The 144,179-nt window shown below is 33.1% G+C and overlaps 2 pseudogenes; both read right to left on the bottom strand.

The window, feature by feature from the left end:
• Nucleotides 1-24,202: 24,202 nt before the first annotated feature.
• LOC127723315 (glutathione peroxidase-like) lies at nucleotides 24,203-99,494 on the bottom strand (annotated as a pseudogene).
• Nucleotides 99,495-104,781: 5,287 nt separating this feature from the next.
• LOC127723313 (glutathione peroxidase-like) lies at nucleotides 104,782-136,816 on the bottom strand (annotated as a pseudogene).
• Between the last annotated feature and the right edge of the window lie 7,363 nt (nucleotides 136,817-144,179).

Here is a 144,179-nt window from a genome sequence, read left to right as displayed (position 1 = left end):
ACATCAAACGAATGGATAACAACTGTCATATTCCTGACTTGGCACAGGCATTTTCTTATGTAGAAAATGTTGGATTAAACCTGGTTTTATAGCTAGCTAAACCTCTCACTTGTATGACAGTCACACAAAATTCCATTATATTGACAACGATATGTGAACAAAACAAACAGACACAATAGGTAAAAAGTCAAAAATTGGGGTACAGCAGTCAACATTGTGTTATAATCTTAATCACTATAAAAACAAACAAATATGTAACAAAGAAACACAAAAAGGCATATAGACAAAACACATTAGCAAAAATGAAAGACAAGAATGCAAAAAATTTACCATAACACAATGACGGGATGTATAAGTACAGAGCCACGTCATATGTAACAAAGAAACACAAAAAGGCATATAGACAAAACACATTAGCAAAAATGAAAGACAAGAATGCAAAAAATTTACAATAACACAATGACGGGATGTAATCCGAAACTTTTTGAAAAAATGACAGACATGCAAATAACGAAAATCAATGACGAACATAGATAACTTCACATAGTATTGGTACAGGTACAGCATGCATTGTGATTAAACTATTTTAACGTGCGCACAAACCGTAGTCATAAACCAATCTAGTCCCTATGTCATTTAACAAAACACACAAATAGCCTGCAAAGAGGAGCAACTGATTTGATGACCACTTAATTGAACAATGAAATATACAACGGCATATAATTTGGAAAGCAGGACAAAAACGTGATCACTGCTACAGACAGCAACCTAAAGGAGCTACTATTGTTATTTAGATACTGCAACTCGAGACAACAAAAACAGCAGAACCAACACTCCCGACGGGGTTAATGAAGTCCCATCATAAAATTTAATCGACATCGGTAGTATTTGTGAGAAGCCTTTTTGTATTCAAAACAGTCAGATCATCGGACAGTACACCCATGTTAACTGAATATGTTGAGTATGTCAACCCTGTAGCCTATGCTGTTGAAAGAAATTTCTCTAAAGGTATAAGGGCTTCAAATTATTATAATTATAAACCAGCTTTTGTTTTGTTTATTTTGTTAGCTAGATTTTATGGGGGAAAACAGTTGAATGTAGGATAGAAAGTCACAGGACAAAAAGTCACAGACAAAAAGTCACAGGACAAAAAGTCACAATTCAGTTTAGAAATTATTTTTCTTTGAAAAAGAAAACACTTATTTAAAAAAAAATATTTTTGTATTTTTCTTGGATTATTATATCTAAAGCAACTTTGTAATTAAAATTTATTTAATAAATTTCAAAATGATCAAATAATTGTTAAGAAAACAAAATGTCATGTTATAGTTTTTTCCCTTTTTTAAGTATTTTGTCGTATTTGTGAATTCAATAGTACCGGTTGTTTCAAGTGGAATGATTGTGTCTGACGTCGTCAGTTTATCGGTTGATGTACGTCTACTAGCAGTGGTCGATCCTTGACTTGTTACTTCAACTGAAAAGATAATTGCTAATGTAAGATATATTGCCATATTTAAATCACTAATGTTGTTGTAGTGAAATGAGACCAAATTATTTTATAGTTTTATTACGAAATACGTGATATTAATGTGTGAAATTTGAAATAAGAAAATCAATATATGCATCGATCAAGTATGATTGAAAAGTTGAAATCGTCTTTTGTCGCATATTTACGAGGTGGTTTTTTTGTTATTTTTGTCGTTGGGTTACTGTCTCATGAACGTACACCCCCCACTTCTTAATTAGCATCAACAATCCTGTTTTAATAAAAACGACCTTAAAAACAAAACTCTGACATTTTTGATCGAATAAAGTTCAAATAATGGCATTGCATTATATGAATGGCAGATCCGTTATTTATATAAAATATACAATGCTTACTTGTATAATCAGCACAAAGGCCACAGAACCTTTGACAGTTTCCCTAAATAATCGGTACAAAGGGTTGGTACATAAATCTGCATCATATTCATCACAGTTTGATATTTTGTCCAAACAAGGTACTAGGATGTATGTACCTAAAACTTTTAAATAATAAATCATTACAATACCATAGCATTATAGTGCTGGTCTTTTTACTGCACATGCTTACAATGTGAAAAAAATCAAAACATGAACTCAACACTTTTTCAGGATTTACCTTCATCAGGAACGCTCGAAACCGAATATTTGAAAGCCAGGGATGTATAAGATATATTTAAATATATCAATATCATAGAATTATAGTGCAGGTATATTTTTCTGTACATGCTTACAGAATGAATATAACAATATCATAGAATTATTGTGCAGGTATATTTTTCTGTACATTCTTACAGTATGAATATAACAATATCATAGAATTATTGTGCAGGTATATTTTTCTGTACATGCTTACAGTATGAATATAACAATATCACAGAATTATTGTGCAGATATATTTTTCTGTACATGCTTACAGTATAAATCTTACAATGCCATAGAATTATACTGCATGTTATTTTACTGTGATTAACACTCTAATATTTGAACAGTAATGATGGCGTATCCAGTTATGCATAAGAATATATATTCCTGATTGGTAACATTTCAGAGTAGGAAAATATATCCATCTAGTAAACATAATTATTAATATCATATTTGATATAAAAAAAAATATCGGAAGAAAACAAATCTTGCTTTTGTGATCAGAATTGAACAATTTAATTTTTTTTATGAGATACACGTCACAGTTGTAAAACCAAAAAAGTGGGGGTTTTGGGGGTAACGTTCTGAGAATGTCTTACTGTTCGTTGAAAAGTCCACGAAAGTCGAAGCGGTTTGTAATTTGAAACCTAACGAGTCGCGCTCAATTTTTCTCTCATTTCTCCCTCCTTACCTTAGCCTTTTTTGAACATGTAATTCTTTTCAAGTTTTGCTTGCATGGAATCAGCATGCAATTTTGGTCAGCCGACGTTATTCAACCAACAATCAATAAAGAGTTTCATTATGTTTTGGAATGTTTGGCAATAGACGAAAAAAGATAAACGTTTTTAAAGCATCAATTTGTAAACAGACCAAATATTTTAAAATTTCAAGATCTTATGAATAGCAACAAGCAACAACCCGCCTGATCAAAAGTTGTGTAAATTTATATGAATAATCACTGAATGCCTACAATCTCCTGGGTAACCATTTTATGTCTCTACTTTACATTTGTACTTAAATTTTATACTGTGTATGTTTATTTATTTGATCTGTCTCTATACCATTGTACTTTGGTTTTAAATTGCGAGAATAAAGATATATATTATTTAATAGACATGTTCATGCAAAAGTACCAGGTCACAAGGGAAAAAGCCGTAGAAGCTATGCCAAAACTCCGTACGTATAGAGACTTGAACACCACATATAGTGTTCAGCCGTACTTAAAATCAAACATATCACGCCAAGAAAGGTCAGCAATTGCAAGACTGAGATGTGGTGTTTTCCCCCCTTGAAATCGAGAAAGGGCTGTACCGGGGCATCCCGGCTGATAGACGACTTTGTAAAGTTTGCGGAACTGGGACCGTAGAAGACGAAAGACACTTTTTATTACATTGCCCTGCTTATTCATTACAGAGAAAGTCAAATTGAGAATGGAAATGGGGAATGTGTCAAAGAGACAACAACCCGACCATAGAGCAGACAACAGCCGAAGGCCACCAATGGGTCTTCCACACTGTAAATAAAAGTGTTAAGAATCTGAACACTTTTTAAACGCCCTTTTGTAACACTTCTGGAACGCGTAACAGTGTTCTAAATATTAACATTGGTGTTCCAGTTTTTAACATCATGTGTGCATATTTCGAACGCTATGTGTGTTATTCTTGAACGGATAGTGTGTACTCCTTGAACGCCTAGTGTTTGAATCTGGAACGCGTAACAGTGTTCTAAATATTAACATTGGTGTTCCAGTTTTTAACATCATGTGTGCATCTTTCGAACGCTATGTGTGTTATTCTTGAACGGAGTGTGTACTCCTTGAACGCCTAGTGTTTGAATCTGGAACATGTCCTTGTGAACAAAATTGTACGCCGTTACGCGTTCCAAGCCTTGTAACACTTCTGGAACACTCGGACTGTGTTCCAGAAATATGACTTTGATTGTGTTAATATCCAGAACACATAGTGTGTACTACTGGAACACAATTTTACATGTTCCAGAAAAAAGTGTTCCATTCTCTAAAACATTATTGTGGTCTTGTAAAAAAAATAATTTAATTGATTAAAACATCTTTAATTGATTAAAAGAGGCAAAATTAAAAAAAGTACAAAATGTGAAATATTGAAGCAACTTTAAAATGACAAGTTAGACAAGTTAGAAATATAACATTTGACAACGAAAAATTACACTATAATTTAATTGGCAAAATGTGTCCAAATATTTAATCAGACAAAATTTTCGTCACATTCAAAACTATTATGTTACAACATAGATATAATAGCCATAGATAAAGTACTCAGAATATATCACACTGAGCCCCATGTAGTTTCCTTTGAAATATCAAACGCACGGCACGGCGCGAAGTGGCCTGTGATGTAGATGATATCTGCCGACATCCTCCCAATGGACTAATTTCTTATCATAATTATATTTAAATTATCGGGCACGCGTCTTATCAGCTGATAATTAATATGCGTTACCTGTCTCAAGTAAAAATATGACGTGAGGCGGTAGCAATGAAAAGCGTCTGGTTGTACAAATTGTTCGGATTGTAATTTATTTGGAGAAAATCGGTCAACAAATAAAAAGGTTATGCTGTTGTTGAAATAATAAAATAGAGAAATTATGGAAAATGGACTTAACAGGCACGTAAAATTAAATTGCCATAGCACTTGCATCGGTTGCACTCGGGAAATAAGACCTGTATGATTGACAAGAGGAGACATATCAACTACTGATGGTATACGTGGTTAAGAGGTCGAACCTGGTCGAATTTTTCTATGGCTATTATATCTATGGTTACAACAAAGTCTAGTGGCTTATGAACACAGTTTAACTCATCGTTTGCAACTTCTTAAGTCAAGCACTGTCCTGAATTTCTTTACAAAAAAACTGATGTCAATGGCTCGTTTATCACCAATATTTCCATAATCCACAGCCTGCATAGCACTCAGATAGTCAATATCACACATAAAATACCCTGTATTTATGCTGCTAGTAGTCGAGTCGATGTTCATGTAACACTACTACCTTGGGTATTTTTAAACATGATTTGAGTCGTCTACAACTGTTTTTGAGCCTCCATTTTTAAGAGGATTCGTCTCCTTGGGTTATAACTATTCTTTAACCTTGTTATCTATCAACCGTAAGTTCTGAAATGTCAAATATAAAGTGTATGAGTAAACAAATTATTGATCCTGTCGATATTCCTTAAGAATTAGAAACTCTTATTTCGTTTTTGCAATTCCATTATATTTGTCAGCATTATTAGAATTTTTTTGCAATATTTGATAAGATGCATTTGTTAAAGAGTGGTATACATGTATTTTCAAGTATAGGGGCTCTCGTGTTCTATGATAGCTTTTTGAAAAAAGATGATAAGAAGTGTACAGCAAATGGTCATAGGTGTTTTAGGCAAAAAAATCTTAAACTTACATAAAGTACTTTTATGGTGCAGGATAAGTCGTCATCTCTGGAACTGCGAAATTTTCTCTTCATTCTCGAGGTATGCACGAACAATTACCCCTAAGTACTGTAGTTGTGTTTGTACCCTATAAAAGTAACGTAGGAATACATTACAATACATGTATGAAGTGCACAACGGTGGACATTTGCTAAAATCAATTACTAAGAATTAAGTATTTAAGAATGAGAAAGCTATTAAAAACAGATACATTAGAAATTTAAAATTAGTGTGTTGCAGTATACCTTTTTACAAACCTCTGTCTAGACATTGCAATGTCATGACAGTTTTTGAATATGTGAACAAATCCTTATGCATTGTTTTTATTTTATTAACAAATGTACATCCTCAAAAGTGTGAATAATCGCGTGATCTTCTTGTTGCTTTCTATACACAATGTTTGGAACACATGGCGTTCAGGGAAAACGATTAACTGGAACGCATCATCTTCGAGACCAGAACACATTTACAATAGCAACGGTATCATTAGCATTTACGTATAAATTTACATTGGTTAAAAATTAAAAAAACATAATCATTTAAATGTTTTCTCTCAAAGAACCTCCTACTTTTTTAATCGAATTATGGCATAGCAGCACAGTTATGTGTTCAAACAAAATGTTCTATTTCCATTTATACTTCAGTGTGTCCTGTCAAAGTAGAAATTTGTTGATAAAATACTAAAAAAATAAATTTGAAGTTCGTAATTTGTTATAAATATAGATATACATACCTATTAAATCATGTTTTGTTGTTAATTTTCTTCAGTTCAATCGCGATCAAAAACCAAACTTCCGGTACATTAATACGTCACGCGCTGTAATGTACGCGGACATGTTTGGAACACATGGCGTTCGGAGAAAATGGTAAATTTGAACACATCGTGTTCGACACCAGAACGCTTTTACAATAGCAACGCTTTCATGAGCATTTACGTATTTACATTGGTTAAAAAATATACCCAAAGAACTTTTGTCGTTTAGAAAAAAGATGTATATTAAAAATCAATCATTTGCACGCTTATAAATACGCTCTTGTAACATGTTTTAATTATTTTTTTTACCAAACTGATAATTTGCTTATGTTGATACAGCTAAAATACATTTATCGTCAAATTATAATACGAATCACCCTTATTCATCGTCTGTTTGACTCTGAAGCGATGAAATATTTTTTTCACTCCCCATTACAATATTAGAACACTAAAGTGTTCAATTTGGAACACTGGTCTTGAACATATGCGTTAAAAAACTGAACACAATGTGTTATATTCTTTAACGCTGGCGTTCAATGTGGAACACTAATGTTAACAACTGAACATATTGTGTTTAAAAATGGAACGCGTCCGGACGCGTCAGGCGTCCGCAATATTTACAGTGAATGCAGCGAGAAACTCCCGCACCCGGAGGCGTCCTTCAGCTGGCCCCTAAACAAATATGTATACTAGTTCATTGATAATGGACGTCATACTAAACTCCAAATTATACACAAGAAACTAAAATTAAAAATGATACAAGACTAACAAAGGTCAGAGGCTCCTGACTTGGGACAGGCGCAAGTGTATGTTCATGGACTGTCAACAGAGATATAACTGTAATTTTGATAACATGTCTGATCTGGATAAATTCAAATTTTTACTCAGTGCCGGTGTTAAAATAGTGTCAAAATTTATCACTAACATTTCTAATATTAGAACACAAACATTAATGAGAAAAAATTAACTTCTTGTTTATTATACAATTAAATAGATATTTGATACTTATAACAGATAATTATGAGAACTTTAGAAGTACAGTGCATCATAAGCCTATGAAGGCTGGCTGACATTATAAAATGTTTTATATTTGTATTATTATGTTATATCAGGTTGCACTTTAATAAAACTATATATATATATATATATATAACTTTGCCACGGGCTCATGTTATCTAATTAGATAAATAAAACCCTTTAAACATTCGATTTTTTTTTATTGATTTTTTTTTTTACTTTTCATCACAAAGTTTTGAATTAAAATTATAAAGCTTACCTCTATAAACAGCTAAATATAAAATTACTAATGTCTTCATTGTTGGTTAAGTCTGATTCAGTTTAAATTTTATACGCAAATGGCAAAAACATAGATTTATAGATGTTGTTTCGTTGTGTTCTTTCAAGTTTACATTTTTTTATTTATTACATTGCAGGTTAAGTAACAGGTATTTGAAAAGAAAATATATTCACTTGAAGCACGAATTTGAAGTCATTATAAGATTTAACATTCATACACAATTTATACTAATCAAACTAACTCTTTCTCTACTATTAACCGAAATCTGTTCACACTGTTTAAACACTTCCTTGATTAAAAAGTAATTTAAATACTGTCCGTTATACAGTAACTTAGGGAAAAGGTTTAAAATAAAGACCCCAGTTCATAGTCGTGACAGATTGATGAGCAACCTTGTATATAGTCATTATTTAGTAGCCGTATCTTTCAAGTTTATTTTTTAAAAGGAGGAAAAATCGTCATTTAATTAAGCAAGAGGATCATATAGCATTAAGATCATAAATTATACCTTCGTACACAAACTAATGGAGCCCTGTTGATCTCATACAGATAAAGAATTGTTTTTAAAAGTCGAGCTCTGAAGATTTAAAGTCTTGCGCTGTAGATCTAAATCACCAGTGCTGGACTTAATATCTACAGCGTTGGACTTTACATCTTCAGCCCTGGGTTTTGTATCTCCAGCGCTAGACTTTGCTTCTCCAGCAAACGACTTTGGATTTCCAGCGCTGTGCTTTATTTCTACATACTCGATTTTACATTTCCAGCGCTAGACTTTTTATATATCAAAAGCGCTAGACTTTACATTTGCAGCGATGGAGTTTAAATCGTCTAATTAAGTTTAAATGGACTATATATCTACGGAGCTGGACTTTAGATCCCAGCGCTGGACTTTACATCTCAAGCGTTGAACTTCAAATCTACAGCGCTCGACTTTACATCTCCAGCGCCAGACTTTACATTTGCAGCGCTAGACTTTACATCAACAGCGCTTGAATTTGAAAGTCACATCTCTTTATCTGTATAAACCCAACAGGGCTTCGTACAAACTAACGTATGCTGTTGTTGTATTTTAGTGAATAATGGGCATTAGTTGTCAAATTCATGATCACCGATTTGACTTGAATTCCAATACTAAAACGTATATCCAAATTACCAAGAGTCCAAAGAGAAATAATGAACAATGCACGAACTCGTTAAAAAGTATCAGCATATTTTGGACGAGTCGCCACCTAATTAACCATCGAGATAACTTCCGAAGACTGCCGACGGTCTAACGACCTGATGTAAACATAAATATAAAATAATATAAATAGACAAGTACGTGCTGTCATGTAATGGCGATTTTTATAGATCTATTTAATTTCATGGTATAGATTTTTTAAAATGCTTTTTTGTAGGACGAATCAGTCAATGGAATGGTTTTTCCTGGTCGATCGCTTGTTTCAATTTTTATGTTGACATTCTTTTCTTTTTAATAACTAAACAATGTTAGCACATGCGTAAACCGGGGTCAAATTAAAGGTCGTATGAATATGAATTCAAAGGAGCTAAATCATTGACGAATTATAAAGTTGCGATGTTTTTTATCTAATTTTGACAAAATTGAACCAATTTAACAGCTAATAGAAAAATATTATTTCAATATTCCGCTTTTATGAATATTTGAAACAAAAAAACATATTTATTTTTTATTCTAAATTGTAGCTAATGCCCCTTTTCAACCAAAAGTAAAAAAAAATGGAATATATTTTGTTTTTATCGTGTTTAAGGTTGCTGTCTATTTTATGTACACAATTACCCAATACCTCCTTTTGTTTGTATGGAATGGAATGTGCCTGTCTCTTAAATATCTTTGTTCTTTTTAGCCATTATGATGTTGTTGTGTTGTTATGCCGTTTGGTTTTGTATTATGGTTTTGTTTTTATATTTTCTTGTGTTTATTTTGCTTTTTTCGGGGGAAGAGAGTTCCAGTAGACTTTAATTTGTGATCAGGCTAGTTATATTGACAAAATTAATGTTTTTTACGAGATTCCAAAAGAATTATAGAAAACAATGTTATTTCATTAATTGTGGTGATCATTGTGTAATCAAACCTAAAATATGTGTTTCTCAATAAGACAGTAACCACCGACTTACAACAATTCATAAAAGTCAAGTCCACATGAAATATCAAAAACTAATCTCTTAATCTTTACAGAACGAATTCGTTCACCAGTGGATTTTCCTGTAGTTATATTACTTCAATATTGTTTTATTCTTTTACTTAAAATAACTGTTTTAGAGCAATTGATTTTTTATTTCTATTCTTCATTTTCACGCTATCTACCTTATGGCATTCAACCATGATCTTTTCACTTTTATCAGCGATTTATACTTTACTGTTTCATTTATGGAAGTTAAGATCAGACGAATGTAGGTCAATGTCATCTTTGTTTCACTTCGTCTGATCTTAACTTCCATAAATGGAACAGTAATGCGTCTATTATTCAAAAGTAATAATAATAAAATAGTAATAACTTAAGATATAATTTGTTTCAGTATAGATTCTTACTGTTAGTTTTTATTTCTCCAACTAATCCGTGACATGGTACACTCAAACTCCATTTTGTCCAAGGTTATAGTTGTCTTTTTGACATTGTTTTACACCCCCCCCTTTTTTTATTTAATGTTGTATTTATATTGTGTCATAGATCAAATTTATTCGTTCAGTGTATGTCTACTTGTATTTGTTAAATTATATGTCTTTCTAATCGAGTTAAGACATTTCAATTGTTATTTTATAGTGTGTCTTTCCATGTTGTAATGTTACACTGCTAATTCGGGTAGGGGTGAAGGTTGGTGCCTGTTAAAACGTTTAAACCCGCTGCATTTGTTTGCACCTGTCCTAAGTCAGGAACCTGTTTCAGTGGTTGTCGTTTGTTGATGTGGTTCTTAGGTGTTTCTCGTTTCTCCATTTTATATAGATTAGACCGTTGGTTTTCCTGTTTAAATTGTTTTACACTAGTCATTTTGGGGCCCTTTATAGCTTGTTTTTCGGTGTGAGCCAAGGCTCCGTGTTGAAGGTCGTACTTTGACCTATAATTGTTTACTTTTTACACATTGTGACTTGGACGGAGAGTTGTCTCATTGGCACTCATACCACATCTTCTTATTTCTCTTAATTATATAGAGATAGCTTTAAAGTTGACTGCGACTTTCTACTTAAATGTAAGTACCTATAAATAATTCTTTTTATATGTTTACACAACGGACTGGCAGATTCTTAAATGTTTTCCTCTGATTGTTATTGGTTTTTTAATTTCCGTCTTTAAACTCACAAGTCGAAGAAAAATTGACAATGCAATGACAAAATCGAAAGACAAGTCGAAGAGAAATTGACAATACAATGACAAAATCGAAAGACAAGTCGAAGAGAAATTGACAATACAATGACAAAATCGAAAGACAAGTCGAAGAGAAACTGACAATGCAATGACAAAATCGAAAGACAAGTCGAATAGAAATTGACAATACAATGACAAAATCGAAAGACAAGTCGAAGAGAAACTGACAATACAATGACAAAATCGAAAGACAAGTCGAAGAGAAAATGACAATACAATGACAAAATCGAAAGACAAGTCGAAGAGAAACTGACAATACAAAGACAAAATCGAAAGACAAGTCGAAGAGAAATTGACAATGCAATGACAAAATCGAAAGACAAGTCGAAGAGAAATTGACAATACAATGACAAAATCGAAAGACAAGTCGAAGAGAAACTGACAATACAATGACAAAATCGAAAGACAAGTCGAAGAGAAACTGACAATACAATGACAAAATCGAAAGACAAGTCGAAGAGAAACTGACAATACAATGACAAAATCGAAAGACAAGTCGAAGAGACACTTACAATACAAAGACAAAATCGAAAGACAAGTCGAAGAGAAACTGACAATACAATGACAAAATCGAAAGACAAGTCGAAGAGAAACTGACAATACAATGACAAAATCGAAAGACAAGTCGAAGAGAAACTGACAATACAATGACAAAATCGAAAGACAAGTCGAAGAGAAACTGACAATACAATGACAAAATCGAAAGACAACGAAGACAAACAAGTCCACAAAACACAACATAGAAAACTAGAGACTGAGCGATACTAGCTCCATTAAAAATTGGGAGTGATCTCAGGTGCTCCGGAAAGGTAAGCAGATCATGCTCTACTAGTGGCACCCGAAATGTGTCCATTAAACGTACCCATTACGACTGGACGTGGTTGCGTATTTATACATACCATGTATCCAAACAGACAAAGTCTACTCTAATGTTACAGTTACTCAGAGAAAAAAGAAAATCAAAACATAATGCATTGGTACTTCAGAAGGATTAACATATCCTGTCAAATCCAAAATTATTCATTTATTTTGGTGATAGTTAAGTTATTCTTAGGACACGGACCGTTACTGGCCAAGTCCTTGTCGAGGTAGCCAGATGTGATCGCTTTATATGATTACTATTTGGTTTTAAATTTTTGTAAGTACTGTTGTATACAAGAACTTAATAAATAATTGGTAGCTATCCATTATATCGGTTTAGTAGAAAAGTGGGGTCATGCCATTCTCCCTTCACTGTCCCATAAAATGTAAGCCAATGCGAAAACGTTTATGGTATTTTCATACGTATTTTTTTTCTTCATATATTCGTTTGATTTAGGGAGAGATTTATTCTAAAAAGATCTATTTATATACAAATACAACACTGTGCTCTGTTTTCATTTAGTTAATTTTCACAACAGACAAATAAAGGTCCTCGAACTTCAGACATTCTATTGATCATTTAACTGAGACTAAAATGTGACAATCTCTCGTTTTAATTTGAATTTTAAAACGTTGGTGTACTTGTTTTTAATATGCTTTGATAAGTACAAATTAAGTGACCAGTTGGGATAACTCTTTTACATTGGCGGATCAACGGGTTCTGGGTTTTGGAGTTTTGTTAATCACGTAAAAGGCGCTAAAAATTATCCTGGAGCCCCTTTCCTGATAGAAACCACAATAAAGCCTAATAAAATGTCAGACAAGCCTACTTTTATATTGCATAGCATGAATGGGTTAAAATATTTGATTAGATAGATAGTATGAATGATGTATGCTGTTTTTTTTTTTCTTTTAACATAGAGAGGATAATACGAGGACTGGACAACTCAATATAGCCAGATATTTGTGAAATCAACAACGAAGAACTGAAATGAAAAGTTACAAACTCTTCAAGACGTCAATTCAATTAGTTGGTGAAACGAATATAGGTTAAGAAATATTATATGGTATATGTACTTTGAATGATACAGTCAAACAATAAAAACTGGACATTGTAGTTCGATTTAAAGTCAACACAGCTCCGAAAGAGTTAGTAAATCCTACCTACCGTATAGAAAGTAACAGTAATTTGTTTTTATGTTGCGTGTGGTCTTATATACCAATATCAATATTATAAAAAATGACCATACTGCAGAAGACCGTTGTTCAAAAAATCATTGTACGAACAACGTGAATTATAGAAACAATATAGTAGGTGTTGTACGATATTGCATTCCTGGTACTGCAGGAAATTATTGTGAAAGACTGTTTATTTTTTAATTTTTGATGCTTTTAAGTTATCTCTTTTTCCTAAGACGCGTAGTATCTTCGTTGTTACATAAATTATGTTATATCCAGTTATATTATATAGAAAAAGAAAGAATGGAAGGCTGAATGAGCTGTTTAATAAGTTGCCGTCCGTTGTTTATCACCCTCTATGTAAAGAAAACAAGCTGGTGCCTGGAAGTACGTAATTATTTTTATGGCATCCAAAATTAATCAAGTCAAACTGTCTTAACTGAAATCATTTAAAAAATAAGAAGATGTGATATGCTTGTTAATGAGACAACTCTCCGTCAGAGAACAAATGACATAGAAGTTAGCAACTATAGGTCACCGTACGGTCTCCAACATTGAACAAAACCCCTGTCGCATAGCAAGAGTTTAAAGGCCAAAGAATGTTTAACTAACTGCTTGGTTTATGTACAAAACAATAAACAAAAATAAAACTGTTTGTCACAGACTTTCAATTAGATCCTAACAATCAACACAATGACATGGATACAAATGTTATCAATGAGTTCGCAATAATTAGCGATATTAGTTGCATGCAAGGAAACAATAAAATTTTTGAATAAAACAATCATCAAAAGTTTTGCTGTTATTGTATTCTTTATCCTAGAATTCAATTGCTAAATATAATAATCTCTTTAATACTAAATGTACTAAAGGTCTGTCTAGTGTTTTGGAACTTTATTGGGGTTGTATATAATTTGAGATTTGAAGTAGGCTTGCAACTGTTTTTCTTTCTTTTCAAACCAAATACATAGATGGCATATGCAGTTTTTTGGCATAACTTTTTTTAACTATCAGTAAATAGATCCGCATACTTTTGAAATTTGATTCCGAGTATTGCAAAGACAGTAATGTATAGAGATTGAGGTCACACAAAATTATGTTTCCGCATATTGAAGAGCGGAATCGATGTTTTGCCAAAACATTATATGACTAATTTACAGTGAATTTTTTAACTCGCGTTGTCAGAATCTTTAAGAATTGCTCTTTAATGGTACATAAAATGGATAACAAGAATTACCAAAACATTATATACTAGTACAACAGTTCACACAAATCTCCATCACTCGACACCTCAATCGGCAAACCTCGGGTGACTACGCTTCTTACGGAATCGGCCGAGTTTTGACGAATGTCGACATCTCCGAAAAAATACACATTTCGGTTTAAACAGTATTTTGTTCAATAAATTGAATTGGATTGGGCAACAGGCAAAGCCTATGTAAGCCCTCTCCATAAAACAAGGTACAATATATTACATTAAAATAAAACAACAGTGGCGACACATAATGACAACACAGAATTATTTTTCAAAACTACCTCATAGCTGACTGGAAGGATGCTTCAAATAAATAACTCAGAAAAAAATTTATTAATATTCTAAGTAATTAACTCCAATATTGATTTAGAGGCCTAACATTAAATTAAACTGTCTTTAGTCAGTTGTTCATATTATTATTATAATAACTCATTTTTCAAAACAACATGTTTGATATCATGTACTTAGTTTTACTAATTTAATTTTATTTAATTTAAACCAAGACAAACAACGAACTGCACATGGTCCACATAGCCTGACTTAATAAATAATAATATTTATTCAGGAAAAGGCAATTTAAACAAATACATAATAAGTTTTAGAAACTTATGATATACCTATGGTTGTGACTTTTACATCTAATGCCTTAACCCAAGGATGACCCATGAAAACAAACAAGCTTATTTCCAATGGGGTGCTTATAGTCTTGATAATTAAATAAATAATTTATCATTCAATTTTACAGCAATATATATAGTATCCATAATACACTTGATACAGGCATAAAATGTAAACATTAATACTTCAGTGAATTGGTTTCAGTAAATCAGACATACTTGTTGTTACAACCTCATACACATCATTTAATTTAAAAGCTGATATACTCTAATTTGTTAGGAAATTTTGAAGAAGTTTTTGATTATGACCTAAGTGTGGAATAAATTCAGGAGAATGGTTCTAGCCTCTTTTTTTCAAAGGAAAACATTCCACAAGTTAAAAACTTTCTAAAAAAATTGTCACCACTAATCACCGATTACAAACCATGTTCACAATAAAGAACAATAAGAAAGGTGTCAGTTTCTTAGTGAATATTGAATAATATATAATCTTATGAATTTATGTAACTCTTAAGTCGTTCTAACTGTCATTTTAAATCATGATTTGTGCTGCTTTCAGAAGTTAAAAGGTCATTTTGCAACATCTACTAATTCCATTTACAGTTCTTGTTATTAACCGTTATATTGTACTTATTGTAGTAAGCGTCAATTGAACGTTTTAATTAGATAAAAAGCGTTTAAAATGACAAACAAAAACTAAGAAAAAAATGGCATTAATGGGTATTTTTCCCAACGGGCCTGATGTACATGGCAGTGATCGAACTGTAAATAAAACGCGCATGAAAAATTAATAAGTTAAAGTTTTCATATTGACGTCAGAAGTATTTTATGAATTATACAGTAAAAGAGTATGAACCAAATACAAATGTCGGTTTACAGTTCGTTTTTGTGTCCTGTTAAAACATTTTTAAATTTTGGAGTCTACATCCGATTCTTTGCCGTGCTTTTTGGAAGCAGATTGACTGCAGGACAATTTCAAGGAAACACGTACATGAAAGGGGAAGTAATAAGCATATTAAGTAACATAGGGCCAACAATGTGTGTTAATAAATGTAAAAGTTCATATGGATGTAATGGAATTAATTTTGATCGCCAACAATTAACTTGTGAGTTATTACGTATTAACCCGACAACGCACAACATATCTGTAAAAACTGGTTCCATGTTTACTGCTTTGTCTTCTTGGCAGACGGTAGGTATAATAGTTCCAATTTCTATAAAACAGTATTGAGAACATTCTTATTTTAGTTCATTTATCATTTGGGTGACATGTGTGCAAACGGAATATATATTATTTTTAATATATCAATAAGTGCAGTGAATTATTTGACATTATTATACTTCGTGTCAGAATGCCAGATTTTGAGTGGGTAATACGAGGGAGACAATTTACTTTATTATACTTCACGTTAAAATACCAGATTTTAATTGGCTAATACGAGGGAGATAATTAACTCTATCCCATGGCAAATAATGGAGACGCTTGCTCAAGTGTGCGCTTTAATAAATACGGATGATTGTTATGTACAAGACGACATAGTTTATTACTTTGAATTTGAAATTTTATAGACACTAATAACAGAACATTTAGTATAATAAGTTAAATAACACATATCTGAGAGGGTGATAGAGCAAATTGTTATCCCTCGAAAAGACATTGTCAACCTTGGCTTCGCCTCAGTTGACAATGTTTTCTCGGGGTAACAATCTGTCATATATATTTTTAATTGTAACAGTTGCTCAAAAATATTCAAGCAGAGGTATCCAGACGTTAAGTCCAAACGGTATCATCAAATAGTAGTCAGTGCTTTGTTACTGACGAGTTTTTTTAACAATTTTTTCTTAAATTCTCCGTTGACAAATTAGGAAAACATTGAGAAACTAAGGTTCCATCTCTCTCAGGCAAAGTTGATCTTAGATGAATTTAGCTACTAGTATGTTTTTATGTCCCTTTTTGTCAAAATCCCTAGCTCTCAAAATGATTTGGTTTGAGCGAACCTGATGAAGGTAAATCAAGAAAATCGCTTCGGATGCGCAGAATTAAAGGATTATTTTCTATAACACCATCAAATAAACTAAAAGCATTCAGGTCTACAAATAAAATGTAGATTGTTAAAACCTATCTTAACACAGCTACATAAATTACTCTTTTCATAGTCAAAGTTTGATTTAGAAACATCTTGTCCCTGAAAAATTTCCGTGTGAAGTGGTTTCTACGGGGGCTCAAAATCCAGTCTTGGAGTCTTTATTTTTTTTATTATTTTTTTCTTATTTGGCAATCGGAATTACCGTGTTCATAGAGTCCGCACCTGTAACATATTTCTCCTTCTCTGTACCTTTTTATCAGGTTTCCATGACCAATCCTGTCCGCAAAGACAGAACAGCACGCTCACGAAAATAGGGATTGAGTTGTAAGTAGTTAGTGAATTTGAACAAGAGGCTTCGACATGGTGTTTGCACACACTTTGTTTATTTTTCGCAAACTTTACATACTTCAGCCTTTTGATGGCACAGTTATCTGAGGACCTTATATTTTCATCAAGACTCGGAAGTGCTAGCGAAGTCAACAGATAAGTATTCCTGCACGGTTTTCCAAGTAGCTCGTTGAAAATGGCTACGTCTCATCTGTCTAGTTCCTTTTTAAATGAGCCAATAGGTTCTGTGTTAAATTCTGCAAATCAATTCACAGTTAAGCTCGTACTGTATTTGATGACCCTTGAATTTGAACGAATTTTCGGCCTTTTTTTACTTTCTTAGGTTTCTTAGGTTATCAGCTTTTCGTCATTTCTTTACATTTGCGATAGACTATCTTGCTTTTCATCCGTTAACCTCCAATTAAATCAAATCCAAAGTAAAGCTGCTACAGATTTTGGAAAAACGGCTACCAGATAATACGTGTTTACTGATATAGCGCTCTTGACGATAGTTTCAAATTGCGCCCACCTGATTTATATACTCTGGTTAATTATATAGATTTACAAATATATTGATATTAGGATAGAACTAGCATACGATAAAATTATTCAAACCACGTACATACATTGATAGTTATAATCAGTGTCATAACAGAAATTAGAAGACTTGTCAGATCCTTGTAAGAATAGCGTGGACACACGGTCTGTATTTAAATCAGATTGGATCTTCTGAGACTTTTGATGGATTGATTATTGCTTTCCTAACGTACACTAACTTCATATATGAGGGTCTGGATGGGGTTTACAGAATAAAAATAATGTGCAGGAAACAGAGAGTGATGGGGAAAAACAATAAAGAATAGAACATATGACTTGAAAAAAATCAAAAATACAGAAATGAACCTCCCCCCACCCCCCACCCACACACACACACATAATTCTAAACCCTCCTTCATATACTGTAAACATTTTTCAAGACGCGTAAAATTTTATGGAAATAATGTTGTTCTAGAAAAAGGACAACCTTTACCGATATTTTCTGTAAAAGTTCGGTTCATCATCCGCCAGTCCTACAACGTAATAGTTTAATATCGTATAAATAATTCAAGGCAATTAATTAGTTTCTTACAAAGCGCAAACAAAACACAAACTAAATTTAATCATGATATAAACGTTAGAGGTGTAATAGTTTAGGTGAGGTTTTACCATATCAGAACGAGTTAAATCTCTAAAATTACCTAACAAATTCGCGTCCTGAATATGCATTTAATTTGGCACTGGGCGTTGAACAGCCATCACCATCATCGTCCTCATCTTAAAATAACTTAACCGTTCCGTCTATTGTTTACACAATGAAATAAAGTTTAAAGGATATTCTGCTGTATATGAATGATTGACAGAATGTTGCTTTATGTGATTCGATAAATCATCTGTATTTATTCATTTCAATGAACATTTATATCCTGAAGGGTTGGTAAAGAATAATAATCAACAAGCAAGGATACATTGCATACAAACTACATAGTGTTACCAATTCAACGCTGTAATTAGATCTTTGAATATTGTTTTTTTTTTTGTTATCAGTGAATTAAAATCAAACTTAATATTATTTGTATATGCATATGCGCATTCGTGAAATTTTTCCGATAAAGTGTGTGGTACAAGTTTTTTGAAATCTTTATATTTTTGTCAAAAGATCAAAGTAAACATTTTGTCATAATTTATGAAAATTAAACGAGCCAAACTAGTTTTAGTCAAGGTGTTTGGTACCACCTTAAAATGATTGGTTGTTTGATTTGTTTTGTTGACAAGAACGGATAATAATAATTTTTATATTATATATCAGAACAGTTCTACATGCTGGCCAAATCACTGCTCACAAAACAGGAGATGTACTGTATCCAATCAAAATAAAGCATTTTGTATACCATTTGGTAAGTTAATAATATCATTCCCATGCAATGTTGTATTTTACTTATTTTCAGGAAATTTAGATTGTCACAAAACACGAGGGTACTTATGAATGCTAGTGGTAAAAAGATGGTGTCTTTATTTTTTTGTTTATTTCTTTTATTTTTGTTGGCAATCAGAATCCCAGTGTTCATAGAGTCTGCACCTGTAACATATATCTCCTACTCTGTACCTGTTTATCAGGTTTCCATGACCAGTCATGTCCCCACAGAAAGAACAGCATGCTTACGAAAATAGTTGTTTCATTGGCAATCATACCTCATCTCCTTATTTTTATATGTATCATGTAATGAGCGTGAAACAGTTTCTTTACAGAATGCATCCGACTTAACATCCCCATTTCAACGGGACATGGCTACATATTTAGGCATCTTTGCAGGTCAACCGGGACGCCCAGTCAGTGCGGGAAAGGTCAAAATGACCACATTTCTTTACCCTATGAAAATAAGAAGATGTGTATGATTGCCAATGAGACAACTTTCCACAAGAGACCAAATGACACAGAAATTAACAACTATATAGGTCATCGTACGGCCTTTAACAATGAGCAAAGTCCATACCGCATAGTTAGCTATAAAAGGCCCTGAAATGACAAATGTAAAACTATTCAAACGAGAAAACTAACGGCCTGATTTATGTACAAAATAATGAACGAAAAACAAATTTGGACACCATTTGGGTATAAAAATATGTTTTTTTTTCAGTACTTTTTATGGACACTATAACTTCAACAGATTACCCAGGACAGTATCCAAACAATCATGTGAAAACTTGGAGTTTTGCTGTCGAAAGTAATTTCAAACTGGTCCTGAAATTTACAGCCTTTAATCTGGAGACAAATTTCGATTTTTTAAAGGTATTCTAAAAATATATATAATTCATACTCAAAATCACTTACTTTATGTAAAGTGCAATCAAATCTAATGGATATAGGGATATGTGTGGACTGCAATCCAACGATACAAGTATCAAAAAGACATCTTGAGGTCTAGTTCGTTTCATGATGACAATAAGTGTATTAAATGTCTGATTAAACTCTTATCTGACATGAGTTTATGAAATTCTAATGTAAGTATTGTCCGTTTTGTTCTAGAGATCTATGTATTTGTTTATTTTTAAATCGATAAAAAAAAATGAACACCCCAAGGGAAACTGATGTTTAGAAATATGACTATATTTTGTCTATTCGATACAAAATGATGATCTTGAGGGGTAGGAATATCTATAAGCCTCCGAGAATAACATCATTCTTATAGCCAGTGAGTCCTTCAGGTTCGAACATGATTATAATGTAACATTCTGTATATTTGTATTAAAACTAAGGTTGCAACTCCCTCATGCAACCTTGATTTAACCCCGAAATATTGTCGACGTTTCTTTGCTAACCTTAAGGATGTACTTACTTTAGGTGAAATTAAAAAAATCTAGAAGTTAAAATTGATACTATAAGTCGGAAGAGCATTAGTTAAGGAACAAAATAAGCTAAAAATATTGATAGGTTATGGAGCCCCTTTTCGAGATATTTGAGTTTTAAAAAATGGCGGGAAAGTCTGACTCGGACTTTTACCTTGTATTTGCATTGCTATTATTTGGGTCTCAAATCGAAAGAAAAGAAATCTAGAATCTGCTTAAATATTGGTAAATGAGCTTTAATGAGCTATTGAAGTCTTATATGGTGTTATGGGGCAAAATATTTTACCCTGTATGGTAGGAAAAAAACCAAGGACATCTGACACAAATTCCTAAACCTCACCTAAGTACATCCTTAAGCAGAGACGATGTTACCACTGTTTCGGAGCTTGATGCTTGACACTTAACTATCATTTTCTGTTGGGTTATTTATGTTCCTAGGATTTGATGGTCTAAATTTTTTTAATGTATTTTGGCTTCCAAATGGTTGGTTTTTAGTGAATATATCTGTTATAAATATTTTTGTTTCCAGAACCACATGTCATGCACACTGAGATTAGTATCATACATGACGGGTGTCATATGTGGAGCAGGAAGTGCTTACTCTTCCGGGGTGAATGAAATCAACTTCGGTTTTAATGGGGTTCGTGCCCTAAAAAATTACTGAATACAAAAATGAAGGACCCCCATCCAAACCCTCATACATGATGCTTCCCAAACTTTTTATGCCGGCAACAAATATCGCACAGGCTGAAATCGGCATCACATCTAATATTACCATGTCAAATTAATCTGTCTATGCCATTATTCAGACGTCCCCATGCATTGATATTTTGTTTAAATTGTGCTTGCTTTGACTAAGTGTGTGGCCGCTGGAAGTTAATCAACTAACAACAAAGATCATACATGTGTTATCTTTTTCTTTTAGATTTATGATAGACAAGGTGGAACGGAATTATACAGTTTGACTGGTGAACATCTTCCAGATGAAGTTTGGTCGAAGGACAATGGTTTCTTCATTAACTTTACAACTGATTCCTCAGTTACCTGGCTGGGTTTCTCAATTGATGTATACAAAACCTCATAATTCATAATTTCTTGTAAAATACAGAAATTCAGTGCTCGATATATCCTTGTGTATTACACAAATGTACTTATAGAAATTCAGAGCTCGATATATCCTTATGTATTACACAAAAAGTACTTATAGAAATTCAGTGCTCGATATATCCTTGTGTATTACACAAAAAGTACTTATAGAAATTCAGTACTCGATATATCCTTGTGTAATACACAAAAAGTACAGGTCTATAGAAATTCAGTGCTCGATATATCCTTGTGTATTACACAAAAAGTACTTATAGAAATTCAGTGCTCGATATATCCTTGTGTATTACACAAAAATTACTTATAGAATTACGTTATATTATAGTACCTTAAAGATTGCCACGGATGTTACGTATGTAGAAAGAACTGCTCAACATTTAAGTTTTCAATGGAATATTATTATTTAAATGTTTTGTATTGGGGATGATTGTTGTCCATGTCAAATCTAATTTAAAGATGGTCTTCTGTCATTCTTTCTTTTTTTTCTTTCCTAATTTGTATTCTATTTTTAAACTTTGAATCAACAGTTCTTAAAAGAATTAAAAACACACAGAAATAGTCGAATTAAGGATAAAAAAGGGAAAATTAAAACAGCTTGCGCCCGCTTATAATAGATAACATACTAAAACATGATTGATTTTTTTGTAGCGTTATGCTAGTTATAAAAAATCAATAAATACACATTGCTTTTAAAACAGCCACGTGTTTGATTCATTTTACTCCCGTTTTTTTTTTTACAGAATTTGACAATCGATTAGAGAATGGGATGAACGTCAATGAGACAACAAATCAACATTACAAACAGAAACGGCATCTAGAGTTTAAAAGAGGTCAACAAACTATCGTAAAAAGATGATGATGAGGATGATGGATGGCTGCTTAACGTCCAACGGCAAATTAATATGCATATTTAGAAAATTGATAAATGTTGCATTATTTATCATGTAGCATATCGTTTTCCTTTTTGTTGTGAGCTCGAACGCCGCACGTGGCAGGTTCGTTTAACACCGATCTTAATTTAGTCTGATTGCTATTTTTCTCGCCGAAGGTTGGTGGTTATCACTGGGCACTTCAGCTTCATCCACCAACAAGAGGCTGTCAGAGTGACAGCAAACCGGATTTTCCTGCATAAAAATGAAATTGCAAATCTGGACCCCCAAACAGAATCAAGTAAAAAAAATATATATTGCATTCAGAAAATTAGTTTATACAGAATAACAAACAAACCTACTACAAAATTCTTCAAACAATTTACCAAAGAAAAGAAGAAAAAAAAATTCCAAAATATCATTTATCATTAATACAATGTCTTTTAAAAATCTATAAAACTTATCTGTAATTATCTTCAAAATGTCTAATAATGAACAGTAAATTTCAAACTATATGTATACTGTCCTACAGAGCTTATCATCAACAACACTTAGGAAACACAAAATTTTCAAATAAATCTGTCACTCCAATTATAATTTTGTGATTGATAATTACCACTTGCTTTGTTATCTTAAAAACACTTAGTGTAATCAAACTTTATATATATAATTAATAGTTCCCAATATTTTTTTCTTGCATTTTTCACAAACTAATATCTGCAACTTATCTATCAATGTCAACAACTTTATCTACACAATGTAATGTAATGAAATATATCCTTTAATAAAAATAGATTATTATCTAATGAAAATGATATTTGCAAATCTGGACCCCCAAACAGGATCAAGTAAAAATTAAAACATTAACACACCCAACAAAAATAAAATACCACATAACAACTGTGACATCTACCTTCAAAACACACATGACTTTAAAAAAATAGTTATAAAGAAATTTTTGACAACTCCTGACCAAAATCAATTGAACAGATACAATCATTGATAGACTATCTATCCATATACTTATTAATTATACTATTTCTGTTCAAAGGGAAATAACTCAAAATAAAAATAAATCATATAATAAATATCACTTTTCGCTACTGAAAGGTCTACAACTCAACAACGAGAAAAGCTAAAATCGTGAAAATTGAACTTGACCTTCATTTAGTCACAGGAAACAACATATCTAAATTTGATATTCTAAAAGATTTCGTCAAAGCGTTTTCATGTTAATGAACGGACACTGTTTGTCAACCGCCCGCCCGCCCGCCCGCCCGCCCGCCGTACATCCCGAAATCAATAACCGATTTTTCCTTCGAAAATCCGGATAATAAAAACTGGCCGAAAGTGTTTGGTGATCATTGTGCTTGTTGAACTTGTTAGTTTATTTTAGGGGAAGGAACTGCTGATGTGTACTCTATAGTAACCTCTTGTATGACAAAAAAACTAAATAAAGTGTTGTTTCATTTATTTTATTCATTGCTTTTTACAAGAACCCAACTACAAAAATGGTAGAATGCAAATACCATTTTATCATTGATTCATTCAAAATTCACCATAGAGTTTCATCTATTTCTGGCAAATTTTTCATAAACTGTAAAAATTACATCATAAAATAAATAAGACTTAAGATTAATTCATGTTTATATAACATATGTCCATTATTTTAATCATTTATTGGTCATATTGCTATTCATTTCAAGAAAGGAAATAAAATAATAATTAAAATGAATCATTAAAAAACCTTCATTGTGATAAGTAGTGCGCGTGCTAGTTTTGGCACAAACCATTCTCTTACCAGGGAAGGACTGAGATGTTATGCCTTCAAACCCCAAAACCAAGCCCACCCCACCCCATTGCTCTTGATGCGTTAAGATTTTTTCATCCGTTTTTAGCATATAGGAAAATATAATTGCAGAGTATACATTATAAAATAAAAATAAATAAATAATAAATTAATTAATTTTGCTTATCTTTTTCCTAAATAAGAAAATGGTTGGAGCCTTTAAAGTATGTTGCAGGTAAAAAGCCATAAAGCCGAAATACAAGTCCAATTTACGAGTCACCGCCCCGATCCTCCACCATAGGAATTTGTTTGTGATTCCTCTTCTAATAAATCCTCAATATCTTTTTCTAACGTTGATGGTATCATACGTGTTGGGTACCGCATTACGGCTTTTCCTTCTTTATTGATTAGGAATTTTTCAAAGTTCCATCTGACGTCACTGTTATGGTAGGGTTTGTAATAAATACCTGCTTTTTCAGTGTAAAAATAGTCATCTACCGGTGGACAGAAAGACTAAAATGTACAGACATGGGTATATTAAACAAATTTATAAACTGATAAAGTGTTGTAAAAAATGAGTATAGAAAATAAAAATCGTCAAAAAGCAAAGAAATAAACTTGGTTTTCTCGTTTGAATTGTTTCACATTTTGTAATGACGGATTTTTTATAGCTCACTATTCGGTATATGTTTTGCTGATTGTTGAAGGCCGTATGGTGACATACAATTGCTTACGGTCCACTTCCTTTGGTCTTTGGTGGATAGTTAACTTGTCTTTTGGCAATCATACCACATCTTTCAACAAGGAAGTATAACTCGTGCAGAGATGTGTGGGACATTTACGCGGGAAATTCACCTTACTTTGCTGCGTTAAGAATTACTGAACTATAATTTTGCCACGAAAACAAAAATCCTCAGACATATATATAGTTGGTAAATAGAAAAGAAAGGATATAGGGTATCCATCCATGACACAAACTCAGTAAAAAAACATAAAAAGCAAAGGAACAGCGCTTTCATTGCTTTTCTTCATCTCAAAGTCAATGTGAGGCCTTCAACGCGGAGAAAAAAAACTCTCACCTCACTGCAAGTTTAAGACGGCCTCTAGCATCAGTTTGAGCGCCACACTAAACTCCGAAATATACAAATGAACCAAAATTTATAAAAAAAAACCACAAGACTAACAAAGGCTAGATGTTCCTGACTTGAGACAGGCGCACAGTATACATGTATCAAGGTTAAACAAGTTCGGTCATTTCTCAGTCATCTCCTTTATAGCTATATTAATAGAAAGCAGACGAAGACAATCTTTTTTTAAGCTGGTTCCCGGCTAACCACTACACTTTGTTCATAGTTTGAGCGAAGCGTTAAAAACAAGCGGATTCAGGTATATAATTTTTTCAGATTAGCAACTTTCTTTCCATTTTTGAATATTTAGCAGAATGAATATTAAGTAGTTTAGCCTATGTTTCCTGTCTATGCAAAATTCATAGAATGAGCTTGTTTTCATGTACGTAAGCGATTATGGATTTTCTTCGATAACCCAATGTTGCAAACCCAACTAATTTGTGTTGCACTTATAAAGTCATATGTTTTGTCAGATACAACGAACTATACCATACTTGTAAAACTAGCTTTGTATAGGCAGGGACCACAGTTTGTTCTGCCACTGCGGTTTTTTTTTATAAGGGGGGGGGCTTAAATTATAAACAAGATCGGTTGTTTGAATATGGGCTTTTAAAATGCACATACAAATACTATATAAATAACACATAGCTGAGAGGGTGATAGAGCAGATTTTTACCCCGAGTAAACATTGTCAACTGAGGCACACTTGTGCAAGCGTCTCCGTGAAGGGTAATAGAGTATTTGCCATGGGATAGAGTAAATTGTCTCCCTCGTATTACCCAATCAAAATCTGGCATTTTGACATGAAGTATAATACAATTATATATTACCTTTAGGTAGGTGTATAATTCATGTTCATTTTCTCCGTTGACATCAGTCTTTAGGGTCAGTGGGAAGTTTGGTACGAATCCGGAACCTGGACGAACATATTTCACATTGTTTAAAATCTCCGTTCCATTAGCTCCTGGTTCTTGCTGAAATAGAAATTGTTATTCGTTCAAATGAAACCTAACTCCTTCGAGTTTTATCTGTATTTGGACTTGAACAGTGATTGTCCAAAAGTGACCGTAAAATGTGTTGGGGAAGGAATGAAAAATTAGGGTACGTAGGGAGGCAGGAACCACAACTATATTTTATTTTGGCTTTATTTCAAAAGGAAAGAAGAAACCAACCAAACAATAAGAAAAAGTCAATAAAATCAAATAAAAGGCTGCGGAGCAGGGCACAGCTTAACACGACCGCAGAGGTCGTACCCTGAACAGTTGGGGCAAGTATGGACACAACATCTAAGCTTGATACAGCTCTGAATTTGGATTGTGATTAAATATTTGACACAGCAAAGGTTTTTGAAACAGAATAAATGTGGTCGAAGAACTTAAAATGTTGAAATTGGATATTTATATATTATGGTCAAATATTCAAAATCTAAATACATGGTTAGATTCAGCATATCAAAGAACCACAAGAATTCATTTTTTGATGAAATCAAACAAAGTTTATTTGTTGACTCTTTGGACCTCAATGTGGACCAATTTGATAACGGTGCCTAAAAATTTAGAATCTAAATACACGGTTAGATTCGGCATATCAGAGAACCTCATATATTCATTTTTTGTTGAAATCAAACAAAGATTAATTTTGGACCCCGTTTTGGACCAACTTGAAAAATGGGCCCAAAACTAGAAATATAAATACATAAAAATTTAGAATGGAAACGGGGACAGTGTCAAAGAGAAAACAACCCGACCAAAGAGCAGAAAACAGCCCAAGGCCACCAATGGGTCTTCAATACAGCGAGAAAATCCCGCACCCGGAGGAGGTTTTCAGCTGACCCATAAATAATAATGTTTACTAGTTCAGCGAAAATGGACGTCACACTAAACTCCGAAACATATAAATGAGCCAAAATTTAAAAAAAACATAGAAGACTAACAAACGCTAGATGTTCCTGACTTGGGACATTCGCAAAAATGCGGCGGGGTTAAAAATGTTTTGTGAGATATCAACCCTCTCCCTATTCCTCTAGTCAATGTAGAATAAACCAACACACAGCAATACGCAGAAGTCCGAGTCCGATGTTAGAATAGGTAACAGTAGAAACTAAGCAAAATGACATTGATCAACATAAATAAACAAAGGACTACTAGCAGTTACTGACATGCCAGGTCCAGACCTCAATCAAACTGATTGAAAGATTATGTCTTCATCATATGAAAATCAAGCACAATCTCTCCCGTTAGGGGTTTAGTATCCTACCATCATAAAATATACGAGAAGAACATAACCCGTATCATGCCAACAACCGGTTTTAGAATAAATGTGTTTATTTCCGATGCAAAGACCCTATGAGTGAATCAATATTAATTCCAAAAATGCCATCTTTAATGACCTGACAACAGTATCGTAACTATATCCCTCTTAAAAAGTCTGTTTAAAGGTCATGTTTATATTCAACATATCAAAGAACCCAAGAATTGATTTTTTGTCAAAATAAAACTAAGTTTAATTCTGGACTCTTTGGACCTTACAATAACCGGGCCCAAAACAAAAAATCTAAATACATGTACACGGTTAAATTCAGCATATCAAAGAACCTCAAGAATTAATTTGTGTTGGACCCTTTAGAACTTTAATGTGGACCAATTTGAAAATGGGCCCAAAAAATAAAAATAAAAATAAAGGATTAGATTTGGCATATAAAAGAACCCCAATGATTCATTTTTTGACGAAATCAAACAAAGTTTAATTTTGAACTCTTTGGATCTCAATGTAGACCAATCTAAAAATGGGGCCCAAAATCTAAATACACGGTTAGATTCAGCATACTAAAGAACTCCCAAAATTCAAGACTTCGAATTTAAACAAAGTATTAGAAAAGTATTATTTTTGAACCCTTTTTGGTCCCTTTATTCCTCAACGGTACGGGCCATTACCCCAAAAATCAAACTCAATCTTTCTTTTTTGGTATGGAACCTTGTGTTTCAATTTAATAGAGATCCATTGTCCGGAAACCAGAAAAATGCTTGTTTTTGGCCCCTAATTCCTAAACAGTTAAGACAATAACTCCCAAAATCAATCCCAACCTTCCTTTAGTGGTATAGAACCTTGAGGGCAGGCAGTTTCATAGAGATCAAAACACTTATACTTAAGTTATTGTCTGGAAACCAAATGTCTTCGGACGACGTAACATTAAGTAAGTATTAGTTTTATTTAAGGTTACTCGTAACATTAAGTCATCATCAGTTACATTGAAGGTTACTCGTAACATTGAGTCGTCATCAGTTACTTTTAAGGTTACTCATAACATTGAGTCGTCAATAGTTACATTTAAGGTTACTCGAAACATTGAATCTTCATCAGTTACCTTTAAGTTTACTCGTAATATTGTGTCATCAGTTACATTTAAGGTAACTCGTAACATTGTCTCGTCATCAGTTACATTTAAGGTTACTCGTAACATTGTCTCGTCATCAGTTACATTTAAGGTTACTCGTAACATTGTGTCGTCATCAGTTACATTTAAGGTTACTCGTAATATTGAGTCGTCATCAGTTACATTTAAGGTTACTCGTAACATTTTGTCGTCATCAGTTACATTTAAGGTTACTCGTAACATTGAGCCGTTATCAGTTACAGTTAAGGTAGCTCGTATCATTGTGTCGTCATCAGTTAAATTTAAGGTTACTCGTAACATTGAGCCGTCATCAGTTATATTTAAGGTTACTCTTAACATTGAGCCGTCATCAGTTATATTTAAGGTTACTCGTAACAATGGGTCGTCGTCAGTTATATTTAAGGTTACTCGTAACATTAAGTCGTTATCAGTCACATTTTTTGTTTTGCGTTTCTTCTTTTAAAAAAAATAATCAAATATTTACCAAGTAAAATTTTCTCGAGTCACCATACAACAAAAACGTACCTTGCCAAACTGGTTACATGGAATTCCAACGACGTGGAAATTTTTATAAGTTTCTTGAAGTGCATTCAATCCGTAGTACTGGGGAGTGGCGCCTCAAAAGCTGGCCACATTCACCAACAGTAGAACCTACAAGTAAAGTGTATAAAGAATAGAAATATGATTAATTGGTTAATATTTCCGCTACTTCCAGTGACAAATATCTCATGAATATTCAAGACGAAAATCGATTGTACAATAAATTAATTGGTTATGAATATTATGCGATGAAGAGTCTTCGTCGATAAGTATATATAAAAATAATACTAGAGGGTGTGGATGGGGGTTTACAGAATAGAGAAAAATGGGCAAAACATATAAAGAATAGAGAAAATGGACCCAAAAAAAAAAGAATAGAGAAAATGAGGAGCTAAGATATAAAGAATAGAGAATAATGCGCAAAAAGAATAAAGAATAGAGAAACATGGCCTAAAGATTCAAAGAATACAGAAACGAAGGACCCCCATCCAGGCCTCATACTAGTGTACTATGACACAAAAGTATTGATAAATTGATTTTGTTTATTCATCTCAGATAATTCATGCATATTCATGACAATAACACATAGACGATAAATCCAATTGGTAAGTTCTACAAAATCGGTCGACCGGGATGAAGGACGTGAAATTGGGACTGTCAATGCAAAAAGACAGGACGTAGGATAGGGTCAGAAAGTTTTGCCACCAGGTCACAAAGTACCCATCAAAGAGAAAGACTTGTTTACGAGCAAAATGCGTGGCACTCTGACCACACGATGCATCGAATATAACGTCCCCATTCCGATCGGACCTTTCTGCGTATTTATACATCCTGCATAGCACAGCAAAACAGACCCCTTCCCCACAATATAATTGTTGTTTCAAGCAGACTGGAGCAGTGACTTTATGTCTAAAAACCGTTCTAACTTTTGGGGATGTGAAAATAGACTGTTCAGTTCAAAACACGCTGTTCAACAAAGGGGCAAGTGGCTATGTTATATGTCATGCCTTAACTACTAAAAGAGGAATTGTAAGGGAGGGTAGTTAGGTGGATTGACATGGAGGATAATAAAGTGGATTGACAGGGAGGATAGTTAAGTTAATTGACCGGGAGAATAGTTCAGTGGATTAACAGGGAGGATATATAGTAAAGGTGGATTGACAGGAAGGATATATTGTAAAAATGGATTAACAGGGAGGATATAAAGTAAAAATGGATTGATAGGAAGGATATATAGTAAGAGTGGATTGACAGGGTTGAAATATCCTTCCTATCAATCCATTTTTACTTAATATCCTCCCTGTTTATCCATTTTTACAATATATCCTTCCTGTCAATCCACTTTTACTATATAGCCTTCCTGTCAATCCTTTTTTACTATATATCTTTCCTATATATAGTAAAGGTGGATTGACAGGAAGGATATATTGTAAAAGTGGATTCACAGGAAGGATATATAGTAAAAGTGGATTAGCAGGGAGGATATAAAGTAAAAGTGGATAGACAGGAAGGATATATTGTAAAAATAGATTGATAGGAAGGATATATAGTAAAAGTGGATTCATAGGAAGGATACATAGTAAAAGTGGATTAACAGGGATGATATATTGAAAAAGTGGATTAACAGGGAAGATATATAGTAAAAGTGGATTGACAGGAAGGATTTATAGTAAAAGTGGATTGACAGGAAGGATATATAGTAAAAATGGATTAACAGGAAGGATATAAAGTAAAAATGGATTGATGGGAAGGATATATAGTAAAAGTGGATTAACAGGAGGGATAAATTGTAAAAGTGGATTAACAGGGAGGATAAATAGTAAAAGTGAATTGACAGGAAGGATATATAGTAAAAGTGGATTCACAGGAAGGAAAAAGTGTAAAAAGGATTGATAGGAAGGATATATTGTAAAAGTGGATTAACAGGGAGGATATATCGTAATAGTGGATTGATAGGAAGGATATATAGTAAAAATGGATTGATAAGAAGGATATATAACTAAAGTGGATTAACAGGGAGGATATATTGTAAAATAGGATTGATAGGAAGGATATATAGTAAAAGTGTATTGATAGGAATGATATATAGTTAAAGTGGATTAATGGGGAGGATATATTGTAAAAGTGGATTAACAGGGACGATATATTGTAAAAGTGGATTGACAGGAAGGATATATAGTAAAAGTGGATTAACAGGGAGGATATATTGTAAAAATGGAAGAACATGGAGGATATATTGTAAAAGTGGATTGACAGGAATGATAGTAAAAGTGGATTGACAGGAAGGATATAAAGTAAAAGTGGATTGATAGGAATGATAGTAAAAGTGGATTGACAGGAAGGATATATAGTAAAAGTGGATTGATGGAAGGATATATAGTAAAAGTGGATTGACAGGAAGGATATATAGTAAAAGTGGATTGACAGGAAGGATATATATTAAAATTTGATTAACAGGGAGGATATATTGTAAAAGTGGATTAACAGGGAGGATATATTGTAAAAATGGATTGATAGGAATAATAGTAAAAGTGGATTGACAGGAAGGATATATAGTAAAAGTTGATTGACAGGAAGGATATATAGTAAAAGTGGATTGACAAGGAGGATATATAGTAAAAGTGGATAAAAGTGGATTGACAGGAATGATATATAGTAAAAGTTGATTGACAGGAAGGATATATAGTAAAAGTGGATTGACAAGGAGGATATATAGTAAAAGTGGATTGACAGGAAGGATATATAGTAAAAGTGGATTGACATAAAGAATATTCAAGTGGATTGACAGGGAGAATAGTTAAGTGGATTGACAGGGAGAAAAGTTGAGTGGATGGACAGGGAGGATAGTAAAAGTGGATTGACAGATAGACTAGTTAAGTGGATTGACATGAAGTATAGTTAAGTGGATTGACAGGGAGGATAGTTAAGTGAATGGACATGGAGTATAGTTAGGAAGTGGATTGACAGAGAGAATAGCGACATCAAGTTAAAAAAAATAGGCCTTGCAACTGGCAACAAACATGTATGAACCCTTTTGAAAGAGTTTTTCAAAGGATTCTTTAACGTGTGAAAGCGGAACGTTATATTTTGCACCCTCTCTTGAGACGTACTTTGTCATACAGTTGGGAGGTGTAGCTAGCTATTAACCCAGGTTTAACCTACAATTTTCTTCGGAAAATGCCTGTACGAAGCCAGGAATATGACATTTATTTTCACTCGCTGCGTTAATTTTGACAGTTTTTATGGACTTCCCCTTTTGAATTTACCTTGAAGTTTGGTATTTTTGTTATACTTTTTTGTATAATAGTATATGAACGATTCAAGAAATGAAAGTTGTTTAGAAACAATCAAGACAAGTCATTGAATAGTAAGAACAAATCGACATTTTATGGGTTCTAAAAGAAATTGTGTAACTTCAAACGGTTTATATATAATTTAAGAAAGCAACATTAGCTTGAAATACGCCAACATATTAGTTTTCAGCATTTGCAAATTTTTCATCACTTGAAAGATCGGCAAAATCAAGGATGCAAAAGGAACAAAATTAGTTCATTAAAATCAAAAACATTTTAACAAAAAAAACGGAGTTTAAAAAGAATATAACAATGAACAAAACTAAACTGTGCTAAATACGTCAACAGATTTCCTTGCTAGTATTATTGTTCATTTTATTCTGATGATTCCGTTAAAACGAATACTCTCCTACTTTAAAAATATATTCTCTCTCGCGAATAAAAAAAGGTTTTGTTATTAAGTTAAATGCACAAACACCTTTCTTTTGAATTGAATTTCATTTTTGTGTGAAGCACGTGTGTACTATCAACTGCGTATTTTTATATGAAGCAGGTGTGTATTATCAACTGCGTATTTTTAAATGAAGCACGTGTGTATTATCACCTGCGTATTTTTATATGAAGCACGTGTGTATTATCAACTGCGTATTTTTATATTAAGCACGTGTGTATTATCAACTGCGTATTTTTACATGAAGCACGTGTGTATTATCAACTGCGTATTTTTATATGAAGCACGTGTGTATTATCAACTGCGTATCTTTATATGAAGCACGTGTGTATTATCAACTGCGTATTTTTACATGAAGCACGTGTGTATTATCAACTGCGTATTTTTATATGAAGCACGTGTGTATTATCAACTGCGTATTTTTATATGAAGCACGTGTGTACTATCAACTGCGTATTTTTATATGAAGCACGTGTGTACTATCAACTGCGTATTTTTATATGAAGCACGTGTGTATTATCAACTGCGTATTTTTATATGAAGCACGTGTGTATTATCAACTGCGTAAAACATGCGTAAATATGATGAATCATCATAATGCTTTCTTTAATCATTAACATAAATATACCACTGGTAATTAATGTATTTTCAAATTAAGAATTATGTTAGGACGTTCTTCAACTGGAAAATAATTTTTTACGCAAGGAGAAATTACGTTTACCTATATATACATAACACATAAAGATATGCAACTAATTCATATGGTAAAGAAACCTTTTACAAGCATTAGGAAAAAAGCTCTAATGTATTTTGAAATTAAACATTATGTTAAGACGTTCTTCAACTGCAAAATAAATTTTTACGCAAGTAGAAATCACGTTTAGATACACATAAATATATGCAACTAATTCATAGGGTAAAGAAACCTTAAAATGTTATATCAACTAGACGGTAATATCAGATTAGCTAGGATGTCGGTAGCTGTGGAACCGTAGCTTTAATGGTACATTGGATATTTTTCGAAAATTTGCGGATCACAAATTGCCAAAAGATATCACAAGGACCACAAGTGCTATAGTTCTGCAGCTAGGATATTGGCAAACGGGTGATCTTTAATTACCGTATTTGCTCCTAATGGTATAGAATATTTGTTCCAGCAGGAAGAGATATTATGGCATTGTTTATATACATTTGATGGCAATATGCTGAACAATGCAGTCCGCTGCTTCATGTCAGAATATGGAATATGCAAAAAAAAAACACACCAAAAGAATTTCCGTTTGGTGGCATTCTCCTTTTCCTAATTTTAAAAAGGACTAGATATTGAAACAAAAAAGATTGTGAAATGTATTTGTGTTTTCGTTGTTTTCTTGTATTTGAAAGAATTAATAGCAATTAATAGCAATTCTCTGTAACCAACAACCAAGTTGCAGCACGCAGTCTCAGATTTTTTTGAAATTTTGTTTGCTGGTAGCTATCAACAAACATATAAGAAATATATTGACAAAACAATTGTTTATGTCCCCGTTACCATAGTTACGGGTCTCCAGGGATTTTGGCTCAAAATTGCATTTTTTTAGGTAAAAAATTATCATTTTCAAGCAGTTATCATGCACACATTTCAGTTTTGATGAATATTGTAATATTTGTTCATTACAAAAAAAACCGTTTAATTAGTTAGATAAAAGATAAAAAATAATTCTAATGAATAGGGGAGAAGGTGGCAACAATGATTACAATAAAGCAGTTTTCATTGTATTCAAGAAGGCAGATTATAGGCATTTTGCATGAACTAATTACACACGTTTGCATCCACACCTATTTACATTGAAGCTATTAATGTAAACTAACACTGTTGAATAGTAATATTTTATAACTAAAGGTTTGGGATTCAGTTTGTTAGGGTGGTTGCTAAGGGAACCTAAAAGTGATTTATTTTTATTTTGTAGAATAATTTTGATCTTGTTATCAAAATATTTCATAAACTATGACAGATAAAGGATGAAAATCAATTGAAAAATGTTGCGCATTCAATGACCTTAAATTAAGGAATGTATCTCCCTCATGCAAAGCTCTGATTCCTTGCCCGGCTTTGGCTATACTTTTTGGTCCTTTTTTGTTTATAGCTCTTCATATTTTTAATAAGCTTTGGTTTTTCAAATATTTTGGCCTCGAGCATCACTGAAGAGACATTGATTGTCGAAATGCGCATCTGGCGCAGAAAAATTGGTACCGTTTATGTTATTTGATCTAAAGGTAAAAGGTAATTGATGACCTTGACCTTTAACCTTGAGTCTTTTCTTATTAGATTTTGTCTGAAATGGTTACAAATATACCCATACCTTGAATAGAAAAAATGTTCAGAACGATTATTGCTTTTATTTGGTAACAAGGTTAAATACCAGAGGTCAATGTCATGTCAAAAGTTCTTAGCAACGATCCTTACTTGATATAAAAGTACCTAGCAACCATACATATTTGGGTTCAGACTAATATGAACTGTTATATAGATCCTCATTGAAAGGTGAGGGGTCAATATCGTTACCAAAGACTTAAGTAGCCATTCTCACATAGTTGGAAAATGCCTAGCAGTCATCAATATTTTTATCCCCTGTGACAAAATTCCGAAATTTTTAAACTCAATGTATTTCTTTCTTTCAATTAAAATTTCAAATTTCTTTTAACAGAAAAAAGTTACTGACATGATTTTACTTTTGTGTATTTCAGTTAATCATCAGCCACGTTGTCTCCTGTTCTGACTTAAAACATCATTTATATTTAGTGTTCATGAAACTTTAAATCATTCAAAATAAGTACTAAGGCTGTTTTCCCAAGCATATATATATATATAGGTTTACAACAAGAGTGTAGGTGGTCAACATCGTCACAGTAGTCATTAGTAACCATTCTCATATCGTGGAAAATGCCTAGCAACCATAAATTTTTATAATGCTGAGGACAAAATGTAAAACATATTTTTCTGACCATGATTCAAAGATCTTTCCTTTAAACGCACCAGGCTCTTAAGAGCTGTATGAGGTTATACAAACACTGGGCGTTCGTCATTGTCATCATTTTGTATATTCTCCGTCTAAAATATTTCCCTTTTAAACTGTATAATCAAATGTTATTAAACTTAACAGTAATAATGAATAGCATATATTCTGTAAAAAGCCCATATTCTGTATATTATGGTCGGTAGGTGTTGATCTATCTTAAAATTTTCAGAACAGAAATTAAACGTCAGCTTTTAGCAAATTTTACAGTTGTTTTACTTGAAAACTATTTTTACATGATAGAAAATCACAAAAATACTTAAAATGACTTTAAACGACGATTTTTAACCATTTTTTTTGGGTTTTTGTTGTTTTTTTTGTTGGCCTGGTCTACAGGTCAAATTAAGCTTTTCTCATCTCTTGCCTCCACCATCTTCGTCTGTAAACGTGTGCAAAAGTCTGGTTCTCTGAAATTACTGGGCAAACTGGAACCAACACATATCATTCTTATGATTTATCATTCTTATGATTTATCATTCTTATGATATGTAGATAAAAAAAAAACATCTGGAGGGACTTAAATACACTATAATATAGAATAAAGGACACTGTGGAATAAAAAATTGATTTTGCGTTTTGCTTGAAATGTTATTCTAAATTCATTGTATCAATTTTACGCAAACCCAGGTGAATCATACAACATCCCTGGGGCCTCGGATAGAAAGTAATTTAACATATGTAAGTTATTTGTATTGAAAACTTTTATAGATAAATGGAAAATTTAATATCAAATATTTCCAACAAGACTAATTAATCAACATGACCGAAATTGTCTATTGATGCCCTTAACTGACGACTGTTTTTTTAAGTCTAATTAAAGGTAATCTTGAAACTGCTAAAATCGAGAAAAACTTTATACAACAAAAATAATTAGCAAGATAAGAACTAAACATTGTTCAATGAACCATGAAATTGAGATCAAGGTCAGATGAAATCTGTCAGTCGGACATGTACCCCTTACAATCATTCCATACACCAAATATAGTTGACCTATTGCTTATAGTATCTGAGAAATAGACAAAATCACAAAAACTAAACAGTGTTCAATGAACCATGAAATTGAAGTAAAGGTCAGATGAAATCTGTCAGTCGGACATGTACCCCTTACAATCATTCCATACACCAAATATAGTTGATCTATTGCTTACAGTATCTGAGATACGGACTTGACCACGTAACTTTAACCTTGGTCACTGATCCATGGAATAAGGTCGAAGTCAGGTGAACCGTACATGACGGACATGTAGACGTTGCAAGGAACCCATATACTAAATATAGTTATCCTATTACTCATAATAAGTGAGTATTTCATTTAACAAAAAAACTAATTTTTTTTCAAGCAGTCATTGAACCATGAAAATGAGGTCAAGGACAATTGACATATGACAGATGACAACTTCGTAACATACGTTATCTGCATACAAGGTATGAAGCAACCAGGTCTTCTACCTTCTGACATAAAAAGATTTAAACAAATAGTTTACGCCGTCGCCCCGGCAGCCGCCTCCGGATTGTAATACATATGCGTTCAGTCGCAAGCGAGACAAAAAATAATAGTTATATATACTTTTATAAATGTATTTAAAAAGGATAAATTTATATGAAAACGCAAGTTTTCAAGGTTTGTAGAATACAGTAACTAATTGAAAACAGATGCTGGTTTTTATATTGAATATATTATGTAGAGAGTTTTTTTTTCACCCATTTGTATTTTCCCTGGCAAATGGGACATGTAAAATAAAAGCAGGGACCCCTCTGTCAGCTGCCCTAGACTGCTCAGTGTTTATGTATCCAGGTGATTTGAAATAAAAGATATTATTCACAAAAAAAAATACAGTACATATACATTTCAATCGTAGTGCAAATTATATTAATATTTTATCGTTATAGTATTTAGATTATATTTCTAAGTAAAACAAGTAATCATTTTTACACTGTACAATATAAATGACTCCTGTTATACACATGAAACAAAATGTTTCTTTTGATGAACACATTAAAGACTTTTATTTGCATAGTATCGAAATACAATAAGCATTTTGAAAAATAATGGTTTCTTTAAAAATAAAATTAGCTAGTAGTCTTTGATATTTAAATAAAATTGATGGAATAGACAACCTGGGACCAAGAGACTATATTATTCATGTAAGTCCCAGGTGTGACAATTTGTCATTAAATAGATAAATAGATAAATTGTACAAAAAAAATTTCACTTTGTAAAGGCATAGAATAGACTGAGTCATGCTATTGTTTTAGAAACTACATTTTGTAGTGGCATCGTAAAAAATGAGTTATGCTATTGTTTTAGAAACTACATTTTGTAGTGGCATTGTAAAAAATGAGTTATGCTATTGTTTTAGAAACTACATTTTGCAGTGGCATCGTATGAATTGGGTTTAACTATTAATTTAAAAACTTCCCTTTATAATGATTTTTCTCCCTTTCTGCGTTTTTAGTTTTATTTTAAGAGCTATAATAGATAGAGATATACCTTCAGAAAAACAGATCAACGAGAAAAGTTAAAATATGAGCTGCGTCGGATAGAAATCGACCTTATGCAAATTAATATCAATACATCTGTTAATCCATTTCGGGTTGAAAAAATCTCTACGGAAAGTCTGTAACTGTTTAAAAAATTGAGTTGTTATAAGAACCCTACAAAACAGACCAAAATTCATCTTTAATTTCGTATTTGAATGTTCCAAAATCAACAAAAATCTTATACATGTACATGTATACGTGCACTTGCATAAGGTCAATTTCTATCCGACGCAGCTCATGTATTGACATTACTGAAATTGTCATTAATTTGTTTGCCGTTCTTGAAAAAAATTTTAAAGGTAAAGAGAGGCAATATACAGCTTGAATGAGTTTAACGATAAGATTTACCAATTGGTTAACATTGCTGAAATTGTGAATCAACTTTCTTTGGCTGTTATTGCCCGAAAAGAATTTGTTTAGATAAATTTTAAGATTTTACAATTAGCTTAAAAACTATTATAGATAGGGAGAAAATGTGAACACGAAGATAAAATCTACATGAAAAAAGTAAATTTTGCAGAACACACAATGTATTTGTTTTAAGAAGGAGTTTTTTTTTCCATTATCCACAGAATACAAAAGTAGCAATTAGGCGGATTCAGACTAGTTCTATTAGCTAGGGAAGGACCATTCTATATTTTGTGATGGGAATAAGGGATGCTGAAATGAATGTGATTGTGTCTAGAACTAAAGATCAATAATTTTGCCCAAGACATGCTGAAAATAACTTTTCTGTACATTCAGATGCACATACGATTTGAAAAAAGAAATAGGTGTGTACACAACGGAAAATATTTGTTTTCGACGAAAAAAAATGAAACAAGTAATCCAGCCTTATAACGGGTGAAAATGATTATTCTGTCCACGTAAAACCTCTTACTCAAAAGCCTTAACCTAACCAAAGAAATAAATTGGTCGTTCTCAAAGCAATGTTGTTCCTTTCGCCTTGTTTTTGTAGATTCAAAGGACTTGTCATAAATATAACTTTTGGTCTCTTGTGGAGAGTTGTCTCATTGGCAATCATACCACATCTTATTTTGAATGTATTTGGATTTGTAATCAAACACTTATTTTTTTCAACCTTGAAATTGAATTTTCCATATAATTAACTATTCTGGATTATGCATGTGTACAATCAAGTCATTGTAGTTCAATAATTCGGTATATACAGTGTGTGTTCTTCAAAGGAATTACTAATTTAAAGAAATCTGCATGTTTGATTTAATTTTTTTCTGATTTTTGTCTGAATGAAACCGAAAATATATTATTGCTAAGCACTTTACTAATATGAATAAATGGTTGCTAGGTACTTTTACACTAAAAATGAATGGTTGCTAAGAATTCGTGTGAAAACATCCACCCCTGACCCTGGTCTATGTAATAATCCATACAGTCCTGAATTAAAACATATATGGTTACTAGGTTCTTATGTATCAAATAAGGGTGTTGCTAAGCACTTTTGACAAGACCTTGACTTCTTACTGTTGACCTGTAAACAAAACAGAGGATTATCATCCTGAACATTTTCCTTAAGTATTGTTTGCTTCTTTCTATTATATCTTCTTTAAATAATCAAATAATATACGCAAGGTCAAAGGTCAAGGTCATCAAAATGTACGGAAATACTCATTGACTTGGATGCCATGAAAACCATGGCCTAGCAACACTTTGGAAGGCCTTTTTCTTACTTTTTCACTTAATTATATGGTCAGGCTAAGTTTCCGGAAAATCGGTAACTATGCGTGCCGACCTCTCTCTATGAAATGGTTGGTGGTTACAGAGAATTGCTCTTAACCTCTTTCGCTGATAATGACCAGAGGACGATTCTTTTGGGTTGTTTTGACCATTGAGCACGTGCAAAACAGTAACGTTCGATTTCGTAACACTATTTCTGAATTTCTCTTTTTGTTTAAAAAGCAAACGTTGCAAATAAATATTTTCATTACAACAGCAATTAATCTTTGGGCTATTCTGTTTTCTTTCTGTATGCAGTTTAGTATTAATCACGTGCCTGTGACATTTAAAGAAATTATATAATATTGGCAAATAAGTTTGAATTTTGGCTGTCGGCATAGTTAATAGAATGATATGATTCATCATGCATTTTACATCAGAAACACAGCATTGTACTTTAAAAAAGTATGAATATTTTGTATGTGTGCGTATAAGTACACTTACTGTATAATATCTTCTACAACAATTTAAGAACAAGTGAATAAAAAAAAGAAAACCATACAAGAATGGACCGGAGCTGGCATGTCAGTAACTTATGGAACGCCACAGCTGTCTTATGTGGTACTCTGACATTACGTTATGTGGTTTTATCATTACTTGATGATATTTTGTTGTCAATTCTTTATATGGATTTAACATTACATAATGTTTGTTTTTCCACACTGGCTAAAGGTAAAGGGGGAGGTTAGAGATCTCACAAAGCATTATTTAACCCCGCCGCTTTTTTGCGCCTGTCCCAAGTCAGGAACCTCTATCCTTTGTTAGTCTCGTTTTTTTTTTTTTTTTTTTGTCAAATTTCAAAAAGAGCATTTTGAAAGCTGGAAAGTGTCTAAAAAATAAAAGCTTCTGAAAAACCTTATAAAAAAAAACGTCTGTGTAATGATATTCGGATAGCTCGAGATTCTATACAACTCATATGGCAAAGCTAAGTATAAGGGTGAAGTCCATGCATGTAGCTATATCTATATTGGATAATTCTCAGAAATAAATATTATTTTACAAGAATAACCAAACTTTTGTTGTAACAGTTGTTCATCTTGAAAGTTACGAATTGTATTTGCTGTTTTGCTGTGGTGTGAGATATACGCCAATAAGACAGCAGCCAAACGACCAAACATCTGAATGTCAACATAGTTACGGCTTAACCAAAAGCGAAGTGTCTATGCAATACATCTTAGTTTTCTATGTTGTGTTTTGTGTACTGTTGTTTGTCTTTTCGTCGTTTTCGTTTTTTGCCATGGCATTGTCAGTTTGTTTTCGACTTATGAGTTTGAATATCCCTTTGGTATCTTTCGCCTCTCTTTTTTTATTGCTATTTGTCTGCCATTACTGGACATCAAAGACGTTCCAGTAAAATTTGACGTCACACCACAATGGAAAAGTGATTAATTGTTGTATGATATCAATAGTTCTTGTCTTTTCAAGTCTTGCAAATTCTCGGGTTGAGTGTCTATGAGTGTATATCTGAATCTTCTAGCGTCTAGACAAGACTTAGTTGTGAATGAAACAGACTAATTTAACTGTACTCTCTGTAAAACAACATTTAGTTGCAATGTCCGTGCTGGTTGTGGAGCCAATGTTATTTGGTATATTCGTCAAACTTTATAAAAAAAACTAATGATAACTTAGTCTTGAACAACTGCGTAATATCACATTGTTTTCCATTAATGTGACGATTATTTTATTCTGAGGGAAGGGGAAGAATATTCTGGCCAAGAATAGTTGAAAAAAACCCATTCTGGAGGACTAAAAAGAAAAAAGAATAACTATCATGAGTAGTACTAATGAATTAACATCAAATTTATGATAAATATACTGATCCGACCAAATCTGCCAGAACCCCTCATTAGAATTAAATGGTCGCTCCCTAACTGGATTTTAAACTAAAATTCATAGTTTGTTTACATTTCAGTAGCACTGTACTGGTACTTGTTAACAGTATTTCTCTATGGTTAACATGGCAAATATAATTATCCAAGTTGCTGTTTGTAATCTGTAGAAGAATTGGGTGGTTGCTTGTACCAAAGTGAATGCGTTTCAAGGGGAAAAAACACCTAATAAATACACAAATTTAAAGTTTGTCCGCCCGGCTTTGAAAAAAAAAAGTTTTTTCCGGTTATTTGTTCTGTGTGTGAAAAAGGAACACAGGAAACATTTGATGTAATGACTGAAAATGAGTTTGTTTTGCTAACCAAAGCGAAAATTGAGGCCAGTCGTACTAGCAAAATCCACAAAACTCGAAATTGGTGTAAACGTATACCAGGGTTATACAACCGCCATCCCCTTTTAAAAGGATAAATAACTTGATATAAGAAAGTTAAAATCACAAGACACAAAACTGCGAAGCTTAAGCTATACTAACTCGCATAAAAAACTGAAACGATACCAATTGCTCACCCACCATAAAAAATAAAAAAAGGTTATAAAGGTAAAATTGCAGCCAATTTTGGATAAAAAATACTCCTCTTATTCCCAATTCTCAGTAGCACATCCCCACTTCCCCCTTTAACATCGAATTCTGAATCCGCGCCAGCAGTTTAGCGTGTACTGTTATAGATAGTTTGATAGGTGATGGATGGCCACTTACTTAGTTCGATAATACGTGAAAGTTTGTTTATATAACTTGTTACTGGTAATTGACACATGTACATGGATCAGCTGTATGAAATGAAAGAAAATGCAATACACATTGACATTCTTTCAATGTTTTATTCTAATTAACAAGGTCGATTAATTATATAAAACTGTAGCTTATCTTTCAAATAACTCACTGAAAAAACAGATTCTAAAAACTATAAGCAATCGTAAGCATTTTTTTTCTCTGCACTGAAGGTATGGATGGGGGTCTTTCATTTCTGTATTCTTTAATTTTGTTGGCTATTTTTCTCTATTCATTATAATTTTTGCTAATTATTCTCTACTTTTTTTTATATTTTAGCACCCCGTTATTCTCAATTCTTTATTTTTTTGGTCCATTTTTCTCTATTCTTTATATTGTTTGCCCATTATTCTCTATTCTGTAAACCCCCATCCACACCCTCTAAGGTCCGTGTAACACTTATCAATTCAAAATTTAAAAAGTTTTCAATTTTTGGAATTTTTATCAAAGTTTTAAAATATCAAAATTCCAAATTTTTGAAAATTTTTTGAAATTTTGAAATTTTCACCAAATGATTAAAATTCTAAAATTCTAAATATCGTTTTTAAATTGATAGTTTAGATATTTTATCAAACATTAAAAGTACTAAACTTAACGTGCAGTTTTGATTATTTCGCTTTTTGAAAGTTTTTTATTAAGATATCAACAATAGAAAACGGGTGAAAAGATGGGTACCTGTAAAGTGCGAAACGGAATAAAAGCGGAACGAAACGAAAAGAAACGAAACGAAACAAAATGAAATGAACAGTTACTGTTACTTAAAAGTTAATGTATAAAATATTTATGTAATAAAACCAGAGGCAGACAGTTGTAAGCGGTGAACTATTGGATAACAAAAAAAATATTTCTCAAATGCGGAGAATTCATTTTAAAACAAGAAACACGGCTCTGATTATAATCATGCTTTGTTAGGAATAAAAAGCACGAAATATATAAAATCGTTTTTAATTGTATAACAAATAATTTAAAGAAGAAGTCGTTTTTTTTAACCAATTGGACATCACATGAGAAAACAGTATCCTGAAATTTTTAAGGTTTTGCATCTATTGAAAAAAAAAATAAACCTATTTTAACCTGCATCAAACAAGTTGATTTACGTTTAAAAAAATCTCTAACATAAGCTTAGCATTTCAGATAAATAATTCAGAACTATTTGGTTTTCCCAGCGCCTATTAACATGAGTAAGGAGTAACAGTGAAAACTGACCAACTCGCAGCAGGCCAAATAGTATGGTAGGGTTGAGTATGTATTTATATTTTCACCTGAACTTTAAGCAATAAAATGGCTCAATACACGTGTATTCTCTCAAATTCAATTTCCTTTTTTGTTTTTGTTTTGCTTTACAACTTCTTACTATCTGCAATTATGCCGGCAGATGAAATCATTGAATGTACATTTTGAACGATAATCTTTAACCTTTTATCAACTATTTCGGTTGTTATAAATTGTTGGCCTTCATATATTCGGCTTTGAGCGTTCCTGATGAAGGTAGATCCAGAAAAGCGCTTCGGACGTTTTTGTTTTCATTTATTATCGATTGAATGACGATCACATATTGCCTTGTATCATTGATTTCAGTTCCAAGTATTGGTACGGTAGTAATACTGAATTCATGGTGTCGCAATGAACGTTGCACTAGCCTCGAATGTAGGAGGTTGTTGATATCTTTTTTACACTGCTACCCGTCTATACACGCTAAATTTAAGAGTAAGATCAAATATTAGTAGCTTGGAGCTAGGATACTGTTATGAGGTATCTAAATATACTCATCATAAATACCAGGATGGAAATTTTGTATTTGAGCCAGATGCGCGTTTCGTCTACAAAGATTCATCAGTGACGCTCGGATCAAATAAAGTTAAAAAGGCCAAATAAAGTCAAATAAAGTTAAAAGGGCCAAAAAAAGTAAACGTTAACATCCAACTCATCGTTCTGGTTTTGTAAAAGCTGAAAAATTCATCCAATATAAAACGTTTACCATAAACATTATTTTCAGCCTGCATTTTTATGTAATAGTTGCCGCTGTACATTAAGTGCCCATCTATCCATTTGTAGGTGTCGGCATTTTGAAATCGTGATTTGAAATAAATTTCTTAAAGTTCATATCCACGATAAATGGTTATCTTAATAAATCGGAAATATAAATATTGACACTAAGGTGACACTAAATTTTACTTGGATACTTCCACGAGGGGCTTCAATAATGGTACATTTTTCAGGTGCTGATCAATGAATTTGAGAAAGCGGGGCCTAGTCAGGTAACGACCATTTAACTTTAAGAATCCAGATTTTCCCCATACCATATTTTATATTTTGCACAAAATAATTTGATTGATAGCGTTGAAAAACTAAATAAAATTATTCGCGTTTAGCGCGAAAAAAAATTTCTGACTCCGGCAAAAAACATCCCCCCTTTTGAAGTTAAATGGTTGCTCCCTTAGAGAACGTTTGGACTAATGCTTGTAAAAAGTATATGCTTTTATCATATATGTAGCTCCATCAGTGGTCCTAAATCCGCCTCTGTTTTTAAATAGCGAATAAAAGGAAACGGGATTTTTTTTTTGTATTAAGGGATAGTTTTGTATTTGTTATTTGCGCATTTTCAAGTTATCGCACGACAATCAACTTTGAGCAAAGTACAAGTACTAGCGAAGTCTAGTCAGAATGAGGCGTGTAGAAAGAGTGCTAAGCTCTCTTCACACGTTAGGAACCCCTGCAGTAACTCGTTGGTTTGTTGCAAGGCAACATTTCTGTCCCTATCCAATATACCCTCATTTTCCAGTGGCATCTAAATTTGCCGATCTTCATCCTGAACGGACTATTACAGGACCTACCTATTGAATTTATTGTTAATTTGTTATCGTTCTGAACATGCATGAAATATTTGCCACTGGCAACCAACAATCAATCATTTAAAATAGGTCGTTTATATATAATTACAAAGAATCTTAAGTTTCAACTCCCTCGGGCAAAGTAGCCCTTATATGATTTAGAATAGAGTATAATGGGTAAAAAGTGCAGAATACAGGTAAAAAAAATATAAAGAATAGAGAAAAATAGACCAAAAAATTAAGGAAGAGAGAATAATGGGTTGTTGAAATAAAAGAATAGAGAATAAGGATAAACAAATAAATAATAGAGAAACATTGGTATAAAAAATTAAAGAATAAAGAAATAAAGGACTCCCCACGCAGACCCTCATATTCCATATACAAAGTCATGTCCGTTTACTAGGACAGTCGTTTATAAAATGCAATTGTAGTAATGGTCGAAATTGATTTCCTGCATGATATGACCATATGATGGTCTGGATGGGGTTTATAGAATAGAGAATAATAACCAAAAAGAGCAAACAAAAAATAAAGAATAGTACGGAAGCCGATAAGGGCCATTCAAAAAAAAAAATTATGTCGTAATAACGACATTGCATGTCGAAATTTCGACATAACATGTCGTTATAACGACATCGCTATATCGTAATTTCGACATAACATGTCGTTATAACGACAACGCTATGTCGTAATTTCGACATAACATGTCGTTATTACGACATCACTATGTCGTAATAACGACATCGCTATATATATATATAAGAATATGTATTATGATTGCCAAGAGACTTAATGACACAGAAATTAACAACTATATGTCATCATAATGCCCTCAATAATGAGAAAAGCCCCCGCATAGTCAGCTATAAAAGAGGGACGAAAGATACCAGAGGGAGAGTCCCCAACATGACAGCTGTTTAATAATTTAATTCAAACGAGTGAAAATAACGGTTTTAATAATGTACAAACAAAGACCGAAAAACGAATATGTAACACAGCAACAAATGACAACCACTGAATTACAGACTCCTGACCGCTATGTGATAATAACGGCAACCTTATAGTTTAACTTTTCACTTTTTGATGCGATAGGCATTTCAAAATGGTTGTCAGTAAAGGCAAAATTTGTAGCGGAAACAAATTCATCTTTTTTTTTTTTAGAATAATGAACACTATATGCAATCAAGCTTAATTAAAGTTATTCACTTGCACCTCAGACTTGCACATACTAGAACTTTATTTATATTCAAGTCAAATGAGACCCAGTTGAATAAAGGAGCAATTCAAGCTCCTTGGAGCCTCTAATTATGTTTGGCATGTATATATTTGTGTAAATTATGAAGTCCTGCATTTCCATTGCAGGTTCTGAATAAAATGAATTTTAAGCTTTTCCCAATAAAGACTATGTTAAACTTTGGACTCATAGTGCTCAGACCCACGGATCTCTGTACCTTCATTTGTACACACTTGAATCTTAATGTACAGTAACTACTGAGGCTTGATGCAAATTATTTCTGCATTGCTATTGTTGGTTCTTAATGAGATTCTTCAAGCGTCCTCCCCATTGAAGCCCTATTAAAACTTTGTACCCCAAGTTCTTTTAACCACTGTTCCCCAGGGCAACTATTCCTACAAACTTAAGGGGAGGGTTAGGATCCCGCTAACATGTTTAACCCCGCCACATTCTTTATGTATGTGTATGTCCCAAGTCTTTAATTTACATATTTGTTTTTCGTTTATTTTTGTACATAAAATAGGCCGCTAGTTTTTCTCACTTGAATTGTATTACATTTGTCATTTCGGGGCCTTTTATAGCTGACTATGCGGTATGGGCTGTGATCATTGTTGAAGGCCGTACGGTGACTTTAATTGTAAATTTCTGTGTCATTTGGTTTCTTGTTGAGAGTTGCGTTTTTGAACAAACCAGCGTATCCCAAGGCCTTGATAACCTCTGTAGGCCCTAAATAAGACGAAAAAAACATCAAAATTGGAGAGAAAACTGAAAAAAATGGTTTCTAACCTCAGGGATATTAACCCTTGGCTATCTTAGATTTAATGCAATCAGTATGCATCAGCATCAGGGTACAGCTCATTTGCATATCATTTGCATATTTTTTTACAAATACTCGAAATTTAGACAATTTCTGATAACAATTCAGCATGCCAAGGGTTAATATCCCTGAGGTTAGAAACCATTTACTTTCAGTTTTCTCTCCAATTTTGATGTTTTTTCGTCTTATTTGGGGCCTACAGAGGTTATCAAGGCTTTGAGATACGCTGGTTTGTTCAAAAACGCAACTCTCCACAAGAAACCAAATGACACAGAAATTAACAATTATAGGTCACCGTACGGCCTTCAACAATGATCACAGCCCATACCGCATAGTCAGCTATAAAAGGCCCCGAAATGACAAATGTAATACAATTCAAACGACCTATTTTATGTACAAAAATAAACGAAAAACAAATATGTAAATTAAAGACTTGGGACAGACACATACATTAAGAATGTGGCGGGGTTAAACATGTTAGCGGGATCCCAACCCTCCCTCTAAGTTTGTAGGAATAGTTGTCCTGGGGAACAGTGGTTAAAAGAACTTGGGGTACAAAGTTTTAATAGGGCTTCAATGGGGAGGACGCTTGAAGAATCTCATGAAGAACCAACAATAGCAATGCAGTTATAATTTGCATCAAGCCTCAGTAGTACATTAAGATTCAAGTGTGTACAAATGAAGGTACAGAGATCCGTGGGTCTGAGCACTATGAGTCCAAAGTTTAACATAGTCTTTATTGGGAAAAGCTTAAAATTCATCTTATTCATAACCTGCAATGCCAAACATAATTAGAGGATCCAGGGAGCTTGAATTGCTCCCCTATTCAACTGGGTCTCATTTGACTTGATTATAAATAAAGTTCTAGTATGTGCAAGTCTGAGGTGCTAGTGAATAACTTTAATTAAGCTTGATTGAATATAGTGTTCATTATTCTAAAAAAAAAAAGATGAATTTGTTTACGATACAAACTTTGCCTTTACTGGCGACCATTTTGAAATTCCTATCGCTTCAAAAAGTGAAAAGTTAAACTACATGTATAAGGTTGTCGTTATTATCAGATAGCGGTCAGGAGTCTGTAATTCAGTGGTTGTCATTTGTTGCTGTGTTACATATTCGTGTTTCGGTCTTTGTTTGTACATTATTAAAACCGTTGTTTTCACTCGTTTGAATTAAATTGTTAAACAGCTGTCATTTCGGGGACTCTCCCTCTGGTATCTTTTGTCCCTCTTTTATAGCTGACTATGCGGGGGCTTTTCTCATTATTGAGGGCATTATGATGACCTATAGTTGCTTATTTCTGTGTCATTTAGTCGCCCGGCAATCATAATACATATTCTTTTATATATATAGCGATGTCGTTATTACGACATAGCTATGTCGTAATTACGACATAGCTATAGTGATGTCGTAATTACGACTTGTTATGTCGAAATTACGACATAGCGATGTCGTTATAACGACATGGTATGTCGAAATTACGACATAGTGATGTCGTTATAACGACATGTTATGTCGAAATTACGACATAGCGATGTCGTTTTAACGACATGTTATGTCGAAATTACGACATAGTGATGTCGTTATTACGACATGTTATGTCGTAATTACGACATAAATTTTTTTTTGAATGGCCCTTATCGGCTTCCGTAGAATAGAGAAATATAGGCCAAAAAATAAAGAAAAGAGAAAAATGAGTGCCAATATATAAAGACTAGAGAATAATGGGCAAAATCAATGAAGAATAAAGAAATGGGGGGATTCCTTTCCAGACCCTCATACGTATTCATGTCCGTATAGACTAGACCAGTCGTACATAAAATGTAAGTGCCATAAATGTTTCATTCATGATATGCTTCCCTCTTCTAAAGATAAAAAAAAACAACTAAAGAAAGTTGGTATTTTTTTTTAAATTATTGATTCTTATCAGCATGATCAGTAAAACACTTTTTTAAATATATACATTTTGCAGGATAATAGGTGCTTTCCATGAGATTTATCAGTGGCAGAATCAGCGTGGGCGTAGAGGGAGAACGCCTTACTTGATAAAAAATTATCAATTCTTGGCATAAAATCGCTCAAATTTTGTCAGCGGTATGTATTCAGTTTTCTGCAATGACGCTCCCCTTTCAAAAATCCTGGATCCGCCCCGGACTAGAATTTCAAACATGGGGTATATACAATAATATAAACAATATTTTAGAATATGGATCCAATTATTTGCTTAATATTATATTCTAAAATTCGATGATCGAAAGTCTTGATTAAGAAATTTCAGCAATATTAACGTGTGTTTCTCCAGATTATGCGTGCCGACCCCCGATATGAAATGGTTGGTGGTTACAGAGAATTGCTCTTAACCTCTTTCGCTGATAAATTAATGAATGACCAGAGGACGATTCTTTCGGGTTTTGTTACCATTGAGAACGTGCAAAACAGTAACGTTCGATATTGTAACACTATTTATGAATTTCTCTTTTTCTTTATAAAGCAAACGTTGCAAATAAATATTTTCATTACAACAGCAACTCATCTTTGGGCTATTCTGTTTTCTTTCTGTATGCAGTTTAGTATTAATCATGTGTCTGTGACATTTAAACAAATTATATAACATTGGCAGATACGTTTGAAGTTTGGCTGTCGGCATAGTTATTAGATATGATTCATCATGCATTTTATATCAGACTGTCGAAACTTGTAAACACAGCATTGTGCTTTAAAAATGTATGAATATTTTGTATGTGTGCATATAAGTACGCTGACTGTATAATCATTTATTATAGAATATTTTTAAGGATTTGTGATTCGTTAAAACTTGATATGTACATTTGTATTTACTCAGTTTGCACGCCAATATTGTTGTGTTTAGCTTTTCGTAGGTCAAAAACAGCATATTGCACAGGGCATTCAGCATGTTACTAAATATACATTCTAGATTACATTGTTCATGCAATAGTTGTTGATTAATAATATATTAATTGCAGCCTTTGGTTGAGGTGAATACGATGTTATATCGACCTAGAGAAGCATATCGACCTCGGACTTCGTCCTCAGTACATATGCTTCTCTTAGGTCGATATAACCTCGTATTGACCTCATACATAGGCTATAATTGTATAATATCTTCTACAACAATTTAAATACAAGTGAATAAAAAAAAGAAAACTATACAAGAATGGACTGGAGCTGGCACGTCAGTAACTTGTGGAACGCCACAGCTGTCTTGTGTGGTGCTCTGACATTACGTTATGTGGTTTTATTATTACTTGATGATATTTTGTCTTTACATTTTATGGTTTTGACAATACTTAATGATGTTTTGATATTACCCAATGATGTTTTGATATTACTTAATGATGTTTTGATATTGCTTAATGATATTTTGATACTACTCAATATGGTTCGTAATGACTTGATATTGTTTTATCATTACTTAATATGATTTTGTCATTGATTAATATGATTTCAACATTATTTAATTTTTAACATTACTTGATGTGTTTATGGGTTAACGTAATATAATTGTTTCATTACATGAGATGGTTTTATTATTATGTAATGATAATTTGTCAATTTTTTTCCACATTGGCTAAAGGTATAGGAGAGGGTTGAGATCTCAAAAGCATGTTTAACCCCGCCGCATTTTTGCGCCTGTCACAAGTCATGAACCTCTAGCCTTTGTTAGTCTCGATTTTTTTAATTTTTGTTAGTTTTTATGTTTAGGAGTTAAGTGTTGCGTCCCTTTTGCTGAACTAGTATACTTTATTATTTAGGGGCCAGCTGAAGCACGCCTTTGGGTGAGATGAAGACCCATTGGTGGCCTTGGGCTGCTCTTTGGTCAGGTTGTTGTCTATTTGACACATTCCCTGCTTACACTGTCTTTACAATTGCTTTTGGAACTAATTTACTAAAGGCTTTTGGACTCTATCGCTATAACGACCACTGGCATATATCGTTCATGATACTGACTACGTTTAATACGGAAGCCGATAAGGGCCATTCAAAAAAAATTTTTTATGTCGTAATTACGACATAACATGTCGTAATTACGACATAACATGTCGTAATAACGACATCACTATGTCGTAATTTAGACATAACATGTCGTTATAACGACATCGCTATGTCGTAATTTCGACATAACAAGTCGTAATTTCGACATAACAAGTCGTAATTACGACATCACTATAGCTATGTCGTAATTTCGACATAGCATGTCGTTATAACGACATCGCTATGTCGTAATTTCGACATAACATGTCGTTATAACGACATCGCTACGTCGTAATTTCGACATAACAAGTCGTAATTACGACATCACTATAGCTATGTCGTAATTACGACATAGCTATGTCGTAAAAACGACATCGCTATATATATAAAAGAATATGTATTATGATTGCCAAGAGACTAAATGACACAGAAATAAGCAACTATAGGTCATCATAATGCCCTCAATAATGAGAAGATCCCCCGCATAGTCAGCTATGAAAGAGGGACGAAAGATACCAGAGGGAGAGTCCCGAAATGACAGCTGTTTAACAATTTAATTCAAACGAGTGAAAATAACGGTTTTAATAATGTACAAACAAAGACCGAAACACGAATATGTAACACAGCAACAAATGACAACCACTGAATTACAGACTCCTGACCGCTATCTGATAATAACGACAACCTTATAGTTTAACTTTTCACTTTTTGAAGCGATAGGAATTTCAAAATGGTCGCCAGTAAAAGCAATGTTTGTATCGTAAACAAATTCATCTTTTTTTTTTTAGAATATTGAACACTTTATGCAATCAAGCTTAATTAAAGTTATTCACTAGCACCTCAGACTTGCACATACTAGAACTTTATTTATAATCAAGTCAAATGAGACCCAGTTGAATAGGGGAGCAATTCAAGCTCCCTGGATCCTCTAATTATGTTTGGCATTGCAGGTTCTGAATAAGATGAATTTTAAGCTTTTCCCAATAAAGACTATGTTAAACTTTGGACTCATAGTGCTCAGACCCACGGATCTCTGTACCTTCATTTGTACACACTTGAATCTTAATGAACTACTGAGGCTTGAAGCAAATTATAACTGTATTGCTATTGTTGGTTCTTAATGAGATTCTTCAAGCGTCCTCCCCATTGAAGCCCTATTAAAACTTTGTACCCCAAGTTCTTTTAACCACTGTTCCCCAGGACAACTATTCCTACAAACTTAGAGGGAGGTTTTGGATCCCGCTAACATATTTAACCCCGCCACATTCTTAATGTATGTGTCTGTCCCAAGTCTTTAATTTACATATTTGTTTTTCGTTTATTTTTGTACATAGAATAGGCCGCTAGTTTTTCTCGTTTGAATTGTATTACATTTGTCATTTCGGGGCCTTTTATAGCTGACTATGCGGTATGGGCTGTGATCATTGTTGAAGGCCGTACGGTGACCTATAATTGTTAATTTCTGTGTCATTTGGTTTCTTGTTGAGAGTTGCGTTTTTGAACAAACCAGCGTATCCCAAAGCCTTGATAACCTCTGTAGGCCCCAAATAAGACGAAAAAACATCAAAATTGGAGAGAAAACAGAAAATAAATGGTTTCTAACCTCAGGGATGTTAACCCTTGGCATGCTGAATTGTTATCAGAAATTGTCTAAATTTCGAGTATTTGTAAAAATATGCAAATGATATGCAAATGAGCTGTACCCTGATGCTGATGCATACTGATTGCATTAAATCTAAGATAGCCAAGGGTTAATATCCCTGAGGTTAGAAACAATTTTTTTCAGTTTTCTCTCCAATTTTGATGGTTTTTTTCGTCTTATTTGGGGCCTACAGAGGTTATTAGGCCTTGGGATACGCTGGTTTGTTCAAAAACGCAACTCTCAACAAGAAACCAAATGACACAGAAATTTACAATTAAAGTCACCGTACGGCCTTCAACAATGATCACAGCCCATACCGCATAGTCAGCCATAAAAGGCCCCGAAATGACAAATGTAATACAATTCAAACGAGAAAAACTAGCGGCCTATTTTATGTACAAAAATAAACGAAAAACAAATATGTAAATTAAAGACTTGGGACATACACATACATAAAGAATGTGGCGGGGTTAAACATGTTAGCGGAATCCTAACCCTCCCCTTAAGTTTGTAGGAATAGTTGCCCTGGGGAACAGTGGTTAAAAGAACTTGGGGTACAAAGTTTTAATAGGGCTTCAATGGGGAGGACGCTTGAAGAATCTCATTAAGAACCAACAATAGCAATGCAGTAATAATTTGCATCAAGCCTCAGTAGTTACTGTACATTAAGATTCAAGTGTGTACAAATGAAGGTACAGAGATCCGTGGGTCTGAGCACTATGAGTCCAAAGTTTAACATAGTCTTTATTGGGAAAAGCTTAAAATTCATCTTATTCAGAACCTGCAATGGAAATGCAGGACTTTATAATTTACACAAATCTGTACATGCCAAACATAATTAGAGGCTCCCCTATTCAACTGGGTCTCATTTGACTTGATTATAAATAAAGTTCTAGTATGTGCAAGTCTGAGGTGCAAGTGAATAACTTTAATTAAGCTTGATTGCATATAGTGTTCATTATTCTAAAAAAAAAAAGATGAATTTGTTTCCGCTACAAACTTTGCCTTTACTGAAAACCATTTTGAAATGCCTATCGCATCAAAAAGTGAAAAGTTAAACTATAAGGTTGCCGTTATTATCACATAGCGGTCAGGAGTCTGTAATTCAGTGGTTGTCATTTGTTTGCTGTGTTACATATTCGTTTTTCGGTCTTTGTTTGTACATTATTAAAACCGTTATTTTCATTCGTTTGAATTAAATTATTAAACAGCTGTCATGTCGGGGACTCTCCCTCTGGTATCTTTCGTCCCTCTTTTATAGCTGACTATGCGGGGGCTTTTCTCATTATTGAGGCCATTATGATGACCTATAGTTGTTAATTTCTGTGTCATTAAGTCTCTTGGCAATCATAATACATATTCTTTTATATATATATATCGATGTCGTTATTACGACATAGTGATGTCGTAATAACGACATGTTATGTCGAAATTACGACATAGCGATGTCGTTATAACGACATGTTATGTCGAAATTACGATATAGCGATGTCGTTATAACGACATGTTATGTCGAAATTACGACATGCTATGTCGTAATTACGACATAATTTTTTTTTTTTGAATGGCCCTACGGAAGCGTATATGTGCCGTGTCTTTGTGAGTTATTTTCTCCGTTTCACGAGTTAAATATAACGAGTTGCTGACTTACTTCTCAACAACCCGACTTATAAAATCGCACGTTAGTGTCTTAAAACGCAGTATTACAAGTTATATATTACACGTTACGAGTTTGTTTTTTTAACTTCGTGCGATATCAAACTCGTGTTACTCATTTCGATCGCGTTATGCGAGTTTTTCTTTGCCAGTTTGTGTGTTTTTATAACCCGATTACGAGTTGTAGAACTCGAGTTTGTTTAGCCAAAAACACTAACACAAGTTCCGTAACTCGCCTCAATGCAATGTTTGGCGCCTTTTTCATTACCAAACTGAAGAAGCAATGGCGGAGGTGCGTATAAAATATTTCTGTAGAAAATTTAAAGCATAACAAATGTCTGATGTGGGGTTGGGAGAGTGGAACCTCTTTTTAGCTCACCTTTCCTAAAAGGAAATGTGAGCTTTTCCCATCACTTGGTGTCCGTCGTTGTCGTCGTCGTCTGTCGTCTGGCGTCTGGCGTCGTCGTTAACAATTTTTCAAACATCTTCTCCTCTGAAACTACTGAATGGATTTGGATGAAACATAGCATGATTGTTCCTGAGGTTATCCTGCACAAAGTTTATGCTTCGATTTTTGATCCGTCAAAAACATGGCCGCCGTTACTTAAAATAGAACATAGGGGGTGAAACAACAGTTTTTTGCAAATATCTCAAAATTATTAGGTTAAGATAAATTCTGGCAATTTCAAAGTGTTAAGCATGATGAGAGCTACCTTTGTGCAGATTTTCGTGAAAATCTGTCGACTGATGTTTGAGTTATTGTCTTTTTTGACATTTTTCTCTATTTTTGATGTTATTATAGATCTAAAAATCTTCTTCTCTGAAACGACCATTCAAAATCAAATGAAACTAAGTAAGATTGTACCTTAGGGTATCCTACAAAAAGTTTATGCTTGGATTTTTGATTGGTCGAAAAAAATGTCCGCCATTACAAAAATAGAACATAGGGGTCAAAATTCTGTTTTTGCTATTTTTTCCTGAATTATAGAAGAAAAAGAAATGAAAAGAAGGTAAACATGGTATCCTGAGTTGAATGTTGATGATGAAAATTTGTTTTGGGCAGCCTGCCATTTTCCCGCCATTTTTACACTTGCTCGGATTTCAATGATATTTGGTTTATATTGTAAACATGCACGGTGAAACATGGTATCCTGAGTTGAATGGTGATGATGAAAATTTGTTCTGCCATGGGTGGCCATTTTTTAAATGACTGCCATTTTCGGGCCAATTTGTCCATTACATGGTATCATTTATAGTTGAATGGTGATGATGAGAATGTTGTATAACCATGATTAAACTTCATTATATGTTTTTTAACTCAATTTACAACAAACATTAATATATAAATTTAGTTTATAGGGCATTGTTTACCAGGTGAGCGATTCAGGCTCTTGAGAGCCTCTTGTTTACAGTCCCTTTGGCGGGTAACCCAAGACGCGTCACTGAGTTTAGCACTAGCACTTAGCATTTACATGAAATGCAAAGGCTTTAAGATTAACTTTTTTACCAGCCAATGAAACAAAATTATGCATGGAAAAAGGTAAATGCAGATCAAATGTTATTTTTTAGGCACTGGCTACGTTATGTCGTAAAAAAACAATGGGGGTCATTTTTTTTTTTTGGGGGGGGGGGGGTAATTTTTTTTAACAGTGCCGGAAAAATAGCCACGGACTTAATTATAGGCACTGGTTCCCCTTACGTGAAATCGCATCGTTTTCCGGTATGAGGACATATTTTGCGGATATCTAAACTACGTAAGATTAGCCTGGAGACTACTATTACGTGAACAATATTGTTTTGCTATATAAAGAAAATTCGATTTTATTTTTATTATGACATTTTTTTAGGAATAGATTAAAATGTTCTACTACAACCACTGTAATAGATTACTTGCAAAATAAATTAATAAAACTCTCACTAATCTGAGTTATGATTCACTTGCCACTGGCCTTAGTCCGAAAGTTGTAGATTGATTAGAGTTCACTAAGAATATTTGAACTTGACCATTCATTATTATTTCATTGGAGATAAAAGGCGATCCTTGTCTGCTTCAAGTTGGTATTAATTCATTGCATATAATTTTGAACCATTCAGTCTTATAAATACCAATAGAAAGCATGAAATCAATAAAAGAAATGGCAATTAGCATGGTTTTGGACGAAAATGTGAACATTATACGTATAAAAAAATTCTGGCATGACGGTTGCAAAAAAAAATAATTTCAGTGCTCTGTTTGCAAACAAGATTTGCATGCATTTGACAGCATGGCCTGTGATGTATGCCTAGAATGGTTCCATTTGAAATGCGTCGGAATGCGAATTCCACCCCCAAAAGCCTATCAGACCTGTAGACAGCTAGTGTTATGCCAATTAGTGACATATCTACACATTTTATTTTATTAAAATACATGTATATAATTATTTGTACTGTTTTTATAATTACATAACAATAATTTAAAGTCTCATTTCCTATTTCATACAGCAAAAAAACTATTTTTTCACGTAATAGTAGTCTCCAGGCTAATCTTACGTAGTTTAAATAGCCGCAAAACATGTCCCCATGCTGGAAAACGATGCGGCTCTTATTCTCATTCTAAAGTACGGTTTAACAAGTTTAGCATTCTTGCTCCCCTTACGTTATTTCACGTGAGGGGAGTCAGTGCTTTAATTATATCCTTCTTAAAAAACTTCGGCGGGAGGTCTTCAGGTGAAACATACTAATTAAGCGCCTGCTCCATATTATATTTGTAAAGTTACTGGTCAAGATATAAAAAGTTCTTTATAATTGGATGCAAAAAGAAAAAAAAAACTTTAAAATGGCGACCGGTACCGATATACTGTAATTAGACCGACCTATGCTGGATAGTAGACCCCGAGGTGTTACGATAAGATTTCCCGCCTAATTCTGGAGACATGGCAGTAAGTAAAAAATTAAGTCTAATCTATGAACTCCCCTGTATAACCCCTTCTTGCTATTTTTTTAAGTGAAATAATATCAAAACAGAAAAAAAAATACTTGAAAAAGTTTTGTGGACATTTATTGTTTACATAAAGTCCTAAACAACTTATACTTCCCAAAAAAAACGCGAGCTTGGTCAGATAAGTCGAGCGCACCCTAGAAAGTGTACTTGAATAAGTCGATATTTGTTTTTCATTTGTCTTTTGTGTCGATTAAAGTGGGCCCTATTTTCAACCTAAGTAAACTTCGGCCCTAAACACGGACATGGGGCGACCCTTGTAAACAAAAGAAAATGTTTTCAAAGATTGTGATTCTGGTGATTATATAAATAAAGAAAACATATGAATATTTTATAGTTTTCAGTACTAAAAAAGTAATCTTGCAGCTTTTGGTTAATTTTCCAGGTGCAGAAATTGTAAAATTTTATTTTTGCCCTGGGATTCTACAACGTTCATATTTTTTTTATTTTAAAGTTAGTTTTAAAATGGGCTTAAACTTTTAAGTAGGTCACACCGTTTTTTATCTTCTTTAATGCTGGCAAAAAAAAATATTTCCCAAAAAGTCATTGAAAAAAAATACTTCTCAGACACTCATTTTATATAAGAACCCTGTGCATTTCATCAAGATTGTTTGTAATAAATACAACCAAGAACCCCAAGAAAGTCATGTGGCCTGAAGATCAGATGTTGGAGAAGCAGAATTACCAAAAGTATTTCATGTAACCCTTCCGGATTGTTTGTAAACAAAAATACAAGTAAAGCAATTTATCATTATTATTATCCAGTGCCTTTTTCCAATCTTCCAAAATTTTAAGTAATGTTGACTGACAGCCATAGCCTGATCGAAAAGCCGGAAGGAAATGGTCAAAAATATCATCAAAGTATTTAGTGAGTTGATTTTCTATGGCTGTTTCAAAAATTTATGATATAGCAGGTAAAACGCTAACGGGTCTGTAATTACCCTTTTCAAGAACACTGTTTTTCTTATGAACGGGTGCAACTTGGGCAATTTTTAATGAGTCTGGAAAAATAGAAGTGGATACTGATAAATTTACAAGCTGTGTGATAGGTTTAATCACAACAGGCTTAGCAGCATGTAAAAGTTTTGGTGAAATACCATCTATACCAGTAGCCTTTTTAACATTAATTTTACCAATTCTTTTAGAAACAAATGCTTCATTTACTGGCTGAAAAATTAGTTTATTTGATGTTGACTCAGTTGAGTATTTGTTAGAAATAGCTTCTATACTTGGATGTTTGTCATTAACCTGAATGTTGTTGTCACCGATGTTTTTTGCAACATTTACAAAAAAGTTATTAAAGACTTCAGATATTTCTTGAAAAAAAATACTTCTCAGACACTCATTTTATATAAGAACCCTGTGCATTTCATCAAGATTGTTTGTAATAAATACAACCAAGAACCCCAAGAAAGTCATGTGGCCTGAAGATCAGATGTTGGAGAAGCAGAATTACCAAAAGTATTTCATGTAACCCTTCCGGATTGTTTGTAAACAAAAATACAAGTAAAGCAATTTATGGCCTTAAAAAAACATGGCCGAAACAGCTACATTTAAATAAAATTTATAATTATGACATTGAAAGCAACTTTAAACATTTCTAAATCAGATTAACATACAGTGTTGTTTTTGTTCTAACTATAGAAACTTAAATACACATCATTATATACAGGTGTGCAATCCAAATGAATGAAATAAAATTTGGTCGAAAATAGGGCACGGTCGAAAACAGGTCCTCTGACGATATATATATATTATAAACAATTAAGAGGCTCTCAAGAGCCTGAATTGCTCACCTGGTAAACAATGCCCTATAAACTAAATTAATATATTAAGGTTCATCTTTACATTTTGTCAAAAATTGCTGTGTTTACATCATAAAATTACCTCTGAATACAGAGAAAACTGTACAATCTAAAAAGTTTTAAAGCCTGGCAGCACCTAGATTTATATATCTTGCATTCATTTTGTGATTTAAAATGTTTAAAACTTTTATGAATTTTGCTGAACATTTTCCTTCCTTGCCACAGAAGATATGATATGATATTTCTAATTTTTATGCCAAATTAGAGTTTTGACCCCAATTTCATGGTCCACTGAACATAGAAAATTACAGGTTAAAGTTTTTGGTCAGAAAATAGGTTAAAGTTTCTGGTCAAGGTAGTTTTTGAAGTCCAATCAACTTGAAACTAATAGTACACATTTTCCCTATGATATGATCTTTCTAATTTTAATGCCAAATGAGAGTTTTGATCCCATTTTCACAGTCCACTGATCATAGAAAATTATAGTGTGAGTGGGGCATTCAGGGTTCTCACTAGGAAATTTTTATGGTGAGTCCTGGGACTGACATCACTTTTGAAAATGGTGAGTCCCAGCTGATTCTGGTGAGTCCATGTAGTATACAATTCATCATCTATAATCATGAGGCTGAGACGGTTTATTCACCGAATTGCGTTGATAAAAATTGAATTGTTTTTATAAAACATTTGTGTACAATGAACACATTTTTATACGACCGTCTAAGACGGGACGTATTATGGTATACGGTTGTCCGTCCGTCATCCACACTTCGGACAATAACTCAAAAACGCTTTCACCAATTTCCATGAAACTTAAGTGAATTGTTTATATATATATTGACGTAAGCTCCCTTTCGTTTTTTTTAAATTTCAGATTTGACGTTTTGTAAAATAATTTGTTTATTCATAAAAAAGGGGGAATTTTCAACAATTCGGACAATAACTCAAAAAGGCTTTCACCAATGTCCATGAAACTTATGTGAATTGTTTATGTCTATCAATGTAAGCTCCCTTTCGTTTTTTTTAATTTCATATTATGCTTTTGGGATTTATGGGACTTTATTAAAAAAAAAGGTGGGATTTTCAAGTTTTCGGACTATAGCTCAAATTCCTTTTAACCTTTCCTCACGTAACAATAATACAACATTAGGATTGATAGGAGGAAGCTCCCTTTCAAATTAGAAAAAAATGGCAATGTTGTTTCAGAGTAGTTATATAGGACTTTAACCATTTGAATTATGGCAATTTTTCACATTTTGCACATTAATTTTACTCTAGTATTCCTAAATTGATTTCCTTGAAACTTCAAATTATTGTTGGGATTTATATTATGAAGCTCCCTATTGATTTTTGATTATTTATTTGTTAACTTGTTCTGGAGTTACAGGACTTTAACTATTTGAATTTAAGAAAATTATTCATGCCTTCTTTTCCAATTTCTATATGCCCAATACGGGAGTATCATGCGCTCTAAGGGCAGCTGTTTATTGTTTTTTGTAATTTAATATCTCCTCATACAGTTTTCAATTCAGATTCTAATTCAAACATCACTAAAACAACCCGGCTGTTTGAGGCTGTGACCCATTTTTATGACATTAAAATGCATTGTAACAAATTATTTCACATTTTATTTTTTTTGAAAATAAAAAATTAATTCCTTTATTTTATGATTTACAAGAAGGAAACATATTACTTTCTTCCCCTTTTGCAATATATAAATTAATTCAATGCTCACAAGCCATTTTATGCTATTTTAATACCCCACCAGCAATAGTAAAAGGAGCATGGACATTCGTTTATTTGTCCGTCTGTCTGTCCTGTGTCCGGTTAAAGTCAAAGTCAAAAGTAGTTTTTGATGAAGTTGCACATTGTTTCTCATGATATGATCTTTCTAATGTAGAGTTTTTATCCCAATTTCAGGGGCCTCGGTGGCCGAGTGGTTTAAGTAGTTACTACTGTAATCACTAGCCAGTCAACACTGAGGTTGTGAGTTCGAACCCCGCTCGTGCGGGTGCACTCGACTCCAATCTTAATTGACTAGGATTGTCAGTTTTCCTATCGAAGGTCGGTGGTTTTCTCCGGGTACTCCGGCTTCCTCCACCAATAAAAACTGGCCGCCACGAAATAGCCCAAAAGCGGTGCTTAAAAGTGGCGTTAAAACACCAAAAATCAAATCAAATCAAATCCCAATTTCATGGTTCATTGAACATAGAAAATGATAGTATGAGTGGTGCATCAGTGTAGTATGGACACATTCTTGTTTATTTTCAGTCTCCAGATCGGGAGACAATTTCATATATGTGCTACTTCCTGTTCAAATGAATATCTCCTGTTCGGGAGATTGTCTCAAGTTTGGGAGATTGACTCAAGTTTGGGCGATTATGGCTCCTGATTGGGGAATATTACTTAGCTGACCTCACCGATCCACCAACAGAAATCTTGGGTCAGGTGTGGGGAAACAAACGATTCTTTTAAATGCAGCCCTAAGATTTTAATGAAATTATATGCTGATTGTTTCAAAGTTTTGGTTATTATCTTTCATACTATTATGGTTAAATTCAACCCTTAAGGGGTTACTGCCTTTAAAAGACCCTTTTCTCAGTTTTTAACACTTTAAACATCATAAATTATATAATCATTATTATCAATGAGATATCTGCGCAAAATTACAGGTGAGCCATTTCTCCTAAGGACTTTTCCAGGTTATTGTATGGGGGAAAGGAAGGCACTCTATTAAAATTTGGTAGGTGGTGGTTCTTGTAGAAAGATTGCCTGAACAATTAAAAGAAATATCCAATAAAAATATATGTATGGTGGGTCAAATAAAAGTGCCTTCTGACCACCCCATATATTAATTTCTGGAATAGCCCTTGTTCTTAATAATCATCTTTATCATGATTTAATTATCTATTGTGGAGTAAACAGTCATTACCTGTAAAGGTTTTCGATAATAACAGAATAATAAGAAAAGGAATTGTGGCATATTCGTTTCCTGATTTAATAAATAAATGTAAGTATGATTATCAGACATTAGAAATCATATATAATATATATATATACCTTGTCATAGTACTGTGTCTCACTTACTTGTGGAACTTAAATCTTGGAAAACATGGTCAAAGTAAATTGATGTTTCAAAGCAATGTTTTACCAGTTTAATATTACATGATTTACATCCAATGATTTGGAATCTCTAATGAATCACACTCCAGAGTTTTCACAAAATTTAAAATAAATAAATACATTTATCATATACTTATAGAAAATAACGGTATAATTTTACCCCTTGATAACACTGTTTGCATAGATATTTATCAATAAAATCTTAAGAATTGTCTTTGCCGTGTGATATGACTTTTGTTATCAACTGCTTCTGGTTTATATCACACGCTAAATCCATTTTTTCCATTTTTGTTTTTTAACAAAAAAGAACATTTTCAATTTTTTTCTCTTGATTTTTTTTCAAATATTCTTTTTTCTTCAAAATTTGATTTTCTTTCAAAATTTTGTTCAAAATTCGTTTTTTCAATTTTTTTTCATTTTTTTTTTTTCAAATATACTTTTTCTTCAAAATTTGTTTTTCTTTAAAAATTTTGTTCATTTTTTTTTCATTTTCCCACCAAAAAATTAACATTAACAGAATTTCATATTATCAAACATTTAACTAGGACATTCGAAACAACAATATTGAAGTATATGATAAAAAGATCATAACATGTCATTTTTTATATCAGACCCCTTATCAGCCCATGGTCAAAATCATCCCTCGAGCCTGAAGGCTCTCGGGCTGATATCATGACCTTGGGCTGATAAGGGGTCTGATATGAAAAATGCCATGTTATAATCTATATGTATCACAACTAGTTGATTTGCATGCATGTGACCCTTTGTTTCTGACCCTAGTTCTAGGTCAGAGGACTGTTAATTTGAATATAGTGGCCATTAAAGTGAAATTAGGCGTTAAGCTCAAATCCTATGCAATAGGCTAACGCCTAGATATTTAGTTATTGCCTGAATATCCAGGCAGTAAGCTTAATGCCTGAAATATGATGGAGTGTTTTAACCTATTGCTAAACATCATTTCAGGTAATAAGGGAACTTGAGATTTTAATTTTTAGCTCACCTTTCCTAAAAGGAAATATGAGCTTTTCTCATCACTTGGCGTCCGTCGTCGTCGTTGTCGTCGTCGTCTGTCGTCGTCGTTAACAATTTTTCAAACATCTTCTCCTCTGAAACTACTGAATGGATTTGAATGAAACTTAGCATGATTGTTCCTTAGGGTATCCTGCACAAAATGACTGCTTCGATTTTTGATCCGTCAAAAAACATGGCCGCCGTTACTAAAAATAGAACATAGGGGTCAAACAACAGTTTTTCACAAATATGTCAAAAATCATTAGGTTTAGCCAAATTCTGGCAGGTTGAAAGTGTTAAGCATGATAAGAGCTACCTGTGTGCAGATTTTTGTGAAAATCTGTCAACTGATGTTTGAGTTAATGCCCATATTTGACATTTTTGGCTTTTTTTTATGTTATTATTTCAAAAATCTTCTTCTCTAAAACGACTATTCAAAATCAAATGAAACTTGGTGAGATTGTACCTTAGGGTATCCTGCAAAAAGTTTGTGCTTGGATTTTTGATTGGTTGAAAAACATGTCCGCCGTTACTAAAAATAGAACATAGGGGTCAAAATGCTGTTTTTGCTATTTTTTCCTGAGTTATAGAAGAAAATGAAGATGAAAGCTACTTTTTAGGTAAACATGGTATCCTGAGTTGAATGGTGATGGTGAAAATTTGTTTTGGGCAGCCATTTTTAAAATGTTAAAAATGGCTGCCATTTTCCGCCAATTTTACACTTGCTGGGATTTCAATGATATTTGGTTTATACAGTAAACATGGTATCCTAAGTTGGATGGTAATGACGAAAATTTGTTCTGGGTGGCCATTTTTGAAATGGCTGCCATTTTCGGGCCAATTTTTACACTTGCTCGGATTTCAACAATATTTGGTTTTTAAAGTAAACATGATATCCTTAGTTGAATGCTGATGATGAGAATGTTGTATAACCATGATTAAACTTATTAATATGTTTTTAGCTCAATTTACAACAAACATTATTATATTAATTTAGTTTATAGGGCATTGTTTACCACGTGAGCGATTCAGGCTCTTGAGAGCCTCTTGTTTATCAACTGCATCCCCAACGGCTGAAGCAGTTCTAGGAATCGGGTCTCTCCGTCCGTCTGTCTGTCATTCCGTAACACAATAAGATATCAGCTTGTCATGGCAACTCCTCTGAACTTACTCAACATTAAGTCCTCTTTGAACATAGAAATTTTCTGAAAATCATCATGTATCAGATTAACTGTCATCACAACTCCTCTGAAACTACTCAACAGAAATTCCTGAAACTTGGAGTGCAGTAAGAAAATCATATGTAGTTGTGCATATTATCAGGAAATTTTTATTGAAGGTTTGCCCCTTTGAACTAAAATAGAAATTTACTGAAAATCATCATGCATCAGCTTGTCATCACAACTCCTCTTAAACTACTCAACAGAAATTCCTGAAACCTGGTATGTAGCAAAAACATTATATGTAGTTGTGCATGTTATGAGGAAATTTTGATTCCTTATTTTCTATTGGAGGTTTGCCCCTTTGAACTTCGAAATTAACTGTAAATCATCATGTATCACTCATGCTTGTCATCACAACTCCTCTTAAACTACCCAACAGAATTTCAAAAAACTTGGTATGTAGCAAGAACACCATATGTTGCCTTGCATATTTTCAGGAAATTTTGATTCTTTAACTTTTATGGGAATAATTTTCCATAGTTCCATATATCTACCTGTAACATTTATTTCGTCGCATTTTCCTGAGCAACTATAAATAACTGTTGCAGGACGACGCAGGTCCAGACATTGATAGGTCTAGCTTGTTACAAATACATATTACATGTCCGAAAAAATCATGATGTTCAATAATTTAAAAATTAGATTCCAAATATTGATATGAATTAATTTTAACAGATGTTGGTATTTTCCGTATTCAAAACAGAATTATCTTGCATTTTCAGGATTCAGCCGTTGATTATAAAAGTTGATTATTAAATGCGTATTTATTTTTATTGTTTCATTTTTTGGTCAATTATTTTATTTATTTATTTTATAAAAGAAGTAATAGATCAAAACATATTTTATTCATTACTTTTAATAGATTCTAAAGTATTTCTTATTGTTATATTCTATTTCATTTCAGTTAAATTTTTACCTAATATTTTTAGGCACAAAAATATTTTTACCAGTATATATATACAAGTTTAAGATTTTTAGTTAGTACTGTTTTTTTATTAAGATTTTTAATTTTTTTATAATAATGTTCCATACCGTTTCAAATATTTTTTTCTCAGCAAAATTTTAAATACAAAATTATTTTTGCCCTTATTTCTATATCTTCGAATCTTTCTGATTGTCCCTATGTTCCTAAATTAACACTCTAATTCACCATCAAAACAACATGAACAATATCTATTCAATAAATTTTGTATGCATTCCAGGAATAGATTATTTATCAAATGCAGGCATTCCTGGAACACACCTGAGCATTTACATTAACTGGTGGTCACACATATTTTTGATATGTATGTAAATCCTGCTAAAATAACAGCTGAAAATGCAAGAAAAAACGGAAACTGCAATAATCTGTGCCATACATGTAGCTCCACTCTATCTGGGAACAAATATGATCTTAACACAATTTCAAAACAAAGTTTTTTTGTTTTTTTTTTTTTGGGGGGGGGGGGGGGGGGGGGTATATAGGAATCACCCTGTCCGTCTTTCCGTCCAACTGTCTGTCCATATGTCTGGTAAACGCAACTCCTCATTAATTGATGGACCAATATTGGTAAAACTTCACACAGTTGTAGTACACAACCTGAGGATGTGCATGAAGGAAAATATTTGAAGGAGAATATAAGAATATTAAAATTTACTTAGTTAAATATAGCAATAAATGGCAAGTATTGTAAGTAAGGGCAACTTCCCCTAAACAGATTGATTAATATTGATGAAACTTTACACTGTTGTTGTACACAACCTGTAGATACATGTACATGAAGGAGGATATTTCTGGTAAGATTTTTTTTCAAGGGAGATAATTGAAATTACTTAGTTTAATAAATGTCACAAATGTGGCATTAGGTCTTGTAAGCACAACTCCTCCTAAATGACTGTAGCAATATTTATTATATTTTACATAGTTCCAGTACATCACTCAGACCAGAGAATGTGCATAAATGAAGATATTGTTGGTTTTAAATATTTAAAGGGAGATAATTAACTTACTTAATATAGATGTATTTATTTTTTTTTACACACTGACTTAAAATATGCAAAGAGAGATAACTCTAATTACTATTAATTTTAAATGTTCTTCCAGTTTAATATAGCAATATGTAAATGTATGTGCATTCCTTTTATTTAAAATAATTAATAGTAGTTCATTCATTCTGTGTCAGAAACCTATGCTGTGTTAAATATTTAATCACAATCCAAATTCAGAGCTGTATCAAGCTTAAATGTAACAAGTTTTACCTTTCTAAAAAGGTAGTGAATGCTTCGTAGTATCATAAATTACATGTTCTAGTGTGTTTTTATGTTTATATATTATTACAGAGAATATTTTAATTATTTATAAATTTCATTTCAGAGTCATTTAATGCGTATAATCTATAATTGTTATCTTTTAGGGGGAATACTTTTAAGATTATCTTTATCAATATGACAGAGCACCCGAACAAATTTAAATTTTAAAAAAAATACGAGTCTAAATTGATATGGGTTAAACACGAATAAAACAATTACATAAAGGTTGCATATGAAATTCATTCAATATTTATCAGACCCGAGAAAACGTATCAGTATATATAACACTTCTATTTATATCTCACCATATTCATTTGGACTAATGACATCTGTATTCGCAAAATTCGAATTTATCAGGTAAAAGTAATACCTATACGCTTATTAGGCGTTCCATAAAAAATCTTGATATTTTTGCGTTCCATATATATATGTTTATTCTATTTATATCTCATACAGATACAAATACAAGTGGTGCGTGTTGTAAACATTGAATCTTGAAATAAATCGTGTATATTGCTGATTTACAAAGCAAAGGGTCGTGTATTAACAATATTTATTTCAATATTGAATTTTAGCAATTAATATATATGCATCATAATCATTTAAATGCGAACACGAATTACCAACTGTTGATCGGGACTATAAATACACATATTATTTTTTCCGGCATTTGATGCTTCTCATCGCAAGGGAAAGTCCACAATTATTTTTCTAAATCTAGCCAATGGCTGTTGCTGTATCTCGACCCCATCATAAGGCAACCAATCAGAATGCATGTGTGATACATTATAATTTCAAGATGGCGTGGATATCGCCCGAAATTAAATCTTCGACCCTTCGGCCGAAGCAATAACAGTAGTGTAGTAAATATGCCATAATGAGATGGGGGGTATCCTTAGTGAGTTGACTCACAGTTTTATGCTTTAATACTATTTACACTCATCTGTGTCCACTTTGTTCAATGAGTCCTTATATAAATGAATTATTTTTGTAATGATTTTGATATTTCAGGTAACTGACATTTTAGTTGCTCTTATTTGTTTGAAAAGGGTGTATATAATATATGATCGATTAACTTTAAAAAAAAATTAAAAATGTATACAAAATGTACTGAAAAACATAAAAATTTGAAATCAGAACAAATATGATGAGAGACAATATGCTATCTGTAAAATGAAAAAAAAAACCAATCGAAAAAGGGAATATAGTGCACTGATGATTTTGATACAAATATGGCTGGTTATTAAATTATAACAATTACAAAAAAATGTAAAGCCTTGTATTCAGTCAATACAGGATTATTTGATCTTGGACTTCGTCTTCAGTCAATATACTTCTTTCAGGTCAATATATCCTAAGTGTATCGACCTCATACAACAGCTATAATTGTATATAGATTAACTTTAAAAAAATCTTTAGTGCTTAGGCATTAACTTATTGCCTAGGATTTAAGCTTAACTATCATGCCTAATTTCACTTATTGCCGCTAACATATATATAGTATGATATATTGATAAATAAAAAGTCCTTGGTACAGAAAATATAGTTTGAAAATAAATAACACATAAAAAATCACATTATAAATCCAACATTGTTCCTGTTAGCGCTTTCACCCCATTTCCTATGGTTCATCAGTTAGTCAGAATTTCAATGAATCAGGGAAGATCGATATATGGTGGATACTAGGTCAGGTTATTGGCAAGCAATATATGATTATTCATTCAGATTTGAAAAGAATAATATTTTTGTTCAATTTCCTTTTATTTAGGCCAGGAAAAGTTTATGGAAGGAGATTCAACGACATTCAGTCTAGTCCTGGACGCAGATGGAGTCGAAATAGATAATGATTTTTTCAACAGTTTAGAAGGAAATGTCATCCTCATGCTACTTAAAACAGGGGAGACCTAGGAACCACAAGGTAAGACTACGTCATGCATGCATGTACTCATTGGCTCATATAAAAAAAAAATTGGTCCCATATATAGCCAGAAACTGCCATAAGAGGGGACCCACTCCAGTCATGCTTCAGTGATTCCTATATAAGACTAATTAAAGCCCTGTGTATTGATAATTTGTATTTTTTACTCAGGCCCAAGGGGGGTCTTTGTACTCTATAAAGATGCTCAGTCTGGTTTGCATAAAGGTTAATCATTTAAAATTTATTATTTCAGCATGACACAAAACAATGTTGAAAACAGTTTTTCGTGTTTTAATAAAAAAAACTTCTTGCTAAGCAAACAATTTTAGTCTAAACTTCTTAATATTTCTCATCAGGCATTAATATATACCAGTCAAAAAAGTCATCGCTAATTGATATAGTAGCTTGTGAAAAGAGACTAACCGGAACTAAAATAACCTATCATCTTCATACATTTTTAACATTGTCTTTTGTATGTAAACAGAAGCAGTCCATCTGGTACCCTGGCTCATTCCAGCTAACCATGCAGGAACCCATGCTTGAACAGCATGATTTCCCAGTTAGATTAGTTATATATACAGAGAACCTTTAAAAATTTGTCAATTGCCTTACACATCCAAAATATAAGGGGGAAAAGTAAGGAACTTCATGTTTTGATATTTATCAATTGAACCTTTACCAATTGTTATAACATTTTGCCATTCTTCATTATTAGTTATAACTACTAATAGCCTGAGTTTCTGACTTTTTGTCACATGAATCTTGTTTTAATGTATTTTGTGCAACTTAAGTCCCACTTTGTCCCATGAATCCCTTTATTTTCTATCATCATAAAATGCCCCTTTAATCTTTATATGCAAGAAGGGACAACATTGGTGTCAGTTAGGTGCTTTATAAATGAAATTAGACTATTCATTTATTATTTTTTTATTGTAGACAATAAATTCAATAGACATGAAAGAGTAACTTTAAAATCAGAAGGTTAGTACAATTAACTAGTAGACATGCTCAAATAAAAGGTTATTAGTCCCCTACCAACGAAGTTGAAGGGGACTTTAGGTTTGCACTCTGTCCGTCTGTCCGTAATCAGCTTTCCACACTTTTTATTTTTTGTTATGCTTGAAGATATTGGTTTGATATTTGATATATAGTATAACCATGACAAGTTACATATCAAGTTCTAATTTTGTTTCGGTCAGATGATTTTTTGCAGAGTTATGGCCCTTGGACTTAGAAAACTCACATAGGTAATCTGTTTTCCATATTTTGTTTTTTAATGCTTCAAGATATTGACTTGAAATTTGGCTTGTAGTTAAACCATGACAAGTTAAAGATCTGTTGCAAATTGTGTTCCGGTCTGATGATTTTTTGCAGAGTTATGGTCCTTGGACTTAGAAAATTCATGCAAGAAATACATTTCCACTATTTTTTTGTCATACTTAAAGATTTCCATTTGATATTTGGTTTATAGTTTTAACGTTACAAGTTAAAGATCAAGTTTAATTTTTTTTTTCTGATCTGATGATAGTTGGAAGAGTTATATGATCCTTAGACCTAGAAAAATAACACGATTAATCAATTAAAATTCTGCATTTTTTTAGTCATGCTTGACTATTGTCATATTGATTTGAAATTTGGTATCTATAGTTTTAACATGACATTTTACACATCAAGTTTGAATTTTGTTTTCCGGACAACAAATTTTAACTGGTAGGGGACTGTGTATTGCCATGCAATACTCTCAGAATGCTGGATACTATCCATGCTGTTCTGTGTCCACACTTGTTCTTCTTTAAAAAACAATTTAAAAGGCCAGAATTAAAATATTGTTTGTTTTCCCAAATTAACTACCTACAGTAGCCATATGATTTAAAGATAATAAATGATGAACATGTTATTAATTTGTTGATGTATGGCAACTCAGGTAGATTATATAGTTACCAATTTAGTGTCTGTATGATTTGAACCATTCAACCAAAGGTTTTCAGGTTATAACATTTTGTTACTTTTGATGAAATGGTGGCAGAGGTAAAGTTGAAAATACATGATTTTCATTTTCACTGTTCAGGAAATTTTGAAAGATTTAAAAATGGCATTTCCAGTCGTGTCAACAATAACTCATTGAACCATTCAACCAAAACTTTTTAAATCTGATATGTTGTTAATTATATAATGACAAAATGAAGGTCAAGTTTTATAGATATATTGTTGATTTTCATTTTCACCCTTCATGTTCAGAAGCTATGATCAGCTATGGTTAATGAAAAAAATAGCATTTCAAGTCCTGTCCAAATTATATGCCATAAGTTAATCATTATTCTAATATGACCTCTCTATTACCCTTTGTGAAAATAGCCATGATAAAATTCTCAATATATCTATATTTAGCGCAGACTCAGTAACATGCATATTTTCGGCTGTTACATTTTACTCCCATAAAAATCCAAACTTAATGTAACATATTTTGTTAAGGTTCTTTTATCATCAAAAGTTCCAATATTTATAGTTCATCCACTATTAAATATCAATATCTTTTAAAAATTTCAATTTCAATGACATATAGATATATATTTTATCCTATGTGTAATGAAAATTATCGGAAAAAATCATGTCCTCTCTGGGATTTTTAAAATTTTATCATTGTTCTATTTCCATTGTTTTCAAAACAAAATTGCAGACGTCATTGCTACGAAAAGAAATGGTTAAATGACTGATTTATTCTTACCAAAAACCTAACCCTTGCCAGATTACATATATATATATATATACAATGGCATTGCTTAAGTATTTGACTGGAAATTAGAAATTTCATCGACGTAAGGGACAAAATTGATTGAGACAGGATTAGTTGCCAACGGTAAATTTCTGAGAACATTCATTTTTACATTAAAAAAATAATACAAACAGTTAATAATAATCATTGCTTCTGTTGCTATTAAATAACTGATTTGCCTTCTTTGCCTGCTGAAAATGTATCTCTTTGATACAAATACAGTCAGAATAACACACTTTTATTTGACAATGGGGTGATACTTCAAATATAACAGCCACTTTTTCGTCGCTTCAGTATTTAAGATACATTTTTGTCCTATTTACACATGGCCTGGCCGGCCAGGCCATGTGTAAATTATACAACAAATCTATGGCTTGCATGAATTATTTCTTAATCATACTCACAAACAGTTCAACCAAAGCTTTTTAAATATTGATCTGTTGTAACTAATGTGACAAACTGAGGACAAATTAAATTTTAACAATTTTCCACTTTTGTATTTGTTTGACATGTTTGAGGAGTTTAATGATCCTTGAAATGTAGAAAAACTTGCATTATAAAAATAATTGTAAAAAAATCTGTTTGATGTCTGTGAAAGCCTTTTATTTGTTAATTTTTTTCAGAGGAAAAGATGACTGCGATGATTGATAAATTACGTGAAAAAGTTAAAAAAAAGGAAACTAGTAAGTATTAAATTTCTGTTAATTTGTTTTTTTATCTCTGGTAAATGAGGACTTGGATGAGTTGAATATCCAGTTTTCTTTTTCTTTTAAGTTCACACAATTTGTTGCATCTTGTATTCATGATAATAATGTCTTGAAAGTAAGATTATTGTACAGTTTTATAGTTCTTTTTTCATTAAGGTCTCTCACATTGTCCCTAAAGCCATACAAAAAAATCGTCATTTGTCCCTCCATTTGGTGTAAACCATTTTAAAGATCTTCTCTGAAACTACAGAACCAATCTCAACCAATCTTCAGCTGCATGATCCCTAGGGTATCTAGTATAAAGTTTGTGATTTAACTGTTACTTAAAAAACATTGGCCACCATGGCTAAAAACAGAATGTAGCCCTGCATGTGTAAAATGCACTTTTTGGCTTGATATGCATAATTCCAACCATAGTAGATTTAGGTGAGCTTCAGAGGCTGTTCAGAGCCTATTACCAACCTTGAGACAGAAAAAGGTTAATAATATCTTGATTTGCATATTTCAGATTGTGAATTATAATTGTTGTTACATATGAAATTACAAAGTTATTTTTGTTTTATGAGCTAAATTAAGGCCTTCGCGACCATACTCCTTTTATAGCAGAAGGGTCATTCATATTGTACATAACAATATTTTAAATCTGTTCTTTCAGGAACCTGCAAGACTTGATAGGGAGGTGAATGTGGTTTCTTGGAAAATCCTTGTGCCTGTGAAGACAGTTTTCACATTACCTCATTTCATGGATCAGTGAACTAGTTAGTTTGCATTGGCCAAGTCCATATATTTAGTACAGTATATGGAATTATTGTAAGGTGTACTGCATGTTCTACTATAGTGTTGACCATGACCTCATTTTCATGTTAAACTGATAGAAGTTAATATTTTGTGGTTTAGTCGAGTTTTGAGATACGAAGAAGTCATTATATCATATTATATCCGGTTAATGGAATGGTTTTGAAGGTCTACATGTTTGTTTAGCAGTAATTGTCTGACCTTGACCTCATTTTTATGGTTCAGAATTTTTTTTCCCTATTTGATCTGTTTTTTTTGTCAATTGACCCCTTAAGGAGATACATGTATTACCCTTTTAAGACATTTTTTTTCACAATTTGTTCATAATGTTTGGTAACATTAAAAAAATCTCCTTTAAAACAGCTGGATCAATTTCAGCCTAGCCTGAATGAGTTTCAGGGTATTTAGTATTTAATAAGTTAATGTTAATGTTGTACGTCATGAAACATAGCTACTATGGCTTAAATAAAACATAAGGTTTAAATGATTTTTTTTTTGTCTTTTGAAAAAAACATGATAGTTAAAATAGCCTATTTAAGGACACAGTATACATTAAAAAACCAAATTAATCAGTGATGAAAGATTTCAGCAAAACATTACAGGTGAGGGATTCAGGGTCAGTTAAACCAGTTTCACAGATACTTTAAGTGATAAATCAATTATATCTATTGAATATTTGTAAGTTGTCTGTCTTACAGGTTTCATCTTGCCTTGACCATATTTTATGCTTTATTGGGAAAAATTAAGGTTTTTTTGTTCAATGATACTTAAAGTTTTAGGTTAACTAAATTTGGAATGATTGCAAAGCCTACATGTCTGCCTAAAAGATTTAATCTCACCTTGACCACTTCTACACAGGTACATGTAATTGAAATGATAATGTAATACTTAAAAGTATTGAAATACATGTATGAACACTTATACAGGCAAGACATATCGCTGTGTCCACTCTTGATACATTTTATATATAAACTGTTAACTTTGTTAATTGATTGTTTTCAGCTAACAATATTTGTTTTTGTGATATTTTGTTATATTTATATAATGCAAGGTATGCATGCAAGCATTGTTCTGTGATTTTTTTATAGGACTGACTGGTAAAAATTTGCATTCTTATTATGGCCATGATGTTGTTAATGTTATCTGTAGACTTTTGGTTACATCAAGCTTTACAACGCATTTTATTATTTACATTTAAACACTTTTTTTAACATTTATATGCTGCAAAGTATGCATGATTTTTTATATGATTTTTTATATTGTGGAATGTATGCAAGTTTTTATGATCGGATTTAGAGATGGTAAAGTGATTAAAAGAGAAAAAAATCTGATGTCTTTCTATATATTTTGTGACTTGGCCAAACTTCTATACATGCATTGAAACACACATAGTCATAAAACACACAACAGATTTGTTAAATGAATATCATGGATGAACTCTATTCCCTTCTCAATCAAAGTCATGATGGGGGTCATTTAAGGGTTTATCCCAGTTGATCTACTGTGCAAAGTAACCTTTTTCCCAATTGATACTCTATATTTATATCCAATACAGTTTTTGTTTGTTTCAGTTGTTATGTTTGAGCACTTTTAAGATTTTCCAGATACCAACTTCCTGTTTGGTGATACTTTGAAGAATTTTCAATATGCTAAATGAACTTTAAAATTTTTCGTCAAACACTTCTTTAATATAAATGAGCTAAATGACTTCATACTTGGCCACCACCTTACAGTGATGAGTTGTTATGTTTGAGCACTTTTCAGATTTTTCAAATACCAACTTCCTGTTTGCCGATAATTTGAAAATTTTCAATATGAAAAATAAACTTCAAAATTTGTTTTCTCAAACACTTCTTTAATATGAATGAGTGGAAAGACTTCATACTTGGTCACCAGCTTGACAGTGATGAGTTGTAATGTGTGAGTACTTTTCAGATTTTTTTCAGATACCAGCTTCCTATTTGCTGATATTTTGAAATCTGAATATGCAAAAGTGAGCATACAATTATACCCAAACTCTATACATGCAGTTATTTTACCCCCACTCAAGTCTGATAATTAACCTTAAGAAATTAATTCAAAACTTCTGCATCTTAAACATGATTTTAATATCTTATATATATACAACACGATAATTATACCATGTCAGCCATTCTACTAAATAAGTCGGATGTCAGGGTGATATACTTAACACAACACGGTGTGCAACTTCTGGTTTTTATTGGTGGGATCTAAGGCAAATCACCCTGTTTGTCCTGGTGTCTTGCTTTTGCGCCAATTGGTAATTCATTTGCGCTACAAACCATACTTTATTTGGGCCAAAATAAAATCAAACCATACTTCAAAGTTTGCGCCAATTTTACAGGTAAACACAGGTAAATTGTAAAATATATGAAACATAGACTAAGTAGATTAAATAACTGAATGATTTTTTTTTGCATTAATTCCTCGTAAAATAATAAAGACATATTCAAGTTAAAGAGGGGGGTACAGTAACAGTTAACAGCAAATACATTCTCACAATAACAGATAACAAAAAAAATGATAGTTCTATAACAGCTACATAGAATTGTCAATTACAGATAACAAATTCAAATTCAAATCTTTATTGTCATTACACCATAAACATAGTATGTGACACAGAAAATATATTTTCAGAATAACATAACACAGAATTAAATTGGCTCAGAACAGCATAACAGTTATACCCCTTGCCCTTCCCCCCTTCTTTAAAATATATTTAAAACCTATTTGCAATATATTTAAAAAACATCTTCTTTAAAATCAAAGCACTAAACACTGGTTTAAAAAATGATAAAACATGTTCTAAAAATGATTTTGCCATCAGATTCCCTTGTGTGTATGTTCCGGACCATATGCGTATGGTCCGGTTTACCAAAACGATGAATATAGAAATCTATAATAATATTATTTTTTTAGGTATGACCCTTCGATCTAAAAAAAATATGAGATTTTGATAATGATTTCTTTTAGTTTTTGAGTAAAATGGTCGTAATTATTAACGATTAATTAATTAAATAAAGTGACGACGAATGACCAAGTAAATTTTACTCACAAACAAATTATATTGACCACAATTATACATGGTCATTATCAATTTGTCGTACACTATGGTGACTTGGGAAGAAAATTTCACCAAATTCTTAGCTAAAATGTTAGAAAAAAATCAACTGTTCTGCTCGCAGATGAAAAGTCAGCAGGATAAAGTCATTTTTATTCAACAATAACAAAGGAAATTCAACAGAAACGCCCAGATTCAGGCAATATATAAAGGAGAAAAGCTTTCAATTTGTATCATGCAGCCGCAAAAAAAGAAAAAAAAATGCAGGAAAGCAATGGTTCCGTGTGGAAGTAAATGTCACACTAAACGTACATGCCAAAATTCCATTTATGACTTTTTCATTTTCAATTTTCATATATGTTTAATTGTCTTGTTGAATAATAATACTTAGAATCACAGAATAAAATCTGTAAAAACGGGGTAACCAATACAATTACAAATCTGTTCTTGCCGCCTATGGTTGGTTTTAGTGGGTTTATTGTGCGTCTACCTGGTTAGGTTTTGCGCACTATGTACATAGTTTCTTTTTATTTCTTTATATCATATTCTTCAGCTATCTGTCGTCTAGCTTTCATTTTTGTCCTGGGTTGCTGTCGATGTTTTTGTTCTACATTTGGAGTAGGCGGACGCTTTCCAATTAGTGTGTGGTCGTTGTCTGGAGGAAATCTACGTGTGAAGATTGGGTCATCTACGTCAAAGGGAACTAAGCATTGAGTTGTACCATCACTGTACCGTATTTGAATACATTTCTTGTCTGGTATATACGGACTGTCTATTAGGTTCACGCTTTCTTTACTGAGGTTCTTCTTGTACTTCGTTGGTGTAATGTCATAAACACCTTGAATATCTTCTTCACATTGCGTAAATTGTGTCCTGGTTGGTCGAACTTTCTTATGGTGATAACTGGTGCTTCTGGTGCTGTTGCTTGTATAGCGGAGTCTACCATTGCTATGGTTGTTGTTGCAGTACTGGCTTTAGAGGAGCTTACAGCAGTTGAGTTACGTTTCTCCTTCCACTGGGCAAGGCGCTGAGCATTTCTTTTCCTGGTGGAGGGTGAAAGTCTCTTCTTTTTCAGGGCCGTGTTGGGTTGTGTCCCTTTCTTTGCAGCGGGTTCCTCAATGTGATTCCATGTCAGTTTGACTGTGACTGTGTTGGCACTGACTTTCAAATCCCATGTCAATTACTTCCTCAATAGCTCTATGCCATTAAGCAACTTGGATAAATCAGCTGGAAATTCCATTGTTGATCTTGAGTTGCAATGCGTTCACGGGGCGATGTTCACTGTTCAGTCAATCGTGAATCTATGTCTTGCCGCCTATGTATATGCTAGACATCTGATATACTCAGCCCTGGCAATTTCACCTCTTCTATATTGCTGTATTGCCCAACAACGAAGTCCATTTTCTCAATCTCTGGCTTCCGTACAGCGGAGGGCATTTCAATTGCTCTCATTTTGACATAAGTTGTGGCCTGGATTTTTTTATGACCATCATAAAGAGATATATGTTCGGATGGTGTGAATAGAATTGTTCATTGTAAGGTATATAGTACATTTAAATAAGAAGATGCGGTATGAGTGCCAATGAGACAACTCTCCATCCAAGTAACAATGTATAAAAAGTTAAACAGTTATAGGTCAAAATACGGCCTTCAACACGGAGCAAAAGCTCACACCGAACAGTAATTAAACTATAAAGGGACCCAAAATAACCAGTGTAACACAATTCAAACAGAAAAACCAACGGTCTAATCTATTTACAAAACGAGAAACGAGAAACATATATGAAACATACCAACAAAAGACAACCACTGAACAACAGGTTCCTGACTTACATGTACATGTATTTCGGCTCACCTGTGTTTAAATTAATTAGCAATTATACAATCGGTGGTAACGAAAAAATATAATCAACGCAAATGAAAAAACCAAATCGGCGCAAATGAAAGATTGAAAATTTATAAAATCGGCGCAAATGTCATACGCCCATAATTTACAGTCCACACACAACTGCCATTTAGCTAAATTTGACTTTCTTAAGTTTTTCTGTCCAGTATTTAGGAGCTTGTACCTTTGCATATGCAGGTGATATATAAGTGTTCTATAAGCAGGTTCAACATGCAAGCTAATAAAGTTAAGTAAATCACTAGTTTGATTGCAAGCACATAATTTCATAATGTAGTATGGGTTAATTATCACATGGTTGTGTTTATATCTAAACTAATGTTAAATAGTTCAACCTTTCTAAGACATTGCTCACGTATCACTTTTAAAAGGTTTTCTCTCTCTGGTTCTAGATTAATACAAGAGATAAGAAAGATCCATTCCGGTCGTTGGTCCATAAATTAATTAATTAGTTTAAACCGTTTTTAACAGGAACATTTCAACACAATTTTACGAAAAATCGAGGCGAAAGACATTTGATTTTTCTTTTATCTTTTGATAGATGTGTGTAAAAAAAGGTCAGAAAATGTATCAATCAACGGCATTGGAATTCTAGTTGGGATCAAATTTTGCGAAACATTGACACATTCACCCCATTTTAGCACTATGTATGGCAAATAAATGAGGATTGTTGCCAAGGATACACCAACAATCTATGAAATTTAATCATTTTCAGCATTGAAGAAGATTCTTATTATAGAAAATGTGCACAAATATGACCCAAACATTAAGCTTTAAACTATTAAAAACATGGAAAAGAGGATGGCTAACATTTATTAGGGAAAATTTCTCCCAAATATCGCTAACTGTGTATTGCTACCATAAGCATTAAGCAATACGTCTCCTATAGTTGGTACATGGAATTATTGTAAGGTGTAAATCTCAAAATTAAACTGACAAGTGGCATCTGCCATTGACCTTATTTTCACGGTTCAGTGATCAAAATTATTTTTTATTGTTTTGGTTTATTTCTCGTATCAGGGACCTATATTAACTGCTCGTATTCTGAAAGTATTCAGTGAATTACATTTAATACATGGAATTGTTGTTAGGTGTACATGTCTGTCTTGAAGTATTAATCTGACCTTGACCTCATTTTCAAGGTTCACTGGTCAATGCTATTCTTTTCTTTTTATTTAAAACAATATCTATTTGAATAATAAATTTCTTGTTTGGTATGTTTTTCAGATACTATAAAGGAATAGGTGAACTATTCTTGGTTTATGGAATGATTATAGTCTCTGATTTGGTCAGTTTTTTTAGATACTATAGGATAGTATATATATTTGTTGTTAGAATAATTGTAAGATATATATGTCTGTCTGTCAGGTGTCATCTGACCTTAACCTCATTTTCATGGTTGGTCAATGTTAAATTTTAAAGTTGTCAATTTTTTCAAGTATATTTGTTCTATAAGTGATAAGTCATGTATATCCTGTGTATTACATGTACATGTATGTTGTACACATCTGTCTGGAATGTTTCATCTTACCTTGACCTCATGAGATACTTTTAGCAATAGGCTAACTGAATTTGGTGTTTGGAATGATAGTTGGGCCTACATGTCTGTGTGAAAGGTTTTTTCACCTTGGAAGCTTTGATCATTTAAATGTTAAATAAATGAAATGCTTGATGAACAACTTATTTTTTTTTACAAATCTTGGTATAAAATGGCATTAATGAGACCGGAAATATAAATTTGTAAACTGGAAGTAGTAGAATATCTCCCTTATTTTACATACAAGTCCTTGCAAATCATAATTTCGGAATCAGGATAAAATTATCTTTTAAGATCCTTTTTTACCAGAAGTGGCCATTTTATTGCCCTTTCAAGTTAAAATGCATAGAAACAATAAATATTTGGGATGAGGGTACGATTAACCATTTCTTGACCCCTTCTTTACCCTTTTTAAATATTTAAAAATTTTCTTATCATAAATCCTCAATCTATAAGTGTTCTCTGAACAATTGGTTTTATCGTAATAAGGTCTTTCTACCTTTCTGTGAAAATCCAATGTACCTTTTGATATTCTTCTGATTATTATTATTTCATTTCGCCCAAAAGACCTTGTTTCTTATGCAAGTTGTCGCTTTGATTTTTGTATATGATATTGTTTAGTTTATGCGCTTTGACCATTGACCCTGTAAGACTTTCTACTTTCTTCCCAATCGCTGTTTTGCTTGTAGAATTATCTACTCAGTTCAAAGCTATCCGCAGACTCCATATGAGAGCCATTTCCCCCCTTTGAATTTGGAAATCATCAACTTTGAGAGATAGAGACCATGTGGGTATTTTGATTTGAGATCTTTACTATGAATATTGAGGTCAATGCCAATGGTCAAAGTCATATTCTAAATTTTGTTTTTTTAAGAGGAATATTCTGCACTAAAATTAAAAAAAAACAAGATTCATCTGACAAAAAGTCAGAAACTCAGGCTGTTAGAAGTTATCACTTATGCAGAATGTTTTTTTTTTGTCTAATTATTAAAGATTTATTTTTGTTAATTATTGCTGCTTTATGCATTATCTGTGTTAAAATGGGTATTGAAGGACAATATAACACGTGAAAACAGACTTCTGATTATTTTTGCTATATTGATCATGTAGAACTTGACATAGACAATTATAGACAATATTTTTTTAGCACAAACGCAATATTTTCATGTTTTAATATTTATCAATTGAGCCTTTTTACCAATAAGTTATTGTTATAATTGCGTTTGTGCTAATAAAATATTGTCTGTCTATTGTCTATATCAAGTACTACTGTATGTCAATATGGCAAAAATACTCAGAAGTCTGTTTTCACGAGTTTTAAATTTACTGTTTGAAAATTATGAATTATTCGAAATACTAAGGATTTTCTACCTCCAGTCACACATTACCGTAGCTTTATTTGGCATAACCTTTTGGAATTTTTGGTCCTCAATGCTCTTCAATTTTGAACCTTCTTTGGCCTTACAATTATTTGGATTCGAGCGTCACTGATGAGTCTTTTATAGTCGAAACGCGCGTCTGGCGTGATACAAATTATAAACCTGGTACCTTTGATATGTATTTACATTGAATACCAATTTTTTACAGAGATTTTTCATTAAGTAGCAATAATAAACAACAATAATGAATCTTTTTTTTAATACTTAGACCCCAAAATAAGCTTATACAATAGATGTAAAGACGTATTTTGTTTAAATATAGATTTTGAAATATTGGTATAAAACGACCTTTTATGAGACCGGAATATCATTTTGTAAACCGGAAATGGTAGATTATCTAATTTTTTCCATATAAAAGTCAATACATAGCATAAACCAGATCTTGAAAAGGGTCAACCGGAAATGACCTTGACAAAAGCGGAAGTAATGTTTTTTGCAAATTTTCATTGAAAAAATGCATTTTTGCTCAGGCCCAAGGAGGGTCTGAGTACTCTATTACGATGCTAGTTCTGGTTTGCAAAGGATAATCATTTAAACTTATTATTTTCAAAGTGACAAATAACAGTGTAAAAACAGTTTTTTGTGTTAATAAAAAATCGTCTTGCTAAAGAAAAAATTTTAGTCGAAATTTGTAAATATTTTGCATCAGGCATTAATATTGAGTAAAAAAAGCCATCGCTCATTGATATAGAAGTGAAAAGGAGACTAACCGGAATTAAAATAATATACGATCTTCATAACGTTTAAAACATTTTTTTGTTAATGTAATCAAAATCATTCAATCAAACAGGATTAGCCGGTACCCTAGCAAATTGCAGCAAACCAGGAACCCATGGTAAAACAGCATCATTACCCATTCAGATCAATCAGACAAAGAACCTTTAAAAGTGTGTCAATTGCCTGACACATCCAATATATAAGGGGGGGGGAGTGGAACTTCATGTTTTGATTTTGATCAATTGAACCTTTACCAATTGTTATAATTGCGTCTGGGCTGATAAACTATTGTCTAGTTCTACATAGTCAATAAGGGCAAAAATCATCAGAAGTCTGTTCTCTCGAGTAATATTGACCTTGGATATCCACTTTAATCACAGATATTTCATAAAGCAACAAATTAAACAACTGTTACATATTGAATAAATCGTAAATAATTAGACCAAAAAATAACCATTCTGCATTAGTTATAACTACTAACAGCCTCATTTTCTGACTTTTTGTCAGATGAATCTTGTTTATTTTTTTTGAATGTTGGTATTCTATGGCCGGAAGTATCATGTTGTAAACTGGCAGTTGTAAAATAACTCCAATATTTTATATTTTACCAAAAAGTACCTACAAACCATTTATTGCCGAAATCAGTATATCTTTCAAGTTAAACAGGAAGTAAAAAAAATCAAACCGAAAGTGGCTTTTCTTTTGCCTTATTTATATTGGGAATCAGGGTAAGATAAAAAAATCTTTTGAGCCCTTCATTAACTTGTTTAATAGTTTTATTTTTCTTTTCATCAATCATCAATCTCTTCAATTGTTCCCCTTACAATTGTCTCTTATTTTTACATGGTTTTCTTTCGTACAATGGTTACTCAGTGCGACATACTTTCTTGACTTTCAATTGTACAATTGAAAAGAGTTTTAATGTCCCACCCATGATAGTGGAGGGTCTGTGCGTTCGTCCGTCCCGGATCAGGTTAAAGTTTTTTTTATCAAGGTAGTCTTTGATGGAGTAGAATTCCGATCAACTTGAAGCTTAATACAAAATTCACTCAAAATGAAATATGTATATCAAAATGTACTACTTTCTCTGACTGTTTATGACGTCTTTACACTAAATCCATTGGTTGTTGGATGTGGAATGATTGATAATTTAGTATTAGATGCACGTTTTTTTTTAATATTTAGTTATTGGCTTTGAACTAGATGTCAGTAACTGCGAGTATTCTCAGATCTGTACTAATAGTCTTTTTATTGTTGGGATGTATATATAAGTGCTGAGCCACTTTCACTCTGTTTTTGTTAGAAGTATTTCTATTTGTATACATCTGATCAGTTCAGCCTTTTTCGACTAATTTTTTTAGTTCGTTCCTTTGTTGTGCTGTTACACCACTGTCCCGGGTTAGAGGGAGGGTTGGGATCCCGCTAACATGTTTAACTCCGCCACATTATTTATGTATGTGCCTGTCCCAAGTCAGGAGCCTGTAATTCAGTGGTTGTTGTTTGTTGCTGTGTTACATATTTGTTTTCGTTCATTTATTTGTGCCTTAATAAGACCGTTAGTTTTTTCGTTTAAATTGTTTTACATTTGTCATTCTAGGGTCTTTTAAAGCTGATTATGCGGTATGGGCTTTGCTCATTGTTGGAGGCCGTTCGGTGACCTATAGTTGTTAATTTCTGTGTCATTTGGTCTTTCGTGAAGAGTTGTCTCATTGGCAATTACACCACATCTTCTTTTTTATACTTGAAGGTTATGGTTATATGCAAGACATTTTTACCACAGGATATTTCCTATCAGTAACATCAGACATACACGGTTAAAATTAAAGTACGTTCCTAATGATTAATACAAGGTAAAACAGTTATTTTGAGCTATACCATATGAATATGAGTTTTCTGCAACGTGTATGCATACAATATGACATATTCAAAAGGTCCACATCAAAAGTAACTATCAACTACTGGATCACTGTAAACTTTAAATGTACTCTATATGTTTTTTTCTTATAAAAAATAACACTTTTTTTGGCACAGATACATAATTAGGTTACCTCAAGCTCTGATCAGCTAACATAAGTACAGGCTTTAAACAAACTTATAATTAAAGGTTATCTTAATAGTATTGTAATAAGATCTTTGAATAAGGTTTTTCATTGGCACTAACATCGACTTTGTCATCAACAAATTAAAACGTACCTGTATCTTTGCATTGCACATGGTCATGTTTATCTCTGACTGTTTATGACGTCTTTACACTAAATCCATTGGTTGTTGGATGTGTGAGGATTGATAATTTAGTTTTAGATGCATGATTTTTTTATTAGTTGTTTTTGGCTTTGAACTAGCTGTCAGTAACTGCGAGTACTCTCAGATCGGTATTAATAGTCTTTTTGTTGTTTGGATGTATAAGTGCTGAGCCACTCTGTTTTTGTTAGATGTATTTCTATCCATCTGATGAGTTAAGCCTTTTTCAACTGATTTTTATAGTTCGTTCCTATATGTTGTACTGTTACACCACTGTCCAAGGTTAGGGGGAGGGTTGCGATCCCGCTACCTGGTTTAACCCCGCCACATTATTTATATATGTGCCTGTCCCAAGTCAGGAGCCTGTAATTCAGTGGTTGTCGTTTGTTGCTGTGTTACATATTTGTTTTACGTTCATTTATTTGTACATTAATTTGGCCGTTAGTTTTCTCGTTTGAATTGTTTTACATTTGTTATTTCGGGGCCTTTTATAGCTGACTATGCGGTATAGTTGTTAATTTCTGTGTCATTTAATTTGGTCTCTTGTTTAGAGTTGTCTCATTGGCAATTACATCAAATCTTCTTTTTTATAAATACGTATTTTTCATTTCAAATGATTTTGGATTGTATAAGTTTTCATCTACGTTCCATTCCTACTTAGTGAATGATCATTTAAACATAGCTTGTTATATTGACACTCAGACCACATACTTTATTGTTACTTATAACATCTATGTTATAAAGGCATCTTCGTTTAATGTGTCATGGATCTAACTTATTTGTTTAGTGTAAGCATGAATGTTTTTGTTTTTGTGCAGATTTGGCGAATAAAGCCATTATCAATTATTTTTTTCTAGTGTTTTTTATGTCGTAATGTTACGCTACAGTGTCAGGTTAGGATGGAGGTCGATGCCTGTTAGAACGTTTATACCCGCTGCATTTTATTTGAGCCTGTCCTAAGTCAGGGAGGAGCCTGTTGTTCAGTTGTTGTCGTCTGTTGGTGTAGTTTATATGTGTTTTCGTTTCTCGTTTTGCATATAAATAAGACCGTTGGTTTTCCCGGTTTGCGTTGTTTTACACTGGTCTATTTTGGCCCTCTTCTTCTTCTATCGTTAATCAGCAAAGGCAAAATACCATCACGCTGATGCTGTGTCATCAAGTGCATGCAGGTGCTGTACAAAATGTGATTAACAAAAAAAATCTATATACACCCTGGATGTAACTCTATATGTTGCCGTTCGCTGTAAGACATGCCTCCGTATTGACGTCCCAAAGTTTTCCTGTATATGTTAAATTTATCTACATTGTGACATGGATGGAGAGTTTCCCATTGGCGTTCATAACACATCTTCTAGTTTATTTTAGTTACCTCTGGTCATCTAACAGAAATAATGACAGAGGTTACCTCTGGTCGTCTTAAAGAGGAAATGATACTGGTTACCTTTGATCACCTTACAGATAAAATGAAATTGGTTACCTCTGGTAATCTTTTAGGGGAATTGACCCTGGTTACCTCTGGTCACCTAACATAGATATTGATTACCTCTGGTCACTTTACATAGATATTTATATTGGTTACCTCTGGTCACCTTACACTGACATTAGTTACCTCTGGTCACCTTACACTGACATTAGTTACCTCTGGTCACCTAATATATATATTGACATTGGTCACCTCTGTTGGGTAACTTTTGTTTCAGATAATAATACTTTTTTTTCTGAATTTAGCTAAGTCTTGCCACATGGAAATTTCACACGCGAATTTATTGCATATTAGAAAAAGAAACCTTCATGGGCTGGGTGTCATGGTTAATTTTTTTTACTTTACACGCATGATTATTCAGGGTGTCTCATGTTTAAAGAAGCACCATACATATTTAGCAATTGTGGACAGAGACCAGCGTGGATAGACCACAATCGTGTCTTGATCTGGGTCACTGCATGTAAAACAATTTTTAAACAAATTATGATTAAACTCTTCCAAAGAGGCCAAAACTTTTGAAAAACAATTTTCCTTGAAAGTACAATGTGGTTATAAATTTCAAACTATCGGGGGGAAAGGGGGGAAAAGGGGGGCTCGGTGGCCGTTACTACTGTGATCACTCGCGAATCCCGCTCGTGCCGATCCACTCGACTCCAATCTTAATTGACTAGGATTATCAAGTTTCTATCGAAAGTCGGTGGTTTTCTCCGGGCACTCCGGTTTCCTCCACCAATAAAACCTGACCGCCACGAAAAAGTCTATAAGTGGTGCTTAAAAGAGGCGTTAAAACACCAAAAAATTAAATCAAACTATCGGGCACAGAAAGTGGCAGCACATATGAACTAAAATTTTCTTAGACATTACAACTCGAAATTATCAAGCTCAAGACCAAAAATAAAACCGGCCCTTTCATAGAAGTCAATAAAATCTTCCCCTTGTACACACAAACAAATCCTTGTACAGACTGAGGTTAAATATCAAACTATCAAAAAAAAAACTCTCTACGCCATTGAGCTTAGATTTGTTAATATTTATGTAGGTCACAACGAGGCAAACGTTTTTATTTCTTTTTATCCTTAGATTTGTGTTTAGGTCGAAAAGTCGGTATGATTTGAAATGTTTTAAACTATATCTTTAAAGAATTGGTCCTAATCTAAATGATGCATGGAACTATAAACGCGTTCTTGTATATATATATATATATATATATAAAAGGTTTGCATGCAATAAGTGTGAAGAATTTTCTCCCTATCGGCGCTAGAATTTACTTAGGGTGTGCTTAGCAGACAAAGAAGGACACTAAATTGGGGGTTGGACGGACTGACGGACAACAGAGTTTCTAAGCACTCGAACACTTCTTGAATGATTTTGTTAATGAGAGGCTTTATATACAGGTATATCTCATTTTAATAAATTTCATTTAACAAGTGTATTAAAGAACGGTACATAATCAAAGCATTTTGTATTGTGGTAAATTCTGGGAATTCAATTCTGTTAGTGTCGGTTGCCAGTTCAACCAAATTAAGAAACTCTTCAGAACACCCTTTCATCGGCACTGTTTCCGTATACACCTCTTAAATCCTATCTATGCTTATGTTGCTACACGGTAAGGGGTAAGAATAATCAATTGCATCATACAACAATGGTTGATGGAACAAAACATCTGGAATTCCAGTAACTCCCTCTTGGTTTCTTTGCGAACGGATTCTATGAGAATTCCAGTATTCTGTAAACATATTCAACCGAGTTTGGATAATATCTAAAAAACAAAATCTAATACATTCAAGATGAATAGGAATTGCAGTGTTTAACAACCCATCGTCTATGAGATCATGGAAGAAATTTCTCCAAAATTGGGTAAAATACGTTTTCAAAAAACTCCAAAGCATTTCTATCCGTTGGTTGGCGGTTGATCGTCCAACAGAAAAACTATTACTCCCAGACATATGATCTCCATGCGAAGAACGAAGAGCCATATGAATGTCTCGAATAACAACATTTTCGGTTCCGGCATCACATCGAACTACCCGCGGCACTCCTTTCAATTCTTTGATGTAGTCGATATAAAAGCGAGCTACAACACGCGGGTTTTCGTTGGAAGGCATCGCTTTGAGCCAAAGTATCTTTCTTGAAAATCCATCAACAGCACCATGAATGCTTATCCCAAAAGGTTTTAATTTATCGTACCCGTCAATATGAGTTGTGAAGCTCGGACCTTTACTACAATATCTCCTCCTCCTCAATCGATGGGATGAACGCAATGACACGCCTTCAGGGTCCAACACCCCTAGCATAAGTCTCACTGCTTTTTGTGTAACCCGAATACCACACTGCACGTTCAAAAGTTTCCACAATGACCTATACCCTAGATTGGAATATCCTTCTCTCAGCAAATGTTTCATCTGCCGATAAATGTCCATTCCGCTATTTGACGCACGATTCCTCTTTAAGCCTAATTTCTTTGTTGTTCTGTAAAATGTTCTTCTACTGATAACAATGCCATGCAAGAAGGTAAGAAATCCTAAAATTTCGTGAGCAGTATACATTTTTTTAAAGTAATACTCAATGATTTCTTCGACGGTTGCGTGTTGAGGTACACCAGGAAATACAGCTACCTAAAAGTATAAAAAAAACATTGAAGCTTTACAATGCTTTCAATTACAGTCCGATTGTATATCTATTTCCATTTGCTTGTTGAAATTTTCTTTTTACTTCCTTTATTGTTTTGCTATACATGTTTTGTTTATTTTGTGCTGCTTTTACTATCAATGAGTCTCCTGTGGTCACATGATCGGACTAATAAAAAACGCAAGGTTAATTTATTTTTTTCAAATTAAAAGGTAGTTTCGTATATTAGTAAAACGTAAATAATTATCAAATTGGAGTTATTCCCAAATTCACTAGACATAAAGCAAGTCCAGTAAAAAAAATGTTGTTCCAGTTAAGTTGTAGCCAGTAGAATTTAAATAATTTTGTGCAAATCATATGTGTAAATTTCCTGTATAACTGAACCAAAAGTCATGGTGATATCTGAAATCCTGGGAACCACTGAATTGATAAAGGTGCCTGAACAGGCTTTTTTTTTTGGTTTGTTTTTTTTTTTACTCAAGACGCGCGTTTCGTCTTTACAAGGTTCATCAATGACGCTAGCGCTGGAATCAAAAAAGCTGTGAGGCCAAATAAAGTACAAAGTTTAAGAGCATTGAAAAGTTCCGAAAAGTTTGGCCAAATACGGCTTAGGAAAATCTGTGTTTGGAGGTATACATTTCTTAGTATTTCAAATAGTTCAAAAGTTGTTAACACAGGAAATCTATATAAATACAAAAATAACATAGTTAAAAACTAGTCAAACAGCACGAAATATTGCTTTCAATAGTATGAAGTAATGCCCCAGTATCTCATTTAAACATACAGCCCCAATTTCGTGAAAATTAAGGTTGGGCATAATAAGGACATCGCAAGACAGAACATATCCTCGCCATGTTTTTATATTAAAGAAATATTTTATATCCAACTGTGACCTTGAACTTTCAATTTTAACCTTGAAAATCAAATGGCAGCTAGATCTAGATGTTTCAAAGGACTATAAAAATTAACTCTAATAAAAGTCTGGTAAGTATCCCTCAAAGCGATGTTGTCACTAAAGTGTTCACAAGATATTTGAGCCCACAATAGTTATTTCAATGTAATCTTGACCATTGACCTTAATAATCAATAATCAATAGTTGATAAAGTGTAGGGTAACAACAAGTTTCTTGATCTTGATGCAGACTAACTACGTACTAAAATTTGGTTAAAACCCGTTAAACCATGCTGACTCAGAAGTGTTCACAAGAATAATACTAACAGATGGTAGCGTTGCAATTTCACATATATATAGCAACTTCGGAAACGAGGCCATGCTAAACAATACACCTTTTCGCTAATATGTCCGCCATTTCTGGACACCACACAGGTTCCCCACAAAAGTTTGACGTCACAAGTGATTGTAGTTTGACGTCAATAGTTCCAGTGACGCAAATTCTGTGGTCAAGTGTCGCAGATTCTCAAATAGCGAAAAGGTCTATTTATAGAAATACGATGATTCAAATTTGAAGTTTGAAGATAGAGCCATTTGATGGTCACTCAATTAGTTTTCAATGTACAATAAAATATATTAAATTCATTGGTAGATTATGGGTCACTCAAGGTGTTAACCCCCCTTCTTTTTTTTGAAAATGTTGAATAGAGAAAATACGCGCTGAAGCTCGCTCAAAGGGTCGTTCTCTTAACAAAGCAAGGCCCATATTCATTAAGGAACTGACACTGATCATATTGTCATACATATAAACTAACTTAAGAGAGGGTAATCTTTTGTTCAACATCTGGAGCGAAGATGTTATTTTCCCTATCAATACCGATGTCTTAAAAAGTTCTCATTTGAATGAATTCAATCTAAAAGTTCTTATAGCATTTATTGAACATTCCAAGCATACTATAAGCATTATTAATTTTAGATAAGAACAGAAATATTTTATACGCACCTCCGCCATTGCTTCTCCAGTTTGATAATGAAAAGGGCGCCAAACATTGCATTGAGGCGAGTTACGGAACTTGTGTTAGTGTTTTTGGCTAAACAAACTCGAGTTCTACAACTCGTAATCGGGTTATAAAAACACACAAACTGGCAAAGAAAAACTCGCATAACGCGATCGAAATGAGTAACACGAGTTTGATATCGCACGAAGTTAAAAAAACAAACTCGTAACGTGTAATATATAACTTGTAATACTGCGTTTTAAGACACTAACGTGCGATTTTATAAGTCGGGTTGTTGAGAAGTAAGTCAGCAACTCGTTATATTTAACTCGTGAAACGGAGAAAATAACTCACAAAGACACGGCACATATACGCTTCCGTATGGCCCTTATCGGCTTCCGTAGTTTTATGTCAAATTTCAAAAAAGATCATTTTGAAAGTAGGAAAGTGTCTCAAAAATAAAAGCTACTGAAAAACCTTATCAAAAAAAAAAAGGCAGGTGAAATGATATTCAGATAGCTCGAGATTCTATACAAGTCATATGACAAAGCTAAGTATAAGGGTGAAGTCCATGCATGTAGCTATATCTATATTGGATAATTCTCAGAAATAAATATTATTTTACAAGATTAACCAAACTTTTGTTGTAACAGTTGTTCATTTTGAAAGATATGAATTGTATTTGCTGTTTTGCTGTGGTGTGAGATATACGCCAATAAGACAGAAGCCAAACGACCAAACATCTAAATGTCAACATAGTTACGGCTTAACCAAAAGCGAAGTGTCTATATGCAATATACACCTTAGTTTTCTATGTTGTGTTTTGTGTACTGTTGTTTGTCTTTTCGTCGTTTTTCGTCGTTTTGTCATGGCATTGTCAGTTAGTTTTTGATTTATGAGTTTGAATATCCATTTGATATCTTTCGCCTCTCTTTTTTATCGCTCTTTGTCTGCCATTACTGGACATATAAGACGTTCCAGTAAAATTTGACGTCACACCACTATGGAAAAGTGATTAATTGTTGTATGATATCAATAGTTCTTTTCTTTTCAAGTCTTGCGAATTCTCGGGTTGAGTGTCTATGAGTGCACGATCTGAATCTTCTAGCGGCTAGACAAGACTTAGTTGTGAATGAAACAGACTAATTCAACTGTACGTTCTGTAAAACAACATTTAGTTGCAATGTCCGTGCTGGTCGTGGATCCAATGTTATTTACGTCAAACTGTATAAAAAAACTAATGATAACTTAGTATTGAACAACTGCGTAATATCACATTGTTTTCCATTAATGTGACGACTATTTTATTATGAGGGAAGGGGAAGACCATTTTTTGGCAAAAAATATTCTGGCCAAGAATATTTGAAAAAACCCATTCTGAAGGACTAAAAAGAAAATATAACTAGCATGACAAGTACTAATTAATTAACATCAAATTTAAAATAAATATACTGACCCGACCAAATCTATCAGAATCCCACATTAGAATCGGATGGTCGCTCCCTAACTGGATTTTAAACTTAAATTCATAGTTTGTTTAAATTTCAGTAGCGTTGTACTGGTAATTTTGTTAAAGGGGCACTAGCTGTCAAATTCATGTTCACCGATTTGACTCAATTTCTCATATTTGATTTATAACAATGTAAAACATTTATCCAAACTATTAAAAGTCTAAAATAAACAGTTAACAGGACATGGGCATGATAACACGAAGCTTCGTTTCGTGTGTATTTTAGTCTAGACGCCATCTAATTAACTATCGAGTTGACCTCCAAAGTCATCCGATGACCATATAAGCGATGTAAACATAAATAAAGATATAAATAGATTAAGCGAACTCGTGCTCTTGGACTTTTCTAGGTCTGTTTAATTTCATATTATAGATTAAAAATATATATTTATCATCGTTTTCACCTGTATAAGAATGATTTTTTGTGGATCGGATCAGCCAATCAAATGATTTACCTTTGTTTCACTTTCAATGTTGACATTCTTTTCCTTTAAATAACTTTACACATACAATTCACGTGTTATCCATCTCTAGCTAAGGGGTTAAATTGAAGTTCACATGAATACGGATTCAATGAGGTCGAATTATTCACTTGCAAGTGAATAATTCATCATCAATGTTTCCTAGCTTATTTTGACTAAATTGAACCATACTGGCGGCTAAAAGCGAATAATTATTTCACTATTTCACTTTCATTAATGATTGAACAAAAAAAATCATATATTAGATTTTTTATATATCTCGTAGCTAGTGCCCCTTTAACAGTATTTCTCTATGGTTAACATGGCTAAGCAACACGTACATATAATTATCAAAGTTGCTGTTTTGTAATCTGAGGAACAATTGGGTGGTTGCTAGTACCAATGTGAATGTATTTCAAGGAAAAAACACCTAGTTATACAAAAGTTTTAAGTTTGTCCGCCCGGCTTTGAAAAAATACCAAGTTTTTTTCTGGTTATTTGTTCCGTGTATGAAAAAGGAACCGGTGAAAAAGGAACACAGGAAACATTTGACGTTATAAATGACTAAAAGTGATTTTGTTTTGCTAACCAAAGCGAAAATTGAGGCCAGTCGTACGTAGTAAAATCTACAAAACTCGAAATTGGTGTAAACATATACCACGGTTATACTAAACTTTACATTTAAGCGCCATCTCCACCATAAAAAAAATTTAAAAAAATATAAAGGTAAAATTACAGCCAATTTTAGATAAAAATAAAGTCCTGAAATTCCTAATTCTCGGTAGCACATTCCCCTTTTAACATCAAATCCTGAATCCGCGCCAGCAGTTTAGCGAGTGTTTTCCTTAAAGGCTGTTAGGGGACGACCATTTGATATTCTGGGGGGGGCCAGGAGGATTTTGAAAATAAATAACTCAGCCTTGATAATCACAAAAATAAATGGTTTGTTCTGTGGTAGTTTGAAAATAAATAACCTGACTTGCAATGTATTAAAAATAAATAACTCGGCAGGTCTATTTGAGAGCATGAGATTGCACCAGATTCTTCATAAAATTCAACTTTTTTTTCAAAAAAAATCGGGAATCACTTCCCAAATCTTTGAATAATAAAAGTATAAATATTATTTAAAATTCTTGAAATGTCTGAAAAATGGGTTTCATTTAACTTGAGGTATATTGTCTCAGGAACACTTAACTCACTTTTATTACATATGGCAGTAACTACATTCAGGCAAATGCCTCATGTAGGAAATTTCAAAACCAAAAGCTTGTCTTCATATCAAATTGTTTTCACGGCAAGTGTCTTGCAAGAAGCAAGTTCTGTTCTCCCTCAGACGTAGCTCCTGTTTTTACGGGATCAATGTTTCTTATTTATTTGTCTTTTGTTCATTGATTGCCCTTCTGTATTCTGTTAGTGTTGCATTCCTTTTGTAATTTAGTAATTTTGTTATTAACTTGATCAAGAGTTTAAAAAAAAACAGCAGCCACAAACTTAACTATGTGAATTAAATTTTTGCTTTATCTTTGTCTTTTGATGTTGTTCCTTAAAACTTAAGTCTTACACTGAATCTATACATGTTGCTTTGAGACCAAAATATTGTCAAAAAATGATTAAAACAGAACTTTCATTTTCAGATTAAGAAAGGGTATGGGAAACACATTTTGCATCATTAGTTCTATAGCAACTTGGGGCCTTCAGCGGCTCCAAAACCCTTCAAATTTTTTTTAGCCTCGCTCCGCTCGGCATAAATGATTTGCAATACTTTTAAAAGACACTAATTACAGCCAAACTTTAATATCTTGTATGTATGCAATACATGTATATGCAGTTGGGAATTCAAAAGATTCATTTCTACAGATGATGATGATTAATTCTGATTAAATGGTACATAATGATTGGACTATTCATGTATTATTTAAAATAAAAAATGAATTTAAAAATTGTATGTTTTCAAATATTATAAATATAGTTGTGAAAATAAATAATCAGTCCCTTGCTTTAATGAAAATGAAAAATCTTGCTTCAACAGTGCAGAAAATAGATAATCTGTCCTCTTAGTTTACAAAAATAAATAACCGATCAAAAACAAATCCTCCTGGCCCCCCCAGAATATCAAATGGTCGTCCCCTTATATGTATAGATTGTTTGATAGCTAGGGGATGAATGGCCACTTACATAGTTCGACAATACGTGAAAGTTTGTTTATATAACTCATTACTGATAATTGACACATGTACATGGATCAGCTGTATGAGATGAAAGAAAATGCAATACACATTGGCAGTCTTTCAATGTTTTATCCTAATTATCAAGATCGCGATTAGTTATATAAAATTATCGTTTATCTTTCAAATAACTCACTGAAATATCAGATTCTAAAAACTATAAACAATCGTAAGCATTTTTTCTCTGCACTTATATGAAGGTATGGATGGGGGTCCTTCATTTCTGTATTCTTTAATTTTGTTGGCCATTTTTCTCTATTCATTTTCATTTTTGCCCATTATTCTCTATTCTGTAAACACACATCCACACCCTCTAATCTTATATCGGTGGAATTTTGTTAGTCAAAAAATGATAAAACATGGATTTTTTTTTTAAACATAAACGAAATCTGAAGCAAAAGCTAGGGTTAATGACCTGTTACGTAAAACATAAGATGCTTGAGGGTCTGGTGGGGTTTTAAGAATAGAGTATAATGGATTAAATGTGCAGAATAAAGGGCAAACAATATAAAGAATAGAGAAAAATAGACCCAAAAATTAAGGAAGAGAGAATAATGGGTTGTTGAAATAAAAGAATAGAGAATAAGGATAAACAAATAAATAATAGAGAAACATTGGTATAAAAAATTAAAGAATAAAGAAATAAAGGACTCCCCACGCAGACCCTCATATTCCATATACATAGACTTGTCCGTATACTAGGACAGTCGTTTATAAAATGCAATTGCAGTCGCAATTTATTTCCTGCATGATATGATGGTCTGGATGGGATTTATAGAATAGAGAATAATAACCAAAAAGAGCAAACAAAAAATAAAGAATAGAGAAATATAGGCTAAAAAATAAAGAAAAGAGAAAAATGGGTGCCAATATATAAAGACTAGAGAATAATGGGCAAAATAAGTAAAGAATAGAGAAATGGGGGAATTCCTTTCCAAACCCTTATACGTATTCATGTCCGTATAAACTAGACCAGTCGTACATAAAATGAAAGTGCGATAAATGTTTCATTCATGATATGCTTCCCTCTTCTAAAGATAAAAAAAAACAATTAACGAAAATTGGTAAATTTTTTAAAATTATTTATGCTGATATGGCCGGGTAAAATGGCGTTCCGGCTAAATGGAAATCAAGAAGGAATATTTCGCTCCTTAAACTTTTATTTTAGCAGTCCGGCAAGACCGAACAACAAACTCCAAACCAAATGTAATGTAACATAAAAACAATAACAATATATATAAGCACAAGCAATTAAAGGATTAAGAAGATTAACATATGCCAAATAGAAATAACAATAGATTAGAAGAGTAATTAATGTCCGACACGTATAAGTAAATTATTGTCTAAACTGTTACAGAGAATAAATAATTAAATGAATAGAGTAAATGAATTTAAGTCCTTTGTCCAAGATTATGACACATAATCCGTGTAAAACACTTATGCCTAAATTTACGACAAAGTTCAGAATAATAAAATAAATGCAAAACCTAAATATACATTAAAACAATTGAATAAATAAAATGTTGTTTAAAACTATTTTCACACTGCACAGTCCAAATTGTCCGGTCATATATTCCCGCGGCCCTTGAAGACACGACCCGGGTCTTACTGTTCATCTAAAATTGTTCCGAAAGTTTCTTCTGTGATTGTGGCGTCCTCTGTAACGATAATTTTGGTTTGGATGATTATCTTCTCTTGTATTATTTCGAAAATTGTCCAATTCGTCTTCTAGTTTAGTGATTCGATCCCGCATATGTTCTTTGTCGCGTTGTAATTGGTATTGCTGGTCGATTGCTTCACATCTTTGATCGTAAATCCGAAAATTAGCTTCTTCAAGATCAGTAATGCGTTCCCGTAATTTTTTCATATCTTTTTTATCAACTGCACCTTGTTTTTGAAGTTTTTCAAGATTGCTAACAACACTGGTATGCTTTTGATTTAACTCTTTAAACTTCTTCTCATAGTGAACACTTTTAATTTTGAATTTAACTCTCTCGGAATTCACTCGGTCGTGCCTGAGTCTAACGTTATCTATAAATTCCCTATTATAATCTAAGGTTGGAAAGAAGTCCATCAGTTCAATAGTATTGAGTTCCGCACAAGGAAAAATTGACATAGCTTTCTGTTCTTTAAATTTTCTCATTCTTTCTGCGTCACGACGTAACTTGGATTTCGATTTAACCTTAACAACTTTCACGTCCGGTTGTCTGTGAAAATTACACATTCTGGCGTAATGTCCAAAACTTCTGCACTTATAGCAAAATGACGTTTTTGCTATACATTGTCTGAAATGAAATAGATTGTTCACAGTCTTTCCACAAAACTTACATAGGTAGTTGTCCATATGTTGAAAATTTCTTGTCTGAAAGGTAGTTCCATGATCAGACATCTGGTATATCCAGTCTCGGCCAAAATTTCTGGTTCTCCGCGTATCCATTTTTCTGTTTGCTGGGGGGTCAGCTTCACAGGTAGAGTAAGGTATCCGAAAGATGTGTTGCCCAGAGGTTCTTGCACCAGATATAGCCGGGTAAAATGGCGTTCCGGCTAAATGGAAATCAAGAAGGAATATTTCGCTCCTTAAACTTTTATTTTAGCAGTCCGGCAAGACCGAACAACAAACTCCAAACCAAATGTAATGTAACATAAAAACAATAACAATATATATAAGCACAAGCAATTAAAGGATTAAGAAGATTAACATATGCCAAATAGAAATAACAATAGATTAGAAGAGTAATTAATGTCCGACACGTATAAGTAAATTATTGTCTAAACTGTTACAGAGAATAAATAATTAAATGAATAGAGTAAATGAATTTAAGTCCTTTGTCCAAGATTATGACACATAATCCGTGTAAAACACTTATGCCTAAATTTACGACAAAGTTCAGAATAATAAAATAAATGCAAAACCTAAATATACATTAAAACAATTGAATAAATAAAATGTTGTTTAAAACTATTTTCACACTGCACAGTCCAAATTGTCCGGTCATACTTATCAGCATGATCAGTAAAACACTTTTTTAAATATAAATTTTGCAGGACAATTACACCTCAATGGTACGTTTTCAGTGAAAAGGACAACAAAGTAGGGTACAAAACAATTATTAGGAAACAGGAAGGTATATTATGTAAAATGCACCAAAAAAAACCACAAAAAAACAAATGATACAATAAATGCATTTTTCAAAGTTTCCAGCATAATTTAGAAAGTTACTTTACAAATGTTGACTTTTTCAAATAGTGTTCATTATGTTTTATTAAATCTTTATTCATCGTCAATATAGAAATATATTATACTTTTGTTTTTTTTCCTTTGTTGAGGCATATGATAGAAAGATTTCATATCGGATGTATATAATTGCATTTGGTGTCCGACGTCCGTAAACTTTTCACTTTTTGAACTTTTACTTGAAAACCACATAAAACGATCAATTATTCAACTGTTATTTTTCTCCATTGTTGAAGCATACGATAAAAAGATCATAACATGTCATTTTTCATATCAGATGTATTATCAGCCCAAGGTTCAATATCAGCCCAAGAGCCGAAAAATGCCATGTAATAATCTAATAATATCATGGCATAAAATCGCTCAAATTTTGTCAGCGGTTAATATTCAGTTTTCTGCAATGACGCTCCCCTTTCAAAAATCCTGGAGTCGGTTTCACAAAAAACTTACGACTAAGATTGATCGTAAGTCATCAACAATTCAGTATACTTACGATCAATATTAGTCGTAAGTTTTTTTGTGTGAAACCGACTCCTGGATCCGCCCCGGGGACTAGAATCTCAAACATGGGGTATACACAATAAAATATACAATATTTTAGAATATGGATCTAATTATTTTCTTAATATTATATTCTAAATTCGATGATCGAATCTACGCATTAAAAAAGTATTGATTAAGAAATTTCAGCAATTAACGTGTACTTCTATAGATTTTATTGAGGAATCATGCATAAACAAGTCACTTACCTTACCACGGAAATCGGAGAAATTTATGGTTTTCTCGTCATTAATGTCCGGCATAGAAAAATTATATACGGAATGGAGATTATCATCGTGGTGGTAACAGGCTACCTGCCTTGATGTTTTTTGTCCGGAGACTGACCACAGCGTGGCCAAAACAATGGTCACTATATCCGCAAAATTCACCATCCCGATTAAAGAAAATTGTTAGTTACATACTACATGTACTAACAGATGCAACAGGTGTGATATAACTGATATAACTGATGCGGTTTTGTTTTATTATGTAATGATGTCAAGGGCAGATAATCAATTTAAATGCACACTGTAGTATGCTGTTCTCTTGGTCATTCGTGTACCGAATACTTTGAGGGTGGGGTCCTTCATTTCTGTAACCTTTAATTTTTCTCTATTCTTTATACTTTTTGCCCATTATTCTCTATTCTTTATATTTTAGCATCTCATTATTCTCTATTGAAATTTCTTTATTTTTTGTTCCGTTTTTCTCTATTCTGATAACCCTCATCCACTAGCCTCTACTATGCTGTTCTGTTTCTAAAGTCAAAAGGACAAACATTAGTTAACCAGTTAGTACAAGGATTAAAAACACTTTTTTTAAATATTTAAAAAAGAAAACGTTTTATATTTTAATCAAATAAAAAAAATCAGTTAGAGGCTAAATTGTTTTTAGTTACAAAGCATTTATAAATACGTTACTGCCTGTAATGGTCATATCGATTATATGTAAGGATTTCAAGGGCAGATAATCTAATCAAATGCACATAGTTTCTTATACAATGCTTTCACAGAGAACCTAGACGATGCCAGTATAGATGAACTTTTGAATAGATAAGAGGATATTGATCCTCAAAATACTGATAATGTAACTGTCAATAATGTTGTAGATGATTGTATTAATATTATAAGGAAAGCGGCAGAACTAGCCAATATGTTTGTAAAAATAAATGATAAAAATGTTAAAAAAAAATGTAACTCTCAATTTGTACATCGTAAGAAGTATTTCAATAGTGAATGTTATGTAAAACGTAAAAATTATCGCAGGTCTAAGAAGTATTATAATAGAGTACTTTCAACAATTAATTATGATGATTTGGTATGTAAAAGTAGAAATGTCTCATTGATTTGTATTTATTTAGAAGGAAAAAATTGTATTGCGCCTTTGTTGATTTTCGTAAGGCTTTTGACTCTGTAAACAGAATATTATTATGGCAAAAATTGTTACGCAATGGTATAGATGGTAAATTACTGATTGTATTACAAAACTTGTATAAAATTGCAAAATCTTGTGTAAGAGATGGATCTAATTGTTCAGATTTTTTTGCATCTAATATTGGTGTGAGGCAGGGTGAAAACCTGTCGCCCCTATTATTTTCTATTTTTCTTAATGATTTGACTGAGTTTATTTCACATGCTTATAGTGGTTTGAATGATGTTTGTAATATGTCTCATTTACTGTTTGACAATAATGATATTGAAGTGTATTTCAAATTGTATCTGTTGTTATATGCGGACGACACAGTCATTTTTGCAGAATCTGCAGCTGAGTTACAATCAGCATTGAATGCAATGTATTTATACTGTGAAACATGGAATCTTAAAGTTAATACTGCAAAAACCAATGTTGTTATATTTTCTAAAAGTCGACAGGCTGAAAATGTTCATTCCATATATAATATTGACCGTTTATCTGTTATTGATGAATTCCAATATTTAGGTATTGTATTTTCTAGAAAAGGTACTTTTCATGTTAATAAATCTAGACTGGTTCAACAAGACAGAAAAGCAATGTTTTATGTATTACGTAAGGCAAGACAATTGTATTTACCTATAGATGTATTGTTAAAACTTTTTGATGCTATGGTTGGCCCTATATTGTTGTACGGTGCAGAAGTTTGGGGGTATGAGAAAAATGATGTTATTGAATCATTGCATTTAGAATTTTGTAAATATATAATGAAAGTTAAAAAATGTACACCTAATTGCATTGTATATGGTGAATTGGTAGAGTACCAATGTCTGTTAATATTAAGGCAAGAATGGTTGGTTTTTGGAAACGTATTGTTACAGGCAAAAAAGAGAAATTTCTCGTACATTGTATGAAATGCTATATAAACTTGATTCTGGTGATATATATCACTCTAAGTGGTTGAATTGTGTAAAAGATATATTATCTGAATGTGGTTTTATTAATGCCTTGAATAATCAATATATAGATACAAACTGTCAGTTGTCTAAAAATGTGAAACAGTATTACCACAATTTGTTTGTAAATGAATTGAAGGCTCAGATATTTAATACATCAAAATGTTTAAATTATAGAATGTACAAGTCTGAGTTTGGTTTTGAAGATTATTTAACTACATTGCCTTTTGATTTAAGAATTAATTTGTGTAAATATAGGTGCATTAGTCATAGGTTACCTATTGAATGTGGTAGATTTTATAGCATTGATAGATCAGAAAGAATATGTGATTTATGTAACAGAAATGTGCTAGGAGATGAATTTCATTACATATATGATTGTACTTTCTTTAATGCTGAAGGGCTGAAATTTTTACCAGCAGATATTTGTAAAGTGAAGAATACTATGAGTTTCTCTGATTTAATGAACAGCAAAGATAAATTTGTTCTTGTTGGCTTAGCTAAGTTCTGTAGAATTGTAATGTCAGTTTACAAATGATATGTACCTTCCCATTTATTCAAGCATTTGTGAATATGTATGTTCATGCATTATTTGTTATTTGTTATATTGTTGTACTATCATGCCTAATGTGAGGCCTTTAGTGAAATAAAATGTTTCAAATGTTTCAAATGCTGTACTTTTTTCAAGGTCTAATGGACACTTGAATACTGCGAGGTACTCTCTCCCAATTCAAATAGACAAACTCTGTTAAACTAGAAGTGAGGTTTGCGATGTAGATTAAAAAAAAATTATCAAAATAGATTGAAAAAATAAAACTTTTCAGATTTTAACAAAATATAACGAAAATTTAAATTAGTTAAAAGCTTAAAAGCTCTTAGAAACTACAATGTCTTCATTTACACCCCCTTCACTTGTCTGTGTGGTGGCCATATCGATTAGCACAGTGTTTACAAAGACTCAATTCCAGGCAAATACATTGGATAGCGAACGAACCATGTCTTTATCAACTGGTATAAGCATCAGTACAAAAATAATTTCGTAATATTCTGCATAAGTCCCTCGTGCAGCTCCAGAGGCATAGCTTTCCTTGAGGCAATGAGGCAACTGCCACACTAAAAATATTAGACCAAGAAAAAAATTAGAAAGATAAAATGTACAATTTGTATTTCGAAGCAATGCCGGATAGTTATAGAAATTTGAAATCTCTATTTTTCATTCTAAACGTAAGACATACTGAAAGATTTGGTTCAATTTTTTTAAGGCAAGAGTCAACATCGGTACAAATATCCTGTTAGCAAGGGACATTTTCATAATAAATACCACTAAAACAAGAACTTCTTTTAAACTAAGATGATAAAGTTGCCGCTATTCATTGAAACAAATTTGTTACATTTGTTTGACATGGTGTATAACACATACATGTACTTTATACAGAGGCTTCTAAACATGCGAATGAAAATTAGCTGCATTATCCTTTAACGTCGCTCACTGCATCTATCCCTTTGAACTTGTAATAAATGATATCAAATAAACAGTTAGGTCTGTTTCTTATCTTGACTTATAGAATTTGACTGGACGGTTTAGAACTAAAAAAAAGATTATTTCAATTTTCACATTGTAATCTTTTCATTTTTACATTGAAATATTCTTTAGTCACCTAAATATATCTGATTATGCGGTATGGGATTTGCTCATTGTTGAACGGTGACCTATAGCTGTTAACGTCTATGTCATTTGGTCTCTGATGGAGCGTTGTCTCATTGGAAATTATACCACATCTTCTTATTTTTATATCTCCCAGTTTATACATTGTATGATATTTCACACCTTGTTTCTCTCAATATATTTTGTGATATATAGAATTGCTGGGTTTCCAATCTAGCTGCTTAGACCAGGGGTCCTTAAATTATTGCAACTTTGTAGTGATCACTCTGTTTTCTACTGACGCCATCATGTTTGATAAACCGTTTTTGAGTATTCGTCTCAAGTTATGGCATTACCAAATGATTTGAGCAAAACATAAGTGGAGCAGAAACTGCCTTAAGTGCATTTGCGAGTTTAGTCCTATTTTTTGGTGTGGTTCATGTTGCCCAACCTATTTTTCCTTGTGCTGTTTGGTGGATAACTCTTTATCTGTCCCGCGTCGTTTTTCTCTTAGTATTGTTTTTTTTTTTATTCATGGTTTTGATTGCCATTTGGTATCGTCTCCTCTTTTTTATTTATATATACGACTCTTGATAAAATAACTATTTAACATGTCGTTACCCAGTATAAAACGTACGCCAAGGTGCAGATTATGGTAACAAAATATGGCAACCCGTCCGGTAGTTAACCCATGCCGAAATGTGGTGTCTGCTTCGAATCGCGGAATGTATAAGTCTTTTCATCTATAAATACTAAGAACTGTTTTTTGGGACGCTGGTTTTGCTCTTGAATCAACCTCTTCACAGCAGCATTACGGTACTAGTTCCGCATTGATGTCCTGTCCTTCTTTGCCTCACAAAAAATAAGAGTCAAGCTAGGCCTCTGTTAGTTGTGAGCTCGAACGCAGCACATAGAAGGTGCAATCAACTCCGATCATAATCAACTTGGATTGTCATTTGTCCTGTCGGAGGTTGGTGGTTACCACCGGGCACTCCAGCTTTCCTCCATCAAATAAAAATGGCCACCATGATACAGTTTAGAGTGATGAAAGTGGCGTTAAACACCAACAATCGATCAATCAATCAACTCTTCCTATGTCAAATAAATTAACCATCTAAACGGTATAGAAAGTGTTTGGTGATCACCCTGCCTGTTGAATTTGTTAGGTTATTTTACGAGAAAGAACTACTGACGGATGCTCCATAGTAAACTTGTTAGGTTATTTTACGAGAAAGAACTACTTATGGATGCTCCATAGTAAACTTGTTAGGTTATTTTACGAGAAAGAACTACTTATGGATGCTCCATAGTAAACTTGTTAGGTTATTTTACGAGAAAGAACTACTGACGGATGCTCCATAGTAAACCTGTTAGGTTATTTTACGAGAAAGAACTACTTATGGATGCTCCATAGTAAACTTGTTAGGTTATTTTACGAGAAAGAACTACCTATGGATGCTCCATAGTAAACTTGTTAGGTTATTTTACGAGAAAGAACTACTTATGGATGCTCCATGGTAAATTTGTAAGGTTATTTTACGAGAAAGAACTACTGACGGATGCTCCATAGTAAACTTGTTAGGTTATTTTACGAGAAAGAACTACTTATGGATGCTCCATAGTAAACTTGTTAGGTTATTTTACGAGAAAGAACTACTGACGGATGCTCCATAGTAAACTTGTTAGGTTATTTTACGAGAAAGAACTACTGATGGGTGTACATAGTAATCTCTTATTTAACAAAAAAAGAACAAAATAAAGTGGTGTTTCATTTATTTTATTCATTGCTTTTTACAAGAACCAATTACAAAAATGGTAGAATGCAAATACCATTTTATCATTGATTCATTCAAAATTCACCATAGAGTTTCATCTATTTCTGGCAAATTTTTCATAAACTGTAAAACTTACATCATAAAATAAATAAGACTTAAGATAAATTTATATTTATACAATATATGTCCATTATTTTAAACAATTATTGGTAATATTGCTATGCATTGAAAAAATGAAATGGAATAGTCATTAAAATGAATCATTAAAAAATCTTCAATGTTATTAGTATTTGCGAATGCTAGTTTGGGAACGAACCATTTTCTTACCAGGAAAGGATATGTCATGCGTTCAAACTACCACCCCCACTCCCCCCTTACCCCATTGCCCTTGATGCGTTAAGATTTTTTCATCCATTTTTAGCTAGCATATAAAAAAATAGAATTCAGAATTTACATTATAAAACAAATAAATGAATAATAAATAATTTTATTTTGCCTATCTTTTCACTAAATAAGAAAATGGTTGGAGCCTTAAAATATTTTGCAGACAAAAAGCCATAAAGCTGAAAATAAAGTCCTATTTACGAGTCACCGCCCCGATCCTCCTCCATATGAATTTTTTTGTGACCCTTCCTCTAACAAATCCTCTATATCTTTTTCTAAGGAGGATGGTACCATACGTGTTGGGTACCGCATTACAGCTTTCCCTTCTTTATTGATTAGAAATTTTTCAAAGTTCCATCTGACATCACTGTTATGGTAAGGCTTGTAATAAATTCCTGATGTTTCTGTATAAAATATGTCATCTACTGGTGGACAGAAAGCCTAAAATGTACAGACATGGGTTGTATGAAATTGAGTATAGAAAATAAAAGTCGACAAAAAAGCAGCGAAATATAAACATGTTTTTTTTTCGTCTCACATTTTGTAATGACGGATTTTTATAGCTTACTATACGGTATGGTCTTTGCTCTGTTATTGAAGGCCGTAAGGTGATAAATAGTTGCTTACATCCACGTCCGTTGGTCTCTGGTAGATAGTTGTCTCATTAGCAATCATACCAATTCTCTCAACAGGGAAATAACTCGTGCAGAGATTTGTAGGGCATTTTTGCGGGAAATTCACCTTACCTCGTACTGAACTATAATTTTAACCGCGAAAACTCAAATCATCAAACATAGTAGGTTAGTCTTAATCAAATACAAACGGTTCTGACTTTCTGTTTATTAAACGTTACCGACCGTAACAAAAAAATAAAATTTGAATGTATTGCAAAATGTAAATGGATACCATTAGCTTCATTCTGTCTCACAAAACTACTTTGTAGATGCCATGTTGAAAGGAATATTTCAGTACCAATTAAACATACCTTTTTCCGGTGACAGTCCTCTATCAATGTCTACAAACTTTGCATAACTTAAAGATTGAAATTCTTGTTAATTTATCATGAAAAGGCATGTAATATTTGCCACAAAACGTTTTAAGCAAACAAAATAAATCACAAGAATTACAAATTGCATAAGTACATTTTCAAAATACAAAATGAACGTAAAATTTAAAAAAAAATAATTCCACTTATTTTTTTCTGCATAAAGTTCACCTTTAGTTGCAAGTATTTGAAGTTGTGTTATTTATTATCTTTATTTTGCTATTTAAGTGCTGAAGTACTGAAAAAGCAAAATAAGTTCAACAGAAATGATCGGTATCTGACACCAACATCCGCCCATTCCACCCATTCCGAGCATTCGAGCATGCCGATGAGAGCGGACTTTTTGCAGAGAGAATCCTTCAACCTCATTGAAATTGTTTTGTCAGATTGGTTTCATTGATAAATTTTGTAATCCTTACATCGTTGTATTTATGTTTTGGATTCCTTTTTTTGTTTGTTAAGGAAAGGTCCTACAGATATTCTCAGGTTTATTTGAGACATGTGCTAAGCAGATGGGATCCATTAGTAGTTTCCATGAGGGAAACTTTCAGACCAATCTATTTGATGTCTGAGAAATTCAGCTGTTCTCCTAATGGATCGATAGTTTCATTCCAAGATCCTGTATCGTAGGAATTTCGGCTTTCCTCCACCAGAAATACAAATGGGCATCAAGTGATATCGGTTCGGAATCAAAGTATGTCCTTATCGGTTCTTTCCGTTAAATGCTATCCCTTATTTCGTACATACATGTAACTGTTTTTATAAATTGCACAGCTGGCCCCTTAACAATAATGTATACTAGTTCAGCGAAATGGACGCCACACTAAACTCCAAAACATACAAATGAACAAATTAGTCAATAATTTAAAAACAAATACAATTAGAAATTACCTTTAGGTAGGTGTATAATGCATGTTCCTTTTCTCCGTTGACGTCAGTCTTTTGTGTCAGTGGGAAGTTTGGTACGAACCCGGAACCTGGACGAACATGTTTCAGCATGTTTAAAATTTCCGTTCCATTTGCTCCTGGTTCTTGCTGAAATAGAAATTGTTAAACATTCAAACGAACCCTAACTTTCCTCCTTCGAGTTTTTCTGTATTTAGGCCAAACAAATATATGTGTGTGTCTGTTTCCCTTCTCCAAACAGAAATAAAATGCTTCGTCGAGCGCAGTCTGATACGACCGCAGAGGTTTAAAAATTAAAGACTTTAAATTAATCCCATTGAAATTGGTTAAAAGATTTGTATTTATTTTCAATTGAAGATTTCTTGCAATTGCGTAATAATGTGACATTGCGCAATACTGTGCTGTTGCACAATACTTGGTTAATCTGCCTCGCGCTTTAAATATTAAAATTTAACTGTCTCGAGTGGAGAAATATCGTAATGCACGAGTTATAGTGGTGGAATCTGTTTCTCTAATGATTTTATCCTTCCTTTTCAAAGATTTGCAGAAAGCTGTGTTCTTTATATGTGACGTCATCAGGCATGGTCGCCTTTTTTCATGACGTCACAATAGGGAAATTCAGACGAAACCAAGAAAATTTGACGTCATAATTAAATTTCGACCAATCATTTGCCGAGAACAGATATTTCACTAGTGAGGAGAAATATTTTTCTCACACCGATCAAGAAATGTGAAAATAGCACAAAAATTAGAGAAACAGATTAAACCACTATAACTCGTGTTTTACGATATTTCTCATCAGTTACATTTAAAGTTACTCGTAACACTGAGTCGTCGATCAACAGTTACATTAAAAGTTATTCGTAACATTAAGTCGTCATCAGTTACATTAAAGGGTACTCGAAACATTGAGTCGTCATCAGTTACATTTAAGGTTACTCGTGACATCGAGTCGTCATCAGTTACATTCTTTGTTTTGTGTTTATTCTTTTTTTTTTTTTAAATAATCCAATATTTACCAAGTAAAATTTGCTCGAGTCACTCTACAACAAAAACGTACCTTGCCAAACAGATTACATGGAATTCCAACGATGTGGAAATTTTTATAAGTATCTTGAAGTGCATTCATTCCATGGTACTGGGGAGTGGCGCCTCAAAAGCTAGCCACATTCACCAACAAGAGAACCTACAAGTAAAGTGTTTATAATATAGAAATATGATTGATTGGTTAGTGTTTCCCTCACCAGCATGATCAGAGCTTATATTTTCGCTGTTATTATGAACATATATGACGACTTTAGATAAAATGTTCTTACTTACTTCCATTGACACACATCTCATGCATATTCAAGACGAAAATCGATAGTACAATAAATTAATTGGTTGTGAATATTTTGCGATGAAGAGTCTTCGTCGGTAAGTATATATCAAAATAATACTATGACACAAAAGAATGGATTAATTGATTTGGTTTATTTTTCTCAAATATTACATGCATATTCAGGACGATAACACATTGGCGATAAATCCTATTGGTAAGTTCTGCAAAATCTGTCGACCGGGATGAAGGACGGGAAATTGAGAGTGTTACAGCAATTATTATTATAAGATCAATCCAGAGAGATTGATGAAGAAAAGTATAATTAACAACCAATAATTTACACTAGAAGAATAAATATTTCATTGCTGGAAAGATTGGTAAAATCAAGGAACAAGAGCACTGGATGAAAAAGGAACAAAATTAGACGAGAGTCTGGAAGAAGATACCTTTTTTCTTTTATTTTTTAGGCCTTTTTCCTCTTATCTTGCCAAATATTCTCTATTCTTCGTATTTTAGCATCCAATTGTTCTCTTTTCTTAATTATTTTTGTCTATTTTTGTCCTATTTTTGTCTATTATTGTCTATTTTTGTCTATTTTCGTCTATTTTTGTCTATTTTCGTCTATTATTTATATTTATCTGCCTTTATTCTGCACTTTTTGTCCATGATATTCTTTATTGTGTAAACCCCATTCAGCCCGTCGTGTATAGATGAAACAATTACAATGAAAATCAAAGACAATTTAACAAACAAAAGGAATTTTAAAAAATCAAAACAATGAGCAAAACTAAATACGTCAATAGATTTATTTGCTCTTATATTATTTATTTTTTTCTGATGAATCCGATAAAAAAATACTCCCCCAATTTGAAATAAAACCCCTCCTGCGAATAGAAAAAGGTTTTGTTATTACGTGAAATTCACAAATGCATTTCATTTGTATTATATTACATTTCTATATGAAACAAGTGTGTCTTACCAACTACGTAAAAACATGCGTAAATATTATGACCCGACAATTGTTCGTTCAAAGTTCACATTTAGGATTTTGTATATTTTTATAAATGTTAGCTTTTTATTATTATTCCGAGTCCTCATTGCGTTTTAATAATTTATAAGTTTATTGTATTTTACGCTATTCAAAAGTTACTTGTATTTTACACTTAACTATAATCCTTTCATTCAGATTAATTATCAAAGATTTATATCCGTCTTTAAGATAAAAGGTTCTGTAACAAAGAACATAGATAATTTGACACTAAGTGATAACTGCCGAAAGCCATTCTTGACAAACTTATACGAAGCATGTTTTTAATCCGTAATCCTCGCTTTCGGCAAAACGCGAATTAATATTATTTAATGAAAAGATATTTTGATTGGTTCATTTTACGCATGTCAATCAGTCTTTTGAAATTGTATTTTATATATGTTTTTATGTTGTTATTCAGTTATGTTTTAATGATTGAAATATATGGATGCGAAATAAATATGTAAACTTTCCAGCGACTTGGACTTTATTTAAGATACCGCTAGTTTCCCCCGAAACTAATAAATATGACAGAGGTGACCAACAACCTGGTCATATGTGGTGGATTAAGTCCCGTGATCTCAGAAGTGTACCTCAAAAGCCAAGCGAGTGACAAAATGTACTTTTAATATTAACAATATTTCGTTATAAGTGCTATTGACAAAATTTTAGCGAGGAAATGAAACGACGAAAGAAGTGAAAAATGTGTTTTCCGTTTCCATTGGACATATTCCTATCACAACTATGATGAACTTTTAATATAAATATAGATCTGTACAACTGATTTCAAAATGGACCCTACTAAATTATTAGCGAAATTCAAAGGTGACTTTACCGAAAACCCAAGTCGTTGGTGGAAGTTATTCGAGAACTTCGTTTCTTTATATTACGATGAATCTAAATTTTGTAATGCATTTCCACTATTTCTAGAAGAAAACGCACAAATATGGTATAACAGATTGTCAGAAGATGTTACAAAATGTCGAAACAATTTAAAGTGTGAGTTTTTAAAGAAATACGAATTTTCTTCTGGACAAAATTTTCAGACAAGTACCGAATTAATAAACATATCTCAGCGCGAGGAAGAATCAGTGTCAGAATATATCAACCGGCTTCAGGTTTTATCGGAAAACCACAATTATGGAGAACAATTTACTTTATGGAAGCTCCGGAATGAATGTAAACCTGAGCTTATGCGACAAATGGCCTTCGGTAAATGGCCAGAGACAGTGGCAGAAGCAGAAAATCGACTTCGTTCAGTCGAAGCGACATCCAAATGTCTACGAGAGGAAGACCAGAAGAGAATGCAGGATAATATCGTCACAAAACTGCAACCGGAAATGGAGAAGATGCTACAACAAATAAGTGCCGTAAACAGCAAAGCGCTCCAGCAACCTACTGCAAGTCCGACAATGGTGGAACCTCTTCTGGATTATCACAAAGTTCAACATCGTACCAGAACGCCAAGACGACAACGCAGACGTAACCCATGCTACAGATGCGGTGAGTGTGACCATATTCCATCTCAATGTCGCTTTATTAGAATAAAATGTAATAAATGCAAATCCATAGGCCACAAAGCAAAAATGTGTAGATCAAAACAAAAACATTTTTCGGCGCAACCAACAAAATTCATTTCGGCAACAGGTTTAAATAACACAAAAGTATCAAATTTAATTAAAATTCGGGTTGCAAATCATTTTGGTATGGCTATGGTTGATTCTGGAGCTACTATTAGCGCAATTTCGGCAGATTTTTATTATGCAAATTTGCATAAGAAGGTTACACTTAAAAAGGCATCGCTTCTTGCAACAGGAGCAAGTGGAGCATCTTTAAGAGGAATAGGAACAATTGATGTCCCTTTAGAAATAGGTCGTTTAACCATGCAACAAACCTTTCATATTTTTGAAAATTTCGCACATTCAATTATTCTTGGTTTAGATTTCTTAGATCAACAAAAAGCTAGGCTTAATTTTGATGACAAAACCCTTGTTCTACAGTCTGGTATTACTGAAGTTCCCCTTACTAATGGTGATAATAATGAAAATAGTATTTGCTTTATTTCTTTAATTAACGACGAAGTAATTCCCAGTAGGTCAGAAGTCATTATCCCCGTTCAAACTGTTGACAAAAGTATAAAATCTAAAATAGGTATTATTGAACCGAACCCAGCCTTAGTTTGTAAACAAAATATTGTAGGTGCCACATGTCTTGTACAAATAATAAACAATAAATCATTTTTACAAGTTCTTAATCCTACAAATGCCAAAGTACGGTTATCAAAACACACAAAAATAGGCAAGTTCAGTGAAATTATAGAGAACTCGATTTCAAGTGAAATCACCGATGACACAATAGAAATAAATTCAATAGATAAGGATACACAAAATAATAATAACGAAGCAAAGAACATCGAAATAGCTAAAAGTTTAAATTTCGATTTTTCAAACTCTGATTTAACAACAGAACAAAAACAAAAACTTATGGTAATTAAGGTACAAATAGGGACGTTTTTGCTATAAATTTATCCAAACTTGGTTGTACAGATCTTCATCCCCACCGTATCGATACTGGCGATGCAGCACCCGTAAGACAAAGGTTCTACAGGCAATCACCAGCCATGAAAACATAATCAAGCAAACATATCAAAGAAATGCTTGACAACAACATAATCGAACCGTCCCAAAGTGAATGGGCGAGTCCTGTTTGTCTAGTAAGAAAAAAAGGTTCCACATCTTCATCCTCAGCATCCAACCAACCACAATATAGATTTTGCATTGATTTTCGACAATTGAATTTGCTTTGTGTTAAACGCGTTTACCCAATTGTTCAGATGGATGATATAGTAGATATGTTAGGCGAGGCGAAGGCGAAATTCTACAGCACTGTCGATATGTTCAATGGATATCATCAAATAAAGTTAGATCCGGAGACTAAACATAAAACAGCTTTCACCTGTCACGAGGGAGTCTTCGAGTTTAACAGATTACCGTTTGGCCTGTCAAATAGTCCTCATACTTTTCAACTAGTAATGTCCGAAGCCTTACGTGGTATAAACTGGAAAAGCGCACTGGTATATATGGATGATGTACTAATATTTTCAAAAACTTTCGAAGAACATCTACATCACTTAACAATTTTATTTCAAAAACTACGGGAGGTCAACCTTAAATTGAAACCAACAAAATGCACTTTCGCCGCAAAAGAAGTTAAGTTTTTGGGACATGTTCTGTCAAAAGATGGCATAGCAGTCGACACAACAAAGATAGATGCTGTTAAAATATTTCCAGTTCCACAAAATATAACAGACGTGCGAGCATTTTTAGGACTTGCGAACTATTACAGAAAATCCGTGAAAGGTTTTTCCAAAATTGCCAGCCCATTACACAGACTACTTGTTAAAGGTGCCAAATTTATATGGGACAATGATTGTCAAAATTCATTTGATGAAATAAAGACACTTTTAATCTCAGCTCCAATTCTTGCGTTTCCTGACTTCTCAAAAGACTTTATCCTGTACATAGATGCTTCACAGATCGCTATTGGTTACATACTTGGACAAAAGGACCGTAAAGGTAGAGAACAAGTCATTGCGTATGGTGGACGATCGTTACTTGGAGCCGAGAAGAATTACTGTATCAGAGATCTTGAATATTTAGCTTTGGTTGAAGGAGTTAAGCAATATCATGTTTATTTGGCTAGCCGAAAATTCAGAATATATACAGATCACATAGCACTTCAATACATCCAGAAGCTTACGAAAGAGAAAAGCACAGGCCGACTTGCAAGATGGGCTATGTTCCTGCAAAGCTATGATTATGAAATAATTCACAAAAAGGGAACGGCTAATGGTAACGCTGACGCGTTAAGTAGAAGACCATATGGTACCGAAATAGTTACTATTACAACAGCTACAGTCGAATCGTCAACACAGACAGAAGCCACTTTCATCGAGTTAGACCCATATGCGTCCATTTGCGAAATAACCACAAGTCCAAAAGAAAAAGTCGTAAATGATCAACGAACAGATGAAAATTTCAAAGATGTCATTAAATACATATTAGATAAAGAACTACCCGACAAGACCAGACAAGCGCGAAAAACTGTTATTGGATCCCAAGATTATATTATAGACGATGACGTATTATTTCATTTATACTACCCGAAAGGAAAAGGTCACAGAGCGGATAGGATAGTTAAACGATTAGCAGTACCCGTAACCCTACGAGACGATATCCTGAAGTCATACCACGACAGCTTACTCGGTGGACATAGTGGCATTGAACGAACTTACCATACCATCAGATATAAATACTATTGGCCTGGTATGTACAGTGACATTCAACAATACGTACAGACGTGTATACAGTGTCAAAGAGCTAAGCCGGATGCGCACAAACGCCCGACACCTTTACAGCCACTTCCAATCCTAGACGTCTTCAGAAGGGTTCATATGGACATTTTAGGACCATTTAGAAAGAGTCCAGATGGATATTCACATGTCTTACTTGTCGTAGACTCGTTCTCGAAATATGTAGAAATCTTTCCGATGAAGAATACAGGTGCAAAAGACGTAGCTAACATATTTTACAACCAATGGATATGCCGTTATTCCGCGCCAGATGCAATTCTTACAGATAAAGGACAAAATTTCATGTCTAATATATTAAAAGAGGTTTGCAATATATTCGAGATCAAAAAGATGAGAACCAGTAGCTACAGACCTCAAACAAATAGTACTTGCGAGAGGAATAATAAAACAATAGCCGAGAAACTTCGTACATACATCGCCGCAAACCAATTAGATTGGCCGGAAAAATTGTCTAGTATTGCTCATGCAATGAACACGACCGTATGTACAGAATCTACACAGTATACCCCGTATTACATGGTGTTTAGTAGAGAATGCAGAACGCCGATTGATACAGTTTTGACAGAACCCACAAATGTTGGACCAGACGCAAGACTGTTCATCGATAGACTACATAGGAATATCATATTGGCCCGAGAGATAGCCAAAGAAAATTCACTTGAGGCGCAACAGAAATACAAGGCACAACATGATAAAAATGCGAGAGAGGCAACTTTTAAGATTAGAGATAAAGTTTGGATGGATACAAAGACTACGCCAGTTGGATATTCAAGAAAACTTTGTAATAAATGGCAAGGACCGTATTACATAACCGAAGTTAAAGGTAGAAGCACGTATAGACTCCGGCGCTGTTCTGACGATGTACCAATTAAAGACCAAACAGCCTATTGTTGATGCGCATCAACTAACGCAACTTGGTAGTGACATAAAAGCTCTATGACGTTGTTTCTAGCCATGAAAAAAAAACGTCAAATTATAACGTCCTATTTCGCGTTTTTCACGGATTCCAACATGGTGTACGCTTAAAACTACGTCTTCCAAGAAAAGTGGAATTAAGCGTCGCACTGATACCTAGTGGAAATTAAACACAAATGGACACAAAAGATACTACACTATCTGTAACCTCCGTTCAAAAAAAAATAATAGTAAAAATATAAATTTTGAACTCGGCTTTTTGCATTTGCGCCGATCTGCATTTCACTTTTTTCTTTCACTTACGCCGATTTTGTCTTTCATTTGCGCCGATTGTGTACAGGTATATTGTAGGTGAAAGTTATTTTTTTATTTATCATATAAACCTCTTCCGTTAGCCAGTTGTACATATGTTATGAATTGTCAATTATAACATGTATATAACTGTTGTCCCCTGCTCACAAAGGGGAGGTGGGAGTAGAATTTCGAGCAGGATAAGTCAATTTAAAAGATATTTGTGCACTCTGTTTACATCCACTAAAATCACGGAGTAAAATTCTATTTACAACATTTCAAAGCACCACAATAAAATCCATAAAAATGTAATACTAGTACAATGAATTATTATCTTGCCGAGAATTTATATGCCACACATCTGATATATAATTCTTTCTTGTCATTTTATCTTTTCTATACTTGTTGTACTTGCCAATAACGAAATCCATCTTTTCTTTCTCGTGTCAAAACGAAGTTCTCGAACAGTATGACCAAAATTATCTTAAACATAAGGGAACACTATTTATATCCATATATTACCATGCAATATACATTCTAGGTTTACTACATGTACATGTATTTACTCGTATAGCAAATAAAGTATCGGGGCTAGTGATAAAAAAAATAAAATAGGCGCTAATGAAAGAATCAAATCGGCGCAAATTAAAGATCGGAATTAACTTAATATGTGATTTTCAAAACTGAGTTTTCAGAAGGTTAGGCCGATAAACAATACTTTCTAGAAGTTTCGATATACTGGCAACGTATGCATGATGAGATTAACTTATTTCTTTAAGATTCTCGTAAATTAATGGTGATCTTGCAATGAAGTTAAATTTTATCTATACTGCTTAATTGACAAAATCTTATAGTAAAAATAAAAATGATAAAGGTACATTGTATTTTGTCTTTTGTTTCATTTCAAATTGTCTCAAGGAGAAATGATAAAAATATAAGAAATTAATATACTGAGTGAATGTGAATTAAAATAAAAATTTACGGTTTTTAAAACTAAACTTGTTGTAAATTTAACTTATGCCAAAAACAATTGCTTCAAGAATAAGATCCAACATAAAATTTCTCACTTTCAAAAAGCTACAATGACCGGAAAGATTGAAAATAAATTTCGATTTTCAATGCCGGCAATCCGGCTATACATACAACCTTGTCTTTGTTTTAATTTCCAAAGTGAGCTATTTAGATTCATAATATGTCATCCTGTTTTGAGAAATACTTTATAGTTTTCAACGGAAAATTATTTCTTAGATTCTAAATCAATTTTTGAATTAAAAACTTATTTGTATTTTATATTTACTGTCTCGTTTATTCAAAACACATGAGGTAGTAATAACGGGGATCGTATTTTATGATAGGTTAAATGGATGTAAAACGTTTTAGAATCAAAAACTTTAATTCATATATTATACCTATAATTTTAATTTTCTTATATTTTAAATATTTGAAGAAATAATGAATCCACAAACTAGATGGAATAATTTGTATACGCTCGTCTTAGTCGGGACACATAATGGTATAAAGAAGTCCGTCCGTGCTGATGTCTGTCCGTCTGTCAATAGTAGCGAAAGTGTGCGCTAGGGCGAAGTTCTGAAATTGACGCGACAAAAAAAACCCACACATCTAGTCTAATATAGTCAAATAGTCTGTAAGTAATCATCTTTCATTTCTCTTTTTATTTTCAATGATTTTGCTAATGAGATGGAGAGGACAAACACAGACTTTCCTTTCTAAAGCGTCGTAAAAGGTTATTTCGAACAATTTTTCATTCCGACGGATGGTGTTTCTGAAGGTTAATTTTGTGCGGCAACAACATCATGAGATCTGATACTGATACATACATGTGATCGCTTGTATTACCGGATAATAAAGTAGGTGAATATAGTTGTTATTCTTGATTCTTGAAAATTTAAATGTGGGTTTCAAACGTCCAATTTGCAATTTTTTTTCAAACCGTGCGACAACAAGGAAAACTTGTACTATGACGTCAGATTCAATGTTCTGAAGAACGACAACTCTTTTCTTCAAAACGAACGAGAAAAAAACATGAAAATTAATCATAACTTTTTGAAAGGTCGGTGACATATACAATTTTTTGCTTTATTTTGAAGAGTACACATGGCACTTTCTTTCTTGAAATTTTTATGAATAAATCACTGGTAGATATTTTTTAATACTTAAAACGTTTTTCATTCTTGCGTTTTATTTTTGGCGGGAATGAAATAAATCATATTTTTTAAGATCAAAACAATAAGAGTCTTAAAGTCTTGAACCTGTATTTGATAACACAAATCTACTGTTTAACATGAAACAAGAATTATGCTTGTAGGTTTGATATAATGGTATTTTTTGAGAGTTTAAATAATAAGCAAATATCATGTTAATATTCGGGAAAACAAGAAACTGAGGTTGATATAGTGACAAAACTAAGTCGGTGACCCCCAATTTTTTTTATCATATTTTGTTCCTCAAAACATGAAATACCTTCACACAAAATTTTAAGGAAAAATCACTGGTAGAACTGAATAGGCTGTTTGGTCTTTAAAGGACTTATCAACGTCAACAGGCTAAAAAAGTTTTATGACCCACAAGATAGGCCTACAAACAATGAAGATGTTCCAACTGACGACGAAATGTCAGACGATGATGACAATGAAGAGGAAAATGCTGAAGATGACGATGAAATTGTTCAAACTGATACACAGCCCGACTCTAATGACCCTATACGAAACGATACCCTCGTACAACGGCACACAAATGATGACCGAAATAACGATGATTCAGATCTGTATCTAGTAGAACGGATAGTAAAAGCAAAACGTATAAACAATAAAATGCATTATTACATAAAATGGTTAGGTTTTGGTAACAGAAGCAATTCATGGGAACCGGAAGAAAATATTCCTCCAGAATTAAGACACGAATTTAAAGTTTGCATGGATCAAACTAAACGTATAAAAGCACGTAAAACAAAGAGATAGAAATAGCCTCCCCCCTCCTTATTCTTCTGTAGATTTACACATTTTAATTACACATCACTTTTCAAGTCAAATAGCAAAACTTACACACAAGCCGTTTTTCTCTCTCACAGTTTGATAGATATTAACATAATCAAGAAATTTATATACAAAACAAGTCATATTTTTTTTTCTCAAACAGTAATGTTAGTATAACAACATTCAAATTCATATTGGGTTGTCACAGTATATTTGTCGTAAGTTTGACCTAGTGTTTTTACACAAGTTAATGGTCGTATTATCAGACAACCATCAGTGACAATTCATACATCAAGTAACAGCAATAACAAAATTGGTGTTATTTTCACGTTCTAACAATGGTATAATGGGTACAGGCGTACCAAACGTTTGGCATTTCTTTCGACCCCTTTCGAGCATGATTTGGACTCGTCACCCAATTCGTGTTCAAAGGAGTTTCAATATAGGAGTGACGATCCTATGCTGAAACGATCAAATCTTGAAAAATCATTTTAACTGCTTTTTGCATTTTAAGAAACCATTGTTAAACATGTATTTTACTTCAAAACATGCATTTTTTTTTAAACAACACCACAACACAATGTCATTTGCATTTATCATAATATAAGTAGGAATTGCTTTATTTAGACAAAATAGTATCTTAAAAATTCCATTAGAACCTGTTTTGTTTTTAAAAAAATACACAGCACGTTTACAACCAGAAAGATTTTTACACTTGAATTTTATACGTATTTCGTTCTTATGTCTTATTTTCTCAATTTGAAGTTCAACAGTTTGACCCCCCCCCCTTATTTTTTCCCAACATTTTATATCCGTAGCCAAGTTACCATAATATTTTTAAATGAGTATGTTGAGATTTTATTTAATTGCAAATATATATTTTTAGCTTTACAATCAGTATTGCGATGTTCCATACAATGCCTTTTCAAGTATCGAAATGATCTACACTTTTCGTTTTTTGTTTAAAACAGATATCAGGTATAAGCGACATTTTGATAAATGGTTACATTCACATAGATGTGTTCGATGTATTAGTACAAAGATGTGTACATAAATAGGCATATAGTGCTACAGAACTAGTTCGGACAAATGTTCCTGAAACTTAAAATATGTAGTAACAAAATTCAGATTGAAGAGAATCTCCGGGATATTCTTAGTGTTCATTCCAGGTGGAAATAGAGTTGGTGAGGAAAACAGATTTATTTGACAAAACAATGACTTAATGCAATAACAATGTTTATATACATATTACTGATTTGTTTTATATTTCCATATAGATTCAAGTATCGAACTTCTGTGAAAGAGACACAGTGTTCATTTGTTATTTGCATGGTGGCAAATATTACAGACTGTTCGTTTTATACATATTGATTCGTGATTTATTCGTGTTGGTATTTAGACACACTTAGATTTAATTACATGTACTTTAAAGAAATTTTGAGAGAGAAAATTTTAGACGACAAATGTTCGTAATAGCGCGCTTGTAAATAATGTAAATAAATTTTGCTCTTTTTAATTTCTCCTCTATGCATTTTGAAATATTATTCGTTCATAATTTACACATGCTGATACGGGAGTATCATATAAGGAGCGACGGGGTAATATGACCCGACAATTGTTCGTTCAAAGTTCACATTTAGGATTTTGTATATTTTTATAAATGTTAGCTTTTTATTATTATTCCGAGTCCTCATTGCGTTTTAATAATTTATAAGTTTATTGTATTTTACGCCATTCAAAAGTTACTTGTATTTTACACTTAACTATAATCCTTTCATTCAGATTAATTATCAAAGATTTATATCCGTCTTTAAGATAAAAGGTTCTGTAACAAAGAACATAGATAATTTGACACTAAGTGATAACTGCCGAAAGCCATTCTTGACAAACTTATACGAAGCATGTTTTTAATCCGTAATCCCCGCTTTCGGCAAAACGCGAATTAATATTATTTAATGAAAAGATATTTTGATTGGTTCATTTTACGCATGTCAATCAGTCTTTTGAAATTGTATTTTATATATGTTTTTATGTTGTTATTCAGTTACGTTTTAATGATTGAAATATATGGATGCGAAATAAATATGTAAACTTTCCAGCGACTTGGACTTTATTTAAGATACCGCTAGTTTTCCCCGAAACTAATAAATATGACAGAGGTGACCAACAACCTGGTCATAATATGATGAATCAGAATAATTATTTTTCTTTAATCATTTACATATTAAATATGCCACTGGTAATGTAGTTTTGAAATTAATCATTATGTTAAAACGTTCTTGAACTGACGAAATAAAATTTTACGCAAGGAGATACACGTTTACATATTACATAAAAATATGCAATTAATTCTGAGGGTAAATAAAAGAGCAGGAATTATTATTACTATCTAAAGAGAAATGAAGGCTTTAGTGCAAATGCAATGTAATTTCCATTATAATTAATATTTTAAGGAGCATAACTCGTTAAAAATATTTGATCAGATCTTATTTTCGAAAGTGTCAAAGACATTGCTGATATAAACCAATGATATAAGTTTCATAAAAATCTGGCAAGAATAGAACTGATGAAAGCGCTTACAATGCACTATTTCCAAGGGGCATAACTCTTTTGAAAATAATTGATCGGCAGTGATTTTCGAACTTGTCAAAGACATTGCTGATATAAACCTATGATTTAAGTTTCAGAAAATTGTGGCAAGAATTGTACAAATGAGAGCGCTAACAATGCAATATAATTAATGTTTCCAAGGGGCATAACTCTTTTGAAAATAACTGATCGGCACTGATTTTCGAACTCGTTCAGGACATTGCTAATATGAACCTATATTATACGTTTCATAAAGATCTAACAAGAATTGAACAAATGAGAGCACTAACGATGCAATTTTCCATATAATTAACGTTTCCAAGGAGGAAATCTCTTCTACAAATTTTTGATCGGCACTGATTTTCGAACTCGTCAAAGGCATTGCTGATATAAACCTATGATTTAAGTTTCAAAAAAATTTGGCAAGAATTGTACACGTGAGATCGCTAACAAGACCGGACGGATGGACGGACGCCCGGTGTTTCTATGTCCCCCGCAACGCGTTGCGCGGGTGACAATAAACCTTCAAATTCTATATCAGCTAGATGGTATATATCATATTAGCAAAGATATTGGTAATACCGGAATCGTAGCTTTATTGGTCTATGTGATATTTTTCGGCAATTTTCGGATCATAAATTGCCAAAATTATCACAAGGACAATAAAAGCTACAGTTCCGCAGCTAGGATATTGGCAAACGGGATACCTTCAAATAACCCACTTTCACATGTTTCAGTAAGTATATTATACATCAAAAAGCAATATGCTGATTAATGCAGTCTGCTGCTTCATCTCAGAATATGGAAAATGCCAAATTGACACCCAATAATTTCCCGTTTGGTGGCATTCTCCTTTTCCTAATTTGGGATAGAACTAAATATTATAACAAAAACAGTATGAAATGTATTCACATCGGGCATCCCGATCCGTAATCCGCGGAGGGATCCGAACCCCGAGGCGCAATTGATGAAACATTTGTAACGGTGGGTGTGTTTTCTGGATCGAATTCCTATCGAGCTTGATTATCGAGTCCGTTGGATCTAAATTAAACTTTCCCACACAGACAAACGTTTCATTAATTGCTCCTCGGGACCGCGGATCCCTCCGGATCCGCTTTCGGATCGAGATAACCGGTGTGGTATTTGTGTATTCGTTGTTTTTTTTTTTAGTTTTTGTTGATATTTAACCTAGAATTTCGAAAATGGAGCCAGAAATAACACGGTGTATATTTTGGATTGATTGGTTGATTGTTGTTTTATTTAAGTCCATTGGCAAATATTTCATGCATGTTCAGGACGAGAACAAGTTAACAATAAATATAGTAGGTAGGTCCTGTAATAGTCCACCGGGATGTTTAAAATATTTAGGACACTAATTCCATTGACAATTAAAATTTGGGGGGAAATAATTAACCTTTCCTTTATAAGGACACATAATATTTTTTTAAGTTGTGATAAAAGGGAATAATCAATGTTTTACATATCATTGGGCTAACATCGGCAAATCCCGGTACCTAGCTGTTTAATCTGCTGATGTGTGCCGAATGCTTACAAATTGTTTTTTTTTTTTTTTATCTTTTTCTAGATAATTGTCTCTAGTTGCGGACTTTCGACGTCTTTCAAGGTTGTGGCTATTTCATAGCCCTGTTCTTATTTGAACAACTTAAAACAAGAACATAATAATTATAAACGATACTGAAGGGCATTTTATCACACCAGAGAAGATCAGGTACGGATCCAGAACTTTGAAACAAGGGGGGGGGGGGGGGGTGGGGGGGGTAAACTAAGCAACGTTTAGAGCGGGACATGTAAAAAGTCTAATCATTAAACATACATGTAGCTCGATAAAGGGGGCAAAACTAGGCATTGTTAGGAGTGGGACATACGAAAAGTCTATGCATTAACCATAATTGAAGCTCCATAAAGGGGAGGGGCGGTCCCCTTGTCCCTCATAAATCCGCCTCTGAAGATGTTAAGAAAAATGCCAAGACTAACTGGAAGAGGATACTTTTATACTAAAATTTCAGTTTGTTTTACGTCCTCGTAAATTACGCTGCAAAGAGTCAGCGTCTTTATAAATGACTTTTGGACCACTTCTGGACCAATCAGCAGAAACAGTGGCACGTTCTCATCTTTAGAAAGAATAATTTTTTTTTGCTAATAATGACCAGGGGATGTTTTGAGAACGTGCAAAACAGTGAGGTGCCAGCTGAGGACCACCTCCGGGTGCGGGATTATCTCGCTGCGTTGAAGACCCATTGGTGGCCTTCGGCTGTTATCTGCTCTTTGGTCGGGTTGTTGTCTCTTTGACATATTCTCCATTTCCATTCTCAATTTTATGTTTGATATTGTAACACTCTTTTTGTTTAAAAGGCAAACGTTGCAAATAAATAATTTCATTACCAACAGCAATTAATCTTTCCACTATTCTATTTTCTTTCTGTATAGAACGTTTAGTATTAGTCACGTTTCTGTGACATTTAAACAAACTATAAATATTGGCTGTCGGCATAGTTTACAAGGATGATTCATCATTTGATGTCGAAACTTGTAAACGCAGCATTGTACTTTTAAAATGTATGAATATTTTGTTTGTGTGCGTATAAGAAACGGGTGGATCTTGGATTTTTAAAGGGGTGTTATTTCATAAAATGGAAGAAATATTGCTGAGAGTAGCGAAACCGGAATTGATTGGGCAATTTTATAACTAAAAAATATATATATTATCCAACAAAAAGATACGCCCTCTACGACCCGAATCCACCACTGAGTAACCTTGCTGAATAATATCTTCTACAACAATTAAAGTTAATAAAAGAAAACAAAATCATATAAGAATGAACTTGCTTTTGGGACTACTTTATTTACTAACAGCTGTTGGACTCTATCGCTTTTATACCAACCCCTGGCATATATCGATCTCTGACTAAATCGCTATATATCCATGTATTTCTCGGAAATAAGCATTATATCACAAGAGTAACCGAAATTTTATTGTTGAACATTTTGATAGTTACGACGAATTATCATTGCTGCGGCGTGAGAAATACGTCATTTAGACAGCAACCAAACGACCAAACATCTAAATGTCAACAAGGTTACGGCTTTAAAAAGTCGAGTGTCTATGCAATACACCTTAGTTTTCTATATATGTTATGTTTTGTGTACTGTTTGTCTTTCTATGTTATGTTTTGTGTACTGTTTGTCTTTCTATGTTATGTTTTGTGTACTGTTTGTCTTTCTATGTTATGTTTTGTGTACTGTTTGTCTTTCTATGTTATGTTTTGTGTACTGTTTGTCTTTCTATGTTATGTTTTGTGTACTGTTTGTCTTTCTATGTTATGTTTTGTGTACTGTTTGTCTTTCTATGTTAAGTTTTGTGTACTGTTTGTCTTTCTATGTTAAGTTTTGTGTACTGTTTGTCTTTCTATGTTAAGTTTTGTGTACTGTTTGTCTTTCTATGTTATGTTGTGTGTACTGTTTGTCTTTCTATGTTAAGTTTTGTGTACTGTTTGTCTTTCTATGTTAAGTTTTGTGTACTGTTTGTCTTTCTATGTTATGTTTTGTGTACTGTTTGTCTTTCTATGTTATGTTTTGTGTACTGTTTGTCTTTCTATGTTATGTTTTGTGTACTGTTTGTCTTTCTATGTTAAGTTTTGTGTACTGTTTGTCTTTCTATGTTAAGTTTTGTGTACTGTTTGTCTTTCTATGTTAAGTTTTGTGTCTTTCTATGTTATGTTTTGTGTACTGTTTGTCTTTCTATGTTATGTTTTGTGTACTGTTTGTCTTTTTTTTTTGCCATTGCATGGTCAGTTTTTTTTTCGGCTTATGAGTTCGAATATCCTTTTAGTAGCTTTCACCTCTTTTTTTATCGTTATTTGTCTGCTATTACTGGACATCACAGACGTTCCCGTAAATTTTTGATGCCACACGCATAATGGAAAATCGATTGTTGCATGACAACAATAGTTCAAATGCCGCAAATTCTCGGGTTGAGTGTCGCCAATTACCAGATAGCGATAAGGACTATATGCACGATCTGAATCTTTTAGCCTTTAGATAAGACTTAGTTGTGAATGAAATTAGCAGACTATTTCGACTGTATGTTCTGTTTGACGTTCTGTAAAACAACATTCAGTTGCAACGTCCCTGCTGATCATGGATCCAATTTTATTTGACATACTATATTATTAGTCAACCTTTATCAACTTTGTAACTAATGATTACTTTGTCTTACGAGTTTCTACGTGCAATTCACGTGAACATGCTTTTTTTCATGATTTTAATAAAATTTGAAATTGGTATTTGAATAACTTTATTTTGAAAATTCAAGTGAACGTGAAACTAACGTGAATTAACTCACATGCAATCATTTCACGTGAGTTTCACGCAATCTCCTTTCAGGTGAATTTCACGTCAGATTCGTGTGAATCTCAATTCACGCGAGTGAAATTTCCCTGTGTAATATCCCATTGTTTTCCAGTAATGTGACGGCCATTGTAATTCGATGGAGGGGACGTCAATTTTTGGCAAAAAAATATTCTGGCCACGAATTGTTGAAGAAAAAAATCTCTGATGGGACTAAACAGTAAAAAATAAAATAGTAAATCAGAAAAAAAATTGAAAATAAATATATATATTGACCCGACCAAATCTGCCACAACCCCACATTAGAATTAATTGGTCGCTCCCTAACTGGATTTTAAACTAAAATTCATATTTTTTTTTCAAATTTCAGTAGTGCTCATTGTACTGGTAATTGTTTACGGTATTTCTCTATGGCTAACATTGCGAAGCAACACGAAAATATAATTATCAAAGTTGCACTTTGGCAATCTGTAGAAGAATTGGTTGTTGTTAGTACCAAAGTGAATGCGTTTCAAGAAAGAAACACGTAGTAAATACGTCGTAAATACATAAATTTAAAGTTTGTCCGCCCGGCTTTTAAACAAGAAGTTGTTCCGGTTTTTTTTATGCGTAAGTAAGTAAGTAATTTTTATTGAAATAAAGTCCAGACATTGGACTATCATCAATGAACAAATACAAACATGTGTTTATACAATAGAACTTTAAAACGACAATAAAATGAACAGAACAATTATCACTGATTCCACGGCTGAGTTCATGTTATATTTATATCTTAGTTATTACAAAGAATTTACAGGTTATCTCCCTTACTACACAACAATGAAAATACTTTAATTCAGAAGAAATGAAATTTATACAGTGAGTGATTAGTATTATATATCCTGTTTTAAAAAACAGATTCATATCATACATCTTGTTGACACCTAAAATTGGCTTGGCTATTATATCTATGGTATAACGGAAATAATGTTTTTAAAAAAGTTGCTTTCTTTAAAAAAACAGGTTATCTCCCTTACTACACAACAATGAAAATACTTTAATTCAGAAGAAATGAAATTTATACAGTGAGTGATTAGTATTATATATCCTGTTTTAAAAAACAGATTCATATCATACATCTTGTTGACACCTAAAATTGGCTTGACATATCTATGGTATAACGGAAATAATGTTTTTAAAAAAAGTTGCTTTCTTTAAAAAAAGAAATGCAATCGTGAACCTAAATGCATGTTTGGAATGAAAGATCAGATAATTTTTTTATAAAGATGCATGATTTCGCCTCATTTCTTTTTTATATAAGATGTAGATAAACTGACATGGATTTTTAATGAAACTGATGTTCTATGTTGGACATAATTTTCTTTTTAAAGAAATAATTTCTCTCTCTCCCATTCCATTACAACATAATAAATAAGAAGCAACCACTGTATGTTAATTCCTTTCTGAGGTACTATTTTGGGAATTTGAGGTAGCTTCCTTGCTGAAGTCGAAATGTAACTGTGAAAACAGTCTTTGTTGTAAAGCAGTTTAAAGAAATGAATCATGATTATTTGATTTTGTAGCCAGTTTGAAAATAGTTCAAACCCTAAGCTATATTCTTATTTGTTAATCCCGAACTAAACCATTTTGGAAAACCAATATGGTTTGGTCATTGGCTATCATATTCAAGATATGATTGATCTCAATTTATTTATACCCCAAGCAACAAACTCAAATCAGGTATTTAGAGTAGAAACAGTTTGAAACCTAAACTTTATACTTTAATCAGTTTTACTCCATGGTTCAAACAAATCTCACTTTTTCATTTCATAACCTGTCCTTTTGTAAATTAGCCAAAATATACTGAAGTTGTTGATTTGTTGTTTTTATACGAGTGTGTGACAGAGTAAAGCAGGCCTGAATAACAATACCAATTCAGTATAGCTCATGTCCAGTACGCAATTTAAAAATAATGTTTTTTCAATCGCATGTCCGTTGAATACGGATAGTGATTTTAAGAAAAAATATTTTTTTACTAAGTTGTCCTATTTTTTCTTATGAATACAAACGTTTTTGTACCGTCTAATTTGTTATGATATTGTCCTATTTTGTCGCCAGAAACGCTCTAAGCCTTTGTCAACTAGACCCTCTAAATTCGCTTATGAATACCGATTGCCTCGACTCCTTGAAAACAAATTCACGGAATTCCCAGAAACTTGCACTGATCATTATTTGGGGTGGACATGAAGTTGTGCACCAGCTACTTCAAATTTAAATCTGATTTTTTTTTTTGGGGGGGGGGGGGGTTCACATACCAAAAACAAAAGAATTGACTATGTCATTCATAACTATATTTTTTGGAGAGAGTAGTCGACACACGTGCTTTGGAAAACTCACACATTTTCCTAACATACGCATCTCCGTAATTTTATAAAATAATCTGGAATAGATAATATTCTATTCATCTTCCTGTTATTATAATTCTTTGGACAATTGCTAATATATTTTCGCAATCACATACCGTTTGCAACTTAAGTATAATAGTTTTCAATCCAAACATCGAGGAATAGATCAGACCACATTGTTTTACTTCATATAAAAATAAGAAGATGTGGTATGATTGACAATGACACAAATCACCACCAGAGACCAAGTGACGTAGAAGTTAACAACTATTGTCAACGTACGGCCTTTAACAATGAACAAACCCCATACCGCATAGTAAGCTACAAAATGCCCCGAAATGACAAATGTAAAACAATTCATACGAGAAAAATAATTACCTGATTTCATTGCGTTGTCTTTTATTCTAATTATTGCTTTTTTCCTTATTTATATTTTGATACAAATGTAGAGCCTTAATAATAATAATATAAATAGTAATTCATTATCTTACCCTGACTGTATCTATCAAATTGATTTTTTTTTTGCTAACCAGAGCGAAAATTGAAGCCGTTCATATGTAATAAAGATCACAAAAGTCGAAATTTGTGTATTCATATATACAAGGCAATACGAGACTTTACATTCAACATCCACCCTCTCATTAAAAGGATAATCCTCTATATCCTTATTCTCGGGAACCCCTCCTCTTAACAACAAATACTAGATCAGCAGATCCGCGCCTGCAGTCACCTCCATAGGTTTAGCGTGTATTTTCTTTCCTGACTGTTATATGTATAGAAAGTTTGATAGCTAATGGATGGTCACTTACATGTACAGCAATCATTTGTGAAAGTTTGTTTATATGTAATATATTACTGTGTATATTGACATATGTACATATATCAGCTGTATAAGATGAAAGAGTATGCAATGCATATTGGCAGTCTTTCAATGTTTTATTTACCAATCATCAAGGTCGATTAATTATATAAAAGTATAGCTTATCTTTCAAAATAACTCACTGAAACACCAGATTCGCAAATATATAAACATTGTTAAGCTTTTTTCTCAGCTCTTATATTGGTGGAATGATAAAACATGGAAACATTTGAAAAAAATTCAAAAGCGAAATCTGAGGCAATGAAGTATTTAGGTTTAATGACCTTCAACGTAAAACATAAGATGCATAATACATATTCATGTCCGTAAACTAGGCCAGTCGTTTATAAAATGCAAGTGAAATAACGAGGGTCTGGATTTTGTTTCATTTTTTAGAAATTGTTTCTCTTCTTTATTTATTTTGACCATTATCCTCTATTCTTTATATTTTAGCACCGCATTATTCCTTATTGTTTTTCTCTTTCTTTTGTCCCCCCCCCCCTTTTAGCATATTTATTCTGCACCTTTTGCCGATTATTTTTTTTTAATTTTGTAAACCCCACCCAGAACCTCATACATATTCATGTTAAATGCATCTGCGATAAATGGTCGAAATGTGTTTCCTGCATGATATGCTTCCCTCGTATACATTTTTTTTTTAAATAAAGAACTTTAAATAGGTTAAATTTTAAAATTAGTAACTCTAATTAGTAACACAATAATCAATTAAAAATTATTAGAGATTCAAGAACCAATACAGAATGATTCAAAGCGGAGCCATAACAGTTGACAAAAACGACATAAAACACTCAAAAGTAAAAAATAATAAATGATTTTCTTTTTTAATTCATATTTATACATGTTTTATATGATATCTTGATCAACCTCGTAAAATTTCGATAAAAACAAATCTCCTTTTCTGGCAAAAATTGCCCTTTTTTCGCGTCGCTACGCTCAGCGGTATATTTTCTGCAATTACACCCCCTTTCACAGATCCTGGATACGCCCCTGACTAGAATAAAAAAAAAAGGGTACTAGTATATAAAATAAAATAATTAACATTTAAGAATATGATTCAGATGATTTTCTTCATATTATTTTCTAAATTCGTAATATTTGCATGATTTGCATGGCCGAATTGACCGAATTTTATACGCATTTTAAAAAGTCTGTTGATTATGTAATTTTAGAAGTTAACATGCACTCGCATAAGTTTTTATTCAGGATTATACATAAACTTACCTTACCACGGTAATGGGAGAAATCTATGGTTTTCTCACCATGAATGTCCGGCATAGAAAAATTATATACAGAATGGAGATTGTCATCGTGATGGTAACAGGCTACCTGCCTTGATGATAAATCTTGTCCCGAAACTGACCACAGCGTGGCCAAAACAATGGTCAATATATCCACAAAACCCACCATCCCAGACTAAAGAGAATAGTTACATACTAACAGACGTGATATAACTGATGCTGATTTTGTTTTATGTAAGGATGTCAAGGGCAGGTAATCGAATGTGTATACTCTTCACTTTCCAAGTACAAATGAACGTAATATGAAAACTATCTGGTACTCTCTCCAAAGTCAAATAAAAAAAACTCTGTTCAACTAAAAGTATGGTATGCGATGTAGAATTAAAAAAAAAAACGTTTCAAAATAATGATTTTTTTTTCAAACTAGATTGAAAAAATAACTTTTCAGATTTTAACAAAATATATAAATGAATTAGTTAGAAGCTGAGTGCTCTTAGCAACTATGCCTTAATTTATACGTCTGTGGTAGTGGCCATTTAAATTAGCCCACTGTAAACAAAAATTCAATTCCAAGCAACTATCTTAGACAGCTTACGAACCATGTCTTTTATCAACTGCATGGTGTATGCATCAGTTCAAAAATAATTTATTAACATTCTGCAAAAGTTCGGCTCGCAGCTCTATTGGTAAGATGTCCGACCTTTTTCATTTGGGCGTTATCTTGAGATATTGGTTGGATGGCTGTTGTCCTACGGGGGGAACCAGGATCAGGCCTATTCTTCTCCCATAGTAACACAAAAAGCTCATTTCCAACCCCCCTCCACCCCCACTCCCCCCCTTTTGTAGTTGGGAATTAATTATCCATTAAAAGATAGTAACATTCTTTAATAGTTTAGCGTTACCAAACATTCTTCGTGGACCTATAAACAGACCAGTGAGCATATTGACAGACTTGTGGATCCATAGACATGCAGACAAAAAGACACACACACATACTAGTATATGTGAAGACAGGCTGCATGTGGACATATTAATAGACTGGTGAATCCATAGATAAACTTGTAGATATGTCGACAGACTAGTGGACATATATAGCTTGACCGATAGGCGAACATGTTGATTGACTGGTGGACACGTAGACGGACTAGCGGATACGTAGAAAGACTGGTGAACATTTCGAATGACTGGTTGACACGTAGATAGACTGGTGAATATATATAGAGACTTGCGGAGACACACAGACTGGTGGACATGTAGAAAAACTGGTAGGCATGTCGACATTCTGGTGAGTATATACACAATCTAGTGAACACGTAGAAAGACTGGTAGGCATGTCGACATTCTGGTGAGTATATACACAATCTAGTGAACACGTAGAAAGACTGGTAGGCATGTCGGCATACTGGTGAGTATATACACAATCTAGTGAACACGTAGAAAGACTGGTAGGCATGTCGGCATATACTGGTGAGTATATACACAATCTGGTGAACACGTAGAAAGACTGGTATATAGGCATGTCGGCATACTGGTGAGTATATACACAATCTGGTGAACATGTAAACGGGCATATACACAGATTGGTAGATATGTTAACAGACTACTGGACACTTAGACAGACAAGTGGCCATGCAGAAATGTACTCTGATTTGTGGATATGTGTTGAAATCACCATACTCTCTTACATGCACATGCTAGCGGACACAGACAAGTGCACAAACATAAAGTTCAATGTTTAATGCATATAGGTTATAATAACTCCTTTAAATAAGTTCCATACCGCTGTACCTTTTTCAGGATGTTAAATATATGAATGGATGGAAATGTTCAGGCTATCATATTTCAATAGTTGGCAATTGGATTAAACAGTTGTATATATATCAATGGGTAATAATATCTTAATGAATATTAAATAAATTTATTCCTTCGATGAAAGTGTTAATCTCCAAATTTGACAGTAGTATTTTATCACCCACAGTTACTGCTAATATGTAAGTCTAATAAATCGAATTTTTGGACAGATTCAAGATATAAAAGTGTAAAAAGTATATGGGAGACGGATTTATAAAAGTTTTTTTTCAAACTTGTTTCCGAATCCCATATTTGAATTTCATTAACATTGTAATACTTTATTGTTGTAATTTTTCATTAATATATACCATAGCGGATCATGGGGTGCCCTGGGGGCCCGGGCCCCCCTTTTGTGGGAAAAAATTTGTTGATTATATAGGGAATCACTGAAGCATGACTGGATATAAACTAATATATGAATAGGGATATTTTTCGAATGAAAACGGAACTCCTATAGCACAAATATATAGGTGCCCTTCCCCCACTCCCCGACCCTAAAGCTTTGTAGTGACATACGTGTCAACAAAACGAACACAATTTTTACCCAACATCTTATGCAACCCAAGCCGAAAATCAGAGTATCATAGTTTAGCACTCCAGGAATTAATTATTTCTTAAGAAAATACGACAAATATGTTATACAATAAATGGCCGTAATTTGATGTATATGTATAAAGTGAAATCCAAAGTGTAGGGAAAATATGGACATGGTTTGAAAGTGGCTTTATGTATACGTATTGTCAACTTTCCTCAGGAGAAGAATAGCAATGATCCAAAATTACCCCGGGGGGAAATGGCTTTACAACACCGGCATAAAATGAAAAACATTGAATGAGAATTATCCTTTGACTAAACCATCGCTAGAATCAAGGAATTGTATATTTAAATATACAATTCCTTGTTAGACTCTAACAGTATCTTTTTCAGCCGTATGTTTATTCACGACACATATTGATTGTCACTGTCAGTTGCCACAAAAGATCCCATTACCATTTGGTTAATAAAGATGACTACTTACCTTGCCACGGTAACGCGAGAAATCTATAGTTTTGCAGCTATGAACGTCGGGCATAGCATAATTATAAACAGAATGGCGATTGTTCTTGTGAGGAATACATGCCACTTTCCTTGTTGTCCTGGATGCCCGTGCTGTTTGTCCGGACACTGAACATACATTGACCAAAACAATGGTCAGGACATCAGCAAAACAGCCCATCTCGGCTAAGCAAGGTTGGTATACTAATATGTATGGTTTTGTGTAACTAATGCAGTTTATGTATAATGCAAGAATGTCAAGTCCGAAAGGCAAATACTAGGAACAAAGTGCAATAGATTGTTAACTAATAATTTAGGTATTGCACTTTTGCATTGACGGATTGTTGGAAGGTTCAAAATTTAAACATAAGTCACCGACCATTCATCTTGTGTGTTTGGTAGCGAAAATGTTTTTGTAAATAAATTGTATAATTTAAAATTTCTCGAAGAAAAACAAATTGTTTCAAAAAGAAAGAGAAAACGATATTTTGTTTACATTGAAAAGATGGAGAAATAAATACAAATTTGAAAAAAGTGTGTTCTTATGTTGTTTGTTTTTATTAGAGACGAAACAAATGTTTGTCCCGGTCAAGAGACCCATGCCACTGCGTGTTAATATTGGTGTCTTACCTAAAATTTGATTAAAATTTTAAATCCGTTTTGAATTGCTTACTCGTCGAAGAATCACCGACTGTTTTTTTTTATTAGATTGAGAAATAACTTATTTTTTAACTCAATCTTTAAATCTCTTACTTAATGCCACGGTACTCGAGAAATCTAAAGTTCTTTGACCATGTATACGTCAGACATAACAAAATTATACAGCTATAGAATGGTTACTCTTAGAGTGAGCCAACAAGGCTTCTTTCTTTACAATCTAATTAAAATTTAGATCTCTTAGCACGGGAGTTGTTATAGATCTTAGTTTTAATCAGGTTGCTTTCCTTTTTGTCTTTAATGTGAATGTCGTTAGTCCTGACAGGACATCCAAAAAAAAACAACCATCCAGAGTAAGCATGATTTTTTTCATTAACAGGGATGACAAGTTTATACAAGTAAATAGCAAATGCCTTACGGTATAGACAAGAATTCTCCAATAAGTCATCCTGATTTAGTTTTTAAATTGTTTTTTGATACGAATTGCTTTGTGGGCGAGTTATTAGGTCATTATACAAGTAAATAAAAAATATTTAAAACCATGATTCATTTTCAGTGTTATTATAATCTAACAGAGAGGCGAAAGATAACAAAGGGATATTCAAACTCATAAGTCGAAAACAAACTGACAATTCAATGGAGAAAAAAAACCCGAAAAACGGCCAAAAACGAACACTTCACAAAACAACAACATGGAAAACTTAAGATTGGGCAACATGAATCACAGCAAAAACAGGGGAGATCTCAAGTGCTCCGGCAGGGTTAGCAATCCTTACTGGACCAAAAGTTTGTATGGTAAAATGTAATACTTGATTAACCCAATTGCAAACATTTCGTTCACGGGAACAGTTACTGCTATTGCTTCGCTCGTCCTTGCATAGAACCAGCAAACAGTTTTGCTCCCGTGACAAACAAATAAAAGACAGACGGATACGTCTAGAAGGGAGAAACTCGTATAAATTATAATAGAGAGAAAGAAGAGGGTCAGGATGGGGGATCTTATTTTGGTATTCTTTAGATTTTTAGGACATTATCCTGTCTCTTTAGAAACAGGCATATTCCGTGAAATTCTTATTCATGATTATACTATCAAATATCTCTGTAATTAGATGATTTCTCTATTCTGTACATCATATTTCTGTAATCAGTATTGTAATACCCAATTCTTTTATCCACAGTTATGATTTGTTCTTTTTCACACCTTTTTTTGTGCACCAGCTACTTCAACTTTAAATCTGATTTTTTTGGGGGGGGGGGGGGGTTCACATACCAAAAACAAAAGAATTGACTATGTCATTCATAACTATATTTTTTGGAGAGAGTAGTCGACACACGTGCTTTGAAAAACTCACACATTTTCCTAACATACGCATCTCCGTAATTTTATAAAATAATCTGGAATAGATAATATTCATCTTCCTGTTATTATAATTCTTTGGACAATTGCTAATATATTTTCGCAATCACATACCGTTAGTAACTTAAGTATAATAGTTTTCAATCCAAACATCGAGGAATAGATCAGGCCTCATTGTTTTACTTCATATAAAAATCAGAAGATGTGGTATGATTGACAATGAGACAAATCACCACCAGAGACCAAGTGACGTAGAAGTCAACAACTATTGTCAACGTACGGCCTTTAACAATGAACAAACCCCATACCGCATAGTAAGCTACAAAATGCCCCGAAATGACAAATGTAAAACAATTCATACGAGAAAAATAACTGCCTGATTTCATTGCGTTGTCTTTTATTCTAATTATTGCTTTTTTCCTTATTTATATTTTGATACAAATGTAGAGCCCTAATAATAATAATAATATAAATAGTAATTCATTATCTTATCTCTGACTGTATCTATCAAATTGATTTTTTTTTTGCTAACCAGAGCGAAAATTGAAGCCGTTCATATGTAGTAAAGGTCACAAAAGTCGAAAGTTGTGTATTCATATATACAAGGCAATACGAGACTTTACATTCAACATCCACCCTCTCATTAAAAGGATAATCCTCTATATCCTTATTCTCGGGAACCCCTCCTCTTAACAACAAATACTAGATCCGCAGATCCGCGCCTGCAGTCACCTCCATAGGTTTAGCGTGTATTTTCTTTCCTGACTGATAGGTATAGAAAGTTTGATAGCTAATGCCAGGATGGCCACTTACACGTACTGCAATCATTTGTGAAAGTTTGTTTATATGTAATTTATTACTGTGTATATTGACATATGTACATATATCAGCTGTATAAGATGAAAGAGAATGCAATGCATATTGGCAGTCTTTCAATGTTTTATTTACCAATCATCAAGTTCGATTAATTATATAAAAGTATAGCTTATCTTTCAAAATAACTCACTGAAACACCAGATTCGCAAATATATAAAAATTCTTAAGCTTTTTTTCTCAGCTCTTATATTGGTGGAATGATAAAACATGGAAACATTTGGAAAAATTTCAAAAGCGAAATCTGAGGCAATGAAGTATTTAGGTTTAATGACCTTCAACGTAAAACATAAGATGCATAATACATATTCATGTCTGTAAACTAGGCCAGTCGTTTATAAAATGTAAGTGAAATAACGAGGGTCTGGATTTATTTTCATTTTTAAGAAATTGTCTCTCTTCTTTATTTATTTTGACCATCATTATCCTCTATTCTTTATATTTTAGCACCACATTATTCCTTATTGTTTTTCTCTTTTCTTTGCCCCCCCCCCTTTAGCATATTTATTCTTCACCTTTTGCCGATGTTTTTTTTTTTTAATTTTGTAAACCCCACCCAGAACCTCATACATATTCATGTTAAATGCATGTGCGATAAATGGTCGAAATGTGTTTCCTGCATGATATGCTTTCCTCGTATACATTTTTTTTTAAATAAAGAACTTTAAATAAGTTAAATTTTAAAATTAGTAATTATTATTAGTAACACAATAATCAACTGAAAATTATTAGAGATTCAAGAACATTAATACAGAATGATTCAAAGCGGAGCCATAACAGTTGACAAAAACGACATAATACACTCAAAATTAAAAATAATAAATGATTTTCTTTTTTAATTCATATCTATACATGTTTTATAAGATATCTTGACCAACCTCAAGTGGGGGAGGGGGGGGGCGTAAAATTTCGATAAAAACAAATCTCCTTTTCTGGCAAAAATCGCCCTTTTTTTTCCCGTCGCTACGCTCAGCGGTATATTTTCTGCAATTACACCCCTTTCACAGATCCTGGATACGCCCCTGACAAGAATAAAAAAAGGGTCCTAGTATATAAAATAAAATAATTAATATATAAGAATATGATTCAGATGATTTTCTTCATATTATTTTCTAAATTCGTAATATTTGCATGATTTGCATGGCCGAATTGACCGAATTTTATACGCATTTTAAAAAGTCTGTTGATTATGTAATTTTAGAAGTTAACATGCACTCGTATAAGTTTTTATTCAGGATTATACATAAACTTACCTTACCACGGTAATGGGAGAAATCTATGGTTTTCTCACCATGAATGTCCGGCATAGAAAAATTATATACAGAATGGAGATTGTCATCGTGATGGTAACAGGCTACCTGCCTTGATGATAAATCTTGTCCCGAAACTGACCACAGCGTGGCCAAAACAATGGTCAATATATCCACAAAACCCTCCATCCCAGACTAAAGAGAATAGTTACATACTAACAGACGTGATATAACTGATGCTGATTTTGTTTTATGTAAGGATGTCAAGGGCAGGTAATCTAATGTGTATACTCTTCACTTTCCAAGTACAAATGAACGTAATATGAAAACTATCTGGTACCCTCTCCAAAGTCAAATAAAAAAACTCTGTTCAACTAAAAGTATGGTATGCGATGTAGAATTAAAAAAAAAACGTTTCAAAATAATGATTTTTTTTTCAAACTAGATTGAAAAAATAACTTTTCAGATTTTAACAAAATATATAAATGAATTAGTTAGAAGCTGAGTGCTCTTAGCAACTATGCCTTAATTTATACGTCTGTGGTAGTGGCCATTTAAATTAGCCCACTGTAAACAAAAATTCAATTCCAAGCAACTATCTTAGACAGCTTACGAACCATGTCTTTTATCAACTGCATGGTGTATGCATCAGTACAAAAATAATTTATTAACATTCTGCAAAAGTTCGGCTCGCAGCTCTATTGGTAAGATGTCCGACCTTTTTCATTTGGGCGTTATTTTGAGATATTGGTTGGATGGCTCGTGTCCTATGGCCATTTTGTCCCCATGCTAATTTTTCCGGTGGATCGGTCCAGTTTTTTTTTTCCCCGGAAAAATTGGCATGGTCCTACTTTGCCCCTAAGCGTGACGGGGGGAGCCATGATCAGGCCTATTCTTCTCCCATAGTAACACGAAAAGCTCATTTCCACCCCCCCCCCCCCCCCCCCTTTGTAGTTGGGAATTAATTATCCATTAAAAGATAGTAACCTTCTTTTAAATAGTTTAGCGTTACCAAACATTCTTCGTGGACCCATACACAGACCAGTGAACATATTGACAGACGTGTGGATCCATAGACATGCAGACTAAAAGACACACACACATACTGGTAGATGTGAAGACAGGCTACATGTGGACATGTTAATAGACTGGTGAATCCATAGATAAACTTGTAGATATGTCGACAGACTAGTGGACACATATAGCTTGACCGATAGGCGAACATGTTGACTGACTGGTGGACACGTAGACGGACTAGCGGACACGTAGAAAGACTGGTGAACATGTCGAATGACTGGTTGACACGTAGATAGACTGGTGAACATATATAGAGACTTGCGGAGACACACAGACTGGTGGACATGTAGAAAAACTGTTAGGCATGTCGACATTCTGGTGAGTATATACACAATTTAGTGAACACGTAGAAAGACTGGTAGGCATGTCGGCATACTGGTGAGTATATACACAATCTGGTGAACATGTAGAAAGACTGGTAGGCATGTCGACATTCTGGTGAGTATATACACAATCTGGTGAACAAGTAGAAAGACTGGTAGGCATGTCGACATTCTGGTCAGTATATACACAATCTATTGAACACGTAGAAAGACTGGTAGGCATGTCGGCATACTGGTGAGTATATACACAATCTAGTGAACACGTAGAAAGACTGGTAGGCATGTCGGCATACTGGTGAGTATATACACAATCTAGTGAACACGTAGAAAGACTGGTAGGCATGTCGGCATACTGGTGAGTATATACACAATCTATTGAACATGTAGAAAGACTGGTAGGCATGTAGGCATTCTGGTGAGTATATACACAATCTAGTGAACACGTAGAAAGACTGGTAGGCATGTCGGCATACTGGTGAGTATATACACAATCTGGTGAACACGTAGAAAGACTGGTAGGCATGTCGACATTCTGGTGAGTATATACACAATCTAGTGAACACGTAGAAAAACTGGTAGGCATGTCGGCATACTGGTGAGTATATACACAATCTGGTGAACACGTAGAAAGACTGGTAGGCATGTCGGCATACTGGTGAGTATATACACAATCTGGTGAACACGTAGAAAGACTGGTAGGCATGTCGACATTCTGGTGAGTATATACACAATCTAGTGAACACGTAGAAAAACTGGTAGGCATGTCGACATTCTGGTGAGTATATACACAATCTAGTGAACACGTAGAAAGACTGGTAGGCATGTCGGCATACTGTAGAGTATATACACAATCTGGTGAACACGTAGAAAGACTGGTAGGCATGTCGGCATACTGGTGAGTATATACACAATCTGGTGAACATGTAAACGGGTTTGTTGGCATATACACAGATTGGTAGATATGTTAACAGACTACTGGACACTTAGACAGACGAGTGGCCATGCAGAAATGTACTCTGATTTGTGGATATGTGTTGAAATCACCATACTCTCTTACATGCACATGCTAGCGGACACAGACAAGAGCACAAACATAAAGTTCAATGTTTAATGCATATAGGTTATAATAACTCCTTTAAATAAGTTCCATACCGCTGTACCTTTTTCCGGATGTTAAATATATGAATGGATGGAAATGTTCAGGCTATCATATATCAATAGTTGGCAATTGGATTAAACAATTGTATATATATCAATGGGTAATAATATCCTAATGAATATTAAATAAATTTATTCCTTCGGTGAAAGTGTTAATCTCCAAATTTGACAGTAGTATTTTATCACTGGACAGTTACTGCAAATATGTAAGTCTAATAAATCGAATGTTTGGACAGAGTCAAGATATAAAAGTGTAAAAAGTATATGGGAGACGGATTTATAAAACTTTTTTTCAAACTTGTTTCCGAATCCCATATTTGAATTTCATGTAACATTGTAATACTTTATTGCTGTAATTTTTCAGTAATATATACCATATATATAGGCGGATACAGGGGGGCCCTGGCCCCCTTTCGTTGGAAAAATTTGGTTGATTATATAGGGAATCACTGAAGCATGACTGGAGCGCCCCCCTCCCCCCTTAGGTCAGTACCCCCCTCCACCCTTTACAAAAAGTTCTGGATCCGCCACTGTATACTGTTTAAACTAATATATGAATAGGGAAATTTTTCGAATGAAAACGGAACTCCTATAGCACAAATATATAGGTGCCCTTCCCGCACTCCCCGACCCTAAAGCTTTGTAGTGACAAATGTGACAATATGATGGGCTTAAAATATATATATATATTTATATATATATATATATTTATATTTATATTTATGATTATATATTCTCAAAATGTTTATTAAATTGAATAAAATAAATACAGGGGAATATCTATTAAGAAAATCATGACCTTGGGAAAGGTTGTTTTAATTGACCACTACGTTGCATATAACTTTAAAAACATGTTTACATGCAAACCAGATGGTGACATGTTGTAATAACAATTAGTTAAAAGACTGGACATACGTGTATTCTACAACTATCAATTTCCAGCTTGGTCAAAACATGTCAATTAGAGTCAACTTAATAGATATTCATCCATGTACCTTTAGAATTAAAACTATTATTGTCAAATTAATAGAAACTTTGACAAACTGTTATATTCTGTATATATACCTATGTATTTACTGTATGGGAGATGGGCTCATTTGGCGTAAATAAATAAACTGTTAACTAACTATCTTGTTGTGTTACACAGTCTTTGTGGTGTACCGTGCCAGGACGAATTCTAAAGAAAGGTACAGTGAAATTTTATTTGATAATCTTAATTATTATATTCTCAAAAATGGCTGAACAAGAATTTAATGTAGGGTTAGTTTTTCAAAATTTAGCAACACAAGTTCAAAGTCTTACTCAAAAATTAACTGCAAACGGTGTCAATTCGATAGTTGAAGGCTTTGATGGTTCAAATTCAGAAAAATATTCTCAATGGATTCGATCCATAGAAAAATATGCAATGATTACCAATTTAAATCCGAACGATTGTAAAATGGTATGTTATCAAACTTCTGTAGGGCCAGTAAGTGATTTCATTGCTAGGTGGTTAAGAGAAACAGATGCCGGAAATAACAGTTGGGATAATCTAAAAACTCAATTGAATTTTCGTTATGGGCATATTCCTGATGCATCATATGCATTTGAACTTCTGAATAAGGTTCATCAGAAAGTTGGCGAAAATGTTCCCATATTTGGAGAACGAATTTTAACTTTAGCAACAGATGCTTTTAGAGGGCAAGATATCAATCAACCAATTGTTCAACTTCAATTAGTTAACTTTTTCATAAACGGGTTGTATCAAGATTATTTGAGAATGAAAATAATGCGTGAAAATCCACAAACTTTGGCTCAAGCAGTAAACTCGGCAATGGCTGAAACGCAATTAAGACGAAAATTTGACTTGAAAAAAAGTAACGGTAATGAGCGTAATATTACACCAATGGACGTATCACATTACCGAGAAATAGGTGTAAAATGTAACTATTGTAAGCGATTTGGCCATAAGGCAAAATATTGTAGGGATAATAATGCAAAATTTCATGTAAACACAGTAAGTTCGCGTGCCGAATTACATGTGCCCCGAAGGAATTTTAATGACAACACGCTAAGTAATAATGTAAATTCATATCCTCCTAGAAGGTTTAATTCTGTCCAAAATAATCCTAACTTAACAGGACAATCAAGAGGAACATTCTTCTGTTGGAATTGTGGTAAACCAGGTCATTATCAAAGAAATTGTAGAGCAAGACCAAATGAACAATTCGGGAAACCAAGAGAAAATTTAAACTAAGACGGTCTCTTTATGCTGAAGCCAATAGGGAGACTTTTAAGGGAATAAGGGGAAATAAGATGTTTGAGAGAAAAATTAATTATGGAAATACAAAACCTGTATATAATATATATGAATCATGGTTAAAAAAAATTAAATAACAAATCAACAAACTTTAATAATGCATGTTCTAACAATTTTACCTATCACTGGAATCAAAGTTATTATAAACATTCTAACGATCGTAATTCAAAACCGGAAGTAAACAAAGTAAAAATGGCGCGAAATTTTAATTCAAAACCGGAAGTAAACAAAGTAAAAATGGCGCGAAATTTTAATTCAAAACCGGAAGTAAACAAAGTAAAAATGGCGCGAAATTTTAATTCAAAACCGGAAGTAAACGAAGTACAAATGGCGCGAAATTCAAAATTTAACAAAAATAAAGTAGTTAGAGCGCGAAATTCAAACGTACAAAATAGAAACATTGAACCTTATCATGAACAAATACCTTTGGGTAACATAACCGAAAACATAACTCAAAGTGAAACTGATCAAGTCGAAACTTATGAAATTAATTTGGCGGGAAATCCAAATTCTTGTTTGATTAAAATAGCACATATGAAAGTTAGAAGTTTAATTGACAGTGGAGCTTCAGTATCTTTATTGCATAATAAAATTTACAATTCAATTAAAGGATTACCAAAATTAGAAAAAAGAAAAGTCAATTTACAAGGAGTTAACGGGGCTTCTTTAAATGTTTTGGGAAGTATAAATTTAGACTTTAACATGAAAGGAAACAAAATGAATCATACCTTTTATGTGGTATCTGACATGAACAGAAATGCAATTTTGGGCCGTGATTGGTTAGTTAAATTTGGTGTTAGAGTTTATTTTGATTTGGGGTGTTTAAGGGTAAATAAAACTTATGTACCATTAGTAGAAGATATTCACATAGCTTCAATTGTTAGACTTGCTCGTACCACTGTTTTTAAACCTCAGACTAGCAATATCTGTTATGTAAAAGGTAATAAAAATAATACCTTTTCAAGTTCTAAATCTTTTGAAATTTCACCAATTACTAAGGGGCATTTGAGTTCTCAACCAGGTTTAATGGTTGCTAATTCAGTTGCAAAAATTAATGAAAAACGTCAAATGCCAGTTCTTATAGTTAATACTACGAACAGAACTTATAAATTTAGAAGGGGCATAGCAATAGGCAGGGCTTCACCGGTTTTAGAAGAAAATGTTGTCTCACTTGAATCTACTCAAGAACACTCTGAAATTGAGAATGTTTTTGAAACTGATCTTAATGTTCCTGATGCTTATAGGGGTAGGGTGTTACAAATATTGAACAATAATAGAGATGTTTTTGCTTTTAAGGATACTGAATTAGGTCAAACTGACACTGTAAAAATGAGGATTGACACGGGTGATAATCCCCCGGTTAAATTGAAACCATATAGAACTCCATTACATAAAAGGGAAATAGTCAATAAGGCAATAACTGACATGTTAGAAGCAAACATTATTCGAAGGTCTAACAGTAATTATTCGTCACCAGTAGTATTAGTGGATAAAAAGGATAAAACCACACGTTTCTGCATTGATTTCAGAAATTTAAACTCTAATACATTAGCGATCCGATATCTGTTACCGGTTATCGACGATATATTGACCCTTTTAGGGGCTGCAAAGTTCTACAGCCTAATTGATCTTCGCAGTGGATTTTGGCAAGTCCAGATGGCAGACGAAGATAAATCAAAAACAGCATTTGTTTGTCATCGAGGATTGTTTGAATTTAATGTTATGCCATTTGGGTTACAAAATAGTCCTGCTGTATTTAGTCAATTGATGGAGATAGTCTTACAAGACCTAAAATTTGCTATCTCGTATATAGATGATATTTTGATATTTTCTGAAACTCTAGAAGAACATTTTGATCATATTCAGCAAGTATTTGACAGATTAAGGCAACATAATTTGAAGTTGAAATTAAAGAAATGTCAATTTTTACAGAAAGAAACCAATTATTTAGGATTTAAAATCAATATCGACGGTGTAAAACCGGACGATGGCAAAGTCGAAGCAATAAAAACTTTACCAAACCCTGTTACTGTTAAGGAAGTAAGAAGTTTTATAGGGGCGTGTTCATACTATAGACGATTTATTCCAAATTTTTCAAAAATTTCTATACCTTTAGTTGCTCTAACAAAAAAGTATGCTAAGTTTCAATGGGATGAGGAATGTCAAAAAGCTTTTGATTTTTTAAAATATAGTTTAACTGTGACTCCTTTATTAGCATACCCAGACTTGAAGAAACCTTATGTTTTATATACTGATGCGTCTAATGATACCATAGGTGCATGTCTTACGCAACCTTGCGAGGAGGAAGTAACTCATTTACCATGTTCAAGAAAAGAAAAACCTATTTATTTTTTATCTCATAAATTGTCTGATACACAGTCTAGATGGTCTACTATCGAAAAAGAAGCATTTAGCATTCATTATGCATTACAGAAATTAGATCATTATCTTCATGGGGCTGAATTTATTATCAGAACTGACCACAAACCTTTAAAGTACCTTTTGCTCTCGCCACAATGTAACAAGAAATTACAGCTTTGGGCTTTAGGTATTGCAAGTTATAATTGCAAGATTGAATGGCTTGCGGGTACTGATAACACTATTGCTGACTATCTTTCAAGAAGACCTCCGGGTCAAGAAAACAATCAAAACCAAAATGAAACAACTGAAGTAGATATAAGTGACAAGGCTTTTCAGATCAATACTTTGAACTCAAATCAGTTCAATCCAAAAGATTTTGCAAGTTGTGACTATAAGGAAGATGACCAATTAAGCGTTAAGGAATGCACGA

Source organism: Mytilus californianus, unplaced genomic scaffold (genome assembly GCF_021869535.1).
Source record: "Mytilus californianus isolate M0D057914Y unplaced genomic scaffold, xbMytCali1.0.p SCAF_13, whole genome shotgun sequence".
Taxonomy (NCBI): Eukaryota; Metazoa; Mollusca; class Bivalvia; order Mytilida; family Mytilidae; genus Mytilus; species Mytilus californianus.
The sequence above is the reverse complement of the archived record's forward strand: the minus strand, read 5'-3'. Positions and strand labels throughout refer to the sequence as shown.